At 38.2% G+C, this 144,179-nt stretch overlaps 1 protein-coding gene across 1 annotated transcript; it reads right to left on the minus strand.

Annotated features, from left to right (window-relative positions):
• Positions 1–24,665: 24,665 nt before the first annotated feature.
• Positions 24,666–99,675, minus strand: NYAP2 (neuronal tyrosine-phosphorylated phosphoinositide-3-kinase adaptor 2). The gene is made up of 7 exons (XM_053458913.1): positions 98,677–99,675; positions 89,002–89,242; positions 50,880–51,181; positions 46,258–47,352; positions 33,995–34,207; positions 32,154–32,257; positions 24,666–25,316 (listed from the first exon to the last, which is right to left on the minus strand). Exons 2-7 carry the CDS (start codon positions 89,205–89,207, stop codon positions 25,089–25,091), a joined length of 2,148 nt encoding a protein of 715 aa, XP_053314888.1. The 5' UTR covers positions 89,208–89,242; positions 98,677–99,675; the 3' UTR covers positions 24,666–25,088.
• Between the last annotated feature and the right edge of the window lie 44,504 nt (positions 99,676–144,179).

Genomic DNA, 144,179 nt, shown 5'->3' on the forward strand with positions numbered 1-144,179 from the left:
TCGGATTCGTACAACTTGGAAATTTTATCAAATTCTGGCATATTTGGCGAGCAAGGCCAGATCCCACACAAAGCAGAGGAAAATGAAGCAAAATGCTAAGAACTGTCGTCCGAAATTTGTAGACCGTTTTACTCACGCTCTCTTAAATTCTCACTCTCTCATGCTCTCATTCACTCTCTAAATGTTTCCCTACCTTCTCTGCCGACTACTCCTGCTTCAACTTACGTCTTCTCTCTTTTATCTTCTATCTTTGTCTGCATAACCTGACACGAACTTCTGCCTGATCCTCCGATCAGGGCAGAGGACATCACTGAAGGCGGCCTGATTTTAGCAGAAGACTTGTGCACGGCAGAGACATGTCTAGTGAATTTGGTGAGTTAGTTAGCCAAAAGAATGTTTCCCATTAGTACTTGGTTGAATTAACAACAAATTCAGGATAGTTTTATGCCTACCTCATGCATGTCATAGCCTCTACCACATCTGCTGGGTGACTGTTTTACTTATCTACAACTAAAACTTCCTTGTATTAAGCCTCTGACCCACTAGTTTTAGATTATAGCATTTCTCTTTCTTATAGAAGATAGCATGAGATTTTATATAAAATGTTCCTACAACGCTGGCTCTTAAATTTAGCAGATGTATTATACATGTTTAACTATTGTATTTAAGACTTCATGATATGCCTTATCAGGCCTTCTTGCACGAATAGGATATTTTACCACCTCTTCATAATGTATTGTCAATTCGAGGATGTTGAAATCACATAGAAGCTCATAGGTTAGTGAGTATGGCTGGGCACTTCCCAGCTCTCCCTATTTTAGGTGAGTAGCTTCTAATGGAAGCAGGGCTAGCTATGAATTGGATTGGGCTAAGCGTGCATGAGGAGGGGATAGCCACAGTTATGAGCATATTAGCCCCAGGCTGCCTTCATTGCACTGAGAGTAAGAGGGGGGTGCGGGGCGAGAGTGGGCATGGCCAAATTACACTTCCCTGTCTGGAGGAAGAAGGAAAGAGACCTGTAGAATCCAAGTCAACCCCAGAGAGTTCCCAGGTATCTTAGTGAGATTGTATACAAAAAATAAAAACTGTCAGCGCAGACGGTTTTTGCTTTTTGTATACATTGTACAGCCAATACACTGTTTTTTGCAGCATGCTTACACCTGTTTGGTAGGCCTCGTATTACACATTTGTATTATTTGAGCCTGAGACTAGCTTAGCGCACCGACATTTTTTCTTTTCCATCTTAGTGAGATTGTAAGCTATCTTTAGTAGTCTTTTAATCACAATTAACAATTAACTAGCTCGTAAAATGAGAGATATGCCAAATTCATATTTTACTCATTGTGCTCATTAAAGATTGCGCTGGAGTTTCCAACCTCCTATTGATACAAAATACTGCAAAAAAGCTGCTACGGCAATAATTAATAGGATGCCACAGCATAGTATTTTCAGTAGTGTTATGATGAATATATCCTATTCAGTGCAAAATCAGAATGCACAAACCTGTCGCTACCTGTCATTTTCTTAAGATGGGAAAGTCCCTGGTTTAATTTCTGATGCTTTAGAGAATACATGTACTTAAGAAAACAACCAAAATCCAGAAAATCTTTTAGGTTTTTAAAGACATTCCATACTCATAAGCAAGGGAAGACAATGTTATCACGTGTAAGCTAAGTATTGTTAGTCATGTCACATTCCTTCCAAAAAACATCAAATGGAACAACTTATTTGGGAAAATCCCAGCCTTTTTTTTACTAGCTACATTAATACATTTAGTAACCTAAATACCGTATATTGTTTACATGGAATTGAAGAACAAATATATTGTGATTGGACCACACATGGACTTGAATGAGGTAACATGAAACTAATTGTTTTTTTTTTTTTTAAATTTGGAAAAGAACACCACAATATGTTTTATTATTACGCTTACCTAAATTAAATTAGAAACCACACAAGAAAGCAGCTTTTTTAAACAATATAGGAAACATGCACAAAGAATGCTTGAGAGGAGTAAACATACCTCATTATATTTCTTGGATACAATATTTATAGTTTAGATTTATACAAGGGAAATATGCATGGATGAACGAGTCACTGTAAAAAACATTAAAAACTTGAAGCCCTTCAAGAAGCCTCAACATATATTTACCACCTATCCCCAAAGTTACTAAATATCATTTAAATAAAGCTGTTTATTATTCTGCTTACCCAATGGAGAAAAAAAAAGAAATAAAATAAAAACATTAGTCACAGAATAAATTAAAAAGCCAGAATTGAACCATAAAAACCATAACTGGTGACACTCAAAAGGTTGTGTGGTGCCTATTTATCAAAAAATTAGAGCACACCTTACTCAAATTAATAGTATTGACATGTGATAAAAATATTAGGGGACCATATGCTGTCATTAAAGAAATAAACTATGTTATAATGTACATAGTTACAATACACAAACGTGGCGACTCCTTAAACAAAGTTTATTCAGCTCTTACCAAGAGAGGGGAATGCTTTGTCATAACACATTAATTACCAGCCAATATTCTTATTAAATATCTAAAACATTATCCCACCTAGAGCAATATTTAAGATGGGCTTGGATGAGGATTCGTGGCACCATCTTGGACCTCTTGTTAATAAAGAATAGGACAAGGCATAGGTCCTCCCTTTCTCCCATTTCATTATTCTACTAATTAAATATCTAGTTTAGTAAAAACTAGACATTTCCTTTGACACCACGTGTGGAATAAATGTTTATGTTATTATGTGGAACTCCGTCGTTTGTGGCACAATTGTTGCCATTTTTCCATTCCAGGTCGCTGCAACTAGTTTCTCCAATAGCAGAGGATCACAGGTGAATACACACATAAAACATTAAAATGAATGAGTTACTATTTATGCAACTTTTTGCAACAAACATTACATATATATTCGTCACAACTATCTGACGATAACAAAAGCATTCAAAAATATGGTGGGATTTCTCAATTAAATGAATGAACCACATGATTAAACACTTTAGTGTTAAATACAACAATAGTTGCTTAGTTTTAAGTCAGGAGAAAGCCCCCCCCCCCGAACCAATGGGAAAGGGGTGTATGATTGCTGGCCTATGCAGGAATGTTTTGTGTTCCTTTCATTCATTGGTCATGTTTACATCTTTGTATCAATCAGGTATATAAACAGAGGTGTCTCTTTCTTACTTCCTTTTCAACTGGGATCACACAGGGAGAAGATCTGGAACTTTATCACCCTCCCGCCCAGCATGGATTACTAACCAGAGTAATATTGGTATCTGGAACAACAGAAACTGTGGGAGACCAAGCCAGTGGTGGCCAATAAAACTGCTTGATAAATATGATGGGTGTACCTGCCTGATGTGCTAACTTGGTCGCCAGGTGGCAGTAGTTTATTCCTCAGTTTCTCTGGTGATTAATATGGATTAATATTCTGTTTAGTCACAACTGTGGTTTGAGGTCACCTTGCTAGCACCTAAGTGGACTATATGTATCCGCAACTGCAGAAAATGGGAGAGACCAAGCCAGTGTGGGCTGATGAGTTGTAGTGGTTTGAATCTTTTGGTGCATTCGTTGGGTGTAACTGCCTGAAGTGCTAAATCAGCTGGCAAGTGGTTAATGTCCTCAAGTTGCCCTGGCGGTGAATATTTCTTCCTATAAAGCTATGGCCAAGCCCCTGTCCACATATGTGTGTCTGGTGCCTTATTGGGGAAGAGTAAAATTATTCTACTGATATCTGTGTGGATGCTACAGGCCTAAGCAGTCATGACAATCTTAACCTTCCCACTTAATCATGGCTTGCTACCGGTATATATGCTTAATAAGTACTTAATCACTTAAAATATTTGTTACTGCAGTATCTATAACAGTAATTCTACCTAGTGTTAGCACATATACAATGCAAATGTGGAAACTTATTTAAAACATTTTTATTCCTTCTGGATTTATGTGACAATTTAATAAAATGAATTTATTAAAAAATGTGGAACTTTGTATAATATATATTTCTAGCTTGATTAGAGCAAATAGCTTTTGATATGGACAGTGTGGCAGTAAATAGCACAAGGTAATTACTAGAACTGCCATTCTGGGCAGATTTAGACATTAACCTCTAGAACTTTACAAATTGAACATCTGTCTTCAAATTCCGCTTTTCTTCTGCGATCATAATATTCACTTAGCAGTTCTTAAAAGAATATGGAATTCTTATCTCTTTCCTGAGCAGGAGATTCTATTTTTTTTATATTTGTTACAAAAGGGGCAGCACTCAAGGGAATTGTGAAAGAGTAATCTTGTTAAACTCGTAATAATGTCACCATCTGGGGATGATTCCCTGAGTGGTTGCAACTATTTTTTTTTTGTCAATGGCCAGAATAAAAATCTAATCAGTGTGTGAGCTTATGTTTTAAAATGTCTTAGAATCCTGGTAGATGTATTTGTTGTTTTTATTATTTATCACGTATCAGGCTTCTGGTAATTTCATTTTAAAGTTGGTTTTTAGCTTCCTTTATGTGCTGGAAATAAGCTAAGATAGTTATTCTACCTTGGTAAACCTGCTGCATTTCTGCTGGTTGGCATCAGAAATGCTAGTTCAGTTCTTGAATCCTTCTTGCGCCCAGCAGCTATATGTAGAAAAGATATAGAAGACAGAAAAGCTCCAAGTAATTGGGCAAAATATTTACATTAGGCCGAAAAACACCCTTCCTCCAGCTTCTTAAAAAGTTAACGGGGAAGCATTGCATTGTGTTTTGTTTGATTTTAAACTCATATTATTTTTAAAACATTTTTTTAAAAATCCCTTTATTGCAGCGGGGATGTGGAGGGTTGAGGAGGGCTGGCATCTTATGGCCTGAAGAGGTAAGTAATGCTGAGTGGCTCCCCGCTCCCCTCCCTCGGTCAGAGCCGTAGCTAGCTACTGTTGCGCCTGAGGCAAGAATGGAGAATTGTGCCCCCATCTCTTTTTTTACAGAGGTTATTTTATTTACACTGCCTTTACACATACCTGCCTATAAACACACACATACACTGCCCTTACACACTGCTAACTTTACACACACATATGTACATACAGATACACACACCAGCTTACAAACACACATATACCTACACTGCTCTTACACACACCTGACCATACACACTGCCCTTTACGCACACATTCCCATTAACATGCATATACACATACACTGCCCTCAGTGGCGGAACTACCGGGGTCGCAGGGGTCGCGACTGCGACCGGGCCCTGGAGTTCTTCCAGTCAGGGGGGCCCAAGGGGTGCCGAGCGGTTACTGAAAACGACCGCTCGGCAACTCTTGGGCCCCCCTGACTGACAGAAATCCAGGATGCCTCCGCTCCCCGCTGCTGCCGCCGCTGCCGCCTGCCTCAGCGCTGCCCAGAGTGCAGTGTTGGGAGCGTGAGGTGTTTGTCTCGGGTGCTTCACGCTGAGCGCCGGCATATGGGTAGGGAGGGAGTGGGTAGATCGTGAGAAGGGGGGGTAGGGAGGGAGTGGGTAGATTGTGAGAAGGGGGTAGGGAGGGAGTGGGTAGATCATGAGAAGGGAGGGGGTAGGGAGGGAGTGGGTAGATCGTGAGAAGGGGAGGTAGGGAGGGAGTGGGGAGATCGTGAGAAGGGGGTAGGGAGGGAGTGGGTAGATCGTGAGAAGGGGGGGTAGGGAGGGAGTGGGTAGATCGTGAGAAGGGGGGTAAGGAGGGAGTGGGTAGATCGTGAGAAGGGGGTAGGGAGGGAGTGGGTAGATCGTGAGAAGGGGGGGTAGGGAGGGAGAGGGTAGATCGTGAGAAAGGGATAGATGGGTTGGGGGGCCCTTAACAGATTTTCGCACCGGGGCCCTGAGGTTTCTAGTTACGCCCCTGACTGCCCTTTACGCACACCTGCCCATTAACACACATATACACATAGATTGCCATTACACACACATATGCGCATACATGCACACACCAGCTTACAAACACACAAATACAGTTATTTTAAAGAAGGTCTGAGTTGTGGAATGGAATTGTGTGGAGTCTGGCTACATGTGTATTATTGTCCTGCAAAGCTTGAAAGAAGATTACACAGGGAACCATGCTGCAGCTCTGAAGTGTTAACATAATATAAATGTGCTCAAAGTTCTGCTCTTACACACACCTGCCCACACACGCACAAGCTCATAAATACACACACATATACTGTATATATACACATACACTGCCCTTACACCCCTTTCTTACCTTTCTCATCTTCCATTCTTCATCCTGACATGAGAGCGCGAGGTCTGTCACTTCAGACCCTGGCAGTAGCACACTTTTAGACACTTACACATACATACTAACACACACAATTAGATAAATACACTCACAAATACACTCACACTTACTAACACACACACATACTCTCTCAATCACACCTCCACAACATCAGCCATACATTGTCTGAAGCCTTTTTATATGAATACTTGTGCAAGCGCTTGCTCTATTACCACAGGGTCACGTAACTTTGCGTTATGTGACCCCACTGCATTTGTTCCTCCGTAAATGATTATTGTAGTATTGCTCTATTTAATAGAATACACAATTTGTGACTCTGTTTGTAGTAATTGCTCCTTGCATGCTGAGATTTTCATTCTTGGCATTTGGTATAGAATCTTGCTTCTATTACTTACAGTGTAGCTATATGTCTCCATGATATGGGCCGTATTTTAGAAGATCTGACATTTTCCTATAAAGTCACTGAATTATTTAGACATTTGCTTTTAGTTATAATGCTGCGACAGTTTACTCTGTTTTATTTAGCAAGATAATATCTTTCAGGGGCATTATGTACCTCTATGACCAAAATATAATTGCATGTAATAAAACTGAGATTGCTTTTATTCGAGTATTTGATGCCAAAATTTGGAGACAGCAGTTACAAGTCTGCATAAGAAAAGATTTTTTTCTCTTTCTGTGTCAGTCTGACCTCCACAAGAGTTTGCAGCTACATTGAAACATTCACGATTTAGAAAAATTTCCACCAACTGCAGGAAAATTATCATTTCACTTTAGATTTTTTTGTTTCCCTCGTGAGAGATATACGAAAAAGTTTTAAATATCCATTGCTATAAAAGTTATGATTATAATTTACAGTGGCGCCGTTACAAAACGTTAATGTGACCAGGACAAGGTAGTGGAGAGATATTATAATTACATTTTCTGAAAGCCGTGAAAATAATGGTCCCATGTTGGAGAACACTGTTAAGCCTAGTGAATTCAGGACTGTCTAAGGATGCTAAGGAAGAATGAAATACTAATGACATGTAGTGTTACAGGAGTAACATTGTGACATTAATCGTAATTGGATAAATAATGATGAACTATTAGGGCCTTTGGGACCTAGAGGAGTTTTGCCTTGGGCCCACCCAGTAACCGTCAGGGGCAAGGTAATGCCCCTTCACCCTCTCTGATACTGGAGAACACAAAGACATGTCTTTATTTGAGTTGGGCACAAGACAAACCATGCAAAGGCCATCGAGGAAAGGGCGATGGTGGCACCATGTAGTCACCAACAGGAAAGAAAAGGATAGTGACACAATGACCAATTGCTGATGGTGGCAACCACATTATTGTAATAATGGTCTTTAGTAGGGCACATCTCTTGCTGGTAATGTGTTTATTCATGAAAACACCTATGGGAACACACAAATTCTCATGAGCCAGTGGAAGGGGCCCACATTTTTCCAGAAATTTCACTAAATCTTTCTATGCAAAGACAGTATTTGCCACCCATTGTGGTTTACAAGCTAGCTGGTGACAAAATAATGATTAGCCTGTCTAGCCAGCTTTTACATCTTTTTTGCCCAAAGAGTCATATTGGCACACATTGGGCTGTGGAAAATGTAGGACATTTTAATGTGGGCATTCTCTGCCTCCCTGTGTGTTTCACAAAAAGACAACTTACAGCGGCCAAGCCTTGTTAGTGGAAAATCACATCAATTAGAAGAGACTGATCAACAGTCAGATAATGCCTTAAATCTTTGGAAGGAACATATGCTTGGATATATTTGAGAGGCATCACTGGATGTCAAAATATATATATATATTTACCATATTTGTGCCCATGGAAAAAAATAACAAATTGACACCTCTATTTCAAGAGGAGCCCCTTATCATCCCCACTAAAAATATGCCAAATGTATGCTGCCACTACCACCGTCACCAGTGTTTGTGTTCTCATAAATGATGTTGTTGGCTAATGTCACTCTAGTCCCCTGTCTCTCACTTCTAGAACTACATTACCTTTAGCCATGAAGTGTCTGGAAAGATGCTTTATGCCATCATTCACACTGTAGTATGTTGCAGTGAAGATTTTCATGGCTGCACATGCACCAGTTCCAGCAGCAGAGATTGCTATCCCTGCCAATACTGCAGTGACTCTTAGAACTTCTGCCGTGAAAATAGTTATACTGCATGTAAACTGCTAGCACTGTATGTATTTTGAGAAACCCCTTGTATGACAGATACCATGTCGTACTCAATAAGTTATGTTGCTGTATTTTTTGGACTACAAATTACTATACAAAAACCTAAAGACCCTGTCATTGCACCTACGGCTGTATGTGTCTAATCTACGCTTAGTCTCATCTTGGATCCCCTTTGTTCTATGCGTGTACTGTGTGTGTATTCCTTCCTATTCCTACGTGCTGCAACTGTGGATCATTGTCCAAGAGACTGTCTCGGTTTTAGTCCTTTTATCTGCAGCTCACAATGGATTTTAATCAATTTAACTAAAGCAAATGTTTATGAATAGTAGAGCTCTGTTCCCCAGCTGTAGGGAACAATACAACTCTTCCCATTCTCAGCCAACGTGATGGATGTCCACAAAACGGAACATGAGGAATCTAGATCACCAAAGATTTCCTATCCATGTAAATCCCAGGCTGCCAATTTGCAGTATATGTACGGGGAACTGATACCAATAATCATATAATTTGTCTTTTAAATTAAATTTTCCTGTCTCAGCAGCCCCCTTCTTCCATTTATTTTTTCTCGACTGTCTGGCATATGATCTTCTTAGCAGTCTAGTCTTTATTGGCCATAAAAGATTTTGATGAATCAGCAAGGCTAATACATTCAGTGACCTCCCTTCTCAACATGCATTTGCAGAGACGTAACACGGAAACCACATACTGAAGCCTCAATGCACCTCCTGTCTGTTATGTATACTTTTAATTATTGAAAAGCATTACTGCAAAATATACCGTTTATGGATTTATGTAAATTCATAGATAGCAGCTAAAGAAATTTAATTAGCGATGCAATGTCTCACTGTTATTATGGCCGCAGAAGATTTTCACCCAAGCCTATATGACACACACAAAGACATAAGATTATTAAGATGTTAACTCTTAACTGAATAGCTGTTTCTCATTGAGGTTGAAGCCTAGAGACCATGTGAGTTCAACAATAGCTCTAAACCTATCCTTTAAATATTTCCCAGCACAAAGATTATTCAAATTTAGTTTGTGTAAGCAGCAAATGTCTAGTTGTCGATTGTGAGATTGTGTGATCCAAGCATGATCCAAATACAAATGCATTAAGTAATGGGACACTCAGCTAGGATTGCCATGTGGCCAGAAGTTGACCTATTTTAAGGTTAAGCTGGTTGCTGGTAGGTCACACTAAAATATACCAAGCTTATTTTCCTTTTTCTGTAACATAGATACAATATTCAGGGCTGGGTAATATGCATACAATATGCATGTGTGTGTGTGAGTACCGTATACGCATTAGCTGAGGACTTTTTTAAACTTAGAGCTGCCATTGTTTCAGTGAACATTCTTCCCATCTAAATCCTAGATCTACTATTACATCCATAGGGTGATTACATCAGCCATGTTTTCCAGGACACATCTATTTTTTACATATTGCTGACTAGCCCAGATAAAATGCTGCCCTGCAGTATGGGGGGGGGTATATCTGGCTAATTGGCACCCTTTCATGAGTCTGCACATCCCACACACTACAGAGTAGCATTTTATCCTGGCTGGTCTGCAATATGTAAAAATTATGTGTGTTCTGGAAAACATGTTTGATGTGGTCATAGGGTGACCACATGTCCCGGATTGCCCAGGACAGTCCCACAATGGGACTTTAAGTCCCGGCAAGCCTCAATCCGGGACAATGCATGAATCAGTGGTGTCGGCATGAACCGAGGGAGCACTAATTGATGCGGAGGAGAGAAAGGGGCAACAAGTGCTAACCTAAGTCGCGGTTCTGGCAATTCATGCTGAGCGCCGGAATATAACGTCATATCCTGGCGCTCAGCAGTGAAGCAGCACGCATCGCGGCAGAGAATCAAGACAGAAGCCTCACGCTTCCACCGCAGGACTTCTACAAGGTAAGTGAACTACAAAGGGGGGAGAGGGTAGATAGTGAGAAGGGGAGGGGATGGGGTAGATAGTGAAAAGGGGGGAGAAGGGGTAGATAGTGAGAAGGGGAGGAGAGGGGTACAGAGTGAGAAGGGGAGAGTGAATAGATAGTGAGGGAGGGAAAGAGGTGGTATTTAGTGAGAAAAGGGGGAGAGGGGTAGATAGTGAGAGAAAGGAGGAGAGGTAGCTAGCGAGAGAGGGGATAGTAAGAATATTCAAATAGATAAAGAGTGAGAATGTGTGAGAGAATTAATTCATGTGTGGATGCATTGTGTGAACGAGTGAGAGAATGAAATAATGTGTGGATGCATTGTGTAAATGAGTGATTTAATTAATGAATTTGTGAGAATGCATTAATGAATATGTGTAAATGATGTGTGTGAAATATACCCTCTATACCCTCAGTGCTGGGTTTACATTTGATTTCCAGTTGATCTATACCCTCAATGCTATGTTTCCATACATTCTTATTGTATACCTGCAAATACAGGATTTGTATGTCTGATTCTGAGTTCACATGTGAATTTCCATTCATCTATACATGCAACGTTAGGTTTGTGTGTTAATGTGTTGATCTGCTATGCTATGTTTACATACATCATTTATGTATACCTACAAATATAGGGTTTGTATACCTTATTCAGTTGATCTATACGTGCAAGTGCTGTTTCATGTTTTGTTTATTTGATCTATATCTGAACTACAGGAAGTAAGTAAAAGAGAGGTATGTCTTTGTGAATGAGGGGACACTGGGGATGATTGCGGGGGAATAGGATCTCTCAATGTCATGGTAGAGTCAGAAGGAGAGAAGACTGCACTGACTCTCACAGTATTCCCCTAATCTGCAGTCAGTGTGGCAAATATTTTTTGGTGCGGGAGCGGAGGGAAGTTTGCGTGACTGTGTGTGGAATGTCTGGTAATAGAGGAGTTGATACTCTCAATCTGCTCGAGTCAGTAATGATTGTATGTATATTATTAAATCTGAAATCAACATGGTTTTCAAGGCTTCCTAATAATTCATAATTAATAGTATATGTGAATTAGTGTGTATAATATACACCTGTGTGTGTAATCTCATGCGCTTCATAGTGTGTCCCTGAATGGCAGAAATGAAATGTGGTCACCCTATGTGGTCACCCTACCCAGAACCCTCTCCCAACGATAGAGGATGTGTGCTTTGTCAGGAGAAGGCAGCACCTACCTCACCATATCCTGTGGCGTTTATTCGGAAGTGAAGTTTGCAAGAGAGTTTGCTATTTCAACTCGCTGACTTCAATCTAGTACGAAGGAACAACCCCAATGCTTCAATGGCCTTCCATGATGTAAAATGATGATGTGGAAAAGTCTCCACATTTATTAAACTATGTGTTATGCAAAGTTCTTTCTACTGTCTCTAGTTCGCCAAAAACCTACTGTTTTCAAGGGAAACATATTAGATGTAAACCGTCATAATGTTAAATGAGTTTAATGGATGTAAAATGGAAATCTTGTGCAAATTCACCTGGTCACTCTCACTTTAGTGAAGAGCCCCATTGACATGTTCTATTTCCACGAATCCAGGGGTGGTGAAGTAACAACCATTCACAGCACTCTCAGCAGTGATATTATTATATGATGTTTGGGAAAGGAATTTTTATTTTATTTCATGCCAAGGTTTTATGTGTGTGTGTGTGCTCAGAATTTCCAGTGGGACAGTGCAGAATCTCTATAAATTCAATAATTACAAACGTCAGAAGACCTGTACTATATTTTCTGGAGTATCACATAATACCATATACATTATTTAGACATTTATAGTATTTTCTGTTAGCACAATGCAGTTTTTTTATTATCTGTATTCTTACACCCTTATTTTCCCATAAGCCGTTTAACCATTTATTCTCTATAGAGTTTACCAACAGCATTTGCACACGCCAATTCAAATCATACAACATATGAAAATCCCGATCTCTCGCTCAAATGATGGAAAATGTTGTGTATTTGCATATAGCGGAGAGCTGTGCAACATATTCTATTTCTTTCTCAAAATAAGTTTCCTGTCCTCGTATAACCCAATACATTTTCTTTGCGTAAGTACGTAATCAAGTTCAAGGTTACTTCAACTTTTGAATTCTCACTACACATGCTCCACATTTCTGGGTTGATCTTTTAATCCTAAATGCCAAGTTAAACTCTTTGTTCTTCTGTTATGGATCTTTTATCTTCTCCCAAAGAATGTGTTGAATCTCCTGGGTGTCTCCTGTTCTTTGTTATGACTCCAGCAGTACTTAACCTTTCACTTTCGAGCATCCACCTTCTTTAACCAAATATAAAACTTTTGCACTTCTTATTTTCTCAATTACTTACCAAAAGTAGGTAATATTTTGTATGTTCCTCATTTTTAAATCTATAGACTCTGGGAATTGGGGTACGGGATAAGAGAGCTGAATTTAGTGTTATGGTGAACAGGTTGAAATATAATTGGTATTATTCTATTTGACCCCTAAGTTTCTACTACACCTACCTACACACAGCTGCACAACCAACGGTGAGCCCCATTTAATTATAAATCAAGCTTTTTGGGCATTTCAGATTCTTCTGATGAGTCACCCCCATAACACCAGTATTAAAATGATCATTTAATTATGAATGAACTGTATCCTACAGTATAAACCAAATAATTGAGAAGAACTACAGTTTTAAAAGGCCTGCATGCTTTATCATTTTAATGGCACCATTTAGGTCAAGGGTGTTCAACCTGCGGCCCTTCAGCTGCTGCAGGACTACATCTCCCATACTCCTCTGCCAGCACCTTAGCTGAAAGAGCATTATGGGAGATGTAGTCCTGCAGCAGCTGGAGGGCCACAGGTGGGACACCCTTGATTTAGGTGATACCTGTACATGCTGAGGACAGCAAACTGCATGTGGGAGCTGCCGCACGCCCGCTATTACTCACGCAAAACCCTGCCGGTATTAGTAGCCAGGTATTTATTCCGCCAGCTCAGACAGCCAAGTTAGTTACCGTATACCTGGATAGGGCTGCTCTATTGGCCATTTTGAGAGGCACACATACATTGAAACGGGGGGCTCCAATAAGCGGCTTTTAAGCTCTGTCTTTTTTTTTATGCGGAGGAGAGAGAGCAGCGCCTAGCAACCACTCGGCACCCCTCATTCTCCTCCACGAGGCCTCTAACTCCATCCCGGTGCTGGCATTTCATGCTGAGCGCCGGAATATGACAGTGAGGAAGAGGGTAGTAAGAAAATGGAAATAAGTAAAGAGTGTGAATGTGTGGATGCATTGAGTGAATGAGGGAGAACATGAGTTAATATGTGGATGTATTGTCTGAATGAGGGAGAGCATGAGTTGTCTGAATGAGGGAGAGCATGAGTTAATATGTGGATGAATTGTCTGAATGTGGGTGAGCATGAGTTAATATGTGGATGAATTGTCTGTATGAGGGAGAGCATGATTTGTCTGAATGAGGAAGAGCATGAGTTAATATGTGGATGAATTGTCTGAATGAGGGAGAGCATGAGTTAATATGTAGATTTATTGTCTGAATGAGGGAGAGCATGAGTTGTCTGAATGAGGGAGAGCATGAGTTAATATGTGGATTTATTGTCTGAATGAGGGAGAACATGAGTTAATATATGGATGAATAGTCTGAATGAGGGAGAGCATGAGTTAATATGTGAATGTATTGTCTGAATGAGGGAGAGCGTGAGTTGTCTGAATGAGGTAGAGCATGAGTTAATGTGTGGATGAATTGTCTGAATGAGGGAGAGCATGAGTTAATGTGTGGATGAATTTTCTGAATGAGGGAGAGCATGAGTTAATATGTGAATGAATTGTCTAAATGAGGGAGAGCATGAGTTGTCTGAATGAGGGAGATCATGAGTTAATATGTGGATGAATTGTCTGCATGAGGGACAGCATGAGTTAATATGTGGATGAATTGTCTGAATGAGGGACAGCATGAGTTAATATGTGGATGAATTGTCTGAATGAGGGAGAGCATGAGTTAATGTGTGGATGAATTGTCTGAATGAGGGAGAGCATGAGTTAATATGTGGATGAATTGTCTGAATGAGGGAGAGCATGAGTTGTGAAAATGAGAGGTCATGAGTTAATATGTGGATGAGTTGTCTGCATGAGGGAGAGCATGAGTTAATATGTGGATGAATTGTCTGAATGAGGGAGAGCATGAGTTAATTTGTGGATGAATTGTCTGAATGAGGGAGAACATGAGTGAATGTGTGGAGGAATTGTATGAATGAAAGTGTGAATTAGTGAGTGACTGTAAAAGTGTTTGTGTATCATAGATGTATAATTGTGGAAGGGCAAAGATGGCACAAGCAGGATGTTTGAGCCTTGGAGACCAAGATGGCACAGGCAGGGTGTATATGGGACAAAGATGGCACAGGCCAGACTGTTTGGGGAGAAAGTTTACTTGTGCTGGGTTATTTGGGGACAAAGATGGCAAATCTTATGTGTGTAATTGGGTGCTGGTCAGGTTTTATGTGGGCAGTGTGGATGCCAGGGCAGGCTTTGGGGTGTGCAACCTGTGATCTATGCCTGTAATTAAGGGGGTTTTAAATATACCTTTAATGCCGTGTTTTTATGTGAATTCCAATTGATCTATACCTCCAAAGTTGAGTTTTTGTGTTATTCTGTAGATCCATATCTCCTATGCTATGTTTCCATACATTATTTATGTATACCTGCATCTACAGGGGTGTTATGTCATATTCAGTTGATTAATACCTGCAATGCTGTTTCCATGTATTTATTTGATCTATACCTGCAATGCTACGTTTCATATATTATTATTGTATACCTTCACATACAGGATTTGTATGTCTGATTCTGTTTATTTGATTTATACCTTCAGTGCTGAGATCACAAGTGAATTTCAATTGATCTATACATGCAAAGCTGGGTTTGTGTGTTGATCTATACCTGCAGCAGGGCCTATCGGCAGCAGGGTCTAATATTTATATATATATATATGGGCAGCAGGGGCTAGTAAATGGGTTTTAGATATTTGGACAGGGGCGCAATTTCAGTGCTTGCCGTAGGCGCTATTTTCAGTAGATATGCCTCTGGGAGCTTGGCTTTGGATTAATCCAACGGAGAAGATATGGAATGGGAAAAACTGGTTGCGATGTTGATATTTGTATGGACCATTTTTAAAAGTGTGCTATAATTGTTTTTTTAATAAATAACTCCCAAAAACTCTTTGGGCCGTCCATGGCTCACAGCGCCCTGTGTACAAAATTCAACTTACAGTCAACTGCAAAAACACATCTAAATACACCACGATGGCTCAGAATGCCTTTAGTTGTTTAAGGAATGCACTTTTGGTGAATAAAATAAGCCCTACAGATAGCTGGTTTCCCTCTTTTAACCCGCATGCTTTTAGAATGATAGGATATGGATGATTTCATTAAAGGTCAAGTCATTTACTTATTAATACACTCATTTCCTAAATGCCTTCATGTCATACACTTAAAAAAGCATTCCACTCACAAATTAGGTTGAAGTCAGTTCCATTCAGAATAAAACAACAGCATTTCTTATTTACCGCTGCACTGAAACAATTCGAAAAATGCATTTATTTTTCTTAGTTGCCTGGCTGCCTCATCTTATATTCTAAACACAATTCTCATATTTAAGGTGATATAGAACAAACTAATGAATAAAAATTATATAGTCTTATATTAAAATGATACATCCCATGTGCAGCCAAGTGATGTTGAGGAGATCCATACATTGAATTTCCTTTGGTCATGTGAAATAATATAAATAAAAGAGAAACTTCTCAGTGAAATAGCAATTAAATAGTGCATATGGAATGAAAATGTGTACGTTTAAAAAATACATAGTACCATACCCCAAGAATCTGTAATGGACAAAATTTAGTGAATGCAGAGACTTCTGCAGGCTGCAAAGAAGTATTATGCATGCAATAAATAAAAACAGAACATATAAGGATTTCATAAGTGCCGCAAGCAAAAGTCCATAAAAAGGTATGATGCTCCATTTCATCGAGTATCCAAAAATGAGGAAAAAGAAACACGTTCATTTAGTCCCATTGGTGTGAGGGTGTTGAGAGTCTTGATCCAAAAGGTCTCGCGTTGAAGCAATAGCTTAGCCCTGTCACCTCCTCTTCTCAAGGGGGGACCATATCAATGGCTACAAAGCGTAAAGAGCTCAAGTGATGTTTTTTGCTCAAAAAATGTTTAGCCACTGGCTTATCATTTGTTCCATCTCGGAACGCTGTATTGATAGCTGATCGGTGTCCCCGAATTCTGTCCCGTAGTGACAAGTCCGTTTTTCCAATATAGCAGAGGCCACACGGGCATGTGATTTTATATACAACAAACTCTGATTTACAAGTGATATGATGATAAATGTCAAACTGCTTATTTGTATGTGGATGTTGAAATGATTTCGTTTGAGTCATGTGGCCGCAGGTAACGCAACCACTGCATTTATAGCACCCTTTTCGAGCCGGAAGTTTAGCCAACCAATTAGTGTCATAACAGTGAATAGGATCAGAGGAAACTACCATGTCTCTAATGCTTTTGCCTTTCGAATAGCTCATCTTTGGTTGCTTTTTAAATGATAAAGGTTTGTTACCAGATTCCAGTTGGTTTTGATGCCATCTGAGATATCCTTTGAAGCCATGGTATATCGCATATTGTACGTCAATCTATCAGAGTTTTTTTGTCCGATAATATGAGTAGAAATATTATCCTGGCCCATCGTCTTTCTAGCTCTAGTTAAACATTTTCTTAGTAAATTCTGCTCATATCCACGATGTAGGAATTTGCTCTCCATCTCACTTAATTGTTGTTCCGTGTTGTCAATATTAGAATTATTTCGCAATACCCGCAGGAATTGTGCATAGGGGATGGCCTTAAACACATGTGGAGGATGACAGCTTTGTCTGTGGAGTAATGTATTTCGATCAGTAGGTTTTTTAAATAATGAAAAATGTAGTTGACGTTCAGAGATGGAGATCCTCAAATCAAGAAAATTAATAAAATCCATATTGCATTCTGATGTCATCAGAATAGGCGTGGGGAGTGAATTAATTTGGTCAACGGTCTCCAGAAATGACTGTTTGGTGCCCTTCCAAATTATGAGGCAGTCATCGATGTAGTGTTTGTACAACAAGGCTTGATCACCCAAGATGTCCATCAAGTAGTCTTCTTCAAAACGATGCATATATGCATTGGCATAAGAGGGTGCCATAGATGCCCCCATAGCTGTTCCAGTGCGCTGTACGTAGAATTTATGTTCAAATTTAAAGTAGTTCAAAGAAAGAGTAAGGTGTAAAAGTTCCAACAAAAACTCAACTGGCGGACCCTTGTACAGTGGATTATTGGTGATAAATTAATTGACAGCTTGCATGCCCAGGTCATGGGGAATCACTGTGTATAAACTGGTAACGTCCATCGTCGCCAGTTGAATTTCACCTTCTGGTAGAGATGTATTTTTAAGTATTTGTATTAATGCTTGGCTATCACGCAAGTGACTCCTGGTGTTTTGGATCGCATCTTGTAGATTACCATCTACAAGATGCGATCCAAAACACTGAGAAGTTTCTCTTTTATTTATATTATTTCACATGACCAAAGGAAATTCAATGTATTGAACGGAACGGTTATAGGTTCCGCGTGTTGCATGGGGATGTTTTACTAGGTACACACCATGTTTAACTGGGGATATGCACATGCTGTTCTGGTGATTCCAGTCTTCATTCCCACATGATGATCGTTTGAGAGGTGGGGTGAGCCACTCCTGTTGTTTATCACATTAATCACTGCACTGCATAAATTGTTTCACTTTGCCACACAGCACTTGCCTTGAGAAAGGACCGGAGGTGGTCCGAAACGTTGGCTGTGCTGGTTGAAATAAAATTGTGCTTAATGCACTTTACTGCAAAGACCCATGAGTGCCCATTTTTTCTTTGGTTTCATATATCTGGCTATTTTTGGAGCACCTGGGCAAATAAAAGCCTGTGTATATTAATAAATTCTCTGAGTGTGCAGCCGCTCCCTTTGGTTTGTATATATATATATATATGTGTGTGTATATATGTCACAGAAATGAAATCTCTTATTTAGCTGCAGTTTTCATTTTTATTTTGTAATATCAAGTAAAATAGTGAAATAACAGTGTATGGACCCTATCAGGAAATGACCAGTAGATGGCAGTATTGATTTACTTTTTAAACCTGTTTTTTTTTTTTTACCATTCTCATGGAATGTTAATTTTTACTCTAATGAATGCAATATTCAACCTGTAGCAGTATCTGTCAAAACAAAGGGAAACTGTCACAGCTTTTAGCAGAAGTAAATTTGTTTAGTGAATCTACCTTTAGCTTGTGATTTTGTTTGTGAATCAGTCTAATTGTTTTGGAAATATTTAGTTCACCTTATGAAAGCTAAAGGTTGCAGCAGCCTGTGGTAAGGCCAGTGTTATCAACTTTCTGTACTGAAATTGTCTCACTGCTTCTTTGCGTCGTTAGAAAAGCTGCCTCAACCAATCAACAGTCAGCAACTGAAAAGCTGAGCAGGCATGAAACAAATGGGGTGGAATAACAATGCTTAAAAGGAAGTTAAGATACTGTAACGGGTTCACCAAGGAGCTGTAGTAACTCCCAGAGATCACCCACATGTATCCTCCTGTTCTCCCCGGAATCACTTCCAGCACCAGCCAGCATGCGCACCTTGGAACCCTGCTATGTGTACCCTATAAGTAGACACAACTACCTTCAATTAATTCCCTGGCAGCAATCCTATTGATGGGATTAATTAACCAATGGAGTTCCTACCTGTGCTGTTTGACAGCCAGGCTGGAGCCATCTCTGAGTACCTTTGGGCCCTGTATGACAGGTCATTCTGTCACAGATACTGTCACATTATGTTAAATTCACTGTGATGTTCTGAAATGTTCTTTGGATAGAACAGATTTACATATGGATCCTAGGTTTCTGACTCAGGCCTTGTAGTAGTTTGTAGATTAATTGCAGTATCATAACACACATGGGACTATACATAATGAAAGGCCCAATCCATTGATATTCCACTGCAACAAGGGCTTGTGTGGCCCTATATAATGCATAATTAGTGCTGTGAGTTTTCATAAATGTCACCTCACTGATGAAACTATATATTATACATCAGCTTGTTGCTAAATAATCTTGACAGAGGTGGTTCTTCCTAATGTATAGTGAAGAAAATAAGCCAAAATGGCACCACTCCCACAGACTCAGGTGCCAGGTAATCAGGCTTACCCTTTTAATCTTTAATATTGAAATTATCTTTCCATCTTTATTACCTGCCTATATTTGTTCAAAGGCCGGTACCAATGAATCATGACTTGGTTAGCTAAAATTGTTTGTGCATGTGTTATCACTGGCATTTTTACCAGCAGCCATTCCAAATCATTTATAAACTATTTGACCCAATGTATGTGTACAACTGGCCATCACACCTGTACGACCTTGTTGGACATTCCATTCCAAATCATGGGCATTAATATGTAGTTGCCCTCCCCATTTTTTGGATAAACAGCCTCCACGCTTCAGGGAAGGCTTTCCTCAAGATTTTGGAGTGTGTCTGTGGGAATTTGTGCCCATTTAGCCAAACAAGCTCTTGTGAGGTCAGGCCCTGATGTTGGATGAGAAGCCTGGCCCGCAAGTGGTTCATCTCAATAGTGCTTAGTGGGGTTATGGTCAGGGATCTTTACAGGCTACTAACGTTCTTTCTCAACAAACTTGTCAAACCATGTCTTTATGAACCTTGGCTTGGTCATGCTGGAACAGGAAGGGCCTTCCCCAAACTGTTGCCACTAAGTAGGAGACATACAATTGTGTAAAATGTCTTTGTATGTTGTATCATCAACTTTACCCTTCACTGGAACTAAGGGGCCCAAACCCTGAACAACACCATTATTCCTCCCCCAACAAACATTACAGTAGGCACTATTATTCCAGTAGGTAGCTTTCTTCTGGCATCCACCAAACCCAGACTGATCCATCAGAATTCCAGATAGTAAAACTTGATTCATCACTTCAGAGAACATGTTTACACTGCTCCAGACCTCTTACACTCCAGCCACGCTTGGCATTGCACATCTTCAGCTTGTGTGCATCTGCTCGGCCATGGAAACCCATTTCATGAAGCTCCCAATGCACAGAGCTTGTGCTGATGTTGCTTCCAGAGGCAGTTTGGAACTCTGTAGCGAGTAACGCTACAGAGGACAGACAATTTTTACACAGTACATGCTTCAGCACCCAGTGACCCAACTCTGTGAGCGTGTGGTCTATCGCTTCATGGCTAAGCTGTTGTTACTTCTAGATGCTTTCACAGTAATAGCACTTACAGTGGACCAGGTCAGAAATGTCACAAACTAACTTGTGCCAAAGGTGACATCGTGATGTCCCTCTATCGATTATATATACCTGCTAGCAAAAGGTGTCCACATACTTTTTGGTGAGCGCTATACAAAATCATAATTGAGGCATTAATTGAAGTGATGTCATTTTGGATGGACATGTCCACATTGGTAGAATGTTTTAACTCTTTATTTAGGAACAAGGAACATATCATATGTCCACACATCAGCAAAAAAATGTATTAACAATCAAACTTTAATTATTTTAAACTATTGCTTTTATTTCCACTGGAACACAAATAAATACACACATAATTATTATAAAATTGTTTCAATGCATTAAACAAATGAAATAAAATTTTGAAACAATGTTATATTACTACTGTAGTATCAAAGTACATCTAAGTAAATGGTACTTAAAAAAGCAAGTACAAAAAGAACAGAATATTTAAATTTTTGTGTTTACTATGTATGTAAAATTGATTCTTGGCTGGTTAACTCTTTGAGCGCCTGTAAAATACCCATGTTAGTTGTGTCGGGCATTCTCTCCGGCTCTCAAAGGGTCAATTCACTTTCCAGCTTACATGTGAATCTCTGGAGAACCTGAAACGTTTTATGAAATGCGGAAAAAAAAAACCTATCGACATTCAGTTTTAAGATCAGTAAACAAATGACACTGAACATACGTAATGTTTCTTCTTAAAAACCCTGTTATTTAAAAATGTTGTGCCATAATACACTAAAAAAAACATTATTTTTATTGTAGCTCACATTGTATAATAGCCAATTAAGTAACATACATTGCTAATAATACACGTGTATAAATATAGCTACTAGGCTCTATATAGATATATTTATACAAACAACATTTTAGTGCAAGGATAACGAGACCAGGGGTTGTGAATTCACTGCGCGTTGTTATAATCACAGCACACTCACATAGATTGCTACTCTAGAGAATGTTACCATTAGCATTTTACGTGCCTACCAAATAACTCAGTGAATGCGGAAATACATGTGAAGGTGGCGCAGCAGAAGGGGCAGAAATGTTCCTGAATTCTAGCTCATATCTGCATGTTCAGCAAAAAAAAAGATTAATGTCATTCATTTACGATACAATTGAATGGCATTCATTAACCATGATGTTCATTCATTAACCCAAGGGTCCCCAACAGGTAGCCCATTGCTTTCCATCAAGTTAGCTTGTGTTACTCTGCCACACACTGGGGAAAGTGGTGCACTCCATGTCTGGAGGAGACTACTTTTACTGAGAAGGGTGGTAGATAAGTGGAACAACCTCGCATAAGAAGAGTTATATAATGATTTTTTTCTGAGGAATTTAATTTTAGCAGGTGGCTATTTTTAGACATAACATAAAGCCAACAAATAGGGTCATCGACATCAGCCATGTGCACTTTTTAACACTTAGCACTTAAGTAAGGTATGGTATGCAAGCATTTACATTACAATGGATTATGGTGCTTCATAGAAAAAAAAAAACACATTTTTTTCTTAACAGTATTCATCGTATTTGGCTTATCCCATTTAATAGTGAGCTAGTGAATATTTCACTCCTAGTGACAGTGTCCAAACTCACACTTCCAGTATCCTATACACTACCTTTAATCCTATCATGGGTTAACTTTATACTTGGGCAATTTAGTATGATAACACAACAAGACCTGGAAGTGATGAGTGGTCCCTGCTGGCCCTTATAGTAATTGTTGGTTCTCGTTGCCTGCGGATTTCTGCTTCTCTCCACACATTCAAACTGTTTTCAACTTGTAGATATCGAAATGTTTAGCAAATCACTAACTACAAACCTCTTACGTCAGATTGCAAAGTACTCTAGAGTATGTGAGTACTGAGTATTGTGTGTAAGAACACAACAGAACATAATAACTATATATATATATATATATATATATATATATATATATATATATATATACTGTATAACACAATGGATATGTTTGGTAATTAACATTCTGTAAAATGCTAGCCCTAGAATCTGAATTCATTTAGTCAAATCAGTATGCGTTTCACAATAAGTATTAATTAAAAAGCATATGGGATCTGCAACACAAGGCCGCAACTAGAGGGTGCCTGTTGTGTAGGTTCATTCACATATATCTATAAGGGCTAGACAAATCCATGTAGAATTCAAAAGCCATTTGGAGCCAGTTGGATTTTTTTAAAATAAATCAATCATTAAGAACTGGAGTAGTAAAGGACAAAACCTCCCAATCACACTGGACTTTCCATAAGGCACACTAAGCAGTTACCTAGAGCACCAGTGCTTAAATGCCCCCAATGTCCATACATAAAATATTTATTTTTGGATGGGGGTGAACAACGACTACCAGTAGCTTTGGCCAGGGGTATCTTATTATGCCAATGCATCAGGGGCTTCCATTGTGAAATAGCAGCTGCGGCTCGTGCTCTCGTTCCATACCATTGAGCAGAGCATTTTTGGGGCTGCTATGCCTGGTTGTTTGGACGATAAACTCATACTGGCATGTAAAGACATGGCACCCTGAGTCTCTGTGTATATAGGAGATGATGAAAGATCTAGACCTTTGAAAGCAACAATCTTCTTGCTGGTTTATTAGACCAAGATAAGAGGGTTAGAGGAGAAAACTAGGGGTTGGAAATCATATGAACTGTATCTCGGATACACTTATAACTAACATAACATTAAATATGGTGTTCTACCTATTCAGTGGTTTTATCTATAGTGGACTATTTCACTACTATTTGAGGACCTGGGACTCTTGATGGATTAACATAAATCCTACTAAAAACGAGATCATGCGTATTGTAAAGTCGTATGGTGCTTACATTGCAACTATATGGTTTCTTTATTGTTCACGTTGTCAAGGCCGCAACCCTCGATGATGCAGGAAGAGGAACGGGGAAATTATTTTATTAGCAAAACCGTGACAGAAGGGCAGAACACGTTATTGCCATTTGGAAAGATAAAACTGTTGGGTACTTTCGGATTTTGCTTTTGAAGAATAAGGGGTTATGTATAAATGTAACAAAATGGTTTCTTGAGCAAAGTTTGTAAGTTGCTTTATCACCATAGCAACCAATGAAGTGTTCATGCTGATTCTGATTGGTTTCCAGGGAGATAAAAGCGCACATCATTTTTGTATATAGAGCTAGGTGTACAAACTGATTGTAGTAAGTGAACATTGATATCTCTTAATTAAGGGGCTCATTTAGAAAAGAAATCTATACCTACATTTTTAGAGGTCAGTCAACATCACCTTTAAGCACCATTATAATGTTAAGGACATATTGTATAAATTACACTTTATTAAACACAACCTCATATAGCTTAATGCACATGCTAATATTTTCATAAGGGGCATGGATGAAGAAGACTACGACAGTGTCAATAATGCCAAAACAAGATGCGACTGGAGCAATGGGAACATTGGAGAGCAACCAAAAGGAGGTGTGATGGGCTAATGTAATTTTATGGGGGTTTTATATGTTTCTGTAATATGTGTACTGTGGACAATTGGAAAATATACATTGACTTTTGTTTATTACGAGTTACTTATTGTATAACTTCCACTTTGGTCACAGTGAACCATGGTCTCCTGATCAGCTGAATAACATATGGAACAGTCACTCGTCTTAAGGAACATTATTAAGTGAATATTAATCCCCGGGGAACAGTAACAAGACTGGGTACCTATCATATAAGCATTACAGTATTTAGGTAGTATGCTATACCACTAACAAGGAAATATAAAATGCAACATGGAGGTTTTAAGCATTCTTCCTACCTGCTTCCAGATTCTCATTTAGTACACAATATATATATATATATATTCATAATTAATATATTTTCTTCTTTCCTAATATAAATGTCTCAACTAATGCAAAAATGCATGTCTCAGTAAAACTTTCAAAGCATACCAAGATATAACCAAAAAATAATCACAGAAAATAGTTATTAAAACAACATTACAATTATTACATTACACAAAATATCAAAATTATTCATAAATTTTAATTAGATTGTATTCATTTTTAGCATAAAGAAATTTTTTTATTTACATTAAATATTATTTTTCGGTATACATTTGCAAAAAAAAAAAAAAAAAGGTAAATATTTGAGATTTGAAGTAGGTAGGTCTGTCTTCTTTGATTTGCTAAAGGTGATCAAAAGCAACCATGTTTTTACCAACGGTCAATTTCATTGGGGTTGCTACCTGCACATTTCAAACCTTAGTACCATGTGGAGAATTCTTCAGACAAGGCCTGTGTCATATAGCTGTATCCCAGAACACAGTTTGTTGTTTGGAATATGGAGGAGGACTGTATTTTTTGGAGCCGTTGGTCTTTTTCCAGCTTGGAAGGATGGGCATGCTTTCTTGTTTACACAGTCCCTTTTCGTTTTTTTGTCTTGCTTTAATCTCTCTACACAAAGAACGTTTTTTCTCAATTGTCTCCATCATTGTGTGGTCTCCATATAGCCACTGCATAGATGACATCTGTCAAACAGAGTTACATGAAAACATTTAAAACAATATGGCTAAATAGAAAGTTATAATAATTTTGTGCATATTTTGCACTTATTTGTTCAGTTAATAAGTTAAGGGGGAGCCAACAGAGAGAAAAATATATATATATATATATATATATATATATATATATATCGAAACTACTGTGGAAATGGGGTGAAACTGCCAACATTAAAGATGAAGCCTTGGGTAAAACATTTATTTTATTCAAATTGTTTTAAATCAGTGTAATTGGTTTTGTTTTAAATCAGTTTAAAGATTCAGTTCAGTGTAGTACAACTAGAGTTATCTAATCAACTTACCAGACTCTTTGAAAAGCTCTCTTACCCAATTAGCAACAATTATCAGCTTAACAATAGGCATAACTGGATGCTTCTAAGGTATACATGTAATATATATATATATATATATATATATATATATATATATATATATATATATATATATATATATATATATAATTTCTTATTATTTTTTCCATAAAAACATGTATTCCATAAACACCAAGTCACTAAACTGTAATGTTTGGGCTTTAGAAAGAGGGATAAATTTGCTTTAGAACATAATTATATTATGTATTATATATATATCGTAACATCGTTCTAACATCGTAAACTAAATTGCTTTTATGATTTAATGAACACGTAATAAGAACATTGGTTTATTAGCAGATAAATTATACCAAATGTAATCCAGTTATCCTATCCAGTGAAAATCATTTTATTACTGTATTATTTGATATATAATTATTTGATTATTTGATATAGAATAAGATTATACTTCTAGTGTCTAAATTAATTGCATTCATGACTACTTAGGTCTCTTTTTCAGGCACATTATAATGAGGTCTAAGTAGTCTTAATGGCTTGCAATCTAATGTTATTCAGCCAATAAAAATAAAAAAATATATGTAATGATCCATCTAAACAATACTTCTTATTTTTCAGAATACCAGGAGGTTACAATTGAGTTCATAATTTCAATTCCCTGACATTTGTATGCATTTTAAAGTCCAGAGTCAGAAAGCTTCTCCTGCTAGAAGGGTTAAGCTGGCCCTGTAAAGTGCATAGCACAATAAATTAAATTTCCTTTATGAAAAATCCTCCCTTAACGCTTGTATAAACTGGGGTTGGCACATTTACACGCACAGGGAAGTGGATTCTCACCTAGCTTGCAAACTCTTGGTTTCTTTCTGACTGTTTTGAGGGTTCATCGTCTAAACTGGGAGTTTGTAGTCAGTCAAAACATTTCTGAAACATTTATGAAAGGCCAACACAGTGGATTTGGTTGGATTGGCCATGCATAATGCAGATATTATTGAATGTCATCTCATTAACCTTGGCCAAATCTTGAAACTCACAGGCGTAGACCCTTCACAATGCAAACTAAAAGTGGTGATTTAAAAATATTTAATTTCACCAATACTAACCTAAAGGTATAGTGCAAATTTGGTGAAAATTATACAATTAGCTGAATTAGATTGCATTAGATTGCAAGCTTTCAAGGCGATTTAGGTGCCACATATACATTTGGGGCTGGACTTGCTCATGTACCGGTATTTATACCATAATACCAAGAAATTATGAACTAAGATTAGCACAGGGATGTCAGGCGGAAATGCAGATTTATGATTGCTTTAGTGTGTCCGTGTGAGATGTAGCATTTGATACAAGCAGTCTCTTATGCTGTTATAAACTCTCCCAAACTATGTGATAGCATTAAATTGTGTGTTGATAATGTGATATAAACGCACTCTTTAAACCTGTACTATGGGTGTCAAAGCTTTGCTATGACTGAGCATATGTGCTGGAACACCGTACACAATCTGCAGAAGGCAGAGTTGATTTTATGGTGTAGGCCTGCTTGGGATAGTGTCATCATGCCTCTTGCATATACACGTTTCACACCTCTTTTGAAGACATGAAGGAGTCCCATTTATTGTTGGTCTACGTGGGGCATCCTTTACTACCATCTGTTTCGGGGTTGCTTTCTTTAAAACATTGTTTTTAAAGATGCTCTTCCATTTGTAGTGTATGGTTTTTCTGAGCCTCAAATTGTGGGTTATAGGTGACAACTAGTGGAAACTAGTCATTCCTCTGTGGTTCTTAGTACTTCATGACTTCTTGTCTCCTAATGTTTGTTGCTCTTTGTATTTGATCTGCCATTTTTGCATTATACTTTGCCCAATTAAATCTGACATCCCATCTCCAGATATTCAACACTACAGTTTTTGTTTATAATTTATTACACAGGACCAGGTATTCTGTATTTCGACAGAAGAATTAGCCAAGTGATGCTTGGAAGTTTCAAATAAGTTGGTTAACCTACCAAATTGGCACCTGATCTAATAGTTGTTAACAAACTGTAAGGTATGATGTGCCAGTGTGTTCAAGTACTAGTTACTGTCACCAGTTTCAAAGGCGAGGGGGTTACATATTAATCAACACAGCTGCGAAAATCTTCCATACCTGGCAACATAATGTGTAATACAATATCTAGCGTACCTAATCTAGTGGCTTCAAAAATGCATATGTTAACAACGTGGAGATCTACATTCAGCTCTCCGTATGTGCACCTTAGAAGTCTGTCGCACAGAGAGACTAAAGAGTCTTTGATGTTGTTCCTTCCTGAGAGACTATTACCAATAAATGGGAAGCAAGCAAGGAATTTTGGTTTATTCTTTCATATCTTTCAAAAGATAATAAAATGGTGTGTCTGGTACTGTTATCATATAAGCAGCTTTTAAAGAGCCCCTTTTATCATAATGTTAAAATATTTAAACAGCCCAGTCAGTTCCTAACCTAATTAACAATTATTTAGCAATTATTTAATAATTATTTAAGGGATATCTAATTTGTATTTATAGTTACCGTATATATTCTGGCAAATAAGACGACTGGGCGGATAAGACGACCCCCAACTTTTCCAGTTCAAATATAGAGTTTGGGCTATACTCGCCGTATAAGACTACCCCTCTACCCAGCGTACAACAACCAGCCAATCACGGCAAGCGATGTACCTTACCGGTGTTTGGCTGGTTGTTAAACAGACATATACATACATACACTGCCCTTACACACACACACACACACACACATATATCTACACATACTAACATACCCTGTCCATACTGCCCACACTGCCCTGATCACACAACCCAGGTCATATTAATGTCTATGTATTTAGAATGTTTTCAAAAAGTCCTGGTTGTAATGGTCAGGTGTCCCGATACTTTTGTCCATATAGCGCTTGCTATACAGGAAAGAGTTATTTAGATTTGCGTGCAGTCCTCCCCCTTTCTGTAATTCTCTTGAAAATGTTTGTTATCTGCAATTGTCAGTGCTTAATAGTTCCATACATGGATTGATGTCAGAAACTCTATTCAATATGTTGTGCTTCTTCTGAATGCAATATATATCACCTGGTCATTTATGTCATCACATTATATGTTTTACAACAGCAATCTGAACACCTCTCAAGTTCCAATTCAGTTTCTTCAATCTGATAAATCACTGTGTCACTCAGGCCAAAATCTCACATTTTATCTTGGTTTTTTTGGGCTTGAAAACTCACCAAGCAATAAAGAAGCTGTCACAGAGACAAGACAGTGTCTGGAAGAGATATGTGATTTTTGACAATCTTCTCTAGAAGCGAAATGAATCTCATAGCTGACGCCAATTCGTAGAATGTTGGGCAGTTTTATCAATAACAAAAAATCATTAAAAAGTGAAAACCTTTATTAGTATATATATATATATATATATATATAATGTATTAATTGGCATTATAAGGTGTCTCTCTGCATAATCTATTACTTGATTTATTTATTTTTAACGCATGAAAAGCTGAAATAGGAAAGTGCTACAGAGCAGCAGTCTCATGTTTTCCCTTCCTCTTTCGCAATCTGTTTTCTGGATCCTATATGTTCTTTGGGTGGTCTCATAACAAACGCTGAGGACACACTAAGAACCTGAAGATAAAGCAGTCTGTCTCTCGGATTCTTTATTCTCATGTGACTTTTACATGGAGAGTACATTCCCTTTCTTACAATATTCATTTCTAGTATTAAAATGTATGCAGTTAATAGATGCAATTAATAACCGAATATTACTTATACATGGTGGAGGGCTGGCTCAGTTCCTGAGCTGACATATACAACTGAACGAGCCTGATTATTTGTTGACACAGGACTTTATCAGGAATTGCATCTAATAGAAAGTAGATGCAGGTTCTCCTGACTAGCTGGCAATCCCCTGGCACATTAAGTCACATACCAAGCAAAGATCTTACCTTTTTGACCCTCGGGGCACTAAACAAGTTCATGTGTCTGAGTGGTGTTAAACTTGGAACTGATCTGGATTTGGTGGGTTTAGTTTTTAGGGGCATTGAGTGAATGTTTTGTTTAGGCGCTTTCAAACACCTACATACACCACTGCAGTAAAAGCTTTCTAGTTTATCCGCCTGTCCTGATCGCACTCCAGAACAAAGAAATATGTTGGAGAACATGAAGGTATTTTCATTATTAAGCTACAATATTTATTTAACAGCAACTCCTTAATACAGTAACTTGTATACTAATCCAGTGATCACATGGGTCTTTATGTTCACTTGTCTGCCTATTACCTTTTTAAGAAAGAATATAAAATACTGCGGTTCACGGAAAATAATCGTATGACATCATACATTACAGAGGAAAGTGAGTGATCGCTGATATTTCAACTATTTTAGTGCATACTTTTTGTTTGTTTGTTTTACTTTCTTTCCTTTTTTTACAGTTCTCCTCTCCATTGGTGTGTTAGAAGTGAATGCTCGATTCATTAGCCTCAGTTATTCTCCAAATGTTTAATGACGTACAATTTCAGACTCTAACCATTAGATGGGGCTGAATCCACACCATTAAAATATCAAGCGTTTTCTGTGCACACTGGGTAGCATTCACACATTAAAGCGTACCTGCGTTCCAAAGATGATCGAGCGTTTTTATAGAACATTTCAGTTTTCATTATGTACACTGTGCTAGCAGGATAATAACATAGATAAAAAAAATAACCCTTGCAATTCAAGCAAACAAGTTTTAAAGTAAATGAGCCCAGCCCTGCATGGACTAATAAATATGAAACCAAACAATGTTTTGAATATTGGCTTTCCAATCTGCATTTCCAGCACGGGGTACCAGTAGTGCCCCCCAGTTGACTTTATTAGTTGTGTATTACATTAAACTGTGTATATCTTTTAAACCTATTTAATGACTTCTCACACATGTATGAAAAGCAGTTGTAATATGATCACAACGATACTGTATAGGGTTGTAAATGTATATCTGTTTGTATTTGTCTTGTATCATTTTTAGTTTCCATCAAGGGGATCTGGACACTCTTTTATAGCTAGTTCACCTTAACTGACCCTAACTGTTTAGTTAGATTGATCTCAGTTGGATGTCCAGAGGATTGCTTTGATCTTCTTGGCTAAACCTGTATGTGAGTTTGAATGATTAGTGCTCATTACCTGACTAAATGCCAAGGGATTTGAGCCACTTACTGGTGAGTGACAATTTAGTGTGCTATCTTTTTCACTGTCTAGCTTTCAAATGGGTTATTAAATCTGGCGCCTGGTCAATATTATGATTTCCTTCTACCGCTATAAGGATTGTACTTAGAACACATATTTGTCCTAAACTGTTGCTTGTAAGTTAAAAGTGGAGCAAATGTCATTTCCGATTCTTCACTGCTAACCAAGAATTTGCAGCCAAACCATATTGACAATGAAGGACGACACAGACGCTACAATGATAACGTTTTACCAAAAACTAACTGCAGCAGTTAGTCTGGTAATGTTACCGTAACAGTAAACATACAACCACGTACTGAAAGGAACAAGATATCAGCACAACACGTGTGTTACAATATTTTGATGATGTCTTTATTTGATATTTGTTTCGCAAGATGATCATAGAAATATGGATTTTCATGCACGAACACCTAACATGTGATGTTTGGAAATTTGGCAACACAATGGGATCTGATTAAATCCAGTGGGATCTGCAAAGCAGAAGAAGGCTTAGCAGGTCTCCCTGGCAGTGAAAAAGTATAACCGCAATAGGTCATATTCATCCATAAGAATAGATCAGATGATTTACCTGGGTAAATACAGGACATATGTAGCCCAATTTAACCAAGTGTTACCTAGATAATTAACTCCTACTATGCTTCACTAGTTTTTAACATAGCCCAGAATTCATCTTGTTTTCATCCCCAAGGGCAGAACAAGTCTATAGCTGCCATTTATAGATGAAACTGATCCTTGTGCAGTTTTGTTATTTTTTACAGACAGTTCACACTGTTTTACAATCATGCACCAAGTCCAAAACAAATGCAAAACGGTCACATATGTTACAGTACGATAGAAGGCATTGGAAAATGCATGTACAAATCATTAACAATGTATTGGATGTTATAGACAAGATGTGAACATCTTAAATGAGACAAGTGAAATTTATCAAACGTTTGATTTTTCCCCCCCTAAAAACAATAAAAACATATGTCCACAAAAATCAAACTAAAACAAAATGGTTAAAAAGTACAATCATGTTACAATGTTACAATCAGAGAATGAATCAAACTGGAGTCAATACAGCTTTGGGAAACAAAGCTCCGCTTGGACGTAGAGAATGACTGCTGATGGCAGACAAAAACGGAACTAAACGAAGACAGACACACAGCGGACGGCAACAGATGACAGACAGAGAAGTGGAAAGGATTTGGCATGTTGCATCACATGATGTCATTCACTACTGGGTAACGGTGGTACCTGGCTCTGTGGTTGCTGGCTGGCTTGCCTGAGGGGGGTAACTGAAGGAGGAGGCACACCTGATGTGGAAGCTGATCGACCTAATTTGCAGCTTATTTTCATTTCTGTGAAAGAAGAGGATTATACAAGCTTAGAAAACAGTAAAGGTTAGACTCTTAGCACTTACTACATGTAGCATACTACGTCACTCACATAAAATTACCACTACTAAATTGGGGCACCGGCAAGACAAAACTGAATTTATTACAAACCATTATTTTACATTCCTTAAGAGCACTTTTATTTTAGTATCTTTGTTTTTTAATATATATTCTGTTATTTATATGACTTTTTACTGCAGAGACGTCTCGGGCATTCAGGCCATCAGCCCAGAGAGAGAGACCGTTCAAAACAGAGATACCATGGAGTGTTTGTACAAGGAGCAGTTCTGCTGCAAAGTGGTCAACGTGCTGCTATCACCATAACTGAAATAAGAATGTTCCTGTTAACTACTCCATTTTGAACTGGAGTCTTTAGTCAAAGTTAATACATTTTATATGGAGAAGACAGAAAAAGGATGATATTATAAAATTGTTTGTCTAAACAAAAGGAGACATCTGAGGCTAAATGAAAGCTTATGCATAGCCTTTTCTATGTTAGCTCAATGACTAAAGACATCAGCTTCTCAAAATGCATATATCTATTTTCCTTATCCCATTTGCACTAGAATTGTTCTGTATACATAACAGGCACCATGTTTTAATAAGCCAACTGGACACTAATGAAATGCTTAAGGTTTACCAGGAGTAGGTCATTAGTGAATGTTAAAGAATGTTAAAGCACCCCAGCTGATGCAGTTACCAAATACCATGGTTAGATAGATGTCCCTGGAAACATCACTAGGGATAACTTTAAAAAGCATGAACCTTGATGACTTACGGCATCAATAAACCCATTTTGGAAGAAGGATATAGAGCAGGAGCTTTGGTACTTCATAATAAACCCACACATTCCCCAACTTGTATATTTTACCCTAAATATTTCCTGCATGGCGTGTTAGCAAAGAGTTGTCTCTTGCTTGTGTATCAAGGACATACAGTGTATTTTCAGAGAAAAGTCCTTTTAGAATCTCAATAGTTTAGGTAACTGTATTTTCGTATGAGGTTTTTCTCACTGCCCTCCATCTACCACTTGTGTGATTTTAAAAATCGTATACCCACTGGAGATATCTATATATATTGGCAAAGAATATTAGTACAGTAATGCTTCTTGGAATAACCATCAATGAAAACATAAATTTATTGGATGTTACAACTGTTAAACACTGAAAATAATATATCGACAGCTCTTCTTTTCTAATGGCGTTTGGCTGCAAAAGTAGGTTAAGTGTGAATAGATTTTTCCATATATTTTATTGACGTGTGATTTGTGATTTTCCTGGTGGAAAGAAAGGTTGCTGGAAACCTGGACTCTAAATACACCACTTAGCAGAAATGAAAGTCATCTCCTGGCTGACATGCAAGTGAACCTAAACAGAACAATTTACATAAGTAAAGTAATGCAGCACGCTGAATGTCTTGGAGTATTGTCCATTCAAGGATGCGGTCACTACAGCGCAGCTATTACCCAATGAATGCATAAGATTATGAAAAAAGAACAAGTAACATTACAACAAAATATCCGTCACACAGTTTATGAAGTTCACTCCACCCTTGGCTCTGACACGGACTACCAATGTACAGTCAGAACCGTCAACAACTACTCTGCTAGCAGAGTTCCAAACTTGGTGTGCTTCAGCAGTTCAGCTTCAAATCTATTTTCCAGAATGGTAAGATATTTGCATAGATTAGCTGATTCTTTACCTGAGCTGTTGTTTCCCGCAAGCATCGTTGGACTAACAGATGATCTTCCAAGTCTACTCGATACGTGTGCTGGTCCTGGAGTTCCATCCCATTCCTGAGATCTTCCACATTCTCTGGAGGATGGTGATGAATGGTGACTGGCTCTGTCTTTGTTTTCCAACTTTGGTAGGGGTTCTGTACTGTGGCTACGGACCTTCATTTCATCTGTTGGCTCTAGAAATGTACAAAAGTGAGAAAAAAAGTTTTTACAATATTATTTAACTAATTTAGACATACTCAGTAACAAAGTAAAAAATACAAAATCAGTTGTCAGTAATGTTTTATGAAGTTCTATACTAAATAAATATTTCTTTTAATATGTTACAGTAAACGCTGTGGTTCTTGATATCACTGGACGGTCTAATTAAGTATTTCATGTATATTTAAAAAAATATATATTAATAGAAAATGCTGTTTGTACGTTCTTCTGCATGTACTGTGTTTTGTGTTACAGACTTCTACTACATAAAAATACTTCTTCATAAGGTGGCAATTAACAAAATGTAAACAAGCCCAGCCCTATGTTAAAGATTTATGTGCTTTGCTATGTTATCAAGTTCTAAATTCAAATGTAGCAGGTATGCGATAGCAGAATTATGGAGTAAATTGATCTAACTAATCTGAAGTTCCCTGGGGATACTTTCTGACTAATATTTGCTAATTACATTTTGTCTAGCCACACGACCAAATATGTAATTTATATTATGGCTGTCTTACTCAGCATGGTAAGGAAGGCTTCGGGAGAGGACTCACTTCTCTAATATTGATAGTAACAATATATCTATACATGTTGGGGAAAGTGGCTAATGGATCCCTGATAAACACAGCTATATACAGTACATACCAATTTATGTTTCAATAAATGTAATTCTTGTCAGCCTTCCAAAATCGATACACTAGGGTATAGCATATGGACACACTTCCTTTTATTTAAAGTGCACTTAATTGCAACCGTTCCATGGATATCATTACATTGTTATAGAAGATATATAGCACAGCCATGATTATAATGATTTCAGTCCAAGTGTATTATTATGAGTTGGCTTACAGGTATGTTTAATTAAAATTCTTCAATGATTTTATAGCAATATATTGAGTTATTCATATAGAGCTGGGGCCAGTATGTTCTCAAACTGGGATCACCATGACCATTACAGTGCAAGCCAGAATAAGCTGAGCCAGCTAGCTCGTGTTTGTCTTTGGGTCCCTCTATGCACCTGGATGAATACATCATATGTTATTTGATTTTATTTTTTTTATTTTATCTTGTTAATCTTTATAGCTTTATCTTTTGATGTTACCCTAAAGATATTATCCCGGATATCCAAGTGCGAGGTAGCAGCAGCAACAACATAACCCATGACCCATGTCCCACATAGACCATATCAGAAAATAACATTGTTCATTTAAATTATTATTTACTAAGATCAAGTTAAAAAATGAAATACAATAATACATTGAATACAGATGTATAACTTAGTATTTAGTATTCACAGTCACATACGATTCTTATTTATACACAACCAAAAAAAAATACCACAATACCTCCTTTATTATTTCTTTCCATTAGATTCAACGTTATAGATATAATTAGACACTAATTAACTAAGGGATTTTTAGCCCGTGGTGGGAACCATCCATGTGACCAATGATTGACAAATCACCTCAAATTCTAACTCCATAACTATTTATGTATATAAAAAAAGCTTTTTAGGTAATGACTACCATTGCCATTGCTAAAGACATCTTCCTTCTGTAAACATGATAAATATATTTAAAGTTTTAACATTTACAATCAATCATTGCCTGGAAATTCATCACACACAATTCTTTCCATGCACTATTTGATAACTCATGTTGGCTAATTGTCCCAAATGCAAGTAACAATATATATATATATGTCCTGATGAAAGTCTAATAAACAGACTGGAACGTTGATTAGAAAACTGCAGTTTCTCGAGTGATTATTTAAAGAAGTCCCTGGAGTGCCGGTAACTATTTTTGGATGTTATATATGTGTGTGTGTACATATATTTCGAAGCCACCTCTTGGCCCAACTTAACACCTCAAAGGAATGCAGCATTTGGTTTCTTTCCTTTACTTACTGAGAATGTACTATTTTCAAAATATTTTGGCGTTATGACTGAACGAGTGTACACTCCTACTCTTTAGGAAGAGATGCAATAAATGTAGAGTTGTATTCAGTTCTAATTCTAATATGTATTAACTTTAACGTTGCGAACAATTTCACTGTATTTTTATACATTTTGCTTGATCCAAAATAAATAACATCGCACCAGCGGATACGCCTGCTTGATCTCCGGCTCCTCATCGTCACTTTGTTTTTTCTTTTCATATAAACAGCGAGGGAACCCACCAATACTGTGACATGGAGTCATCCAGATATTGCTCCCAAACATGTTTCTTTGTTCCTTTTGTTTGGCTGTTTTTTTCGTTACAGATGCATGCTGCTGTTTGTTGATAGCCCCCTGGATGTAACGGTCTGTAATGTGTTGTTTCACTGTACTGTGCAACTGTTTCTCCAATTAATAATACTCAATGTAAATGCAGACAGACACCACATGGAGATTGCAAAACGGCCACAAATGCCCTTTCTTTCCCCGTTTTACAGTGCGTGCCTGCATTGTGTTGTTTTAAAGTGCCAGATGATTCTTTAGTCAGTCAACTGCTGCTGGGAGCGTCTGAGGTTACTTGGCACTCGGCCAACATGCTAGTTCAACGTTTTTCATCGTTTTCTTTCTTAAGTGAAATGTCCTTACTGTAGACAGCCTCTTGAGCCATGCAGGGACAAATATACAAACAGAACCTTCACAGGGCTCACAATTCATTTGGCCCTGAGCTACAACACCTATTTTGAAGGCCAGCTGGTCAAGGCAAGAGATGTGGCAAGCCCGCTAAACGTGTCCATTAAAGCTGTGATTTGGAGAAAATACAGAACTTGCACCAAATAAAACTGTTATGTTACTTAGCATTGTGCCAATTACCCAGCAAATACTATTAGAAGTGACTTTTTAATGGGCCAACAACACATTAGGTTTACTCATTAAGATTGGTAACGGCTCCTTAATGCCACTAATGAAGCAATAAATTAGTATTTTTTTGTCATTGTATGCCAGTCAAGCTGTCTAATGGATTAGTGAAATTTTTTTGACAATGATATAATATATAACCAGGCATAATAGAGTCTTTTTGGGAGAGAATGGTTTCAGGAATCACCCAGCTTAATCAAATCATATAATTGGAAAGGATTCAGGGACATTACATTTTTTATTTTCGTTAACTTGACAAAAGAACATTTCCAGGACCGGCTATAGAGCATTAACAAGCCACACTATGTTTACTCTATTCTGCAGAGAAGAAATCTGTGCCTTTGGTGACAGAGATCAACCCTACACTGATAGTAAGAACATCTCCTGATCTGTTGATCCAAGTGACTGAAAGCTCTGGTGTATGACATCATAGTCCTGCACCTGCAGAGAAAAATGACCTGATATGCAGCAGCACTATATATATATAATATATATATATAGTCTATATACTGTAAAATATAACCTAAATAACAATAACATTATATAAACTGTGTCTTATATTCACAATACTCTTTTTTTACAGTGTCAAATGTCGGCTGAAATTCATAAAGACAATGTGTTTATAGAGGGCTTCAGAATGGAACATTATTAGTAAAGTCTATTTGGAGCATGCATCGTCTCACACAGTAATATGAAGGTTTGCATACTGCACTAAAAGCACGCATTACAGTCATTTCAGTGCAGATTCCTACTAAAGCCATGGAGATGAATTGTAACATCTCATCTGTGTCAAAGGATGCATACGTGAACCATTAAGCGGAACAACCGAGTCCTACAGGACACAACTTGTTATTGTGGGTTATATAACCATTTAGCAATATTTTTCTGAATAACTTAGAAAAAAGTGAAATCATATCCAGTCTGTTCGATGAATCTAAGAGTTCAGGGTATGACCTTCAGCCCCGTTTTACCTCTCAACACAACCTAATCTTAAAATGAGTTCTCTAATTTACACAAAAGCTCTTTGAGCCAATTACCTACAAGGCGACAGCTAGACTGAGAACGGCTTGTTAGTGCAATGAAGAGGCTTTATTAAACAAGTCCATTGGAGCTTTAAGTTATTACTACTTCTCGGGAAAATGAATTGTCCTATTCGGTAAAAGCCCTCAGCTTTTACGAAACATATCTGTAATATCATTAGTTAAGAGCGCACTTACACAAACATAAACAAAAACATGAGCTCCTACTGTCCATAATACATGGCTAAGGGCTCCGTTCATTCAAAAAGTGGACTGTTTATAGGGCACAAATATGTTTTACACTTCTAGAAATTAATTAAACCTGTTGACTAACCAGATCTATGCCATCAGATCTATGCCAACTGACAAGGTTTTTATTTCTTCCATCTATAAATAAGCTCTTTGGGACTATCACCATTTGTAAATGTACTTCATTCGTGTTCATAACAGCACACATTACATTAAAATATATAATACTGCAGCTTTGTTGGAATAAGTCCTGAGAATAAAACAGCTACTTAAATAAAGACGAGAATCTAATTTTCGTTATCCAGCATCTGCATTATGTCCCTGCCAAATCTCATGGCCAGCAAAATACTCCATTGTAATACTCTATTGTGTACCTGGTAACCTGTATCAGGTATATTTCCATACTATAACGCTCATTTGGTCTTCCATGTTGCATTGAAATTGTCAAATGACAACATTACAATCTGTATTTACACAAATGAAATGGCAGGATAAAACAGATTTGCAATTTAATATTTCATTTTAATTAGGATCTACCATCTGCACTCCGCTACAATGGATAACACAATCCAAAGCAATATCTTATTAAGTAGGATGTTGCATTACATTTTGGTTTTCGGCTTCAATACTGTTCCCATAATGCATTTATAGTGTCTATAATCTTTGTTACAGACATATTTCAATGCAATAAATATATGTACCAATACAGGGGTTTATTCGCAACACAGGGATTTTGCCTCATGCCAGTGAGTTTATTCTTCTATAGTGTATAAAACATTTTAAATGCATAATACAAAGATCTTCATTTCACAAGGACTCACCGCCAGCTTACTGCTCAGGGAACCAACCCCCACGTGTCTTGCGATAATGGTAATATGGGTAACACAAGCTGTTTTCGCTTGAGACTGCGATATGTTATTTACTATACATTGAAAGTAATGTTGACATTGTGGTTTCTCTGTGATATATATTCAGTGTGCAGGATGCTTGAACGTTCCAGCACACTTTACTTTAGTACGCTGTGAAGCACTAGGAGATGCTTGTTGGCCCTGCTCTTCCTAATGCATTGTAAAGCTAAGGTATATATAACATATTATACTCTCAATTTCATAAATCCATTTATAATCCATCTTGTCACAAGCCATAGTTTGTCTATTCATTGTCAACAAAAATAAAGCACCAAGAGCCTTATATAAACCCCCACAAACATTAGTAAGTCAGAATTGTATAGTCATTAAAGAGTGAATACAGGAGGGACTGGGGGAACATTCATGTCCATGCAGCACCCAGGCAGCCCCACGAACATCACAATAGTGTTCAGGTATGTATAACATTATACATGTATATATATATATATATAATGTAAATGGGTGAAGCTGTATTAGTCCAGTCAGGGCCGGCCTTAGGGGTGTGCGACCTGTGCGACCGCACAGGGCGCCATGGTTGCAGGGGCGCCTGACCGGGACTTAGATTAAAGCATCGTTTTTTTTTTTTGTTTTTTTTTTTAAACTTTATTTAACATCATTGATGTTAAATAAAGTTTAAAAAAAAAAAAACGATGCTTTAATCTAAGTCCCGGTCAGGGGCGCCGAGCGGTTGCTCGTGAAGTTCTCGGCAACCGCTCGGCGCCCCTTACTCTCCGTGACTCCGTTGCGGTGCCAGCATCTCATGTTGAGCGCCGGACTATACCGGCGCTCAACATGAAATGCCGGCAGAGCGAGAAGACGGATGCCTCCCGCTCTTACCGCAGGACTCCAGCAACAAGGTAAGTGGGGGGGTAGTTTGAAGGGGCAGAGGGGGGGTAGTTTGAAGGGGCAGAGGGGGGGGTAGTTTGAAGGGGCAGAGGGGGGGGTAGTTTGAAGGGGCAGAGGGGGGGGTAGTTTGAAGGGGCAGAGGGGGGGGTAGTTTGAAGGGGCAGAGGGGGGGGTAGTTTGAAGGGGCAGAGGGGGGGGTAGTTTGAAGGGGCAGAGGGGGGGGATAGTTTGAAGGGGCAGAGGGGGGGGATAGTTTGAAGGGGCAGAGGGGGGGTAGTTTGAAGGGGCAGAGGGGGGGTAGTTTGAAGGAGCAGGGGGGGGTAGTTTGAAGGGGCAGAGGGGGGGGTAGTTTGAAGGGGCAGAGGGGGGTAGTTTGAAGGGGCAGAGGGGAGGGGTAGTTTGAAGGGGCAGAGGGGAGGGGTAGTTTGAGGGGGGGTAGTTTAAAGGGGCAGAGAGGGCGGGTAGTTTGAAGGGGCAGAGAGGGGGGTAGTGAGGGGGGGCGCCAGAGGAGTAGTCCGCACAGGGCGCCACAACGCCTAAGGCCGGCTCTGAGTCCAGTAGACACAATGTCAAAAAACAGAGTATTGCTGAGTATGCGGTGATACCGTTTTTATTGGACTAACATAATATTTAAAAGACAAGGTTTCGGGAGTTATCCTTCCTGAACTTGGAATTCTCTGGATTTGACCCAGAGTCTCGAGGGGAAATGCTGCTTCTCGGGTCTCTGGATCAAGTCTCTCTTTCTCTGAACAGTAGAGTTGGCATTTAGCCATGCCTACCCGCTGCCCACTTTGTCTCCCACTCAAAGCTGTCTTGGGGCTAGCCACACACCAACACTACCAGCTACCCTCACCTACATGGCCAGCTCATCCCAAGCCCTTGTGAAGCCACTTCAAAAGAGAGAAAGAACCAAATAGCTTGCCTGGGAGGTAACCAGCAAGAAGGAACTTCACAGAAAACTCTATATTCTAGGAGATTATTAAAAGTGAGTCGGGCCAAATGATAGCCTAATACATAAAGAACATTAGATCCTTTGTAAATGCAACCTCAATAGCAATATGGCTTCAGCTGGCTTAAGAAATTTTGTTTTTCACTATTAAGCCACTCTTGGCCTTTACTTACTGTCACATCAATTTAACTTGATATAACCATCCCACCAACATCTATACCATGGTAATAATATGTGTGTGTATCTATCTATCTATCTATCTATATATATATATATATATATATATATATATATATATATATATATATATATATATATATATATAGTACCAGACAGGTGAGCAATATCTTGTATCCCTTTGGCGTTAAATAGTTTAGCAATGCAGAATGCAAAAAGTCATAAGAAATGTATGTTTTAATAAAACGACACACACGTTCGCTTTCACTGCTATATCTCACTTTATGGTGTTTGCTCTATCACCAGAAAACTAATAATGCTGAAATTGAACTTACGATTGGATCAGACAGTAATTTCCTGGACTACACTGTGTATCTCGCATTACCATTAGTGGGTGATATTGATCAGTCACAGCAGAGAACAGTACTTTAAGCTTGGCACTAAAATGAAGGTTGGGTTTCAAATATGAATAAGGGCAACAGTGAAATTTCATGCAAATGTTAGTTTATTTTATTTGGTTTAAAAAAAAAAGAATGTTTAAGGATTATATTAGAAGCCATCTCCAGAAGTGATGCTCCATGGAATATATCAACTGATGAGCAGCTAAGATTTTTCATTAATTAAAGTCACTCGCAGTAAACAAAGTCAGGACCCTGGACTATATGGACACTGGATACATACAGAATATTTTTCCTACAGAAAATGGTCCCCTGTGCATCTCAAAAGAGTTTCTGGGCTGCACTTATTAAAACTGTGGAAAAGCGCCATTACATCTAACCTGTATTTGTGTCTATAGTGCAGGGCAACCATCAGGGCAAGCAGGGGCTCATTCTTCCTGATCCCTCGCAGACCCTGTGATTGGCCTTCATGCGGGACAGTGGGGCAGCTATCCAGGAAAATGAACAAAAACTGAGACTGTGTTGTGAAAGCGGGAACTGTTGGGAACTTTGGTACTTTTCAAAAGAAGAGAAATGTTAAGAGGTCTTAGTCTACAACTACAACATGAGAGGCATAGACGTAATATAAGGGTGCTTTAACAGGATGGTAGGTAAGTGGAACAATCATCTGGCAGAAGCGGTGGACATTATACAGTGAGGGAATTTAAACATGCATATGGATAAGGCTATCCTGATTATAAGAAAAATCCAACGAGCAAATAAGGTTTGAGATTTCTAAAGCAGAAAAATAATTGGCAGACTAGATGGGCCAAATGTTCCTTACCTGTCATCAAATTCTATGTTTCTGTGTTATAATACATACATACATACACAGTATATGGGGAAAAAGTATTGGAACACACGTCTTAATAATCAGTCAGACCCATTGCCACAGGTGTATGAAATCAAGCACCTAGCCATGGAGTCCGCATTTACAAACATTTGTGAAAAAATGTCATTCTGAAGAGCTCAGTGAATTCAAGCGTGGTATTGTGATAGGATGCCACCACGTAAAGTCTCACAGCGGGGCCACCGAGTGCTGAGGCGCATGGTGCGTCACTAACACTCTGCTGATTCCATAGCTGAAGAGTTCCAAACTTCCACTGGCATTAATATCCACACAAAAACTGTGCGACGGGAGCTTTATGGAATGGGTTTCTATGGCCAGGCAGCTGCATACTAGCTTCACATCACCAAGTACAATGCCAAGTGCCGTATTGAGTGGTGTAAGGAAGTAAGTGACCCAACCCCTGGTGCATATCATTTTCCCACCTCTACCAAACTTTACAGTAGGCACAATGCAGTCAGGCTGGTAATGTTCTCCACCAAACCCAGACCCATCAGACAAAAAAGCAAGATTCGTCACTCCACAGAACACGTTTCCACTGCTCCAGAGTCCAGTGGCGGTGTGCTGGTACAAAGGAGAAGAGGGCCCTGCTCTTGCGATTGGTGTAATGGTCAGGTGTCCCGATACTTTTGTCCATATAGCGTGTAAAATATATATATATATATATATATATATATATATATATTACAGCACAAAAAAATGGCCCCTCATATAGTCAAAGTAATTTGTAGACAATCTGAATTTAAAAAAAAATATTATGAAAATAATTATGCTAATTCACACCTCTCTCCTGTGCATTTATTAAACCATAAGCCATAATATGATAAGATTATCATAATAAATTATAAAGATAATATGTACCCTGCACCTACTTAAGCATGCTGACAGAATATTACAGGGTATCAGTGATGACATTTCATGGAATTTACAGATGTGTTACAGTGACTAGGCTCCACACATTTCTGATTTCCATTATAGTTTAATATTAATACTAATAAAGGTCAACTACACTTCAGAGATTGCTTTTTTCATTACACAAACCATATTTACCTTAATACCTCCGGGCACTTTTAACAGAATCATTCTTATAGTAGGGTCAGTATATGTGACTCTGATAAGTGTGGATCAATGATAAGGTTGGGAATGGGGGCTCACCTTATCAGTAATCTGCTTGTATGACATGGCTTTAATATCTTCTCTCTTTTATCTCCTATGTTCGCAGACAACCTGGTCTGAACTCCCTCCAAAATGAAGGTGCTTCCGGTGACATCCTCTCGCCCCGTCGGTCAGGACCAAAAGCACAGGGATTTTGGTGGAAGTCAGTAACGTCCTCTCACACGATTGGAGGATCCAATGATGTCCTCTCACCCGATTGACCTAGTCCTCTCACCCAATTGACCTAGTCCTCTCACCCGATTGGCCTAGTCCTCTCACCTGACCGGAGGCTCCAGTGATGTCCTCTTGCCTGCTCCTAGGGTTGGGGGAAGATGTCACCGAAAGCACAGAGACTTTGGCTGAAGTTCAATTTAGGGCAAAATGGTGACGTCCTCTCACAAGATTGGAGGATTAGACGAGAATACGTCACTGGAAGCGCACGCCCTTTTGGTGGAAGTTTGTGCCACATTATGTCCAGGGAGATCCGGATGAAGATAGAAGATTAAGAACAAGAAGTGGAAGTGGTCTTCAGAAGAGGAAGTAGTCCGTAGGGAAGGTAGGAAAACATTTAGAGAGCGTGAGAGAGAGTGTGAATGAGAGTGAATGAGAGAGTAAATGAGAGTTAATGTTGGCACCAGGCAACACATTTCTCCCCAAAATTAAAAATGGACTCGATTTTCGTCCGAACAGAATGGGCATGGAACGTAATTTGTTACCCATGTCTAATGTACATTAAGCTTGTATTTTACTCCATATTTTACATGAATTGTGTGACAAATGTTATACTTTTAATCAAAGAAAATTCAGAAGCATTTGCAAAGCACAGTTGTATCCGGTTTAGCCATTTTGACCCAAGATAGAGAAGATTTTCAATTACTGTACAATTTCTTACACTGTAGTGTATGTATATGCACTTCCTGGGTAAACACATTTTTTTCTGATACATTCATGACATTTTGATGGCTTTTTACCAACAGAATGCATGCCATTTGGTTTTCGGGAGAGATGGACATATGTAAGAGGGATAGCTGAGATGTAGATATGGAGAGCTGTGAAAAAGAGAGCTGTGAGAGGGGAGAGATGAAGAGCTGTGAGGGGGAGATGGAAAGCAGTCAGCAGACTAGCTGTGACAAAGAGATGGAGAGCTTTGAGAGGGAGAGTGTGTATATTTATGTGTAATTGTATGGGTTGTATGCGTGTCACTGCATGGTGTTAGCATGTGTGTGGGTGTATATGCATGTGTTTGCATGTTGCTGTATGGTGTGTGTGTATCAACATATGGTGTTAAAATATGTGTATGTTAGTATGTGTATGTTAGTGTAAGATGTAAGCATGAGTAACTGGTGCTAGCGTGTGTTTGGGTGGGGTGTTAGTGTGTGATGGTAGCATGAGTGCGTACCAGTTTATTGTGTTAAGAGTGTCAGGTGTGAGCTTAGAGTAAGTGATGCCTCTACCAGGGGAAGAGAGGGAGCGTGTGTTAGCGTTAGTGTATGGTGTTAGAATAAGTGTATGTGTGTTGTGTTAGAGTTGAGTGTGTGTGTTGGTGTATAGTGTTAGAGAGGGTGGGGTGCTACCTGGGGTATCATTTGGTATAAGACCAGCCCTGCAACAGGCCTTCTCACCCTGCACACAACATGATCTGGCAGGACCTCCCTTGCTCCCTCCCTACCATCAGACAGGACCTCTCTCCCTGGACACATCGCAACCTGGAAGAGCCACCCTCTCAGCACACAACATGATACAGCAGGTCCTCCCTTACTGCACACACCACAATAGAGCAAGTCCTCCTTCTCTGTACGCTACTCGATCCAGAAGGAACTCCCTGCACACAACACAAGCTGGAAGGTCCCATAGTGGCAAGGCTATTTTTTATATATATATATATATCTATATATATATATATATATATATAGATATATATATATATATGTAGAGAAAGATGGTCAGTATTATTTTATACACTTTAGATTTGTACATGCTAGGTATATATTTTTATTTGGTCTCATCTTGATTGCTCACATATATGTATTTTATTCTCCTTCTCTGGTCGCAATAATTATTATTGCAATTAATTATTTATACCACTCTATTTGTTCATGCATGATGTATGCCTATACAACACTGCAGACATTGCATGGTGGTGCTTAATATTTAATAAAATAAACGCAGCAATGTAATGTCCTGTATATGCACCTGCATCTCCTGGATATTGTTCTCTGTTCTTTTTGTGGTAACTTCAAAATCTTTATGTAGTGTACATTTTTAGCAGTGCTCAGTTTTATTTCTTCTTGTTAACAATTCGGAGCGTATGAGATAAAATTATTTCCACCAAACTATATTTAGAAACTGCTCTACTACACATGTTATAGCATGCATTTTTAACTGGGCAATTTAAATACAGGAGCACCACATGAAGTACAATTCTAGGGGACTATACATGTTTAATATTTCTAGTTTATGTAGATTTTAAACAAATGTAAACATTTTAAACCTAATTAATATTAAAATACATCATGGAACACGAAGGCTGTGGTTATCAGCAACATACAGTATCAACACTGATATAAACTGGTCTTGATGAACTTACTTTCAGAAGGTTCTTTAGAACGTCTTCCACTGGAGGGCTTCCTCAGCAGGCTCCTTCCTGAGGTAAATAGGCTAGATAATTCTTCTAGGGGACTTGTTGGTGTTCTGGACCGTGAGCTGCTTTGAGATGAATTATAAATACTGGGAGATGCATTAACTGACTTCCCTTCATGTTGTGTGTTTCTGACTGTAGAATGAGGCACTGATGGAGTATTTCTTGATAGACTTCCTGAATGCACAGGGTCATAAGGTGGAGGTCTTTTGAGGCTTAGAGGAGTCAGTGACCTACCCATGCTTACAGGAGAAGGAGAAGCAGAATGACACTTAGGATAACCATGCGGAGACTGTGTTCTGTACATGGTAGAAGGATGTGGTGGAGAGGATGAGTGTCCAGATGGAGTAGTCCCGTGTGACAATGGTGTCTGGTCTTTTTCCACTTTCTGATGCCCTGGAATATGTGATGGGACAGGTGGTGGTGAAGCACCAGCTTGCTGTTTGATGTAAGACACATTTTCTAATACAGGAAGCTTTGCAACCTCAAGCGGAGTTAAAGGAGATTCATCAGAATTTGGTGAACACTGTGCAGGTGCTGGTGGAAACACCAATAAAGGAGGCCTTTGAGAAAGTAAATTTGGGAATGGAGGGGGGATGTCACATACCTGTCCCTTTGGCGTTGATGGCACTGAGGACTTGGTAAATTCTAAGTCAGGCACTGTGGGAGTAGCACACTGAGAAGAACAACTAATATGATCTAATTCATAAAGACACCTTGAGTCTTGGCCTACATCATCACACGTTGGGTATTTCATTTCCTCATACACTGCCTCGCTTTGGTCTTCCTCGTCTCTTTTAAAGTCTCTTATTATATTTCCAACCATTTCTATATAAACAGGCTCTTCATCCCCTGTGTCTAAAGCAGTGCTGCAGATATGAGATGAAGATGCATCTCTAAATAAAGAACTCTTCATGGGACCATGCTTTTTAATGTAGGTCTCATCGAACGAAGTACTAAGGTGAGTGTTTGGGTTACGTTTTGGCTTGGGAGGTGGAATCTTCTTTGTATATTCATCACTATGTGGCCTTTGTTTCGTTGCCACTGAAAATCAAACAGAGTAAGCTGTCAACACAAGAATCTGCTTTAACATACCTATCATAGTACATGGAGCATGCAATAAAACAAAAGGCATTATTCTACTTAAAAATCTAGTGTTATTTATCAGAATAACATACGTTGCATTTGTCAGATGGTTAAGAGTTCTTAATAAATTAATATATGATTAGATATGATTACATTTTACTTATATTGAGGTTAGCAGACTCTAATTACCTGTATACTAATATGTCATTGTTTAAACAATGAGTGGAATATATAACTGTTTGATTTACCCTGTACTCACCCATGGTGACATGGCACAGGATAAATAAATTTGGCATTAGCACTAGGCTATTACAATTACAATACATTCCAAGTTTTACAAGAAAAAGATATGAGTGATGCTAGCCCGATATTTTGGTTGTTGAATACGCACAGGTACATGAAAACCCAGACATACATAGCTGATAAAAACACTACTCGAGAACAAACACGTTGCTGCTGTTCTTCTGTAACATGCGTTGGAAGTAATCACCAAAGCAAATACAACAAAATTAAATATAGAACCAGACTTTGAACACATTTTCTATAAAGTGGTATCAAGATTTTACTTTACAGCTCAAGTTGTTTTTGAACTTCTAAATCAGAGTAATGGTGTGTAATCCCTGCGTCGTGCATAGACACACAAAGCCAGCACTGCTGAATGGCTTAACTACCTGGGCGTAAATCGTGATTGAAGAGTTTTTCCTTGATTTTGGAAAATACTTGAGCTCTTCAGAGTCGTTTGTGAAGTGTTTTTTGTTATTGTTTGTTTCAGTTACCTGCTGATATAATACTTTGCATAATTTTGTAGGTCTTAAACATTTCATACCAAGGAATCGAATTGGTCAGACACTGTCAAATAGCATGTGGTAGACAGCGAGTTATATTCTCACTAATTATGTATTTGAGGTTCCACTTGCCATCACGGAGGAGAGAACAAAACTCGTCAGAGAAAGAAAGGGTTAATCAGGGAGATAAAAAAAAACCCTCCCGCTCATTCACATATGTGATGAATTGGGCTTTTGAAAGGCCCCATCAAACGAAAGGGTCCATCTCTTCTTTTACTATTTAAATATATTTGTTTGACATGCCACACTATTTTCTTTTATTGTTTTTTCTTTTACATGTTTTTGCCGGATATACTTCTTGGATCCCTTTGAATAGATTCTGTTGGTATATATTTATTTTTCACACTGACTTGGTGTGAAGGGCACGGTTACCTGTTTTTTGGATACTTAAGCATTGTGTCAAATCACAAGTGAGCCATGTCCACACCGATATAACCAATTCGCACATTTTACAAACCATTCCACAGAAATGTTTTTCAAAAATGTACTCGGGAACGTATGAAATGCATAAACTGCCAGCCTTAGTTTAAAATAGACAATGCTATTATATTGGTACCTAATTTGACTGATCTCCAACCAAGTCAAACTGAGCTGTTTTAGTGAATGTCCTCAGAAAGCAATATACACTTTTATTCAACTAGAACTCCCTTCCCGGTTAGGAGGAACTTCAACTTAGATACATCCCCATTCATCATGAAGAGCCAATGCTGGTCAGTGTCTTTAGCAGAAAGGTCTATGCTGTCCCCGTTTAACGTATAATTAAATGAGTGAGATAACATCACCAAGAAATTATACCAACAAAACATTATGATCCCTGTTACTCACCAATAAACTTTATACGTATTTATAAACTACATTTCATTACACGTTTCTAAATATGTTGGTTTGAGATACAAATTATTATTATGATCACCACTAAATTATATAGCCTAATCTTTATTACTTAATTTAATAATATTTGCTGGGGAAAAAAACAATGAAATTGATATACACACTGATAGATCATTTCACAGACTACATTTAAAACACAGCATATTTTACTCCCAGTTCCTTTTATATTTATGAGGGTTATGAATAAGGCTGAACGAAAGATTAAGAACACTGAATAAAAAATATTGCCTATGAAAGTTAGGGACATTTTAAAGATAGAATAGAACCATATTTTAGAAATGTTTGAATCTAAGTCTAAGTTTATATATTCATGCACAGCTTCTGCATGAATGCATGTAAATTCTGTATTCTATTAGGCAAATTGTTACCTTTTTTTAAAATTGCTGAAAAATACTCTGCACGTGGGAATGCAATGATAAGTGTCTAATGTTCTTGTGTTGAGAACATTACGTGAATACTCAGCATGATGCTCCATAAATAAGTCATTCTGTAACGAAATCTAATTTGTTGCTTACTAAACGTTCTGACAATATTATCCTCTCAACATACAAATAGTTTCTCAGTTTAAAACAATAAATAAGTCTATGTAACCGATGTATGTATAAATAAATATACCGTATTGGCTCAGATATAGGCCGCCCCCGTATATAGGCCGCACCCTAAAAGTTTGGTGCTTTTTGAAAGAAAAAGTTTTTTTAATAGACATGCTGCCACTCTGCCCCCCCCGAGATATGCTGCCACTGCCCCCCCCGAGATATGCTGCCACCCTGCCCCCCCGAGATATGCTGCCACTGCCCCCCCGAGATATGCTGCCACTCTGTCCCCCCCCGAGATATGCTGCCACTGTCGCCCCCCCCGCGATATGCTGCCACTGTCCTCCTCCTCCTCCCCCCCGAGATATGCTGCCACTGTCCTCCTCCTCCCCTCCCCCCGACTTACCAGAGCAGACTCCCGGGTGTCTTGCGGGGCCGGCGGGGGACATCTACGCAATACGCGTATACAACTTCCAGCGCCGGTACTCAGCGGATGTGCCGGCACCGGAAGTTGTATACGCGTATTGCGTAGATGTCCCCCGCCGGCCCCGCAAGACACCCGGGAGTCTGCTCTGGTAAGTCTTGGGGGCAGAGGTAAAACGGATCGTGCGGACGTTCACCGGCTGCGGCAATGCGCGTAAACAGCCTCCGCTGCCGGCACGTCTGCACGATGTGCTTTAACAATCTCCCTTGCCGATCTCCCCCCGTGGGAATTCCCGGCAAGGGAGATTGTTAAACCACATCGTGCAGACGTGCCGGCAGCGGAGACTGTTTACGCGCATCGCTGCTGCCGGTGAACGTCTGCACGATGCGCTTAGACAACCTCCCGTGCCGGCACCCCCTGTGGGAAGTGCTGGCAGGGGAGGCTGTCTGAGCGTATCAGAGAGTAGGATACAGGTCCCCTGCACCGCTGCGGGGGATCTGTATCCTTACCCTGCTGCCTGCCCGGGACTGCATGTCCCGGGGGTCGGGCGCTAGACCCAGAATATAGGCCGCACCCCCACTTTAAAGACTTAAAGTGGGGGGAAAAAGTGCAGCCTATATTCGAGACAATACGGTATATATATATATATATAGATATATATATATATATACTGTATATATTTAAACACTGCTAGTAATTATAGTATCTTTGCCTTAAGGAATACTGGTTTCATTTAAATATTGTTAATTATAATGGGCACATGATATGAAATAACTCATGTTGATAACTTACCATCTGTCCTGTCTGTGAACTTTGGACTCTTGCCTAATGTTCCAGAATTAACAGTCTCAGATGAAATGCTCAGTTTTGTGTTTGGGTCTCGTTTTGGCTTTGGAGGTGGCTGTTTACGGGAGCAACCACTGCTGTCATCATCAGTGCCTCCGACGGAATGAAGAGACTGCGAACGCACTGAAAATCCACTGGAACATGGATGTGGTAGCCTGTCTTGCGGTGCCGGCATAGTCATAAATCCCATGCGGAAATGTTTATTGACATAACTTCCTTCGGTTCCTCGTACGACCTCTCCTCCTATTCTGTTAAAAAAGAAACAAAACTGGTAAAATAGAACAATAATCAAATCATGTTTATTCCACTTATTTTACGTTACTTATGCTGCGTATTTATTTTTTAGTATAACTATTTTTTTTTTTAGATTTCAGTTTAATATTATCAAGTGAGGCACATTGTTTTTTAATGAATGGAAACTGACTTATCAAAGTTGACCTTTATTTTTTAAGTGGACCTGGATATTAAGTGGAAATTAAAAAAATACAATTTTGTTGTCACATTCTTAATATACTGTATGCTGTTAGGAAAACATTCCTATCATTTTTGCTGAGAAGACCCTGTATTCTAAAGTTTAGGCTTGCGAGCAGGGCCCTCTTTACCTAATAAGTTTGTCTTAGTCCGTCAATCCTAATTTTGTCAGACCCCTTGAACATATGATTTGTAAGAAGCGCTGCATAATTTGCTGGTGCTATATAAAGAAAATATAATAATAATAACAATCCAGATTCAACTTTTGTTATTTTCTTTCTAACTGTAACTGAAAACATAACATAGAAGTTGGTTTAGAACAAAGTCCTGGAACCAATTCCTAAAACCATCTCAACGGTCCACATAACTGAACTGCCTACTCACTACTAGTTACAGTGGAAATCATAGTGATTTGTATAGTGATAGATAAAGCAAGTTGGCAGTCTAGTTGTGAATAGAGTCATTTAACTTGACTAAATCAACTTGATTTCTCGGCATATGTTGAGTTGTCCTGGAACTTCTTAAAATTCAGTAAGGCTGTACACTGGATTGAAGTTGAGTTTAAATGCAAATCTACAACAGACTGTCTAAATTAAGTGCTGTCAAATGAGTCAAGGTCAACTGAGCTAGCTTTGTACCTTGATGAGTTGATCTGCCTGACAATGGGCAGACGCCATGTCACCTTATCCCTAATATCCCAAATCCTGTCTGAAATATATTCAAATTCTCAGCTGCCAGCTCACCACACACAATCCATGACCTCATTGAGACCAGGTTTATATACTCAGTGACTCCGTATTAATGGGAAGCAAGGGTGTTTTTAGACACCAACTATCACAGTACAAGCTGCAATTGTATGTTGTGATAGAAGGAAGAGTATGATATTTGTATGAATTACTGTTCCTTTTAAGTAATCTATACTCACTTTGAATTATTTCTAGGTTTTAATACCATATTACGTTTCAAACATCACAAAACTAAAACGAGTATATTTTTTAACCCGGAAATGTTAAGCATTTGGATTTGCAGTGATGTAAATGTTATCTTGCAGTTTTAGGAACTAATCATTGGTAACTCATACTTACATAACATATATTATATATCTAGACAATCAGTATGATAAGTATTCATATGCATTTTTAAGTAAAGGAGCTGCAGGCGCCAACCTTAAAATGACTGTAGGTGCTGATTGCACACTGTTATATGTGACAGGGAAGAGGTTTGCATGTATAATAGCATCTATTAGGCTTCATAAAATCATTTTATTGCCATTCAGAAAAGTTAATTAATGCATATGGTAATGTAATATGAATATGAAGTTTTAGCTTCAAAATGCCAGGTTTACTTTGATGGAGCTAGAGGATATTTAAATGTAAAATAAAAAATCTCATTTGGTTTACTGTATTTCATAAACATTTTAAAGCACAAATTCGGGTGATTTATATGATAATGAATAATTATTGCTGTCAAGCTGTCACCTAATTATATCGCAAGCAAAATGGATAATCTTAACTATTTTGATGACCAAAAAAGATGAGAAACAGTTACGACAATATGAAAGACGACAATAATATTCTTGGAACAACGTGTATTATATATTTTAAAATGTACATAAATCAACTAAGAAAAAGCTGAAAATATATAATAATATCTTAATGACTCAACTTTTTGTGCATTAAGGGCAAAGATTTACTGTAATACTGAGGAAACCGCCGTGATTTAACTATGCATTAGATAGGGTCAACAAAGTCCTTCTTGAGTCTGGTCCTTTGTGAAGGTGATTAGGTATAATGATTATTATCTTTTATAGCGCCAACATTTTACACAGTGCTTCTTAAATTACATACTTTCAATAATGTGGCAAAACTAGAATTAGCAAGGAATCTGGTTAGCTATAGAGTTCTCTGCTCACAGTCTAGAGTAGAAGTGTTGAAAGAGAAGAGAAGAGGTTGAAGGTGACTTCAAGTCACCCACAAACTCATAGTTTAGTCAATAAACCCTCAAGACAGTCAGAGGGATGTATTTAATAAACCAGGAGTTTGCTAGTAAATTGAGAAGTAGTCATTGATTCAGCTATGCACTATGTACGGCAAATTGAGTCTTTTTTGAAGGACAAGCCTACCTTGGTGAGCCCTTTAGTAGTAAGTGAAGGAGTTGAAATGTCTACCTAACTTACAAACTCACACTTATAAAGAAGCTCCATAATAACTAAAAATATACAGTTTGACTACCTCAAATGTTGCTTAGTTATGACCTAACCACAGAAATATGTTTTTCAGTCACCTTTAGTCACCCCCAAAGCGCAATGTCTACTACAAAATTCACAGTTCAGGTTTAATAACTTGTAATTATTTATACACCGCACCAGTTTAAAATCTGATAAACATAGAGTATTATTAAGAAGATATATCATGACAAAATGTTTTGAACACTTAGAACCAAAATGATGTGTAAATATCAGTAAAATATATGCTGCCTTAAGGTCTGAAAAAGACAAACAATAATTAACTACTCCAAACAATTAGTGTTTCCAAGTACTGAATTTTAACGGTTTGTGCACAACTGCTTTGTTCTTTTTTTAAAGGAAATAATCAGTGTTATAAAATAGTAAATGGGATTCTATAAGGTTTATGATCCATTGTGAAGTGCATTTACTGCTCTTCATTAGTGGATTAACTAAATACCTCATTATTCAAGTATATGTGGGGTTGTAATCAGTCAACGGGAAATTCACATTAACGATCCCTGAACTATTTTATAATAAGTGACAATTGTTAATTTAGAAATGTTTACCTATAATTCTATATGGTCTATGTGATAGGCTAATATGCTGGGACAGGTGTTCCCTCATACATTTATTTTGCTACTATTTCTTTACTGGTTTTGTTATTGGTTAAAAAATATCCAGTTTCCATTTTTGTTTATTATCTAGTATATAAATGAATTTGTTACCATGTTGTTACATGACCATTCTACAAGTTATTTTTAGAAGCTGTCTAAGCTGTTATAAATTAAGATAAAATAGGTCTATTCAGCAGCTGTGTAACTAGAATACTCACAAAGCTCAATCGTGGCCTCATCCCTCGCTGTTAAGGTACTGCCAGGTCACCATTGGAAGTTTGGCAGCTGTAGTTCCTACTCTCCCCCTAGAGTCTAAACTAAACTGTAAGTCAATGTGAGTTTCCAATAGAAAACTTGCATACTCACTACTGCAAACTCTCATTTACATTCCATGTATTGAGTCTGCATTCTACAATACTGTGCCATGATGCACAGATGGATTTTTGGCTCCTCATTATTATTTTTGGGCTGTCCCCTCTCTACGGGCTGAAGATCAGGATTCAAAATTGTTGAGGATCAATGCACAAAATATATATTTCTTTAAAGATTGCAGCATTTAGGTACCAGAGGCAGACAGTTATGCCCTCCTGGCATACAGTACAAAGGATAGATTGGATAGATCTTTATGTACTTAAAGGAAGGAAGTGTAGGTGAGCATACTAAAACTGTATTTATTTATTCACAGCTGGGGGGGCGGCATTTTAAACTTCGCCGACGCCATTATCTACCCTCCCCCTTTGTACTTACCATTAAACAGTCCTGCGTCGAGTCTCCCTGCTCTGCCACAGTGCCGGCTTGTAATGCTGAGCGCCGGAAATTTACGTCACTTCTGGCGCTCAGCATTACAAGCCGGCACCGAGACCGAGCTAGAGGGCTCGCAGAGGAGAGAGAGGGGCGCCACCACTCGGCGCCCCTCTCTCCCCTCCGCTTCAAAAAAAAAAAAAAAGCGCTTGGGGCGGCAAAGTGCCGCCCCTTCAAAAGTGCCACCTGGGGCAATTGCCCCACTCTGCTCCATTGTAGGGCCAGCCCTGATTGGGTGCCATATATCCTTACTTTTAATCTCACTGGTTACAAAATGAGAGGCAAGGTGGAAGCATCAATGAACTTCATCCCTGAGCATAATATGGGAGGTGTGAGGGCATCTATGCCAAGGGAGATTATTAGCCTGTCACCACCCGCACACACAGTGGAGGAAATGGAATTCCCCCCTCCTTTCATTTTTTTCAAGTTTTTACTGGACCCATTGATAGTGACTGAGGTGTCAATTGGAAAATAAATAAAGACTATTCACATATTAACTTGGGTCAAATTACAATATTTAGGCCTAAAAATATAGAATCTGATATTCTCTAAAAAAATTTAACAAACAAGCTTTCCATTCTTTATTCTTCAAAAAAACAGTATTTAATTTTTTTCCCCTCAAAAAAATAAGCTTTGCATTCTTTTCCTTCAAATTACTAGGCCCATTAATGTAGCGATTGGTGGTTCTGTCTCTGCCCAAATGGGTTAATGTGGAGTTAAGTAAAACAATCTTCAAATCAGCTAATGTTTTCAAGATTGACATGAAATGCAAAGTGAGTAATCAGCTAATTGCTTTCATAATTCATCCTACATCGTAAATCTTATTGAAAATCGTTTTTTCACAAATTGAAAAAAAAAAGAAATCACAGTAAGGAAGAGAAAACTGTGTTAGTATAGAAAATTATAAAAAAAAATATGCTGGTTACATATAAAGATAGATAGATAGATAGACAGACAGATTAACCAATAACCTAACAAGAAACACATATTTTCTTTAAAATGCCTACACTGCTCTTAAAACCCCGTGTTCTTCATGATGAAAAATATTCTGCTGAAAAATCTGCATTTTGGCTTTTTAAAAGAAATTTCTGTCTGGTTACAGAATTTTTCAAAACCATGCAAAGAAAGTATGGATTAAAGAAAAATAAATCCTGGATTTCCAAAGCCAGTGACTATAGGTCATGTGCATATCTTGTATTGTCATATGGGAATTTGAAAAGAGATATAGCGCAGTAAAATGATTTACATTGTATTTTTTGGTTAATACACCTTTAAAAACTGCTGAACCTTTATGAATGAAAAGTTGACCAAAATAGGTTTTATAGCGTATTGAATTTTTCTTTGGTGAAAAATGTACATTCATTCAACACAAACCCTTTTGTAGAAAAGCCATCCGTGTTTTCAAACCGAGTAACTGACTGCATTATTACACTTTTAACACAGTCAAATTTGCTTTTTAAAATATATTAGTCTCGTAAATATGAAACATCAGCATTCGTGAGCGTGCCATTTGCGCACATACGCAAGCAGATGATTTGATGCATTGCAATATTCGCTTGTTAGTCTCTTGATTTTTAATATTATGTCCAATCTTTCTTTTTTTAAATGATTGCATTGACAGAAAAGCTCAGATAACCCTTAGCGTTGTAAGTTGCATGCGAGGGCTATTTCAGTTTGCCTTTTCTCTAGTTTATCCTGAGGCAGCGACCGAAGTCCTTCATCATACTGCTTGTTTCAAATCACACAGTAGAAACAGGCGCAGCTATTCTGGGAAACCTCATATTAGAAATGTCACTGTTTATACATCACGACATGAATATTTCCAATGATTTTAAACTTCCACAAAGCAACCTCTTGAAAGGCATTCATAAAATTCAACAAATCACAGGAAATAAAGAAACAAGCAAAAAAAACCAACACCCTCCTGCAAACAGGAATGTCTTATTTGCAAGAATTTACTCCTAAATGAAGAAAGTGATGTTTTCTGTGCCTATCCTTTAGGTTTTCATGAACAATAACTACGATATACACAGTGCTTATTGACATAACCATTACCGCTCAGCTACCCGTTTTTTTACGGTTATCAAAGCCACATTATTTTCTGCGAGACCTCATTTATTGTGGCATTCAGAGCCCCTGTACTGGCAGCTCTGTCATACAAGGTCACGATAAGTAATTAAAGAATGGTGATGCTTCTTAACTCCTGTTCATCATAACAATAAAGGTCACAGCTAATCCAGATGATTGACAAGCTGCCTTATATATGTAAAAAGTATTTTTTGAGAAGTGACTTCCAGGATCCAAAGATGTAATACGAGGGCCGTTGAAAAGTTTTCACACTTTTATATACTTTTCCTGGATGTATATGTATTTAATACCAGTGTTTTCATTTCATGTTCTGGTAACAATGGCCATGTTAATAAAAGACTCCTGTGCATCTGGAGTTCACAGCAAAAACAAAACAGCTTGTACTTGCCATGGTTAATATCTTGAGGTGTTCTCCCCTTATTTGTTTATTTTGTCTCTACATCTTATGTCCTCATAACAGAGATCTGATTCAGTTAACTTAGTAGATTTAGTGATTTAGTAGACGTGTCCTTTAAACTGTAATCTTCAGACATCAAACTGAAAGGGAAAAGAACATTCCTTTATCCAATTAACTATCCCCGCTACATTTCTTATCTGAATTAACTCAGGAAGACATATGAGGCCATCACATTATGCAAGTACAACAATTAGTAAAAAGCTTTCCACTAGCACAGTTTTGTTTTGGTGTCAAAACCCAGTCTTTAAGCTACAATGACCCCCGTTTTAAAGGTATCCCCTACTGGAACACAATGGTAGTCACGAGAGGGCTGGCATCTACTTAAGGGGGAGCAGGTAAAGCTGAGTGCCCGCCAAACCCGATATAATGAACATAAGTGTTAGTACAAACACACATTTTAAGACTCACTCTAACATATACACTCATACACTTACATATATATATATACTAATACACATACACTTACACATACACACTCTACCACCCACTTACACAATAAAACTCACATATACACACACGCACTTTACAAACATACACACTAACACACACTCACACGCATACAGAAAACACAGTCTAAAACGCTCTCACACACATTTACACTCACGCTAAAATGTCCTCACTGTGTCATATCTCCATAAGTTTCATAGTTGTTTAATTTAAAAAAAAAAAAAAACATTCTTCACAGTATGAACTTACCATGCTTCCAGCATTTTTGTTCGCTTTAACCATGTACTATAGCTCCATGCTGACTAATAGTGTTTGAGCACTTTCCTGTGTCGTATTTTGATTGATTACCTAGTTCTTAAATTGTACATAAATGTGTATTGTGACAAAACACCATAGCTGAAGTGACTTCTCCTAGAGGCATGGTCCTCTAAGGCAATAAGGCTCAGGAACAGTAATATTTCTGACAAACATTGATTTTGTTTACAAGTCAAAACAAATACCCCACAGTGAAATAATAAAATAAAAGTCTTGCTCCCATTAGAGCCCACGCTGGCCTATACTTTGCTCATCCAGACTAACTAGCGTAAATAGCTACTAAATTTATCCCTCCTGGACCCAGCCAAGCCAGGCTCTGGTAAATCTCCCCCAGATGGAACACGCCGACCTAAGCAAGTAATAGCTTAGTGCAAAGGGAAATTTTAGGGATTTGAAATGTCCATCTCCTTCACCTTTAACTGGATTCATGATTCCCGTCAAGTGTCGGAAGAGTATTTGCCCACTCTGCTCTTCAACCGTATACAAATGTTTGCACAACAGTTGACCACAAAATCCAAATGAACCACCTCCCTTCTACAGCAATATAGTATATAAAATATATTATATAAATAAATAATAAGTACATAAAAACTATTGCCATGTTACTATCCTTCACCATATCCTTTGGATGGTAATTGCAACAGTATATTTACTTATTTACTTAAATAGTGTATCCAAAATTAATAATGAGGAAACATATTCAGTTTTTTGCAAATTAAGTAGGACAATGAAAACATTATGAAATTATATTGCATTAATTAGGTATATGTTGAGCTTCATGTTTATAAATAGCAAATTATAGTGTAGAATGGTAAATGCGGAGGTACAACGAGGTATAGGCAGGGACATTTCATTACTTTTATATGTTAATGTAAATATCAAAAGGTAATATATGATTAAATGTAATAATAAATTTAATTTGTGAAAATTGCTTTTCCCATCCTTAATGATTGTGATTGGAAATATTACAAGTATTCACTGGACATACTAACCTTGAATACACATAATTGTGATGGGATGAATCATGCACTAATCTGCCTTTATCCATAATTAATTTGAGATTACTTTAAAAAGCATTGAGAGTTTTATTATTTTTGGAATGTAAATGCATGTGTCTTTGTATTTAATTCATTATAGTCGGCGTGCAGTTAATGCCCAGTTGATGAGAATAGAATCTGCTTTTTCCCGATTGACTGTATTGTGTTCTACAATGATAGACTCTCCGAAGCCTTTAGGTTCAAGTCAGTTGTAGGTAGGACTAGAAAGGCACTGTTTTAGTCCTCTATATGTTATGTCTTACAAAATAAAAATACAGAATGCAACTCTTTAATATTGCAATGTCTTGTGAAATCACTGCGATCATGGTTCATTTCCAAATCCTGTGTTAAAAGATATATATATATTGGATATATTAATTTAGTATATAATTTATGTATATCAAATGATTTGGATGCCTTCTAAATTAATTTCAGGGAATATTAGATTCTCAATACTGCTGTCCTTCCGACAGAGCCTAGCAACACGTAACACATGTCTCATTTCTGAGAGACACTTCTGTTACACCCACAAGGTTATGTGGCCACTGCAGTGTTATTAAAAGCACTGTGTGATGCAGTGTGTCAAGTCTGTGCACATAACACTGCAGTACAAATACACCCTGTGACATTAACCAGGGCCAGCTTTAGGTGTCCAGGCGCCATGTGCGGATTACTCCTTTCGCCCCACAAAAAAGAAAGGAACAAAATCTTCTAACAAACGACTAGTTTTAATTAGGGATTATTTATGTGCAAGTGCAAACAAGTACAATAATATATAACTGGAAACGCTGGTAACAATAATGTACATTAAATACATTAAATAAAGGGGGAAAACCTGCTAATCTTTGTAACAAACTTTTTTTTTAAATTATTGAAAAAATTGGTCCATAGGCAAGCATTTCCTAGGGAGCTCCCCCTCTCCTCCCTTATCACTTTCTACCCCCTCTCCTCCCTTCTATCTACCCCCTCTCCTCCCTTCTATCTACCTCTCTCCCACTTCTCACCCTTCTTGCTATCTGCCCTTTCTCCTCCTTCTCACTATCTACTCCTTTCCCCTTCTCACTATCTACTCTCTCTCCCCTTCTCACTATGTACACCCTCTCCTCCCTTCTATCTACCCCTTCTCACTATCTACCCCCTCTCCTCCTTCTCACTATCTACTCCTTTCCCCTTCTCACTATCTACTCTCTCTCTCCCCTTCTCACTATCTACCCCTTCTTCCCCTTCTCACTATGTACCCCCTCTCCCCATCTCACTGTCTACCCCCTTTCCCCTTCTCACTATCTACCCTCTCTCCCCCTTCTCACTATCTACCCTCTCTCACCCTTCTCACTATCTACCCCCTCTCCCCCTTCTCAATATCTACCACCTCCCCTTTGTAGTTCACTTACCTTGCTGAAGTCCTGTGGTGGGAGCACAAGTCCTTTGTCTTGCCACTCTGCCACGGCTTCACTGCTGAGCACCGGGATTTGACATCATATAAAGCGCTGGCACCAAGACAGAGGCCTCGTGCTCCCACCACTGCAGTCAGGGGCGTGCCGAGGCAGTGGTGGCAGGGACCGGAAGAGACATAGGGGCCCCGAGCGGTTGCTTAAAACGTTTTCATGAGCGGCCGCACTGCGCCCCTCTCTCACCTCCGCTCCCTGCCGCCTGGGTTCCGTGCATCCGCCTCAGCACGACCTTGGCCTTGGTGATAGGACAGCCACACAGATCGCACACCCGAAAGGCCGGCCCTGACACTGATCAGCACACTTAATTAATGTTCCTTAAAAAAAAAAAGAGACTGAAAGAGAACACACAGGCATCATTTGCTGTAAGATACTAAATAACGCATGCAACCTTATATTCCTTGTGCTAAATATAGCTTTATAGCAGATGGTGCTAAGTATATTTAAGAAAGGAAAGGCGTTTTAAAAAGGACATTTTTTTCGAAACAATTATTTAATCAAATAGAACAGTTGGATACCAGGTCATGTTGTTGTCTGAGTGTAAAATGTTTTCTATGGCTATTCATCCCTTTATTGTATCAAACATACAGAGACATTTAAGAAGAAATGCACTAGTGTAGCACAATGGTGATCTTAGAATGAAAAAGTTAAAAGCTGAGGGATCTCAAAGTTATCTGCTTTCAAGATGGCACTTTTCCAATTGCCAATACACAGCTGCTTTGGTAATATATTAAAATTGAACGCCAGTCATTTCAGACATTGATAAATTCCCTTACTCATATTTCACACTGATCTTCTTTAGTCCTAGGTATACAGATTAAAAGCAATAATAGCATAATAATGATTAATATAATTTACTAATCACCATGCACTTGTGATATGAATGCAAAACCTATTGATAGATCAATAGAAAACATCCTTTTACATCCAATCAATAGCCATCTTCTCTGTAGTTTCAAGGTGTGAATTCATGGTGTCAGATTTAAAAATATCATACATTTTAGTCCAAAATTATGGTAACTTATGTTACTAATAGAGAAAGATTGTGACAAAAGAAAAAAGACTGACTATAAATATCTGGATAACATAAAAATAAAGTGAGCAATTTTCTATTGCTGGATTCTTTCAATACAATGATGTTTTGTATTCATAACTGATTGTTTTATTCTTTTTCGAGTAGAGAGATTGTAAAGTAATTCCACATTGTTTTTGATCAATCAAAATCATGTTCTTAATGTGGTTTTCATTTATTATTAGAAGCCATTCTGTTATAGCATCAAAATTTTGAAGTTTTCTAAAATTTGAAAACTTTAAAAAAGTTAATGTTGACTATTGAGCCAAAATCCTTGAATTGTCTACTTTTTATTCCTGTTGATGGAATATGGAAAGGCACTTTTAATAGTTATTTAACATGTAAGGGATTGAAACATATAATACAATTGTATAGCTGAAATTATTTTTTCTACAACTAAATCAAAATAAATGAATCCTTCAATAACAGGACGTGAATCGAGTCCAACCTAATGTGGGTCATCAAAGAGTTAGAGAGATTTTGTTATGTAACTACTCTGGCAAACTATTCTTAGTTGCAAACTGGTGCAACAAATTTACTTGTGAGAAGAACAGAAACCCCCCTAATGACCTAATAAAGAAACAGAAAATAGAGCTTTAACTAGAGTTCAACTCTTATACGTATACTGATTATTATAAGATTTTCTATTATACGGTTTATAGGGCCCGGTCGATAGGCCTTCCATCTGAATTCCACTTATCAGGCAGGCAAACCGAAATTATTATAGGTAGGTGAGACAGCATATAATTATTATCATGCTGACATATTATATATTGTTTTACAATGTTAACTTCTCTGCCATGTATAACTAAGCTCTGGTCATGATCCAAGCACTGGCTATTGGTTTTATGAGCCGACTATAATCAAAACTCCAATCCGGTTCTACCCCAACAAGAACAGATTGTTTAAAATGAGGAAATGCGACACAGAATTTTAACCAGTAAAACAATGTAACCTTACCAAAGTACTATTAAAGTATTACCCCTTTAAATCAATACTTCACAAAGTTTACACACAATCAGCTCTTATTAACCCCATTTTATAACTCATTTAGCGAAAACCGGTCCTCTGTGATGTGAGCAAAGGCGGCCTCGTCAACTCGTCCTGGGGCCTTTTGCTTAGATCAAGGGTGGTGTTTGCGAGCCCAACTGCCCCACATACTCCTCCAGCCAAGATGTGACAAATTGTAGGGCCCAATCCTGGGCAACCCCTCCAAATCTACCATTATAACTTCCAGCTGTCAACTCTCAAGTCACCGGAACTCTCACAGGTAGAAAATATAGTTGAAAAGGAAGGCCTGAACCCCAAGCACCTCCTTACATAGCCCTTTCCCTTAAGCCCACCTCTCCTGTTCCTCAAAACATTCCCCCTAAAATCCACAGGGTAATCAATGCTTCCCCCCAATCAATGCAGTATCATGATGTCCTTTCTCCAAATTAAGGCTCTCTTTCTCTTTCTTGTGTGTTTTTAACCTGCAACCTGGAGACTGTATTGGGCTAGAACATATGATACACAACTGCATTAACTGCCCCAGTGACCTTTAGTAAATTGGCTGCCTTTAAGTTATTGATCATGCTATGGGTTTTTTTGCTCTTTTTCTTATTGTGTATATTGATTTGGATTATTTTATGAGTCACTGTTGATGTTCTCAGGGCATGCAGCAGGATAAAGGAACACCATTCACGCTGATGGCTTAACACTATGAGTGCAAGAGATGACAGCCAACGATTACTTTGCATTCTGAGATTGGTATGTCAACCTATGTATACTTGCAATATATGTATATGTATATATGCAATAACAAAAACCCTTAACAGTAATAATCACTAATAGACTGCAGAATATATTAATTGGTCTTTACTTTACTTCATCTTGTAAAAATTAGAGTCCAATGGAAAAGTAATTTTTTGAGCTTTAAATAAAGTATATACAGTAAGGTAGATTAGACAAATACCCGGTTTTATCGCATTTTGTTCCAACAATACTTTATTTACAGACCTGGAGGCTGCTACTGTTGCCCAGTCATACAATGTTTTGAGTGACATTTCCTGCTCTAACACCACACTGAACATATTCTTTGTGGCACTGCTAATAAAGTTCTGCTTAATTCTTTGCTATTTTTATTACTCAGTGTAACACGCAGCCATCCTATTCAGGGGTTCCCTAAGGTGAGTGCCACAAATGCATGGCACCGGGTGCCCAGAAATCAAGGCAGGGGTCTCATAACATGTTAGGTGACTTGCACAAAGTGTGTGAGCTGCAGTGAAGACAGGCTCCTTGTGAGCTAAAAGGGAAGGAAGGACAGGGAGGAAGAAATGTGTGGGCTGCACGACTAATGGAAGAAGGAGAGAGTCAGTAAGTATGTGTATGTGTAAGTGCATGGTGTAAGAGTGGAGGTGTGTGTATGTAAGTATATAAGTGTATAGTCTTAGAGTATGTCTATTTATGTATGTGTTATTATACGAGTTTAGCATACGTGTGTGTCAGCATATGATATTAGAGTGTTTGTGTGTATATTAGTGCATGGTGTTAGCATGAGTGTGTGTGTGTTAGTGTATGGGCAGTGCTGAAGAAATTCTGCATCTAGGCATCACTAACAGTAAGGCTCATCCCTGATTTGTTTGTTCACAACAAGGCAGTAATGAATCAGAGTGTTTGTCTAGTAGAGCTAGTACACATACACATGACAAACAGACAGCTGTCTGAAAATATTGCATAATCTAAAATCTATAACCATTTTAAAACACAATACAATAACATATTTTGTAAAGCTCATTTTCAAAGCGATAGTTGTAAAAAAATATCTGTTGGGAGTAAGCCTTTAGATGTGATGCAATGGATTTCTCATCTTCATGTCAATTGTAGGGTTAATTGGTGATGATGAACACCACTTTATATGTATCCATAGCAACAAAAGTATAAATATATAACTAATTTAGACTATGTAGTTCTATTTTAGAAGTATTTTTCCCTCATGATTTGGCATTTACTGTTTTTTTGATCCATTGCCAAAATGTTTCTCCTTCAAAGACTCTTGAATATTTGATTTGAATTTTAAGTATCATTCTTAAAATCTTCTTATTGTGAAGCAATGAAACCGGTCATCGGGTCATATAATGCAATTCATTAGCAGTGGCAGCGTCTAATCCTTCATTATTCAGTTCAATCATCAGGAGACCTGACCTGTTTCAGTAAGCACTGCGCTAATACGAACCCTTCCAACGGCCTTGATGTTAGTGAGATTACAGCAGACCCCACCAAAAGTGCTCCAGCGGCAGGATTACAGTTTTAAAAAGATAACATGCTCACATTAGGGTGACCACATCGGCCATGTTTTCCAGGACAGATATAATGTATACATATTGCTGACCAGCACAGATAAAGTGCTGCGTTGCATAATGGAGGATGTCTAACTGACTAATTGGTTCCTTTCCATGATTTTATACATCCTACATACTTTAGGGCTGTACTTTACCTGGGCTGGTCAGCAATATGTGAAAATTATATGTGTCCTGGAAAACATGGCTGATCTGATCATCCTAGCTCATGTAACAAGAACCCACCACATGTAGTACCCTAAGTGATAACTGGGAAAAGTAAAAGCAAACAGAAATTTGCATTATTTGTAAATTAAACATAAACACAAATTAAGCAAGGCTCTCTTTGGAAACCTAAACCCCCATTCCTCTTTTCTACATTGATGTTCCTCTTTTGAGGGAGCTCAGAATGTTTGGTGGGTATAAGTACATTATAGTGTTCTATGACTCTAAAAGTCACAATAGTCTTTATCATGGATCGTCAGGGGAAGCTAAACATTATAAAACTTCAAGTGGTTTGTTTTGCTCCCCCAAATTGAGACTCTACGGCTGAATTTATCAGAATTTCCAAGTCTCTGGGGTGAACTGCTTCTGTATCACTTTAATAATCTTCCTTGGTTCCCTGCTGGCTTAACGCTCCCCTCACTGTATCACACTGTAGTGCTTGTAATACAGTGTCACATGACCTTGTGTTATGTGACCTTGGGGGTTTTGACAATGTCAGATGACCCCCCCCACACCATGAGCTTTAATGGGTCATACACTGATACTTTCACTGTTGCTATGCATATAAATATCTCAAAATGTGTTTATAAACTACACTAAATTACATAAAAATATAAATTAAATTGATTGTAATATCTTACTTTGTTACTTATGTAACACTAGGTCACAACAAAGTGAAAATGTGTAAAGCCCCTCGATCTATCAATGTTATGTCAAGAGAAATGTATTTATAAAAAGTCTTGAAAAAATTCTACACATGGCTTAAAATATTGTTCTTTCTTTATCAATGCCACTGGAGTGATCAGCAAGCAATACCATGGAGGAGCATGAAACTAGGTTTCTTCTATAGCTCCAACACATATTTCTGTGCTCTGGCTATATTTATCAAATGCAAGTTTAAATATATTTCAACTGAAATGATTACTAGTTTTAAGGGTTTCAGGCAAATGGTGTTAAAATGGTCCGGATTTTGTTGATAAATCAAATAAAAAGTAATGATTTGTTATAGTGTTGATTTTATAGTCACACAAAGGCAATAAAGCCAATGCAAACTGCAGAAATCACAAGGGGAATGGTAAGTCAAGTGACTGCCTGCACAACAGATCATAAACTACATTAAGTAGCAGGCATACTGCCTGTCACTTGCTACTGTCTACTAATAACAGTACACTTTGTTTTACAGTAAATACGGATGATTAACGTTTGAAGACAGCTTCTCTTCTCCTTTATACACGTTTGGGCCTCACAAATCAATGCCAATTAGTTGTTTATTTGTCTTTGAAACCTAATACTTTAGGAGAAATATTGAAAAAAGCCACGGGGTTAGGCTATTCTCACCAAAATTGTAAGAACACACAAATACATCAACATTGCCTTATTAATTATGAGCCCATGGCAGTAACATGTAAATAGTTTTCCAGTAAAGGCCACATAAATCTCTATTTTCTCTTTTTCATTACGCTAGAAAAAGCCTGATGTAATCCCACTTTATTGCGATGCAGTAAGTAGTAGTGACCTAACAAAGAGACCTTTTGCAGCAGTTCAAACACACGCATTTTTACAATAACCTAATAATGGTATTACACATTATTAAAACATGTCTTTCCGCAAATACTTTTCTCTACTATAAAACATTGGAATACACAAGAAATCGTTATTTTTGTTTATGTAATACTTACTTTGCAACAATTCTGGTTTATAGTCTTTTGTCATATTTTTATTAAGTAATAATGTCTGGGGAGCTTTTCTTCTATTTCACACCTATCAGCTGTAACATTTAACTTCTAAAACGTCTATATTTTTTGCTCCTGTGTATCCAACATTGTGCTCCATATATAATGATCCGATTTAATTACTTCAAGGTTGCAATACTACCCAACAATACTCTACGTAAAGTTGTCACGTGAATTCTCTCGTGGGATCCTAAAAGTGAAGAAATATAAGCATACCTGGATTCACTGAGAGTTTAAGGATAAAGCTTAGCTTTCCCGGGTCTCCTAGTAACTTCCTTCATTCTCTAAACAGGAGAGAGGTGGTGATGTCTTCTCTCTGCCCATGTTCTGCCCACTTTCCCCTGATCTCCACCCACATTCCCTCCCACAAAAAGTACTCTGGTGCTAACCCCACCCCCCACATGAGGCTAGTCCCACCCCCTCATGAGGCTAGCCCCATCCTCACATAAAACCATTGTCTTGGAAGAGGGACAGAGCCCTGTAGACTGCCCTGGGAGGATTCCGGGTATGCTTATTGTAAGTAGATTGTAAGGGTGCCCCCATTCCTGAGATGTCACAGTTAGTGTTCCATTAAATTATGTTATTGTATGTTATTCAGGTAGTTAGGGAAACGTACAAAAACCCATGTAAAATTGATGTACTCACCTGCTGGCTCTTTCAGCGAAATGCTTTTGTACTGTAAAATTAACTGACATGAATAAATAGTCTATGGTCGTTTGCATATTTGTTCTCTGTTGAAACTGGAGATGATTCATCACGGGAAAAAGAAATAAAAAAACAAAAAGCAAAACTATGAACACCTGCCTAATACAACTTCCTCAATATGGTGAGCAAAACAGCACACTCTTTTATTCATGAGATTTGGTGGATGATTACATTTTGCAACTTGGTGAGGATGATAGGGTATGACAGGTAAAATGTATACTATAATGTGATGGCTAGAAAATGCTAACTATATGAATTATTTTATTTATTAATTGTTATATATTTAATATGTAATCTACTTAATTTAGTTATTGCCTACTTACATCATTATCCAGTTGTCTTCTACAAGCCAGACAAATAAGCATGTGTTTCTCTTGGGTGAAACAACAACCCAATTTAACATCAAGCCACAATTCCAAACTTCTTGTGAAGTGACCAAAGCATTGTGACAACCCTGCTTGTCATATACTGGTACATGAAACAGACAATTCACAAGTTATATCTATTTTTATAGGTTTTATTATAGCCATGGGTAAGCTTTGATTTTTCTGCCTATGCCCCAGTTTATGTTTGTTTTCATTTTATAGATGTATTCAGTGAGCGCTGCTCTAGGCTCGACCCAGGGTAACGCCCCCAGCTGCCACATCCGCAGTTGGCATCCTGAATGGAATCCTGCTGGCCCCTAGGCCTAGTCATCCTAGGCCCGTATACATCACTGCATGTATTTGAACATATTTCAAACATTGCAAGCCCATGGAACCCAAGACATAGCCCACTCACTTTGTGTGGCTGATTAAAATGTGATCATGGATGGCTGCAAATGGGATGCATAAAAAAAGCTAATTTTTGGTCATGGACAAACGATGTTCGCTCCATAGACCATTAACGTATTTCTCTGTACAATTTGGAGATAGGTACACACTTTTCTGCAAGGACATTAGTTTTTGCCACATTTGGTTCAGCTTTGGCAATAATAATAATTCTTGGTAATCTCAAGGTTCTTGCCCCAATGTCAGGGTCTCAGGATGAAGCGGTAGATTTTCAGGGTGACACAGTCTACAGCCGACTCTGTCCTATTCTTCCCTGCTGTGATCATATATAAAGACTCACAAATTGTTACCAGTATGTTATGGTTCATATTCCTGTTTGATTGCAGTTGACCTAATTAAATGTATCTTTAAATAATTACAAATTAAGGTTTCCATGAACACCACTGTTAGAGCCATTTGGGTAACACATTTGGCGAGTCACTACATATTTTCTTCCCAATGGAAGGATATTGAGGCTCAGGTCAGGGCCGGCCCAAGACAAAATGCCGCCTGGGGCAAAGTTTAAAATGCCTACCCCCTTCATTATCTACCCTCCCCCCCCCGTACTTACTATTCAGCAGTCTTGCGGTGAGTCTCCCTGCTCTGTCTCGGTGCCAGCTTGTAATGCTGAGCCCCGGAAATGACCTCATCTTGCGGCGCTCAACATTACAAGCCGGCACCGAGACCAAGCTAGAGGGCTCGCAGAGGAGAGAGAGAGGGGCGCCGAGCGGGTACTGACAACTTGGTAAGATAAAACCACTCGGCGCCCTCTCTCTTCTCGTCTTTAAAAAAAAAAAGGGCTTGGGGCGGCAAAGTGGGTTGCCCCACTCGGCTCCATTGTCGGGCTGGCCCTGGCTCAGGTTCAACTTTCTTCTTCAAACAAAATCAATGCTGGAAGTGTTACAGCTGCTTCTGGATCTGGGGTTTCCTGGTATACTGTAGGCGTGATTGTGCACTAGTGACAAAGATAAAGTTAAAGCAAGCCAAAACAATGTGTGCTAGCTGAGCTGTATAACTACACTAGTTAATGGTTGAATTATTGTCTTGCGTTATAGTTTTAAATATCAAAATGCACTTTGCCCAATGCATTCTTCTTGTAACAGCTTTGCACAAAGACAAGAACTAATCCTATCATTAAAATAGCTTTTATTTTTCCCACAAACCAAAGTATGCAATGCAGCTTGTTCAAATTGGGCGATATAAGGGTATTCCCCAGAGTGATTGCTTGTGGTGCTGAACAGTTATATGATTCATTTATAAACCACTAGCATCTCATGTACTGGTAAACAAAATATATCAAGAGATAAATACTGTATGAGATAAACATACTGGCAAAGAAGGGGTGCCTCTAGTTGAAAGCTCAATGATTTCCATTATAAAAATATATATAACTAGATTCAGAGAGCTGGCACCAAGTGCACACACCAGCCCCTTGCCCAGCACCCGATAACTAACACTCTAACACACACACTCGCACTAACCCGTGCACATTTACTCACACGCGCTCATTCTGTCATTAAACCAATCACATAATCTTCACAGACTTACAAGTTATTGTACTAGCAAAGTACTCTTTAATATACTTACAAAAAGTAATACCAAGTGCTTTGGAAAATATCATTTTGTTTATGATATAATTTGGAACACAGGAAAAAACTAAGCTTTCCAATACACGAAAATATTGGATGCAAAGCAATCGCCTGCTAGAGGCAAGTTTATCTATATTAATAATTTATTTTAATTTTCCATCTGCACCAGCTGAAATTAGTTGCCTATTATGATTTATTATGTGCATCTGTGAACTGCCTAACAAAAACATAATGAAATATTAAAAACACTTCCTGTTTCACTAAAATTAAGTTTTTTTTCCCCGTCATTAAACATGTATTTATATAAAATAAAATACATACGAAATGTATTTGTTCAGATTTCAACTACTGTAATTGCATTTTAACTCATTGTATCTTACAGTTACCTATGCTTGAGAAGCTTGCAGTGCATACCTCAGTGCTCCTTATCCAAATATAACATAATATTACATGATTTGACACCATATTTTTGTTATCTACCTAATTTGGACACTGCAATTTTCATGTAATACCGGCCCAGCAGCAGTCACAGAACCACTTCTTCTTAAAAAGGGACATTATATTTAAGTTTTTACATTATTAGCTTATTCATGAATGTGAGTATCTGAAACAAAACTTACATTTGTCACATATTATACGTTAGCAGTTTCCCCATTGTGCCTTTGGCAACCTATCTTCCAAAGAGATTGATGTGCTACTGTGGGGCTTAGAGGGTTCTGCAGTTCACATGGAAGCTGAGTCTACTCCATGAGAAATAAATAACTAAATAATATATAAACAACCAAATGCCACAATTATATTTCTTTCCTGTTTCATTTTTTTCATTATTTAATAGTTGATATTTTATTAGTTGATTGAAAAGTCTCTTTAGTATGAGCGGCCATTTTAACTAAAGTCCTATCTAGAAGATATAGCTTCCAATCTAGTAGGAGTGGCATGAATGGGAATAGGACAGAAGGAGAGGATTTTGCAACTAATATGCAGCTACCTTTTTTAACATCACAATACAATGAATCACTGATGGGTGTTGTAGGCCAATATTTCTGGCCCAAATGACTGAGTTTGTAATTTTGGCAGAATTTAAATTTGGCATCGTCAGACTATGCAGTATGGAAGGGATATCAGTGGGGTCTCTGACATCTTTAGATCCTGACTACCCTCTTTCAACTTTACTGATAACATGAGAAAGGTTCCAAGTGTCTCAGAACATCATAACCCCTTAATAATAATAAAAAAACAGATGATAACCAACATTTATATTCCTCAATAATTACCTATTATCGGTGACCAATTCAGTGATAGACTTGGTGGTATGTTCACAAGACCTTTTATTAAATGTATTCACTATGTAAATATGCCTCATATCCATCCTTGAATTTAATATAGAAATATTCATTGCAAAAATAAATGTATACTGTGTGATGTGACCTTTCAAAACGGCTCCTGAGATCAAATCTATAATACAGGAGATGTCATTCAAATGTTAGCCATCACCATGCTGCGAAGAACTGCTCATTCAACTGTTTTGCAATATTTTACTATATAGTGTACATAAACTAGTTTATTTTCATTTCATAGTCAATGAACCCTGCGTCACCCTATGAACGATACAGAGAGGACCATCCTTAATCTACCTTTTGAGGTCAATTATCTTGGTCTGAAAAATGTCTAGTTTACTAACATGGAGTTTAACTTACATACTACAGGGGGAAAATACAGTGTCAATCTGGGTTGTATCTGTTCTTGGAAGAATGACCACACATACAGTATGTCCCTGTATTCTGTATTAGTCAAACTCTATATAGTCTGCAGTACTAGCTTTATGAGGTTATCAGTATACATTCTACCTACGTTCTGATTGCTTATTTCAAGGGAGAAGCATAAGAACTAGCTATTAAAATCTAAAACTAGAGGTCTACCAGGAGCCCTTCTTGTATTATTGCTCCAGGGCCCAAAGCTCCTTAACCTAGCCTTGCTCCCTTCCTCTACTTTTAGACAAGTTTAAGTTATTTCATTATAATGTCACTCTTTTGTTGTTGTTGGATAACTGACAATTCCCAAGTGTTGCAGTGCTACTCTTTTTGTCAAGTGGCATCCATTATAGATGCAGTTTATTATAGGTGTAGTATTTATGCCATGCAAGGTATACATTTTAAAAAAAAAAAAAACAGGCTTATATACTAGAGACAGAAAAGACATTTATTTTCTCCAAAATACGACATCAATGTTGAAAGCTTGCATTTCATTTTTTTCTCCTACTGCGCCTAAGCTAAAATATCCCTTGAGTTCAAATCTCGTAAGGACTTCAACCAGGATTTGCCTTGAGCTAAACAGTCTACAGAACAACACATCTAGATAATCTAGATCTAGAAGACGTTTGTGTTTTATTCAATTTCACCAGCCTTTTGGCATATTATATATTTTCACCAATCATATAACACAAAGGGATTTAACCTACGTACTCTTTATATTTAATTATTCAATTAAAGCATGTTGAAGAAATTAAATTAGAATGTTGGATTAACCAAAGCTGTGATACACTGCTGTATTCTCCAAAGTCACCTATGACTTTACAATGGAATAATTCAAGGTTTTTTCACATATGATTTGAAATTTAATAATTCAGCTCAGCCAGCAGGGAATACTGTATGTGAGAGTTAAAAATGAAAAAGAGAAAAAAGGAACCTTTGTTGTTTCAGAATGAATGTGTGTGATTACAGGCCATGAGTGTTTAAAATGAGGTCTAGATATGGTTTTTTTTTCAAGGGAAGCTGAGGTTATTTTGGGTTTTTTTCTGCAACTGACTGCCAAGAAGTAGGATGATGAAAACTGTCTATTTTATAGTCTGAACACAACATCCCAAATAGCTTAAATATAGAATGGTACAACTAATGGCTTTAGGCGGTGGAACTGGCGGACTATCAAAACGTTAAATGTGTAATAAGTGGGTCACCCAACACTATTTTAAAGCAAATCTATCTGCTAAGATCAAAGCTAATGAATACAGAATAAAATGCTGTAAACATTGCTTTACCATTTTTAATATAAAGCCATCGTTTTTTTAGCTACCGTATATATTTTAACCAATACATTTCAACCTGCCTTGGTCTTCTTTGTGCTTCTCTTCCCAATCCTTAAAGATCCAGTATGCACAGCTGAGGCCTTGACTTTTGTATGTCTTGCCCATTCGACATACATATCTGATGGCAATAGTGCTTATTTATTTGCTTGTTTTTTTCATATATTTTTACCTTTTATGATGATTGAACTGGCTCCTGAAAGGAGGTGATTGTTACCAATTCTAGTAGCCTAATGTATCAGAGACAGTTTGGCAGAAACTAAATATTACAAATAAAACTGAACCATTCCAAAACTTATCAATACAATTTATGGGTAGTTTATTGTGGTCTATTAATGTGACATTGTTCTAAGCAGACCTGGTATAAAAAAGTGATGGGCAATCTCAGTGATACAATACGACAATTCAGCTTTTTATGCTTTTAGGTTGTAGTCCTTCACTAATTATACATCCCCTCCTGACTCTACATCCAAATCAAAGGGCCACCACCTTTAGACTGCAGTATTTTATTGCTTCAACTACTTACTGTGCTACTCTATATATATAATGTGCAACTGAAGCATTTAAAATGTAGAATAAAAACATTTTTCAATAGAAAAAAATAGAAAAAGTACACATTTCAATAGAGAAAATAAAAAAACCTCCCTCTCCCGAGAGCTTACTGTCTTCAGAGTTACGGTATACTGAAAAATACTCATAGTTTTTATTAACGCAAAAATACGCCACAAAATTCTATATGGATTTATTCAATTTTACCCTTGATGTTTTAATATATCAAATCCAGCTGGTGAGGACACACTTGACCTGAGCAGTATAGACGTACATGAAATAATCATGTGTTTTGATCTGTCAAGTTCTTGGAAACGCATCATGTGACTTAATGTGTAAACCGTTGAGATTAATCCATCTGGGACCTACATCTGCAGTCTAGAATTCATGTATGTGTCAGTTCTGTTTATGGTAAACTGAAAACAGAAGGAGGAAAACAAACATTCTATACAGTGGTACTATCACTTAGACTGCGGGTTTTGGTAGGGAATTAAAGCAACTTGTGCTGTTTCTAAAAAGCTCACCTTTCTTTGAGGAGATACATTGTGTAAATGTTGTTTGAATATAACTTTTCAGATTGCCATTCCCACTACAGTGACACGTCGTAAAGGCTTGGACTTGGACCCGTTGGCAGATATCACCTCTAGCACTGGGGTTCCGCAGCCAGCAGAAGTCTACTACCTTAACTAACGTTACACAGGCGGAACACCACCATCTCGCCATCTCCTCTCCTGATGTGGTTACGTCTCAATTAATGCCAGATCTCCTGTCTATTTATTGTTTTTACATTAAATAGAGGGGTTAAATGGAAGATTTGGTAAAAAACCAAATCTGAGTTTTTCTTGTGCAAATGTTTTAATATATCTAAAAAGAGTTTCCATATGAAAAATACAGCCACACAAAAAACACGCCAGAGGCAAGTTTCCTGTATGATCCCAGGAAACCATGTATGTACACCCTTATATATGTACGGTACTTACAATGACCATGATTTGGTAGCAATGCTTAAGTCTTCACATGTTACATCTTCATTGCTAAAGACAAAAAAGCACGAATTAGATATCCAAACACGCCATGTATATATGTATATGTATATATATATATATATATATATATATATCAAACATTAACCTCAGTAGGTAGCTACGTGGTCTTTATACAGAGAAATCACTCCTTAAAGTAGTATTTTTAAAAGGTGTAAATTACCATCCCTCTGGTTTATACCTATTTTATATACATCATATCAATTAAGGAAATTAAAATCTACATATTTCTTTCATTTTACTCCCTTTGTAGATACAAAAGGTGAGGTAAATATTTATTTGAAAAATGCAGTGTTTTTTAAAACCACAAGATAAAGGCCATTGTAACAGAGGCAGATAGCGTATGGAATAAGTAAGTCTTTGCAATGCTGTCTGCCATTTTAAATAGAGCCTGCAAAAAGGGATGACTCCGTTAGTACCTGAGGCCTGACTTCTACTTGCAGATGTGATTAAAGGCATTCATATGCATATAACGGGCTTCAATACAACTGTTTCTGCTTTTTCTCTCAATGTGCTGATCTAAGATAACAGCAGGGTGGAAAGACTGCTTCGCAGCTGGCTGGTCTAGCACAAAACCCATTTTGAAATAAATATCTATTATTTTGGGTCAGGAAAAGTCAATCTGTTTTTATGAAACAGACAAGAGAATTGCAGCTTTTCGGCAGTCACTGTGATTGCCACTTGTGTTAAGTTATGTATGGGGTGTCTCCCGAAGATGACTTCTCATCAGACACACTATAGTTCTATACCGTGTGTTTTGCTCTGTATTAAAAATAAAAGGTCATCGCACAAAGCTCTAAAGCATCAAATCGCTTCTTCTATTAGATTTACTATCTCACGCTTTAAACAGCATGAAGTGGACCACCCTTTGCAGCAAGAAGGTAAGAATTTGTCTCGTGAAACGTGAACCAGGGCAGACAGATGTTCTTCTAAATTTAGAGATATATATTGTAAGACTGCTAAATAAAGAAAAACAGTATGTGCCTGAAGTGCCTTGGGAAAAAACATGGCTGTAAACTAGTTCAGATAAGGCGAAGCACGACATTTCACAAACATAATTATGCATTACTAAGGGCCAATCATAGCAAGAAGGTCCAGGTCGGCCTTGGATGATGCATAGTTTATGTAGTGACATACTCCAAAGAGTCATGTATCATGCAGTGTTATAGTGGTCCTTCATAATGCATAGTTTGCAAGGATCTGGCGCTTTTCCCAATGCATACATTGTATTATTCTATACACTAAATAAATGCAACCGCAGTTACATCTTAAAATAAGTAGTATATGTGTATACCTGGGAACTTTCTAAATTAGCTGACCCTGAGACTCTTGATCCTGGCAGTGTAGAATAGGAAGGAGTCAGTTCCAGACTTTGTGACCCTGAAAATCTGCTCCTTCACCCTGAGATTGGGGCAAAAAACTTGAGACGTAACGGCAAACCGTAAGAGTTCCCAGGTATGTGTATTAGCATCCCATCTTACTGTGTATAGCATGAGAGCAGCCATCTTAACTTGCTGTTCCTAGGATCTGCATGGTTATACCTCCAGAATATGCTGTTGCTCCTCTATTGTTAATTTGTTTATTATTGATAGCTCTGGCAGAAATACTGCATCTGGAATTAAAATTAATTAAACATGTTGTAGGTTATAACCTTCTGGCTCCTTCTCAGCTTCCTTTAAAACGTAATTGATTTAGTTAAGCTAAAAGACGCAAAGGCAACCGTCTCCTTTTAAATTGGGTAGCTGAAATATATCATCTCGTACCATCTCATCTACCATTCGCAACCATTCACAATTAATAAGCCTAAGCATCCCACTCATCCTTGCAGGTTTCCATTTAACAAGTGTGTCCACATTGCTGAACTTAAATTCATTTTATCCACTAGTTCAGTTTGATAGGAAGAGGTCCACTTGACCTTAATGTCATTTTTTCAAGGAGATATGGTAAATAGTTGTTGAATAAATACAGTCATACAACCAGATTCCTTTTGCACAATTAGGTATATGTTATAATACGTCTATAAGTAAACACACACAGCATATTAACGTGGAGCTGTCTCCATGCACTGGCCCCAAAGGCAAGGAATCAAAAGAGTTAAATATACTCTAGTTACAGCCTCAAGAGAGAAGATGCTGTAGATCACAGGGATCTTCTAATGACTCACTTCTTACAGATATGCAAAACAACTCAACTGCAAGACTATACAGCACTGGAAAATAAAACCTGCTCTCATTAGAAGAGAACACTATGATAAAGTATTCTAATAACTGCTTTTTGCATGACTTGTGCTTAATACCAAATATGCCAGTCATTACTGACTATTACGAGAATCCAGTATTAATTCAGAATTCCTCTTTAATACTACCCACCAATACCCACTGATACCTTGTTTTTTCTGTCATATAAGTTCACAGTTTCAACGGATTAACAGTCAGATGCACCCTGTAGCATAATTTGAGATTGCGCCAAAGACCCACTCATCAAGACTATATTAAAATACGAGTAACAGTACATATTGTAAGTTGTAAGCATGCGTACATCTTTAAAACTATTCTGCTGCATTTCAGTACTGCCAAGTAATTTTCTCTTGATCCTGCCAATCTATTATAACAAGCAGACGATGTAGAGAACATTGATATATGTACGGTAAGCTCTTGTTCTTCAATATAAAAACAGGAGACTACGGGTTGAAATGACTGTTTTTGGAAAGCCAGAATAATAGAGTCTGTCATGACAGGTGGTTGGGACTTTAGGTAAACCATGTTGTGCTACAGCTGTGCTTTCTTACTTAATGAACATTTTGCGCTTTGAGATTGATGCTCTCTGGAGGACAGCAATCGAAATAATAGTAGCACAGACAATGTACTTGTTGCAGCTTTGTATCCTGAGCCTTTTGTCACAGCCTACTGAAGCTCAAAATTCAGGAAGGAGAGTCTGGTTTTAGAATATGTTTCATATTTGCTGCCAAAGCAAACAGATACGAGGTATGAGGTGTTTGTTCACTGAACACAATGTTTCCGGTTCCTATGTAGGAATCGGTGATGAGTGTCAGGTGCATTTATGCTGGAGTTACAAAGTTTGCTTATTTCTTTATTGTCTTTATTGACTGTCAAGACTTGCCTCTGGTTGCGTTGAAGGTAATGAAACCCATGGTCTCAGAGAGGATAGCCCATAAGCATTGGGTTATCTGGGGAATTAAAATTACTTAGGGAAAAGACAACTGCAAAATATTTAGATGTAAAATTTAACTAAACTTACTATTTGGACCTCTCAATCTAGCCATGCAAGTTTCAATGTGAGTTCACCTAAACACTGTCACTCATTGGACCCAAACTCCTATCCTGATGTTCCACTTATCTAGGATCATAGAATGTTTGGTGAGTATGAATGCAACACAATGTTCTATTTAAATAATTAAAAATATAATTCTATTAGTAGAATCTATTTGCAATGACTAGATCACAATCACCCAAAACATATACCTAAAACCCCTCTAACCCCTATACTTATTTGGTGGCTGGCTAAGCCTTATATGGGCATATAGTGCAACAGAATTCACAATATTTATGCCTTAGATGTGGGTTTTTTGAATGGTATTTGCTGACTATAAGATGAATTCTTGCTTTGTTTTGTATACGTTTGGTCATTATTTTTGGTCATTATTATTCTAGCAGCAACATGGGAATCTGAATGCGTTTGCCTTTTATGCTTTTTAGGTTGTGATCTCCCTTTTCTGTATATTTTTTTACTCTGATATGAAAATGTAGTACCATTAGGGTAACTGCAGCCCAAATCTCCACAATATCTATCTCAAATATATTTCATATACTGGTATATATAACTAATATGTAAATATCTACTTGTTCAAGACAATAAAGAAAAATTCCGACATCTACTGAACAAGGCATACAGGCCATTTTTAAAGAGCACTAGTGATGCCACAATTGCACTCAAAAACATCAGAAGAATATTTTATAATCTAGATAGCACAGCAATTTGCAAATTAGGCTATAATCCTAGTTAAACACTGCCAAGCTCAGGTACAGATAGATTTTTATTAACTTATTTTCTGTAACTGCCATGAATGCACTTTCTGATAAAGGTTATTTAACAGATAAAGCAAGTATAGCCAAAAAGACTGTCCAGGGTAGCATTCTGTTGGGTTCTTTGCCCTGGAGCTAACCTCTTTATTTATTTTAATGAGGAAGTAGTAGCACAGGCATCCCCAATTAAAGTTTTATATTGTTGCACAAGAAGTGTCCAGTACTAGACAACTTAATGTGTGATGATGACAGGAGAAAACACTGTTCCAAGAGTAGAGTAGTCACAATGTGAACCATTAGTATTAGAAAGTCATGTGGCTGCTCTTAAAGGGGACTCAAACATTCATTTCAATGGAGGGTTGAGATCCCTGTTGTTGTTTTCCTCCTGAATCCTCCCTTAGCACAGCAAGTCAATAAACATCTCTCATGGAAAGGATCTTTCTGCTGAGTTGCTATCTTGTTGACCCGGGTGTACCAAACATATGTCTTGCAACAAGATGGTATAGCAATGAGGAAACAAGGGTGTTATCAAGGATGCATACTATAATCACAGATGTGCTGACTACTTTCATTATATCAGCTCCCTAGTAAACATACCTGTAGTTCAGTAGTACTAAAAAAACCCTTTGTGAATGTATTGTCTTCAAGCATCCATATGCGATATGCCTTTTTTTTAATCAGTATGGAAATAGTGTTGTCCTCCGCTTGTAACTGAATAATGACCCTGGATGGATAGCATAGCTAACCTATTGAATACACATAAAGGGACTCGTTCTCCTGTGTATTTACACTAATGAAGATTCTGATTTATATAATAACTTATGCTATGAATGATTCATAAATCCCTAAGTGAATTATCTTCCCTAGCTACGGACATAAATTACAGCACAGTAATGTTTTCTAATAATCATCAATATTAGTGGCAACAGGTAATTCAACAGGGAACCAATAATTGGCAATTTTGCTAGAGATGCATGTATGAAAAATTGGCAGACCCATGTTTTGAATGGCCAAAAACATGACATATGATCCTTGTTCCCAGGTAGGCAGCAACAGATTTTGTGGTGGATAATAGATAAAGATATTCAAAATTATATATTCACATAGCACTCAAGCGGTAAAAGAATTGTGTTCTCTTCACTACCAAAAGGTAAAATGAAATTTCTCTTAAGGATTTACAATCATAGGTGTATATGAGCATGAAAGTGTATATTTACTTGTGTAGGAATTGATAGATGTGTGAGTATGAATGTGTAAGTGTTTGTGTGTTAGCATAGATGTGTAAGTGTTTGGGGGCAAAGATGGCACAGGCAGGCTGTTCGGGGGCAGAGGTGACATAGGTAGGCTTTTTGGGGGGCAGTGACAAACTGTTTGGGAACAATATGGTACAGCCCAGCTGTTTGGGACACTGATAAGCTGTTTTGAGACAAATGTGGCACGGATAAGGTGTTTGGGGGCACTGACAAGCAGTCTGGGGAGACAAATAGCACAGACAGGCTTTTTAGTGGCAAAGATGGCACAGGAAGGCTGTTTGGTGGCAAAGAGGGCAAAGACAAGCTATTTGGGGGAGCTGACAAGCTGTTTGGGGAAGAAAATGATACATACCTGCTGTTTGAAGGCAAAAGATGTTTGTTGTGTGTGGGCAAAGATGACACAGACAAGCTGTTTGGTGGTTAAGATGGCATTAATCTGCCGTACTGGGGCATGTTGCTACGGGACATGTTGCTTGTGAAGTTGTGAGGGCCCTGGGGCAATTTTCACACCAGGGCCCTGTGGTTTCTAGTTACGCTCCTGTTTAGAATTAATGTATTTTGTGTATAGGAGATAAATAATCAACTTTACAAATCACAAGATAAATAAGGTGAAACAATCAATAAATAGAGCACAGTAAATGTAATCCATACAATAAAACAAAATGGGTATAATTCTTTCAGCGAAAGCAAAGTTCATCAATAAGTCAGATCATAATCAATAGACAAAGTTCATCAAATACTGCAGTATCCAGATAAGAATCCAAAGAATCACAAGAATGTACAAATAGATCTGACTGTCATTTAATTATTTGAGGAATTTAGACATTTTTTATGAATTTTGCTTTAGCTGAATGCATTAAACCCATGTGTGTTTACTAAATGGATTACATTTACTGTGCTCTATTTATTGATTATTTCATTTGGTGATTTATACACTTGATTATCTCCTTTACATAAAATATATTAAGAGTAAACCCTTGAGACAATTTATGAGTTTCCTTTTTTCATCTTTTGTAAGAGCAGAAAACACACTTATTTAAATATATATTTCCCTAACTGGTCTAATATATACCAGTATATGTACAAACCTGTTTAAATCTGTTTAGTTTAGAAAAACGTCGCCTCAGAGGGGATATGATAGCGTTATATAAATATATTCGGGGCCAATATAAACCATTGTGTGGAAATCTGTTCATAAACAGGACTATGCATAGGACACGTGGTCATGCGTTTAGACTGGAAGAAAGGAGATTTAGACTAAAGCAGAGGAAAGGGTTTTTTACAGTAAGGACAATAAGGATGTGGAATTCTCTGCCTGCAGAGGTAGTTTTATCAGAGTCTGTACAGACCTTTAAACTGCAACTTGATGGATACCTGGAAAAACATAATATTCGGGGATATAATCTTTAATTATGGGGAAACAGCTTATTGATCCAAGGAGAAATCTGACTGCCATTTTGGGGTCAAGAAGGAATTTTTTTCCCCTGGTTAGTGCAAAATTGTAAAGAGCGAAACCGGGGGGGGGGTTTTGCCTTCTTTTGGATCAACAGCAACAAATTAACAGATATAGGAAAGGCTGAACTTGATGGACGCATGTCTTTTTTCAGCCTATATAACTATGTAACTATGTAACTATGTAACCTTCTCAAAGACACAGATGTCCTTTGGTGGACACAGTGCCCATCCCTCCCCAATTCTAAGCCTCTGGATGAGTGTTAAGTTGTAGCAACCGTAAGTTAGGAAGGGTAAGGGATGTCACAAACGTTTCACCAGTAGAAAAGTTCTGTTAGGTGGACATCCATTTAAATGAACATTTAAAACTATTATGGAGGTAGGTATCTGATACAAAACATAGTTCACGTATGTTCTAACTATGAACAATCAGGGTCCAACACAGAATAAAGGAAAAGCAGGCAGTAATCTTTTTCATATTATGAAATATAAAAGTTGGTATTCAATGTATATACTGTATTCCATAAAATTGTGCATTAACACATTATTCAATTCAGTTCAATTTTATAGTGTTAGACAATAAAGCTATAGACTTAGGGGAGTCTTCATGCAGTATGAAGACTCCCCCAAGTCTATAGCTTTAGCGTTTCTCACTATATAATTAACCCCTCAATGACAAAGCCCGTACATGTACGGGCTCAAAATGCATTGTTTTCAATGGGTTTAGGGACCGCCCATTGTCCTTAAGGGGTTAAAAGTGTCAAAACCAAATTTACCGTCTCATTACCAGCATATCCTAACTTTCAGATGGTTATTTGAAATCATAACAGATCACAAAATATGTATTGTGATAATACAAAGCTCAGTGTGATAACTAATACATTCTGACCTGTCCTACCCCTATTATATATCAGCTAGAAACAAGTCTAATTTTCTTTAACACTGCACAGCTATATTAAACATATCCCACTAAATAAAAAATGTAAAATAAAGATGTAGTTTTTTTTTTAAAACTATGTTTTTTAATAAAATGTACCATTTACACAGTGTAGAGTTCCTTCCTTCATCACAACTCACTAGGATCATATGACATTCTGCAGTCTTCCAATCCTCAACTGATTCCTCAACTATTCGGTTGTTCTGTTTCTCACTTTCTGTATACATATTGCATGTCATTGTTAGACTCATTGTCAAAACAATACCTTTGACCCTTCTTTCTTTGTAATTACCATTCAATTTGTCTCTTACATTTAGCCACTAAACCTCTGGAAAAGTGACTCTTTTGGTTCTGGATTATCAACCTTAACTTCTGTGACCTCTGGGAGCCTCAGCAATCAGAATTTTATTCTGCACATTCAGCTGTCACAGACTTATTTTAACCAATATTCACAATATTGCCAAGCATATAATGTCCATTTTGGCAGAAAGACAAATTTAAGTATAGGGCTTACGCAGCTTTGGAACATCACATAAGGGATGGAAAATTAAGGGCGTTTTAAGGTTCCTGTGCTTCTTAACAGAGGGTCTACTTGGAGTTCCACAGCTAGTGCATATTCCTATCATCTAATAATCAACAGAGTCAAGATATTTTCTACTAGGATTTTTGCCTTCTGTGTGTGACAATGACAATGAAATAAACATTACTGCACATTGCTTTGTAGTGGTATTAGGTAACGCCATCTGCTTTTTAATCAAATCCTACATATAATATCCTTCGTGGGCTTAGCCAACATGCTGGTTAATCATTTAGTGCCCTCATCCCACCCATCTCAATAATTGCAGTCTTCTACTTTCTCTTTGCACTTCTTATGGTCATCTTCACAGCAATCTAAGATACCCTTTCATTCTACTGTCAAGCTCTCTTATGTGACTACATCTCAAGTTTTCATGTGCACTACTGTTCACTGTGTTCTGCATAGATATCATTGTCCATTTCACGTTGCATTTTCTCATGACAGCCACAAGATTTCCTGTTGCCTCAAATCTCATACTCTTAATTCATTGATAGACTTAACATGACATCTCACAAGTACTAATATGCATCCCATCTCACCCGCAAATACATGGCTGGAAGAATTTACAGCATTCTTGTGTTCTTGAGAATGCTAAATCTTCTATACCATAACTAAATGGCATGAAGGGAGAACATTACCATTCAATTTTATCTGTATTATGTGGACCTTAGCTCCATCTGAATCTATGTTTCTGCGTTTAAGACAACTATTACCAATGCTGAATTGCTGATAGACACCGTTTACATATACATATTCTCAATCCCTTTACACGTACATACAAATACACACACTTTACTTAAGTCACACACGTCACACGTAACTGTCAGGCTGTACTACAAACCACAGTGGCATGAGGAGAAAGGGGCTAGAAAATGGAGATGGAGAGGTTCTGTAGCAAGAAACACACATAATTTCTGTGTATACCCAAAGCTTAATGTGTACCATGTCCTCATACTTAGCAAACTAAGATATCTCTTTTAACTTGCCCAGTTCCCTGTAGTAGCATCAAGGGCATTCTTTCATTTCAGGACTCTACATCACTAAATGATACCACTTGGGACAAATAGTACCCCTTAACCTCAGGTAATGAGGTCACCACCACTATGCTAGCCTAATATGAGTTAGACACACGGTGATATAACGCCATGAGCTCAGAGTCTACCTTTGCTGTCTGCCTTGCTTGTTTTTCATGCAAGCAGTCATGCAGCACTGTCAGAAAGGCTCCACCTCTCTACAGCATCTGGCTGTTTACTACAAATAATGAGCTAGCACAAGGCTTTCAACTTGGCATCTCATTTGTAGTCTAGGGGGAGGGGAAGCAATCTGGCAAACATACAGAATATTGAAGAGACAAAAAATGTATGAAAGATAGATTGATCAAATGAAGGTAATCTGAAGAAGTGCTTGGCTAAGGTTTTTGATCTCTCAAGCTCAGCAAATATGCAACATACCTACCTAAATGCTCTATGTGGATACATTCTACCCAATCTCAAGTAATGTCACAAAAAACATAACAAACAAACAATTCTCGAGAATCTGTCTGGTATGCAAAATGTCAGTGGTACAGAGCTCTGTGCCATCAATGGATTATAAAATACATTTTCAAGTCACAATGATACATGGGACTGTCCTTGTAAAATATGTGTAATGTACATTTCAATAATAAAAAGGCACCTTTTTTATATTTTCTACTTTACTGTATGTGTATCCGTTCTGGAATCCAATATACATAAAGTCATTATTTTTTCCTATTGTTCATATACCAGAGCAATTGATAGGTCCTATGCGCATTTAAATGTCTTAATGTATATTTTCCATAAGCACTTAGCACTCTGTAACGCACACCAGAGCAGCAGTGACAATTATTCTAGTATTGAAATGCAGGTTTTATTTCCAATCACATCTCTGGTTATGTAAAGCACATCAATAGTTTTCTAAAACTCCTGGTGTTATTTCATTCACAGCCGATAAGTAATGGAGAGATAATACATCTATCCCTATACCAGACACAAAGGTAGTGCTAACATATATGCAGCCTGATTAGATGATTAGTTCCCCTATAATGTAAGGTATCTCAGGATATGGCAAGATCAAGACACAGTATAATGTATTCTTGTCATTGAACAAATGAGTGATCATATGTATTTGGTATGGGACCCATCTAAATAATTTTACATTAGACATTTTATCTAGAATTGTCTGGGTTCACACATACGCTAAGCAGATGAAAATTGTTCTTGGCCCAAAACAAAGGTATTGATCTCGAGAGTCTCGCCTACAGATTGTTTTAATCTCATTAGATCCTCATCAGTGCAGGATAAGAACTACTCTGGCTCATTCTAGAAAATCTTGAATAGGATCTAGCCAACAATTCTGTATTCTTATAGTGGTTCAAATCTAACACAACCCCTTACTATGGAAGACACAAATTGAATAACACTTTGCAAATGAAATGCGCACTCTTCTGGTCAGTGGCATATCCCTCTGCCCCAAAACCAGGGACAGATTGCCCTATTGAGTAATCTGCATCCCCAAATGTTCCATGGGCTGTTTGAGAAGATCAGAGATCTCCCTTTTAACCAGCCCATATACACTGTGGAGCACATTGCCTAACTGGCACAACCTCCGTAGAGACCTTACCCCACTGTTGGAATATGACATCAGCAGCCAAGATATGTCACTGGTTTTGGTCCTTTAGTAGAAAAAGTCAAGTATGTTCATATGTTTTTCATGCAATGCAATGGCTCAATAATCACTCCATGAAAGCCAGCTGCTTTTCCATGTGGCCTTTTAAAACATAAAAGAAATTCTCCTACAGAATATATCACATACAGCATATGAAATGGTTTACATACACTGAACATATGTTATTTCATTTGCGGTTCCTGCCTTTCTTTAGTACAAAATTTGTTATATTTTTCCTAAAAGTTTTTTATTACTGATAAAAAGATTATTAAAATTGCATTCACAGTTTTCAAAAGACTGCACAAGTTCCTGTGGTTGCGTATTAGATATACGACATGTAAATGCCTTTTTTAACCCCTTAAGGACAATGGGCGGTCCCTAAACCCATTGAAAACAATGCATTTTGAGCCCGTACATGTACAGGCTTTGTCATTAAGGGGTTAAACTTGCATTTATCACGAGTCTATACTTGTAAGAGCTTATTGTGTCTTAACGATTATTTCTGCAGGTGTTTCATACAATTACCACAATTATGTGCTACATTATTATACTTTTCATTGATTAAGTCAATTGGTCATTTAAGACTTCCAAAATCCATACACCTAAGTTTTCTCCATAGAAACTGATGCTTTGTAACTAGCAGAGCCATCAATAATAAAACAGTGCCGTAAAATAGTATGTTTTAAAGGATAAAACAAGAAGGGCACTTAATAAATGGAAACTCAGACAGAGAGGTGTATTTTCTGAGGGCAGAGATAGAAGGAGATAAAAAGTTTTCATGTTGAGCTGTTCACTATGCTCTTTGAAGGTCCAACTTGGACCTTCTTGCAGAGGAAACCGACGTTGTAAACTGCACAAAAAACACAAAACTTGTGCCAACTCATGTATGGCAGCTTACACTTCAGTGGCCATCGAACAAATCAACTCCTGAAAACCAGAGTTTGGCAAACATGCCCATGCTTTCCACTCAAGTATGGTTTCTAAACTTGGAGATTAACCAATAGACACCACGGAGGATTAAGAAAATCCTAAAAATACAGATAACCGTTTGCCAGTTGTTATCAGTATAAAACACAATGTTATGGTTTGAGACTCTAAACATAAAAAAATATACAAGATATATAATTATATATAATTAAGTATATATATGTTTCATTTAACTAGCACCTTTTCTGTAAAGTGATATATTTATTTATTACAACATATTTGCTTATGTTCACTTGCTTAAGTACTATAGTTAGCGCTCCCTGGAATTAATAGAGATTAATGTTACTAAAATTAATTTTTAAATTCATACTGACGATTTACCATTGAAGTCTCTGTCTGAATAAAGGAAAATAAAAATCTCCCCAGGGTTGCTAAAAGAGAATAAATATACATCAAGTCAGATGAAGTAGGTCAGGGATATATTTTTTCTTTTTATGGATATGGCTGAAATAACACGGCAGTTAAAAAAATGAGGACTCCTAGGGGAGATTTCTCTTAGTATAATTTAGTGTGCCATGAATGCAAAACAAAACAAGTTCAAATGAAAAGTGGTAGAATCTGCAGCAATGCAGTAGTTCTCCCCCTCAGTCGTTTAACAATTTTTGCCACTGATTGGCTGCTTGAAGTAACCAATCAGTGGCAGCAAAGTGCTTGGCATCGCTTTACATGCCCCCCTGGCGCATTTGGTGAGTCAGAGCTGGAGATGAATGGCGGTAAGTATATAATGTGCAGCTGATGGTACTAATAGTTGGTTGCTACGGTAATTGTACCACAAATCTAAGTTTTACTATAATTACTTTTTATATATAACCCTCATAGTAGTAGTGTGTGTCATGAATACATTTCATATTATATGACTACTACAGGAAAGTGCACACATTATTTGTTTGCATCATAAAATGTACTTTGCAGTATAATTAACAGGAAAAAAAATCTAAGTTTGGGAACAATTTTTCACAGCCCATGCGCTGGAACACAACAGGTTATCAGAACTCAGGCATATTTCCAATTCCTATCCATTTCCCCTCCTATACAATCAAGCCCATAAAATATGACATCGCTAAGCGACTTTTTGGCAGGAAGCCATATTAATGCCTTCTACAGCATTACCTTGGCCAGCTCTGCTGAAGTAGCAAGCGTGTTCAGTCTAGAACTGTCTTCCTCTCCTTATGGCTGTCTGTCACCATGGTAACCAGGGGTTACTTAAAGGCCTAGCACAGTTTCATTTTACAGGCACTGCCTCTCCATATATTTTCACAGCTACACCTTTACTAGACATCGCCCAAGACTTCACAATAATACGTGTAATTTAGCCGGTGTCATTGTGCATGTTGTGTAGATTTGTACAAAGCATCGTAGATACACAATTACATTTCCCTTACTAGGCAGGTATACAAAGCTTTTTTTTTTAATATTGATTCATAATCCTAAAAATAACTGTACAGGAAGTGATACTAAAACGCAGTAATGCACTGTGTGCAATATCAGACACTAAAGCAGCAGTAAACGGTACGATTGATTTACTAACAAGCGAGTTGTGGTGTGATGAGAAACCTTGTGTCAACAAATTAACAATGTATTATAAAGTTCCTTCCGTTAGATGGGCAGAGGTGGCTACAATACATGAATAATGTGGTCACAATTATAGTCTGCAGCTCACTGTTCAATGAATAGAGCCCTATAAGGAAATTATGCCATAGAATCGATGTTTCTGGATGGCAAGAAGCTATGTACTATGGTATTATTACTCCACAGCAACGGCACGTATATATATATATATATATATATATATATATATATATATATATATATATATATATTGGATACAGTTCCTGACAGATGCATACAAAGTCCAGAGAGATGCCCTCACAGGAGGATATATAACGAAATATTCTGAAACAACAAAAAAGGATCTTACCATACCAAGATAAATAAAAGATTTCTCAAGTGTTCTCGGTAGTAATCCACCACACTTTGGAACGTTACGTGTCCCTGAGGACGTGTTGTAAACCACATGTTTTTAAGCCAAATTAAAAGAAAACAAAAAGCAATGCCTACCACAGCATGATGTATTATCCGTTCTATAATGGAGCAGCTGTAATACCTACCGTTTAATAACCTCCTCTTGTTTCCTACGCTTTTCATTTTTTTCTTTCAAATAGGCCAGGTTTGTTTCATTCCTCATTCTGTCATTTTCTCGAGCAATGTCTGAGGCATTTTGTATAACCAAACCATCGTAGGCCTTCAGACCCATATCTTCAATATACTGGAGAAATGCTCCCAGCGGATCCTCCTCTTTGTTTGAACTCATCATTTTGCAGGAGGTAATTTAAAAGCAGACAAGCTGACCTGTAGGTTAAACAAACATGTAACATCACTCAGTGCCATCTTATATACTTTAATCATCTATTTAATATATCGGCAACACTGGGAATTAGATTTTTTTTAAAAAAGTGATTCTGGTTCAAAGTTTGGAAATTGAGCTTTGCAATCAATAGAAATATTTCCTTGGTTGCTATGGTGATCAAATATTGCATCCGAATCAATTTTACACACAACTCACATTCATAACTGTTTGATGGATTGGTGCTTAAGCTAAACATACATGAAACAAACCATATGGGATTTTACAAAGGACTAAAGAATATCATTCATTTGTGAATACACAGATGTACAAGTATAGAAAGCAAAATCCCTGTATAAGCTATACAGTGTATATATACATCAATGCAGCATATAAGAGTTTGTACGTTCAACATCCGAAGATGGATTGAAAGAATGTGGAATGAATAAAACATGTTGCATATTTTCATGGCTCTAACATGGAATATTTATACTCCTGAGTATTAATATCGCATAGACATATTATACAAATTGGATCCTAACAAGACAGCCTTCATTTTATTTGGTAAACAGCAATTTATACATAATTCCTCTATCAAAAATTGCAGATTGGCACAACAGGAATATGAGCAAATCCTTCTACTTTTTGGATGGAAATAAATGGATGATAAAACAGATTAGGGGTTAAGAACTAAGTTATGGATAACTTTTAGTCCTTCGGTGTTATGAACCATGAATTCCATGATGCAAAACCAGTTGACTGATTCACATGGAGGAAGGTACTAACCAGTACTAAGGGAAATAGCACGCATCATAATCATACCTGGTGAATACCCGAATCCTCTGGGTCATGGAAGCAGGGTTCCTGACACAAGTTTCCAGGTATGATCATAATGAAAAATGCCTTATAACCATGGCAACCAATGGGATGCTCCTATGAACAGGAACATTATATTGCTACTTTCTAGTGTGCTGTTCAATTTACTAATTGAGGTCTCATATGTGTTATTTAAATCTACCTTAGCAGATCTGTTATTTTACGCTTTTCCTTACGTTTTAATTAGTAAAAAACATACACTTTTAAGAAGCCTTTTCCAATTTCTATGGAAACAACCCATTAGTGCCTGCTTGTATATCACATGACAAATATTTAGATATTATTAACAGTAATAGAAATTATGTGTCTGATGCTGCATTTATTTTTTTTTAAAAAGCAACAAATTCAGCACGTTTGCTTGAACGGTGGCACATTTAATTAACTGGAGGCAGAAAGCCAAAGTTACATTAACACTAAGAAATATTCATTGTGCAGTGTAGAGTTACATTATCGTGTGTTTATATCGTAATCTTTAATCCACCTCCATAGTTATTTAACCTAACAACACAAAAACAGCTATTCTTAAATCTCCACGGTGACTCTAGCTAAACATTCTGGCACAACATACGGTAAGCAGGACATTTATAAAAGCTGCATGTTCAATGGTAACTTTTAGTGGTAAAACACCTACTAATATTCTTTATTAAAAATAATTATCTTTACAATTATAACTGTGTACAGGTATGATTAGGGGACAGGGCTTTACCCAGACTTTTTATGTGACATTGAGGGCTATTGAAAGCTAACCAAGTAGCTAGGTATCCAAGAATGTTTTCTGCTCTTTCAATACACATTGTGACTTGAAGAAGAATTCGGGTGATAAAGAGGGACTGTCCCTTCAAATGATGAAAACTTAAATAAATGAAACTGTGGGACATTCTCGCTCATTTGCTAGGACTTTCCAATTGATTAAAATTTGCATTGTTTATGTACACAGGAAGCCGTACATATTATAAACTCAACCTGCCAAGCCAAGAACCATTTCTTGGTTGATGCCTAAATTGTAAGTATCAGTGGGGTGTGTAAAAAAACTATTTTGGTTTCCATGGTGATTGCTCCACATATCAAACTATGTGCCTTATAAATATAAGTCAAAAGAATCATGAATAGAAAATAAAATTCCAGCGTTACTTAACTACTATAATAAATTGAACATAAAAACAACAGAGCCAGGATCCAGCAATGCTATAGGATCACCAGCTGGGAATTGAATCACTAATCTAATACACAGAGTGATTCTAACCATGGTTAGGGGTCCTAGGGTCATTTCAAGGGGCAAGCAGAATTAGTATGATGACCAAGAGTCATCATTTTCCTTGATCAAGGGTTTTGTTTTTTAATTTGTCCATACCGGGAAACAATACGTACAAGAATGAATCTGCATTGCCTATTAAAAACCTATTTAGTCTATACATGATTTGCAGAATCTAAATTAAGACCAGTATGTTAGCACCAATTATAGGGCGCTTTTAATTAGCATATCAGTGTTAGATTTTCATATATTTTGAACGTAGATTTTATACCACACAATGCAAAAAGCCCCCTTTGCTAATATCTTACATTTACCATCATTAAGAAACAGATGCAATATTTTTGTGGCATTCAGATAAAATCTCCCTGCGACCATGAATATCAAGGATTTTCACAGTATACGGCAACATTTCATAGCACAATACACCATAGGGAGCGATGAAGTCTACTGCTACATGTGCAATTATTCTTCTGGGAAATAGTACCAGCAAGAGTTCATCCGCATTGTTCATATTTATGCAGAGACCATTCCAGTTCTAAGCATTCTTCAGAGTATAAACTGCAATTATCAGGATTCTGGGCACTGATGTATAAATGAAGAATGAGGATGACTCTGTCATTTTAGATTCTTCACTTGGGGAAAGACCTTGAATTGACCAGATGAGTCATAGTTTACGTTAGAATTACTATCATTGTGTTAACTGGAAATTTTACACACAGACCAGAATCATATCTGTTAAACACGACTGGCAAATCTGCCACATTTCCTGTGTCTGTTGTAAAGAATATATTTTTGTAATTTGGCACTCGTGACGCTTAGTTGAGCATCAAGAGTGCCAAATATTATTTTTCTTTAGTTTCATTATATGACACTTGCACTCTTAGAGAGATACACTGTTAGGGAGAATGTCAAAAATCCCATAATTTCAGGAATCAATGATAATAATAATTAGTCTTGTGCATTCGTATTAGGACGAACATGAAACCGGACATGAAGGGTGTGTTTTCCTTGTTCAGCCCGAATACCGAAGAAACGAACATGGCGGCAGTAAAACGTACACGAAGACGAGGACAAACAACACGAAGAATCTTCGTGTTCGTCTTCGTTTACTAATCTCCCTGGTCCCTTCCTCATCTAGCCTACCTTATCTACGCAGCATCCCAGGGGTTAACGGGAGCGGAAATCCATAGGTTCGCTCGAGGAGTTAAAGGTTCATGCGAGCGACTCTATTGGTCATCTGCAGGGGCCTCCTCTGGCATCAACCAATTTAACTCCTGGCGGCGGAACTTGGCCTGGGAAGACCATGGTCTCCCTGCTCCAAGAGTTAAAGGTCCGCACGAGCGACTCTATTGGTCGTTCGTACGGACCTTTAACTCCTGGAGCAGGGCCCCGGCCAAGTTTCGGCACCAGGATTTCAAAGGTCCGTACGAGCGAATCTATTGGTCGCCAGCAGGGGGCTCATCTGCCATCCAGCAATGAAGTGAAGCTGCACATCATTGGTTGATGGCAGATGAGCTCCCTGACGGCGACCAATAGAGTTGCTCGTACGGACCTTTGAAATCCTGGCGCCAAAGCTGCTGTATAGTGCAAATGGCAAAAAACAGCAAAAACAAGGAAAAAAAACAAATGAGAAGAATGTACACGAATATTCGCCCGAAACAAACACAGAAACGGGCAAATATTCATGGAATACGAAGATTTTTGTTCCCACGAACACGAACACGAAGAGTTGGCCGACGTCCAAGCGTAATAATAATAATAATCAGTCATGCTACTACATTTGTAGAATTTGATTAAACACTCTGATGGGCTATCTTACTTTTTCATTCAGTAGTTAAAATGTATTCATCATCACTTTTTTTTTGCAAATCTATGTAACGTTTTCATACTTGGTTAAATATAACTTATTTTATAGGATGGCTATTTAATTTTATACTGTGTAAATGTTCAATTTTGTTTTATTATGTACTATGAAAGTGATAGATAATCATTTTTCATCCAGTAAGCCTTCAAATGATGCTTCAGGTTATAATCTATATGTTAAGTATAAAATTAGTCCCTGGAACCTGGCAAGACAAATGGAAAAAGCCATGAGCTCAAAAAACAATTTCACATTGTATTACTTAGTATACGGTGTTGTGTGCGGTACTTAGGCAGACATAGTAAGAGATGTGTCAGACATCATATGCACTTTTATGCACATAAAAGGTGTCTTTAAAGTTTTGTGGTCTTCCCCTTGAAAATCCATGGAGGGATCCTGCAGAAACCCTGCATTTGCCCCTTTCCTCATCCACCAGCTAAATTCCATGTAGCTAAGCATACGTTTGCTTGCAAACAACTGGCGAACGATCAGGGTAGGAGAAGGAGCAGGCACCAACATGGTGGACATTTCCTGGGGTCTGTGGTGGACAATTTAATGATGTTCTATGGACCTTCACAAACCATGCCATGGACCCCAGTGTCCTTGTACAGACACTTTGTCTATCCCTGGGTAGGAGTCAAATGAGATCCCATGTGTATGCTCAAAATGCACTATTATGCCATCGATTGACTGCTTGGAGCAGCCAATTAGTGGTATGAAATGTCAGGACACGTAGTTCTGGAGCTGAAGCTTCTACTAAAGGTTAATGTTTTTTTTTTTAATTTTAATATGCATTGTTTGATGACTATACCACCTGGGACACCGTGTACTATTGGTAACTAGAGACTTTACTTAACATGTACTAAATTGTATATCAGTGCAGTGGATGTAACCAGGATGCACACAGTTGGAACGGTCTACCTTTCACTAAGCAATTTATGTTGCCTCTTTACAACTCTTTGCCGCTCTTTAATAGATGCATAGAAATAAGATGGGAAAGCCCTGGCCAGTTGCATCTGCAGGGCGCCTGTTTAAGGGAACCACAGACAAAAGGTAGAGGTAGGAAGAATCTTCATGCTAAGCAAGTTATTTTTAACACTGATTATCCTCGCAGTAGGCAACTTTCGTGCACTCACCTGCAGTTTGTTAAGTGTTTTGTACTAGCCTGTAAATACATGGAAACAAAAGGCAGGGTAATTTTCTAGGCAATTGTGCTCTAGGCTTTTGTTTTGGTGGATGGTGTAATCGTCTCAGCGACAAGGACAAACCACTGGGATGCATTTCACAAAAAAGCTAAATGCAAACCCTGAATTTCAGTATGGTCAACACGATTTTAATCTCCCGTGAATGGATAGTGCGTGTAGCACTGAACAAGTAATGAATCTCATCACATGTGCTCCTAAATTATAACTTTGAAAGACTGAGCTACAAAGAGAATAAGAAGTACATGGCTTATAAACACAGTATATTCCTTCTTACAAGTAAATTGAGTAATTCTGAAATCATTATGTTTTTAAAATGAAATCATAATTGGTTTCTCCGGGCAATAACAGATATGCACTCTATACTTCACAACAGGAATCACCAATATCCGATCATTATGCAAACTATTACTCAGCTCAATATTCTATAGATTATTGATCTCATTGTTCAAGGTATCAAAATGGCCAGTCGCAAAATTACAAACAAGGTTTGTATCCTCTATACGATACTACTTTTGAACTAATAAAGTGCGAATGTGCCAAATTTTGTGTATTTATTACAAAAATTAAGTTGAGATCGGTTTGCAAAAAAAAAAATGCTCAACATCTCTATAGACTATATAGTACAATAACAGGTTCCATCAAAACTCAAGAGAGAACATTATTATGTTATATATATATATTATTATATAGGAAATGAGCCATGTCTAGTGGGTAAATTTAAGATAATGATGGACCTGCAGGGGACCTGGATCCTTCTGTCTGGTAACCTCAGCTGCTGCCGGCACTTATACCGGCGCCTATCACCGAGTGCCGGCGAAAGTGCCGGCAGCAGCGGAGGTTGTCTACGCTCATACCTTCCTCGACTGCCAGAGAGGAGAATTCTCCTCAGTGCTGTGGGGTATTCTCTTCTCTGGCAGCCGGCGAACATCCCCTCTATGGACGCAAACAACCCCTGCTGCTGCTTGTACTTCCACCGTAGCGTTTTCTTTTTTTCCTAAATTAATATTCAGATTTTGGGGGGTCGTCGTATAATCAGGGTCGTATTATAATCGAGCAAATACGTAAGCTCGCAAGAGCAGGGCCCTCTTCTCCTTTTGTACCAGTTTGTTATTGTATGTGTTTTTGTATGTGAAATTGTTCTACTGACTGTAACAGTAATATTATTGTAATGTAATATTATTTGGCTATTCAAATTGTTCCAAATATGTCATTCATCCTTACACATGTGTATTTCTGCAATCGGGGCAAAGGTTGTATGGATACTTATTTAGATGCTTGTTAAGGACATGCTTAAACGTTAAAGTTTAAGTTCTACTAAGTCTTATGAAATTCTGGATCTGAGATAAGAATGCTATAATCCTAATCCATTAGATGAATATGAGTTTTTAATCTTATATATATAATATAAAAGCCATTATGCTTCATCTTGTTTTGTAACATATTGCAGTCCACAAAAGTACAAATGAGTATTTTTTTTTCTTTTTTGTTTGCATCTGTATAGCACAAACTTCCCTTCCCCCATTTGGTCACAATACAGGGATGCGGACATCAATGCTGGAAGTCAAAGGCACAGATGTTGTTCATTATACAGAGTACATAGAGCCATGTCTTCCTTAACATGTTAGTGCATGCATAAAGTCCCTTGTGGCCTGAGCTATAAATGTCTAGCGACTCATTTTGCAGTGAAAGGAAATATGCAAATCAAAGTTAACACAGTGTGCATGTGTGAATGTTTGTGTGCAGTACGCATATACAAATATGCGTTTGTGTGTTTCTACACAATACATGTTTAGTATATGAATACGTTGCTTGGGTAGAATGTCTGAGAATCCCTTCTCACACAACATAGGTGAGCTTGCAGCAAGCCCGGAATCTGAATATGTATGCCTTTTATGTTTTTTAGGTTGTGTGTTCCCCTTTCTGTATATTTTTTTTTTCCTGTGCATATTACAAGGTTCTGGCCAAAACGATATGATTGAGCAGGCCTATCCGCCACACAGGTGCCTCATTAATGGGTTCCGGAGAAGGCTTTAAATTGCTTAATTTGGGTTAAATGCAAAGCAGTGCCTCTGGTTCAGCTACTTGGTAAGCAATATAGCCATGAAAGATGATAGGACTTGCGGTACTTTGACGAAGTGCCTGCCTAAGCAATATAGTGATGGAACAGTATTTGCTGGGAATGCGCTGAAACCTTGTTTTGTTTTGTGTACTTATTGGTTGTTATTAATCTACTAGCAACCCTGAAATCTGAGTATATGCCTTTTAGGTGGCGCACTCCTCTTTATTCAATGTTAAAAAGGTGACACAGATTATCACAGGCTTCTGCGTTTCGTTAAATACATTCTAATGATTCACTTTAACATAAGTTGATTAGTGGTAAATATCAGAGCTCATGAAGAATGATTTTTGAGGTTTACTTTGCAGTGGGCAGAAAGATGATCCCTGAGGATCCCAGACTGAATTATAGGTTAGGTTCCCTTGTGGTATAATCAGAGATATGATAAGCACAGGCTAAGAATAGCACTTGGTGACATTTTTATATACTTTTTTAACTAGCAACAGTAATATTGCCTTGAAATAGTTTTCATGTCAGTGAGATTGTAATGTACTGTTTAAAAAGATTACTATAGTTAGTTATTATAATATAGTCATTTTCTATTTTGTATTGTTACTTTTTCAAGTGAATCTATGATCAAAAAGTATTTATAAACAATTTGCTTGAAAGTGTGTATATTTAATTTAATTTCTTGGCTTCTATAATAACTACACTATGCCTTTGTGTTTAGAACGCTAATTTCCCCCTAGCCCTTTGGCCTTGTTTTGCGCTGCTACCAAATAGTTACCCAAAAATGGATGATCCATCCATTGTTATATTTATGCCGTTTTAGCACCATAATCCGGCCTACATACTAAATTAGTGGTGACTGTTTAAATTAACAACCTACTCACAACTCCAAAAAGAACATATGCAGGAAGTGTACTTAAGTATGCTTCCTGTTTACACTTTCAGTAGAGACAGCCAGGGGAGGAAAATGAGGCAGGAGTCTCATTTTCTGAATCCAATAACTAAAGATTTGCATACAGTAACAGCGCTTTGACATGTATTTATGCTTAACTTATTACTAAGTAAACTGTGTCTTTGGATGTACCATAGTGCTTAGTTATAATACCTATTTTAATGCATAGTATACATATATTAAAACTTTAGGTTGGTCCTGGTGAAATGCCTAAGATGTAATACAATAGCATCCAGAAAATTGATATGTACAGCCCACCCTGCAAATACACAATTAAAAAGGAAAAATTCAGGTTTTAATAGACTGTTCTTTTAACAAGCCAAAGTACCAACGTCCCCAACTTTTAATTAATTAAGAGATAATTATACACTTATGCTGTAGGGTGAAAAGGACTTTAGAACCTTTGTGTACCAGGAAACCAACAAGCCTAGTTTTTCAAGTGGAGTTCCAGACTCCACACTTTCTGGTACCTAAACTGCATTGGAAAAGTGAAACTTGATGTAAACACGACAACCATAGCCCATTTCATTATATACGTAAATATAGAATTTCTGTATAGTTTCCACCATTCATAGTGAATCTCGATTAACCCTTTGAGCGATACGTGTTTTTCCGGCACTGAAAGGTTAACAGCTTGTCCTATATCCTTCCTAAAAATAACACAATTGTTCTTCTGTGTGAGATGAGGACACTTCCCAGAGACCCAGATTTCCAAATACACTGATCAGATCTAAAAATGCACACATATGTTTCCAACATATATTATTTATAATGTCCAGAAGCTAAGCAACTTGACAGTTTGAAAAAAAAGCACAAAGAATAATATTGGAATATGGAGTAATTGGAATATGTAACTGAATAAAAGCAACATGTTTAAAAAGAAATAAGGAGACAGGTTCTACCTTTTTATGTCTCAAAAACCCCTTCTATTTATAGAGACTAATGTCTCCCCACCTAAAATGAGTTGATTTTCTACATTTACCATACAGCTGTCACATTAATTTCATGCATCTAAAAATACACATCATTTAATGTCATAAATGTGAATTCTTCCTAGAATTAGCGCTAAAATGATCATGCTTGCAAAAGGACTACATTTTTCAAAACATTTTATCTAAAAATATTTTTTAAGATATTAAAACATTTAACGTAAACACAGATAATAACAATAATAATAATAATAACAACAGCAATAATAATAATATACAGCAAAAAATATTGTACCTACCACAATAATGTCAAGTTGCTCTGCAAGGTGAGATAATGAAATGTGTCTCTTGAAGCCCTTCTTCAGGGTTTCTCAGTGCAATCCTAGAGAATATTTCAGCACCATAAAACAGACTTGCATTAGACTGTCCTTCTTCATATAAAGTGCATTTTATGATAAAGTAGAACACTCTTGCATCACTATATAGAATTATGATATAAATCTCCAAAAAAAAAGCCTCTTGGCCTTTGAAGTTGAATACAAAATTTTGGTGGAAAAAACAAAATTGAATGTGATGGTTTTTCGTTTAAAATCCAGATCCTTCAATAGCAGGGCTTAGATAATGGGTGTGTATGAAGAACCAGCCTGTTCTGTGGTCCAACAAGGCAGGATGTGGATGATCTCTCTCTCCACTTTACTACACAGACTATCACAGCAATATCAAAGGCAATCACACTCAGCTGGCTCTGGTGCCTCATTTGAATGCATTGCAGAGAGGTAAAGACATATAGGAAATGTGGAATAAAAGATGATCCATGGCAATGGCTTGTTCCTGATGAGAAGATGTAGCTCTCATCTCTACTAAGATGCAGACGGTTTCAAACAGTCTGGCTCGCAGTACACTCCCTCCCCTTGTGGCTGCTGGCACACTTGATCTCTTTCTCTCTTCCTCTCTTGTGACTGCTTTAGTCTGTTGATGCTGATGTAGTGTAGATTAATCAGGGATATGGAAACAAAGAAAGCCCCTACCTCCTTCAGGATCAGACAGCGATCACTAGTCTCTGGCCCGGATTTGCAAGCCTTAACCTTCCACCATTGAGCAGTGAGCATTCCAGCACCTAGGACAGCTCCTGCTAAGTCAGGCCCATTGAAAACGTCTTGAAGAGCAACCAATGAAGATGAGATCCAAAGCAAACAGCAGCATCATTCTCTGCTGGATTCCAGCTGACCGGTAGTGCATTCTATCCAGTGAACAGCCTGCTTTCGCTACATTCTTTTTCTGTTTATTCCTTTCTGTTGCTCCCTGAAATAAATAAATAAAAAAAAAAGAATTACAGCTATCATCATTTTTGGCAAACTACTAAAATTTTTATTTAATATCTTAAATTATTTGTTTAAAAATGTTTTTAAATACATTAACATATATCAGTATTTAATAATAATACTTTAAAATAATAAAGAAAAAAACATTGTACCTACCACAAGATTCTTAATTTGCTTCTTCTTTTTTTCTGTCTACTACTGCCTGTAGTATAATATATATATATAATAAGCTATACAAAAATGTTGCTTTTTTTCTCTGGATTTAAGAAAAAGGCTGCTGCCAAAATAAATGTTTGGGGGGCGAATACTGCACGTACTAACCCTTAGCCCATGTTATTTCTAGATGGGGTGAGGGAGAAGGTACAGGTCTGGATCTCAGTTTTGAACCTGCTCCTGACTCCTCGCTTGCACTCTCTTCCTCATTGTACAGCAGTGAAATGCATACAGTTCGTGCTGACGTATAGCAGGCAGCTACTGCTGGGGTAAAAATAGGAGGGGCTTCGTAACCTCGTCAAAACAACCCCCCACCACCTGCTCCTGCTGCATTAATACAGAAGTGTCCTGGAAAAAAAAGCTGCATAGATTATCCTCCATGTCTAAATATTGCCCTTTAAAACAGCAGCAAGCATTCACAGTATGCACACAGCGATTTCACATTCTAAGTGGTATTTGTTAAAGCATCTTTTAAATGTTTTATGTCATAAAAAAGGAATATGCATAATTGAGATTCATGCCTCAAAAAGGGACTGTGCCTCGAAAACAGGGACACCTGGGAGGTATGACAAATGTGTACTACAGCATTAGTCTTTGTAGGTCCTACTAACAAGTGTGCAAGGACCCAAATGTAGAATGATTTGTTTAACAAAGTATCATTCTGTATATTTATATATAGTATATATTTTTATTTGTATATACTTTATAGGTACAAGTGTGAATTATATATATATATATATATATATATATACCTACAGTGTGTATATACAGAGTATATATATATATATATATATATATATATATATATATATTGAAGATTTTTTTTTTTTTGCTAATTTCACTTAGAAGTGGGCAACCTCCATTAGAAAGTATGTTAATCACTAAAGTGAATTTGTCAACAAACCTCCAAGAACCACAATCTCTCACCAGCTCAATGGTTGTTGCCTCTGAATACACATAAAACCAGTGTGCCTATTGTGTGTTTCACAATACTAGCCAGTATTTGCGTTCCATGACATTTATATTTACATCTTTGAACATTTCTTTCATTATAATGTATATGTTAGTGCCAAATTGCAATCCAATTAAAGGTGTTCTGCCGAATGTAACAATTTTGTAACTAAATAGAGTTAGTCAAATTAATTGCCCCCCCCCCTGCACAAATAGCTCTTTATTCAAGTCAACTGTTGCTTCATTTATATATTTTGCTGGGAACACTTAATTGTCACGTGACACAAAAGTATGCACTGATAGGTTGTTGCCACTAATAAGGTTTCATAAGTGTTTTGGTGTGATGGAACCATCATTTATTTGCAAAGCAAACAGCATAAAACACAGCAAATTGGAAAATTGTTGACCTAATGCACTAATCACACAGACATTTAATTATTAAATTAGCACCTTTTACTTATGTGAAACTAAATATTAACAGCCCTTAAACATCATTTGTGTACAGTCCCATCTGGTAAATGGGAGTACAGGGAATTAGTGCACAGGCTTCTAAGTGTAAGTGACCCTCAATGTTAGTGGCTTTTACTAATACATGTGCACATAGCTAAGAATGAATTTAAAGGGACAGTTTACCCCTCCCCCAACTGCCTTACCGATCAAGAATACATATCAAAGTACTCTGTAATTTTTTTAATAAGCATTCTTTAAACATGACTAACCTCAGGTAGAAGCTGCAGCCTCCTCTGCGGTCCCATAATTGAAGCAGCCAATCAGTGTCAGGAAAGCACTCCAATTGAAACCAGTGCATGTGCACTACCGGTTGACTGGCAGTAAGTATATCACGTACCATAACATGTTTTTAGATTAACACATCTGTACAGAAAAAGGCTGGGGGGCAATGGGGGAAATGCATATGGGGGAATCTGTAGAATCACCCACACATTTGCAAGAGGGACCCTAAAGGGACCCCTGAGCTATCATGGCTGGAGTGTCCCTTTAAAGTGCCCAATGCTTCTCATAACACGTACTGAAACGGCATATTTTTCAATAACACAAAAACAGTTGAGGTCAGTGAAAGAAATCTTGTAACATGCATAGGGGATATATTAAAATGTACGGTATCTCCCATCTCCTGGGCGAACATAGCGGTGACAATAAAGAAAAGTGTCAGTAGGGCCCTCCATACCTTTTGTTTTAAATAGCTAAGTGATGCTTCTGAAAAGACGGTGCTACATAAATAGATAAGTGATAACAAGAATAATATAAACGTGATTCTCTTTCTCCAGAGGCTTAATAATCACCCTTTCCTGAACATTTACTTATTGGATCATGGCTCAATGAAACATGAAATTTTCTTTTCTGTGATATAAGCGTTACAATATAACATAAGTGCAGTTGCTGTTGGGGACCACCATTAATTTATAGAGCCCCTTCACTGAGGAGGAGAGATGTATGCATGTAACATATGCATATAATGTGTTAAGGATGCTCCCCTACAATTCCTAGGTCCCCAAAAATCTTAGAACCACTCATACTAGCAAAACTTTTGACAAATGGAAAGGATTGTATGCAGTAGCGTTATGAAAAGTGATTCATAAACCAGATTGACCTTTGTCTTCTACTGCCACTGTAGTGTGAATATTTATTGGCAGAAAGGCTGTTACGTCATCTTGAAGAGCTGTCGATGGGCTTATTTTATTTCTCTGTTGTTTTGGAACAGATTGTCGGGCCATTTATGAAACTGATTGTCCATACTTTTATGGCCCAGAGCCTAATGACTATGGCATGCAATCATTATTTCGGAAAAAAAATATGTCTTTCTTGATCGACGCAAAGACTAAGCAAATAATTTAGATAGCAGTTCAGTGTGGTTTCGGTCATTAGCAGTAAAAATCAAATATTTGTGTTTAAATGTAGCCGTCAGCGTATTACGCTCTTTCCTATAACTAGAAATGTGTCCCTTACTGCTGGCTGTTTCATGTCTGCGCTAAGAGGGCCATCTGTTATAATGAGTTATTTAATCAAACACATACAATTGACAGTATGTTGTTCCAAAGAGGTTTCTGTTCCCAGAATACTATCTTGCTCACATGCCCAATTTTGAAAGGGTTGTGCGTAGATAATTTATATGTTTTCAATATTTATAGATAACAAGGAAAACCAAGTCCAATTGCATGCAATATGTAAAGCTAACTATCATTAGTATTGTCTCGAATAATAAAGTAGGGTTTTATCTCCAGGTGCAGATGTCATGGTTCGGAACCATTTGTTACTTGTTGCTTGGGCTATACGTATTCTCAGAGCTTGGCTTCCCCAGCAGAGTGGAGCTAAGTCATTGTGTTAAAACAAACAGATAACATTATGTCTTCTGTGTAATGAATGTGAAGGTGAGATGAATAGGTCGAAAGCCCGGTAATGTGCAATGTACAATTTAAGATGGATATTAGCAATCTAGACTTGACTAGAAATGGATACTTTGTTACCAGGAGCGGTGTCATGAGATCAGCAATGTTTACTGAAGTGACACAATGAGATGGTTTGACCCAGCATATAACATTGGCCATTGGTTAACAGTATCATACAAGATATTATAGTGCAGAAAGTGATAAATGAGGCACAAATACCATTGTATGTCATGTTACTCTTGTAGAGAAAGAAAAATGATCAGCCTTAACAAATGTTAGAGAGGAGAGACAGGAGATTAAACGTGCCAGGGACAGAACCTGACTCATGGCAATGCATACATTTAGTGTAATTTTCAAAGGAAAATGAGACTTCTAACATACACTAGCCCAATAAATCTCCTTTATGTCCACTACAGGGTTATATTTGAAAGGGTGTATCAGCATGGAAGGGTAGTCTCGGGTCTGTCTATGCACAACTCTATGGACAAAGGTCTTTCCACTTGTGGTAGCTGTACCCCACGCTGTACTTTTGAAAGAGCTAAGGGTTTTGACTAGACTTGGGCGCCGTCCAACTCTTCGTTTTCGTGGGGGGGGGAAACGTCATATCCCATGAATATTCGCCCATTCCTGTGTTCGGTTTGGGCGAATATACGTGTAAATTCTTCTTGTTCGTTTTTTTCTTCGTTTTTTGCCATTTTTTGTAGAAGGGATTAATACAGGGTTAACGCGGTACACACTACACAGCAGCTTTGGCACCAGGATTTTAAAGGTCTGAACGAGCAACTCTATTGGTCGCCGACAGGGGCCTCCCATGCCATCAACCAATAAGGTGCACCTGCACTTCATTGGTTGATAGCAGACAAGCCCCCTGCTGGCGACCGATAGAGTCGCTAGTACAGACTTTTAAAATCCTGGTGCCGGAACTCGGCCGGAGGAGACCTCTGGTCTCCCCGCTCCAAGAGTTAAAGGTCCGTACGAACGACCAATAGAGTCTTGGAGCGGGTCTCCCCAGGCCAAGTTCTGCCGTCAGGAGTTAAAGGGCTGTGCAAGCGACTAGAGTCGCTCGCATGGGGCTTTAACTGCTGACTGCGAACCTACGGATTTCCGCTCCCGTTAACCCCTGCAATGCTGCGTAGATAAGGTAGGCTAGATGGGGAAGGGACCAGGGAGATTAGTAAACAACGAAGAAGACGAAGATTCTTCGTGTTGTGTGTCTTGGTCTTCGTTTACGTTTTGCCCCCGCCATGTTCGTTTGTTCCATATTTGGGCTGAACAACGATAACGCACCCTTCATGTTCATTTTTATGTTCACCCGAATATGAATCCACAAGTCTAGTTTTGACAAAGCGGAAGATGGCACACTTCCTTAATGACTTCTTTTGCTGAATATGTTTATTTAACACAGAGTGTTGGCAATGTACACTAACATTATGTCAATGCTTGTTACTCAACTACAGCATATTTAAGTATGTCTGAATAGCTTTGCGGAAAATCTGCATTACTCTCTATCTGAAAACCAATTTGTGATGTTCTTGCCTGCCCGCTGTCCCCAAGAGATCATTTAGGAGGGAGATAGCTGCATCTCTAAATTCATGCCTCCTTAATCTACAGAGTGAATTAGTTAACCTCATGCAGATTCTAAAACAAAAGGAAGCACATACCTTTAATTTACTGAATATCCCATGAGAATGCTAAAGATTTTCCATAACTCATTCTAAAAAAATTTGATTATTACCCCTCTTCCACTTTAATCACATAAAAACTATAATAATAAGAATATCTATTGCTTGATTGAATGCAATATATGCTGTAGAATGCAGAAAAAATAGCTTTGCGGTCTATAATGCATGATTATGTTTCAGTCTTGTCAAACAGAAAGGAAAATGTTAAACCAGAGATTACACAACATACAGGTCTGACAACTGCAGCATATGTTGTTGTGTTCCACTCTTGCATGTCTCCTTATTCAGCTAATCACAATTAGCCTATTTAAGAAGGCATTTTCCGCAGGTGGGCTAATGCGCTTCAGTTTACTTTAAAACAGAATGTTACTTTAGCACAGGGTTTTAATCCCCGCAAGAAACTGCACTCAGTAGGAAGGAAAGATTTCATTAGATGTTATCGGAGTACTGCTAAATGCATTTTCTAGCTATTTTTTTTGTTATGTATCATTTTAGGAAAAATAGTACAGGGTTTGTCACAAGATACAGGGTTTTTAACAGCCCCTCTGATGTGTAACAAGGGGCAGATTACCCTATCGGGTGAATAGACTCCCTGATGCCCCAATGCCCAATGAGCTGGTTGGGAATATCAGAGATCATCCTTTTAACTGGCCCACATACACAATGGAAGAGTGTATTGTGCATAGTGGACTTACTTGGTGCTATGTGACCTTAAAATACAGGTTGTTGGCATGTGGCGTCATATTCCAATGCTCAGCATAGAGGATGTTGGCCATGCCTAAGGCAACGAGCCAAAATAAGTCACATAATGTAATCACTGTGGTAGATGCTTTATTCAAAATAGAGAAACATGTAGAGCATCAGATGGTTGGCTAGCCTGAAGTCAAAGAGAAAAGAATTGTGTTTCTCTTACTTAAAAAACTGGGTTTGCCACAATTTCCTATGTGGTCACAGGGGGTGTCTAGAATTACATACATCCAAACTTCACATAACATACTGTATACATCGTTTTCTTTATATTCTTATCCTATGGGTCTTTCCCCTGTTTATGGTATTGAGTAGGGTCAGCCACTACATACTGAACCTTGACCAAACTATTTTAATAAACTGTACAGATCACATCCTAAAATGTACATGTTGCCATAATAATCAAAATAAAGTATCTATATCCATGTGAAATGAGTAGAAATATCAATAAATACATTCTCAGAGATGTGCTAGAGCTGTGGTGAGGACATTGCTTTTGGCATGAATCATCTTAATACTATGCTCCAGCTATGGGCTGGCAATATTGTTTCGCGCACGATTGGCTTTTTTATAGAATGGATATTCCCTTGGTCGCTGTGGTGGAACTAAATGTTCTTTGTGGAAATGTGTTGAGTGCTTCCTGGCACACCTCCCAAACACTGATTTCCATGATACACAAGGCATGCCCATGCTTAGTGCTACAAACATGATCAGAGACCACCATTTCAAGTGTCCATATAGAAATGGCTCACCCTCTGCGCCATAAAAGCCACATTGAGTCAATAGACCTAAATTATTTCACATTCAGCTACTCACACAGAGACACAAAAGGAAGAAGATGTGCTGTCAGGGGTCCAGGAGTGGGCAGGTACCCTCTGGCCTAGGGGGCATGTAAAGCCAAGTTGTCCCATCAGCTCTTGTCCCCCCATAACCCTTATAAGCACTGGTACACATATGTACATTGCACACACACTTACTCAAGTTTACAAACTCACTCTCAGGGCAGGCCTTAGGGGTGTGCGAGCTTTGCGGCCGCACAGGGCGCCGTGGCAGCAGGGGCACCGTGCGTCCGTCCCACCACCAAGGCCGAGGCTGCAGGGAGAGAAGGAGAGAAAGGGGCACCGAGTGGTCGCACATGAAAAAGGTTTTTTGCAACCGCTCGGCTCCCTTTGTCTCCTCAGCTCCTCAGCTCCCTACTGCTGCCCTGACTGTGGTGGTGGGAGCTCGAGGCCTTGGTCGCAGTGCTCCATGATGCTTCATGACGTGATATCCCGACGCTCAGCTGTGAAGCTGCACACGCCGCGGCAGGATAGTGAGAAGGGTAGTAGAGGGGGTAGACAGTGAGTAGGGGGGTAGATAGTGAGAAGAGGGAGGAGATTGTGAGAAAGGGAGGAGAAGGGTTAGTGAGAAGTAATGTGTGGATGAATTGTGTAAATGGGTGAGAGAATTACTGAATTAATGTGTGGGTGAATTGTGTGAATGAGTGAGAGAATGAATTGGTGTATGGATGAATTGTGTGAATGCATGAGAGGGGACAAAAAGGGCTCACGCTGGGCTGTTTAGGGACAAAAATGGCTCAGGCTGGGCTGTAATTTGTGTGTGTAATCTGGGTGCTGGTCAAATTCTATGTGGACACCAGGGCTGGTTTTGGGGTGTACAACCTGTAATCTATGCCTGTAATTTAGTTTTTTTTTTATCTATACCTTTAATGCTGAGTTTATATGTGATTTCCAGTTGATCTATGCCTGCAAAGCCGGATTTGTGTGTTATTCTGTTGATCTATATTTGATATGCTATGTTTCCATACATTATTTATATATACCTGGCTTTGTATATCTTATTTAGTCGATCTATACCTGCAGTGCTGTTTCCATGTGTTGTTTGTTTGATCTATACCTTCAGTGTTGAGTTTACATGTGATCCCCAGTTGATCTATACCTGCAAAGCTGGGTTTGTGTGTTATTCTGTTGGACTTTACCTGCAATGCTATACTCGCAAGTGTTGTTTACATTTGTTGTTTATTTGATATATACCTGAACTACAGGGAGGAAGGAAAAGAGAGGTATGGCTTAGTGAACGAGGGACAAAGGGACTCTGGGGATGATTATGGAGGAGAGGACCTTTCAAAGTCAGAAGGAGGGAAGACTGCACTCTCACAGTCTTCCCCCAATCTGCAGTCAGTGTGGCAAATATTTTTTAAAGGAAAATTAAAACTAGTTGTTTGTTAGATTTTTTCTCTTTTTTTTGTCGAGGGGGTGCCAGAGAAGTAGTCCGCACAGGGTGCTCTGCTCACGCTAACATACACACACTTACCCCATGCTCTCACACACAGGCATATCCCTTGAATTTATATATTGTATTAAGCGCTGCGTAAACTGTTGGCGCTATATAAATAAAAAAAAATAATAATTAAAATAAAAATACACATTTGTGCCATCATACAAACACCCATCTATGGTTTTACACAAACACTTACACATATACACATTCATGCTCACACACAAACTCACTCACTATACATACACTGACATACATAACACTGTACATAAATACATACTGTACATACAATCATACATCCTTATCCTCTCATTGCCCCAGGGACTAGCACAAAATCAGACCTCCCTTGCTGTGCTGTCATATTTGGAAGGTTCATATCCTTAAACATACTAATAGCAGCATAAAGGCATGTTCATAAAAAAGCACATATTTTTGTAAACACTCAGCACATAAACATAATTCCAAGATATAAAAACAAATTAAATAGCTAAATACATACAATAAAATTTAAACTTTAATCATTTTGTCCCTTTAAGTTCGGTGCATGACTTGTATGACTCGGCCCTAATTAGTGTACCTCCTGATTATAATTACCAAGGTCTAGTGGCCTCATTAATATGCACGTAGGCAATCAGTTACAGTTATATTTATAATTTGAATAAAAATTAATCTTTCTTTACCTATTTCATGCACCGTGAACTAGGGGCAAATTAGTAAATATAAACATCTCCTCTAAAAAATACAAAAATGTACCCAAAATATCACAGATAATTGCAGTGGCCTTCCTGATTTAGCAATAGGAAGAAACTAATTTAGATAAGTTCTATTGTTTGAAATTCAATACAGCAATTTAAAGAATTATTCTTTTTCAGTCATTCTTGAAAACCACTGTATAAATGTGAATGTGTTTCATGTAAAACTTCATGTTTAATGCTAACAGTTTGTCAGAAGCATTAGGAGTTTAAACAACATGTACAAAATAACATGACCTGTATGTTTTTGGTCCATTTTGGAACAAATTCATTTCCCAACCTTACGGTTCAGATGAAATTCTGAGGGCTTTTTCAGTTACAAAAAAAATCGTTGTCACTAATCCTCAGGGCCGGCCCAAGGCAAAATGCCGCCTGGGGCGAATTTTAAAATGCCGCCCCCCCCCCCCTTGTACTTACCTTTCAGCAGTCCTGCGGCGAGTCTCCCTGTTCGGTCTCGGTGCCGGTCTCAACAAAAAAAAAAAAAAGGGCTTGGGGCGGCGAAGTGCCGCCCCTTCAAAAGTGCCGCCTGGAGCGGTTGCCCCACTTGGCTCCATTGTCGGGCCGGCCCTGCTAATCCTCATTTAATTTCTCACACTTTCTCACTCTCTCACTCTTTATCATGCTCTCTCAAAATGTCTCCTTTTCTGCAGCTCAGATTCTTGTCTTGCTTTCTCTTGTTCTTCGCTTCTTCTGTCTTCTGTATTCTTTCTTCTTTCTTGGTCTGCTTTATGCTCTGTCTTATCCAGGCCTCCCAGAGTGTTTCTGTAAAAGGGCAGAGCCTCAGTGTGCACCCTCTCTCTGATTGGAGGAATGGGGGGAGGCTGTCCTGTGACTTCATGTTTTTGTGGAAGTGCTCTGGGAGGCAAGGTTAACTGAGCGGATAATGTGGAGAAGCAGACCAAGAAAGACTACAGAAGACAGAAGAAGAGGCAATGTTACATTGGTTCCTTAGCATACCTGTAACTTCACAGTTGTGGAATGGCTTTGGTAAGGCATGAGGCTAACAGTGCAAAGCCATGGGCTAGCCCAAGGGAAACTTTACTGGGCGGGGCTTAGGCAGGAAGTGGATGAGGATTTGTTGTGGTCAAATATTGCTCCCCTACACAGAGAAAGCTGACACTTACCCAGAGACTTGGGGTAGCACGGCTTCAACCAGAGACTCTAGGTCAAACCCAGAGAGTTCCCAGGTATTTAATTCAGTATAGCCTTGACAGTGGGAGCAAGGGTTTGTTGTTGAGCCCTTGCTCCTTCATCTGAAAATCAGACTTGGCAGGGTTTTAGCATAAATAATTTGCGTTATTATATATTAGTTAGTTAAAAGATGTAATAATTTTGTTTTTAGCAAGAACTTTGTGGATATGGAAGCGAGAATTTACACAATACACAATAATCATGATAAAAAAGTGAATGAAAAGGGCACATGTTCAGTAAGTGTTTTCCATGATTTATACATATACTGGGTATATGTACATTATTCCATATATCCCCTAAGCATGCATAATGTCTAGATTATTGGATTCCCAGAAGATTATAAAAAAATGAAAGATTTCCAGGAAAAAGAAAATCCAAGAGGATATTCAATATGAATCATCAGGAAATCCTTTCCTCCAAGGGAAGGGATCAAAAGGTGACATGCCTAGTGTCTTTATCTACATGTGTAGAATTAATTGGGACTTTTTTTTACATTTTTAAGTTAAACAGTACAGAAATATGATATTCATTTAAAGCAGAAGGACCTCCAAATGTTCTGTCTCTCAGGCCTGAAAGTAGAGCTGGGCTGGTGATCGTGAGATGGCTGTGGTGCATTTGCCTGTTGTGCCAGAAGCCTACTCCAAGCCTGTTTGAAAGAAAACCCTTAACACTATAGTTAGAAGGTTTCTCATTACACTATTAATTTTAATTTATGCCAATATGCAGTGCAGCATGGCAAAGCCTACAAAATGGCTACTATGTGCTTTTAAGGGGTAGGGTTGCACATTGCTAACCGGGGGATAGGTCCCTTGACACTCTCAGTAACTAATATATGCATTGGCATGTATTTACACATTGATGCTAACACACAAACACACATACACATTGATGCTAACGCACACTCCCTCTCACACACTCTTTCATATCCACATTGATACTATCACACACACTTAGATGTACACATTGATGCAAACATACAAACATACACATGCATACACTCACTCTAACATATACATACTTCATCCCTTGCCCTCTCTTTCACTCACTCACCACTCCTGTAGCTTTCATTCAAGCTGCTTTAACCACGGGGTCACATAACATCACGTTATGTGACACTACTTCCTTCCTGCCTTCACAAGTGGGCCAGTTTGTGTCGAAATCCATCACCATTTTTGGTATAGCCAGTGGAATATTCTAACCTATGCTGACTAGGTCTAGGTCACCAGTTGGGCAACTGGCCTTCGTTCTCAATGGCAACAAGAGGGTCAGTACTATGGGAGGAGCATCTTCTAGACTTGGTAGGTCTGGGGGGCAGCTGAAGCTATAATTGAAAGCCTTTCAATCCCACAAATTATCATTCACATAGAATATGCTATTTAAAGAATGATTACAAAACAGACCTTTAAAATATACATGTAACTGTACTCTCCAATTTATTACATTCCACATTATTATGTTTTTAGCCATTAAACAGCTCCCCAGCTCCTTCCCATTAAAACTACCTGATCACCATATGTTGTATGGGCATGCTCTATAAAATATACAGTTGTGCTATGTTTGATTGCTTTATGTAAAGCAGAAGAATTTGGATTTCTGTATAATTTGCTTTACAGTGTACTGTGTTTGTTTTATATTGTAAATTGTAAACTGTATTTAAATAGCAAAACCCAGCACTTGGAATGTTAATCCTCATTGCAAAGTTCTAGCAGTTTAATGAACCCGATTCAACGAAACACAAATTTCCATCCCCTTTGGTGAATCAGCATGAACCAAATTCATGGTAAAATGACTATTTCCCACTGCAGGCGAATCAGGATGTAAACTGTTTCTAAAAAGTTTTGCTCATCTTTGCTTGTATCTTAAGAAAAAGAAGCATAGACTTTAACAGCAGATAAGAACCATTTGGTCCATCTAGAAAATACATGTGGTTTATGATGAGGCAACAATCCAGCCACGCATGAAGTATTGGTTTTCTCATGTCCTCAATCAGCCTAAGAAGAAAGTGCTTGAGAGATCTTAAAAGCTTGTGTAGAACATTTATGAAGGATTACCGTCTCATAAAATATATTCCAATCTGTAGTCCATCTACCCCTATTCAATATATTATTTTAATTTATTTATTGAATCTGAATGTTTTAAAAATCTAAATGGATTTGCTACTGCAGCCAGCGTAAAAATGAGATTTTCTGGCTGTCTTCCAAGCCTTTAATCATATTTCTAATGGAAATGTCTAGCTGCAGTGGAGGTTTTCACCGTATGACCTCATGCTTAAACCTATTTTTATTTTTACAGTGCATTCACATTTATATGTTGTAAACATCAAATAAAATAAAAATGATCATGATTGTTACCCTAAATTTGTTAAAAACAGAAGTAAATATTTTAAGAGCAATACGCCTGCATCACCCACAGACGTGCAGAACAGGAATATAGTTTTAAGTGCTTGGAAGCAGTGAAGGCTTTTTTTCATTGTGCAATGTCATCTTTTTTTCAGACAGACCTTGGCTTAGGGCTCTGAGCTAGAATGAGTCTCTATAGCAACCACTCAATTCATTTAACATGCAAAGTAGGAGTATGAACCTAAATACAGGTGTGCTGGCTTTTCTGGAAATCTAGACAATCTCTGGAATTTTGAAAATCATAATTTTCATTCATTTTTGAGGCTTTAACCAAATGAAAATAACAATCGCTCAAGGTTTGTTGTTTATTTTCACTGTTTTTAGGAATCACCTTAACTGTGTTGCTGCTTTTCACTCAAGGTAATCTCAGTGCCATCTCACATAGTTCCCTTATGGCTGAGTAAGGCATTGTTGGCTTGAGACATGTGTGAGCCAGATGGTGGCAGACGTTGGGTTCACCCTTTGGTGGTAGGTTCTGTCCAATTTAGACCGCCACAAATAAGTTTCATATAATTGGCACACTTTATGGTACTATTTCTGCAGTACCAATTACAGGGTTACAGAGGGTGACTACATCGGCCTTCCCATTGGTCTTTCAATCTGCACTAGTTACATTGTTTAGGGCATATTATGCGTTTTCCCTACAAAACATATGTGGATACACTTTACACTTTACTTTTGTATTGGTATAAATACCGTTAGCAATGCATTTTATATTTTTTGAAGCATGTCGCTAAACAATGTGCACAAAGTGGAAATGTACGTTATTTTGGCCTTGCGATACTAAATAACCTTTTATGATATTGCTCAATCGCAAATCAGAGAGAGTGAACAAAAAAATCAACATATTAATCCTGAAGCCAGCTGTCAGCTGCTGGTGGCCTTTGATCTCTGCCTTGCTGAACATGACATGATTTGATTTTAAGCCCGCTGCACTTTTTTTCATTTCTGGCTTAGACTTATAATACAGTAATTCATTCTTTTGGATATTATTGCCTAGTGGAGAGTAATTTCAGACAAATGATAATCATACTGCTGAATGTCTTTTAACTCGTACACAGAACTGCATCTGAAAGCTTTTTTGTTTTTGGATTCACCATTAATATATTTATTCTTTGTTATATAATGTTATGGTAATGTTGCATCAGGATTTCTGCCACAATTTATTATGAAATGTTTTTCACTTATCTTTCACAGATTATTGCATTATTTTTTTTTATATCGAACCCGGCATAACCACAGGGCCCTGATGCAACCCCCCCCCCGGGCCCCCCAACTTCAACAACTAGTCTGTGCCTTCTTTGCCCCCTCCTTCCAACATAAAACATATGTAAACACAAAAATTACACACACTTACTCATACCCACTCCATGCTAACACAAACAATTACACATCCATGCTTACACACAATTACACATCCATGCTGACACACACACACAAATAGACATCCATACACACACACAAGTACACACACACGAGGGGTCCCTTGACATCATGTGACCCCGATTCATTCCTGTCTCCCTGTGCCGGTTCAAAATATTTTAGAAAGGGCCCTTCCGACCTGGATCAGTGCGTTCCAGGTCAGATGGGCCCTTTCTAAACAATTCTGAACTGGTATGAGGAGACAGGAAGAAGGGGTCACAGGGGTCGCATTGGGCCCTCTATAGTTACGCAAGTGTGTTAACCCCTGTGTATTTTTATTAGATACAGACCATATTCCCCATTTTACTCTTCCCTTATGTGAGGTTGCACCACCTCAGTAGCCCCCGTCTACCCATTATAATTGAATCATCCAAGTCAAGTGGGTAAACAGGGACAGTTTGTTCACAGCAAGATCAGGGTACCTTCTATTCTCCAACTGCTCTAAGATGTAAACAAACAGAAGATCTGCTGTCCTACTGGCAGATAATGGTTTACCATTCATGACCTCGATCAGGGTAAGGCCATCACAGCTGTTTGGTACCCAGGATGTAGAGTGGATGTGGGGGGTTGGGGCCCTGGGCCCATCCATATTAGATCATGAAATGTGTGCCAATGACCTTGGTAACAGTACTCTCATACACAGAGATGTGGTAGTAGTATAATTCTATTAGCCCAAGGACTAATTTGCTGTGGAACAAGTTGACTTAACCTTTCTGGTCCTCAAAGGGTTAAATATTTTACTAATGCTACACATTGTATACAACTTGGGCAATATACTAATTAAAGTGCCAGTGAAGTTTAACAATAACTTCTTCCAAAGTAACCAAATGTATTTATTATTATTTATTTTATCAATGCCTGTAATTTCGCAGTTGTGAGCTGTTTTCTCAGGTTGATCGGTACTTCCTTCTTACAGAAAAGTAAGCGGGTCAACTGCAGTCACTCACTGGTCCAAATACAAACCCTGATGTCATCATTGAAGTGCACAATCCATGGCAGGCCAGGACTCTCATTGAAATCAATGGAAGGGCTCTCCACGCATGCATGCAGGGGGTCTCATTGGACCCCTCCAAAGTGCTCCGTGAGCCAGTGGTAGAGCTGAGAGGCAGTACACATGTGCTGGAGCTGATTGGCCGAACAAATCCCCTTAATGGCATTTTGCCAGCGTGTGGGGAAAGGAGCAAATCCATATGGTGGCAGGAGAGATCCTGCAGAATACCCCCATGCATTCTCAAGAAGCAAGTGCACATGATGGCTGGAGTGTCACTTCAGGGAGAGTAAAGTAAATTTAGCAACAGGTATCATCAGCTTCTACACTGCTATAAGTAAGCAAAACAGTAGAAAACTAAAATATTGTATTTGTATTACTATATTTTATTTATATTGTTCTAACAGATGTAAAGTGTTGTACAATGAGGAGTTATAAATATGTGTGACATATTGAAACAGACAGAAACAGAAGATATATCGAACCAGCAGTGCAGATAATGGCAAGTCGCTGTGTTTCACCTAGCTCTGGTGCCTGAAGTATTTGCTGTAATTTACTTAGAACACAATGGTTTGTCAGCAGGATAAAATAAACTCACCATTCCATGCAATTATGTTAACCGCTCTTACAGTGACTGTCTGCAGGCAAGACAGTAAGTCATCTGAAGGTTAAATGGCAGAAATGATGTAATCAGAATAAAGAAAGACATAGCTGCTGCCAACTGCGGGTCTTGGTACTCTATAGAAGCAGACACAGGGTTTGTAATTGGAAATGGAAAAGGCACACGAACTGCAAATAGATCAATTGGATATGTATGTTGACAATATGAGGCAACATTATAAATAATAGTATGTACCGTACAATGGATATAGATCATTTTCAGTGATTAGTGGAGTATTTTGTAATAGCGGTGGCTTGTACTGTGCATTTTATATAATTTTATATGCAACCATTTGGTATATGCTTTTCATACGCATCCACAATTAAAATGGGAATGGGATTACCCCTAGCAAGGTTTGTTATGTCCCATTCTGCTCCCACCACATCACCTGCGTCTTTTGGGACACAAAGTCTTTGGATTCCAATACCACCTTAATACTGAGCACACAATAATCTACCTTTCCTCTTGTCCTCTCTTCTCATTCGGCCTCTTTGAAATTGCATCCTGGATAGCATCCCACTTCCCGAGCCTCAACATTTCTAAGACAGAGCTTCGGGTCATACCTCTGCCTCTTCAATCCTAAATTCCTGATATCTACATCACAACTGAGACTCTTCCCAACAGCCAGCGCCGCACAAGAGTGCCAGCTGAGCGCTTCCTGAAAAGGATTGGAGGAACGGGGGAGAGGCTGTCCAAGTGGTGCGCGTCGTGGTGTGGAAATACCTCAAGAAGCCAGAATATTGTAGTGGATTGGTGGAGAAAGAAGGATGTAGAAACTATATATTGCAAGTTAACAGTAAGGCTTGAGGACGCAATACAAAACTTTGACATGTTAGATAACTTTCACACTGCAAAAATTTCTCTTTTGGCACCCAAATCCATCTGCCCCTCGCTCATACCGTACTTTCCTAGGAGTTCAGAATGTTTTGTATGTATATAGGGGTATCATCACATTAGATACCGCTAATTGTGTATAATTATAAATTTACAAATTCTAATTATAAATTTGTAAAACATATTAGGGTCCATTCAATGACCTGACTAAAGAGTTTTTGCAACAACATTGGGGGAGGGAAACAACAAAACAACAGTAAGCAATACTATGGCCTGACTAAACCCCATAAGAAACCACAGAAAATGCTACCTTGCACTTGATGCTTCGCACAGTAATGTACAGAACTAACATCTGTATTTCTCGACTACAACCAAATTTAGTCAGGGTCATTAAATCACGGACGTTGCACTTGCTTTAAATGACTTAAAGGGACAGCTTACCTTGCATGAGCTTTCATCTATCGTATGCATTTAAGTACAGCAGTATTACAGTAAGTAACAACAGAGACAAACGAAGATGAGATGCTCACCAAGAACAGACAGCCGCTTTATAGCCTGCCCTACGGTGCGTTCCTACTCGGGAGCATCTTAAATTTTAGCTGTCCTGTGACATTACAAAAGAAAATCTCCATCTACATGTCAGTCTGATCCTGCCCAAAGGGGTCATCCAGAACTGGAGCATGAGGCAAATTTCTTCTGTGTGAAGGAACCAACAACCCCAGACATGTGTTTCCGTTCCATTAATGTTGATCTTATTGGTGATTTAGTGGTTTTGCCTTCCACAGCCTATGTTGTGGTGTGTTTAGGTGATACAGCCATGTATTGCTTATGTGCATTTTGGCTGAGAATGCCCATTGTTGTGCATTTGATACGGAACAAACATTCTGTGTTTCCCGAATACGACCACATTTAGTCTGGGTTTACTTGCTGTAAGTGACTTAAAGGGACAGTTTACCTCGCATGAACTATCATAGTATAGCCTTATTACAGTAAGTTACAACAGAGCAATCAATTGGTGAAGAAGACATCGAACAGTCTCGATAAGCCCAGCTCCCTAGCCGCATATCAAGCTACAATCTATAAAAAGAAAGTGTTCTTCTCTAAACATTTGAAATTTTGCTCAGTAACAATATAAAAAACATATTTGTTGATACCTGGACAATTCAAACCAAAATACATTCTATCTTATCTCTATATTTAGACGTTTTGAGTGACCGTTTACAAATTAAAATTGCTTTACATAATTTTTTGCATACGTGTTGTTGATGCAGCACCTATGTAAGAAGGGACATCTGTTCAGCCTTGAGAAATTTGGCATGCAAATGTGTCTCATGCAGAATGTATTAGAAATACAAATAATAATAATAACATTTTAATCTCTTAAAATAAAGTAATCATAATAACAGATCTTGAATAGGTGGGTGTTAAATACTCTTCGCATGTATTTACCTCAATTTGCCCAATTACATTTGTTGCAGCACTCAGTGATTTTATTTAGAATAAACATTTGGATCTGCATTGTTTTCACCATAATAAAGATCAAATCCAATGGAACAAAAAGCGCATTGAACAGAACGTATCAGCAAAAATTAATGACACTTCAAAGCTAGCTACAGTATAAGTATCTCCCTTGCGTAGACAAAAGACCTTGGTAGAGTGGCGTTTGAAAAAGCCTTCATGGCAGTAGTATATTTTCATGGTAAATTTAGTTAATAGGGTGAATCGGTGGAGCATCCCAGGATTATAACCACAGAAGCTGTATCCTTATGTTTGGTAGTTTAAATAAATGGTGTGTTTGTCCCCATATGTAAAAGAATTAACCCCATAAGTGATGTAAGAGGTAAAAGTGTCATCATTTTTTGATTCAGTAAATGTGAAGACACACTGCTCTTTCTTTAAACATTCTCTTTTTCTTTTGGAATATTTGCCAGAAACCCTGAGAGTACCTTTAGAGTATCCTACTGCATATGTCTACATACTACCTACTTGCAGTGTTCAGCAAGGAGTTTTACTTTCCTTAAGATGTGTTTATTTTTTACCATGGACTCCATAGATGGATAATAATAGATATGTTGACCTTGACAGCATTATCCCTTTCCTTTACCTTCTCTTTTGATCTCACATAGCATACTAACTCTTCTACTCATGATGATGATGGTGACACTCTGGACCTTAGTTTTTTAGCATGTGCTATCTCACTAACTTTTCTAAATCCCATTTCCCCATCTCTGACCACTATTTCTTATCCTGCTCTCACACTTTGCCTCCTAGTCATTCCCTTTCCTCCCAACAGCCTCAACAAACCAGAGACCTAAGCGCTCTCAATCTTCAGGAATTCTCAACCAATTTAATCTCTCTACTCTCTCCCATCTCAAACACGTCATGCCCTAACCTAGCTACCTCCCTCTCACATCTGCTCTTGAGGATGTAGGCCCAACTACGACTCGCTCTTAACAACGCTCACACTTCCAACCCTGGCACCATACTAATAATGTAAATCTTGTACTATAAATTCATGCTACTCTGCTTCATCTCTATTATATTTTCCCTAACCCTCTTGAACACTTTCAATTCCCTTGTTTGCCTATCACAACTAACCCATCCACTAACCTTACTGACTTTCCCACCTACTTCAATAATAACATTGAAACAATCAGATGGGAAATATCTGCACAGTCCCCTAACTGCCCTGGCCTTCCCTCTGACCATGTGCTGACCTTTAGTTCCTCTTCTACATTAAACAAATTCTCTCTTGTCACTTAAAATGATGCGTTCGTCATTCTGAGGCCACCCTTATTAAAGTTACTAATGACCTACTGCTAAATCCAAGGGCCACTACTTTATGCTAATTCTACTTTACCCTTTGGTTGCTTTTGACACTGTGAACCACCCTTTTCTCCTTTATACTCTTCTAGATCTTGGTCATTATGACACTGCTCTCTCCTGGTTTACATTCCAACTTTTCTGGTCGCACCTCCAGTGACTAAGGGTCTTGTTCATACCCTCATTTTCTACTGTCTTGACTATTGTAACTCTGTCTAAGCTGGTCTCCTTCATACACATCTGGGTGGTACATCCATAAGAGTGGTGCCTTTACCTCTTGTGTAATCCACCCTAACTCCTTCTAGAACATTATCTTATTTGAGCAGAGCCCTACTTACGTTTTGTTTCTGTACGTCAAATTGTTATATTACATACTACTTATTACGTACTGTTTACCCATTGTAGAGTGCTGTGGAATATAATGTCGCTATATAAAACAGTAAATCATAATAAGAAGGAGAAGCAGCCATGCAAATAGCTCACACAAGCATACACGTATAGTCTCTATTTTCCCATTCTTGGTTTTGATGCTTTCATAAATAACCAGCTCATTGAAATTGAACATTTCTAATAAAAGCTTTGCAACATCACAAGTATGCAATCAAAAAACATGTGACAGTGTAGCAGCGGCCTGAGCCGTTGTCAAAATTCTTTTGGCAACCATCATTCCTTTCATTTTTTTCTGGATCTCAAAACACAGTGCAAACCATCTGAAAGTGTTGAACTTGTTGTCATTCTTTAACTTTGGCATTTCCATCGCAAAGTCAAAAATATACTAATGGAGAACATTCTTCCCCTTAAGAGGGAAGTAAACAATTGATTTTGTTAATCACAGGCTTGTGAGTTTGTGAGCCACTGTGAGAACCATTTACAACCTGCATCTTGTAGCATCAGTTATAATATGCAGGGCACAGATAACATGCGCTCGGCTGAATTATGGCTGAACTATGCAGCAATTCCATAGGCAGGTTCCAGGTTGTATCATTTATTAAAGATTAAGTGAGTAAATAGAGGACACAAAGCACATTACTCAGTGTATGTTAAAAGATACCACGTTTGTTTTATTCAGGACCTGGCAAGGGATTTAAAGTTGTACTAAGGAATTTTGCTCCAATCTTTTAAGGCCATCCAAAAGTACTTCCATTATATATATATATATATAGTAGATCTGGATTTCCCCCAAACTTTACCATGTTACCTGTCTCACACAGGTTTTGTGATTGGCACCTGTACACATTTTGCCTTATTTGTTCCGTTTACTTTGGAATTTACTAGACATGCTAAAACATTCCGATATGCAAATAAAAATGTAAAGCTAGGCAACAGCACTCATCCTCCTACCTACTCCCCCAACCTACAGCAAACTTTTCTTCTACCTTGAATTTTGAATAAGAGATTGAAGAAATTGTCCTATGAATGATGTCATTACCATTTGCTAGTGCTTGTCTCAGGAAGAACAAGTTACCAGGAACACGCTCAACCACTTGTTCTGTTCCTGTACCATTCTACAACAGAAAGCTTTGTGGAATGGAGACATGGCTGAAGGTTCCTACAGCCTGTCAGGCAAATAAAGAATTCTGCCTCCTTTTTTTACAGTCCTTTTGCCTGTAATTTCTTCTCTTCCATGACAATAAAGGGTCAGGCTCCAAAACACATTAGACTATGTGATTAACATTTTTGTTAAGTCACTGTTGGAGATCTTTAAATGGAGAATACCTGGATCATACAATAAGTATCAGATTTACTGTTATGTTTAATAGCTTCTATAATGAAGAAAGAAACACCTTCCCATATGATTGCAAAGAGTCACTCCAGGGGCAGTCAGCTGTCTCCCTCAAGACATCACCTCGAAATACCGGTATCTTATATCCACTATCCCCTTGAGGTAAATTACTATAGGACACTAAGAGTTTGGAGAATTGTTTGTGCTATATTGTATGCACTAGCTTACTTAAAATCTGAGGTGGGGGTGTCATGTTAACATACGTTCCTTATCTCTCATTATGTCAGCTATCCGCGGGTAGCAGTGCTCAGTTATTGTGCCGAGTACCGCTGTTTAGTTTGTTGTATCCTTTCCTCCTGTATTCTCGTGTACCAAACCTGGCTATTCCCTTAACTCTGCTGACCTCCAGAATCCTGACCTAGGCTACTAAACGTTTCTCTTATTTCTTGTGTACGTATGTGTTTATGTGTGAGAAAACAAAAATGGGTAAGTGAACACAATATTTTAGTGCAAATGGTCAATTCCTAATGTGAATGCCTTTTGGGTTTGGAAGAAATTCAGAGGGATTTTTTAATATGGAAACAAAATTTGTTGCAACTCACCCTCATTCACTCCCTCACACTCTCTCGCTATCTCTCTCAATTTCTCCCTACCTTCTTTGAGAAATCACTTAATTGCCCTTCCTTTTCTGCAGCTCTGCTTCTTGTCTTGTATCTTCCTGATCTTTGCTTTTTCTATCTTCTGTATTTTATCTTGATGCGCTTCTTCCCATTGTCAACTGCATTATCCAGGCCTCTTGAGTGCACACTCTCTACCTCCATTGGAGGAATGAAGGAGAGGCTGTTCCCAGGGGCGTGACATGACTCCGCCATCTGCATTATTGTGGCCTGCATTATTCTCTCCATTCCTCCAATAGAGGGAGAGGGTTTGCGCTCAGCCGCCGTAGTTTTGCAGAGAAAGAGAAGCGTTTCCGCACCTTTTTCTTCGCAAATCTGTCTGCATTATTCTGACCTCTTGGAGTTATTCCGCGAATACGCCTGAATCTGTCTGCATTATTCATTATTATAGGTTATATAAAGCATGCGTTGTTTTACTATGCCTATATCTATATCCTCCCAGAATAGGTGTCTTACGCGCCCAAGACAGTACTCTAAGTGAGGCTGGACCAGTAATTTATAAAGTGTCATGATCACCTTTCTCTCTCTGCTAATAATTCTACCTGCTTACATTTACTGCCTGACCCCACAATGAAGCAATCAGAAAAAAATAACTCCTTGGTCCCATTCCTCTGCTGAGTACCTATTTTTTTATGTAGTGTTCTACTGATTTACTAATACAAACAAAAAAAAATATCAGGGTAAGTATAGTATAAAACAAATTATTTAATAAAAACTAAGCATTATAATATATTAAATTACAATGAGAAACGTAGCATGCTGGAAGGGGGCCATGCCTCTTGTTTTTTATGTAATATTTTCCATGATATAAGGAGTAAAAAGAAAATAAAAAACTAATGAATAAAGTTATTGTCTGTACTTGTGTGTAATGGGCTGTGTGTTTTTGTTTCATTAGTTAAGAGGCAATTAAATCTAGGACCCTCATAGAAAACACACAAGTGTCTACTGTATAACTAATTCCCATATAAGTGGTCGTTTCATGCTGGTATTTGTGTGTTGAACCCCAAGATCACCTATGAATTTCTAGGTCAAATGAACTAATATCAAATTAACTAATTAAAAATAAATAAAACAAAAACTATTAGTTATAACTAGAACTTTATGAAATATATTGATAGTTGAGTTAGTAGGGTGTACCTCAGAGCTTTTATTTTGTCAATTTTAGGTAATGTTGCGACAAACGACGGAAGTTACGCGATTGGTGCCCTTGTGGGCTGTATAGAGACCTAGGATCAAGAGAGCCAGTATTTTCAACTTCCTTTTCAGTCGATGTGATCCATCTCACACGGTCAAATAAATGATACACGTGCCCTATATCACAAGTCAAAAAAGCTCCCATAAGTGAGAACAGAAGAATTAGTGTGTGAAAAAATATTTCAGTCAGTGCTATTTGTCACAATCAGTCAGGAAGGTGATAGAATACAGTGCTTTGTCTCGTTAGTGTAAGCTACTAAGCCTTAATACATTTACATTGAAGTCCTGTCGGTGTGTTTTGTTGATATTGTACCAATTTCCTCAGGGGCCGGAAAGTAAAGTGCTGCAGAGTCCCCCCTTAAATGACTTCAGGAAGTGAGAGTGAGTCGAGAGTGCCAACTTATTTAGTTGGGGTTGTCTGTAACCATGGCAACACAAATCAGGAAACATACTTTACTCTTTGTAATTGTATTAATTAATTTGATGAGCTCAAGTATTGTGTTTCAGCTTCCCAGAGACATTAAAGTGAGGTAGAAGTGCCGGCCTGCTATGTTCAGGGGTCAGTTAATGCTCCTAAATATCTCAAAATGGCAGCATGCAGGTAGGCATACCGAATAAGAACATTTACTTATAAGTTATGGTTCTGTACCTTTAAAGAACAGGCCATTTTGTGACTGAGCAGTATTTGTTGGTACCAGTGGAAACATCTTGCTGTTTGTATCATAAACATCGGCACGTAATAACTAATAATTTTTGCTGTCAGGTTTTATGTCTCTTATCAAACTCTTCTTCTGATGTAAAAATACAACAGCTGTCAAGGAGAAGGGAACGTGTTCTTGGTAAAATTGTATTTTTCACACAATTATCTGTCCTGTCAAACTGTCTGATTTGTTTAACGTATACTTTTGTTTTTATGAGTCAGTGTTTTCAACATTTTTTTTCCCCTTTTGACTTTCAACTGAAAAGAAGGAACTGGAATAACATAGTAAATGTTTTCAAGTAATATTACTTTTTAAGTCTGACAATATTACTTTTTAAGTTCTTCCATTCATATTTTCTTGCATTTTAGCATTATTTTTATTTTTGTCATACTCTATTATTCTACAACCCCCATCACATGCATACAAATCTTATTGTTTCTTTATCTTGTAAACTCTCACATCACAAATATTCTGTTTATTAATTCAGTTCATTCTACAGATTGCGTTGTTATATTACTTTTTATTTCTTCAAAGCCTGTGTAATAAATGCCACAAATAACTGATAATTAAATTGCAATCTTTTAATATTAACAATATATACAAATAATCTGAAAGATTATGATGAAACGTACTTAGTTGCCTTTGGCTCAGTTTATGGACAGTTTGGCCGGCTGAGCCCAGGAGTCCGGCTGGATGTATGCTGTGCCACCTCCCATACAAATCAGGATACATATAGAAACCTTGCTACAACTTTGGATCTATAAAAGTGCATAGATGCTTGAAATTTTAAGGTAGTTATTCTTGTGACCAATTTCTCAAATTTTATGCGCCAATTATCGCACAAATCTATTTATATTAACCATTAAAACATTATGAGTGCCCAACAGCACTTACCGCTAGTTACAATTCATACTGGGGATAAATTACGGTAAACTTTATTGGGACAGGAATTATATGATTGCTGGAAGTAGTTGAATATTTGCATTATAATTGGTCTTGCTTTTATAATAAATTATCTTATCCTTGACTATAGACATTAGTATTTATCACTAGATAATATAACAGCAATGTCTAGCCTTGGCAATTTCGATTATTTTATTTCTTTATTATTTATTTTAAAGAGTCCAACCCAGCCTTGATAGCATAAGTAAATAAATGTAGTCTAATTTTATAATTCCATAGATCATAAAGAAAACCTGATTTTTACATAATTTAGGGTATGCCTTTTTAAATGTGCAGCCTTTTTATTGCCTTCTTATGTAAGAATCATATTTTAGCAATTTAAAAACAGTTTGGAGAAGCATTTTCTGCTGATCGAAATAATCCCTGCTATAGTCTAGTTAATCCTCTAAACTGAACTAATAGCCACAGAATGAACCATACTGGTTTTAGTGGTTCCTTATCAAAATATGATGACCCTAGAAAATATTAAGAATGGCCTCCCGTAAGCCGAGTACCAGGAATGCCAGCAGCATATTTGCAATGCATGGCTCAGTCTTCTGGCAGTCCAATGGTTAATGTTTTTAATGGCTGTTCCACTTCATTTGTACTAATGACTTCTATTATAATAATTAAGCATAAACAAAAAGCTGTTAAATTCCATTTTTTCTCATTTCAACCCTCTTGATCACATAATGAGTTTGCAAAGAATTACTGGAACTAAGGGGATATACAGGTCCCAATTTTGTGTCTATTTTCTCTCCTATTGTCTTCAGTTTCTCGTCAACCAACCACTAGATCAGGGGTGTCCAAGTTTTTTCTGCAGTGGGCCAGTTCATCAGAATTGTATACGTGCGCGGGCCGCACTCATTTTTCACTGTGACAAAAAATATGGCCTTTAATAAAATATGCAGATTAAAATAAAGTAAATAACACAAAACCTTTACTCTTCCTCTCACTGATTTCTGGGCCTAGAAAGTTTTGCGACTACAAATTCAGGATTCCCTAGATTTATTCTAGGGATGAACTAAAATGAATATTCTGGACCAAAACATTCAGGGTTCACTTAGCCAAAACCGAAAATGACCCCCACCTTTAAAAATAATAATAAAAACTCACATTTTTAATAAAAGTAGGTAACACACAATTGGACAAAATTAGCAATATGACTTGGCAACCAGTAAATGCTGGCAACCCAGGCAACCAGTAAATGCTGGTACCTAGGCATGATGGGACTGTGCTCGCTGTGATTGATGTTAGCAATCACACTCCTATCATGCCAAGTCAGCCAGTACATGCTGGTACAGGATGGCTGTAAGTGATGTGCAGACCCCATACTGCTGGCAGCATCACTACACAAGGGGGGCACTAGCTAGGTTTCAGCATGTACTGGCTGACTTGGCATGATAGGAGTGTGATTGCTAACAGTAGTCACAGTCCCATCATGCCTAGGTTCCAGCACTTACAGATCCATCCACTAAATACTGGAACCTAGGCATTATGGGACTGTGATTGCTGTTAGCAATCACACTCCTATCATGCCAAGTCAGCCAGTACATGCTGGTACAGGGTGGCTGTAAGTGCAGACCCCATACTGCTGGCAGCATCAATACACAAGGGGGCAGCTGGCCAGGTTTCAGCATGTACTGGCTGACTTGGCATGATAGGAGTGTGATTACTAACAGCAATCACAGTCCCATCATGCCTAGGTTCCAGCACTTACACATCCATGCTATCACACACACACACACACACACTCATTTATTCATATAATCATTCATTCACAGATTCATTCCCTCAATCACACACACTCATTCAAACACCCTCCCCACCTCCTTACCTGCAAGGCAGCTCCTCGATGCCGCTTACAGACTTCAGCAGGGGGCGCGGCCTCCCTCTGCCTTCTCTGCTAAAGCACAGAGGAAGTAGGATGTCACGTGAACTCCGCTTCCTCTGTGTGCAGTCCAGAAGTCCCTCCCACAAGTAAGTAGCAGGGCTTGAGGTGCGGCTCGCGTAAGATCGGTTGCCCTGGCTGCCGATCTTACGCGGGCCGCACCTCGAGGTCTCGCGGGCCGCATTTGGCCCGCGGGCCGCATGTTGGACGCCCCTGCACTAGATTGTAAGCTTGCAAGTTTCCTCTTCTACTTTTTAACTGGTTTGTTATTGTGTGTGACTTTAAATGATCCCACTGATTGTAACAGCGCTAATGAATCTGCTGGTGCTATATAAAAAAATAAATGTTATGTAATTTAATGTATTTTAACATATTCATTTGAATGTAAACAAATCTATTCTTGACCATCAAAGTGACATTTTTGAGTGTCAAAAAATACTATTGTCATTGCAAAACTCATTATGTACAGACAGAAACCTAGCACCCTAAGCCTAAATGCCCCATAATGCACCAATAACACAAATCTTGTCACTGACGCCGGTGTCTTTGTAGAGACGTTCAGCATGGGAATGAGACCGGCTGGTTGCCAAACTTGAGAAATTCCAGCTTGCATAATATTAAATGTTCTAATGTAATAGGTGAAGATTCCCCAGTTTAAAGGTCATATGTCATCATGAAAAGCAACCGCATGCATTCCCTTATACACTGAACTGTATATTTGACATTACCTGTTTATACCTTACCTTTGTCTGTAAAGGCCACATCCTTCACTTTGTTATTCTATAATAAAAAAACTGGAAAACATATTACCATATCATTTACCCGTGCTTGCTATACTGACATGATATGAAATATCCCTTAACTAAAAAATAAACAATAATGAACTGCTCAAAAGACTTTTAAAACATTTTATAAATGTTATTTTTATTATATTGCAAGTCATAACTTATGACGCAAAGGGGGTAAGATAACCGGTGCTCTCATATCAACCATGCCAAAAGGGAGACTGGCGCAGGTTAATGTAACTAGTGCAGAATGTATGGGCAGGGATTGTGGTGGGCAAGAATTGTGAAGAAAAGGGAGACCCCTCAGACAGGTTTGCAGGGGCCTACATTTTGGGTTAAGCCTCTGGTCCATAGGTTAGTTTTTTGTAAACACTTGCTTATATGATATACTTTTAAGACTATAACATTTAGACAAGAGGACTTTTTTGTTATGGGCAATGAATCGTGTCCTTGATAGAATAAATTGGTATTAAAGAGTTATTGATTACTGACTATATAAATGTGGTTATAAGAACCAGAAGAAATGGGGTACCAAATCACCCCCCCACACACACACCAATTACAGTAGCAAGAACCAGTGGCGGCACTCTTAGTATAAAGAGCTACATATAAAGGGACAAAATTGCTACCTGTACATCTAAATTATAGGGCTCAAATACAGTAGGCTTATACGTCATTACTATGGACATTTGATAATGTCCTGGAAACTTAAACTATGAAGTTGTCCTGGAGACTGACTAAATGAAGTTATTCGGAATAGTAGCTATATAATTTACTGCTCGCCACTTCAAAATAAATGGTAATAATGAAAACACACAGCGCAATTTCTTCTAAATATACAATTATGTATAAATATGTGAAACAAGGCAATTATATAGCACTGCACAACCTTAAAATGTGTTAAACAGTGACAAGTCAAACTGATAATGAAAGAAATTCAACATGAGACTTAAATACTTTGGGTATATGCCCAATTTTTAATGCAAAAGTTTAGAGTTTTCTATTAATATGCAAAGACCGAATAGTCCTTACATTGTGTTTGGGCATCTCTATTTCTATTTTATCATATTACTTACTAAAAACATGTCTATGAAATCTGAACACAATTGTGTAATAAGGGGAGGAACCACAATGCAAGAACCTGTACCTCAGATATAAACAGGCCAGGTGTCTAGAGACCAGCAAGGTTCCTGAAGACACAGGGAACATGCAATACATAGATGTCCTCAGGATGTTTAAATAGAGTTCCTAATCAAAAACCCTGCCTCTGGGGTAGAATCTAGGTGTGGAATGCATGCACCCACCATCTGAATCGTGGCAGCCATGTTGGTGGCACAGCGAATAGCTTTACAGGGCACGAGTATATTGAAACCATACTAGTGAATGATTGAGATGACCTAAAAAAATAAAAAGAGATGTTCAATTGGATTTGAGGAATACATCTGCATTGTAATATTCTGTCATTTTTAAATACTCGATAGTATAGAGTATGTGAGAAATAATACCATAAAGACTTTACTTTGTTTTTGCTAGATGATACAACAAGGATTAGAACTAACATGTTTTTGGTAATGCCTACCCCCCCAAAAAATAACAATGAACTTAACTGCCAGGATTCAAGGCAATTCAAGCAAGAATGATCGTATATTAGCATTAATGTTAGCATTTTTTTAAGTAGGCTTGCCTGTGTAATCCCGTGTTTACATGTCAGTGTTCTAAATAAACTGAAGCAGTTTTGTTTATAGATTGAACATGCTATATATACAGTATGTGTATACCATCCACATTATATATATATAAATATATATACATATATAAGGGGGTAGTAGAAGCATTATTAAACACTCATCTACAGACACCAGACAAGCCAGAAAGCTTGTTTTTCCCTCAGAAATCTCATGGTGCTGCCACAAGGGATTCTGGGTAGGCACATGCAAATAAGGTCAACAATGATCACCTTTTTGCCTCTATATCCACTTTATACATGGATCCCTTGAAAGTAATTGCCTGCTGTACAAGACAGCCTTTAGGTAAGAGGTGCAGTAGCCAGATCACCACTCGTGGACAGCTGTTTGGTCCTTTATGGGTGTCGTCAGCATGAGGTTGTGATGCTGGCTTAATACTTGAGGCTTGGGGAAACACGAGAAATACCAATATCAAAAGTTACGGTGGGTAAAGGTGATGGAAAACCCTTCCACATATATTCCACATATATATATGAAAGGGGTCATTTAGCTCCTTTATTGCCTTCTCACATTTTAATTGTTCCCTAGTTTGGTAAAAGCTGAAAGGTTAAAGGAAGGGAAGGGAAGGGTGGTGAGATAAGGGCAGGCAAACTGTTCGTTAATAGTTAACCATTTTTCCTGAGGTCACTCTTTTTGTCTCTATTTAGAATAAATAATCAATTATGGTTAAATCAAGCACCCCAAAAGCAATTGAAGGACAGGGGAAAGCATAAAACAAAATCTCTAGGGTAGCTCTGAAAATAACAGCTAAAAGCTTTGTAGGTGTCTGATCTGCATTCTTACTGAGAATACAATGTTTCCTTTGTTTAAAAGAAAGAATGAAAGAAAAAAATCACTAACTTCTGAATTTGTTCAGACACAAATCGAGTGGCATTTTTAATTTGCTCATTTTCACTCACTTATCTTTTAACTTCTATCTTCGTCTGCATCTCTACAGACATAACTTGGCGCAAACTTTTGCCAAAATCGTGGCGCTTTCGGTAACTTTCCCCCTCAATTGGATGTAGAGATGCGGACGAAGATAGAAGTGAGAGGATAAAAGATAAAGGTGAGAAGATGAAAGATAGAAGGTAGAAGAGAGGAGATGAAGAATAAGCAGAACTGGTCCCAGAAGCGGGAATGGTAGGGAAACATTTAGAGACGTGAGAGAGAGAGTGAACAAGAATGTGTAAGAGATTGCGAGAGTATGAGTGAAAGGGCTTGCGAATGTCAGGTGATAATTCTCAGCTTTTGCTTTGTTTTCTTCCGCTTCGTGGGGTGGGCCAACCTCGTTTCCATGGCAAATTCGGTACATTTGCAATTCGTACAAATCCAAATGCACAATTCTAATTTGAAGATGAGTTGAACATTTCCCAACGCCACTTCATAATGTACAGTAAAGTTGGAGTTTAAACTCTCCTGCAAGCTACAAAGTGATTCAATCCTGTCCAGATGCTACATAGCATATTTACAGGATATCTAGTCAAACATTATTATACCATGGAACATATACATAAACAGAAAAACTTCTAAGAATTCCTAACAAGGAAAATCAATTCTAGCTACTCAACCTTGAATAGTTTTCAAGGGAATGCTATCTCCTACATTTTAGCTTCCATGCATTTTCCAGTAACTGGAGCAGAAATTTCACCTTAATGCAGCTGAGGGAATCATTTTAATTTACCTTTGGTCTGTCAGGTATTTGCTAAGAAAAGGATTCTAAAAATGAAAGGGAAATCACATTATCTCAGACTATAGAGAAAATTATAATATTCCATCAGCATCTTTTCTGAAAATGCCAAATTTCTATGTTATATAAGGATTTCAAATATTGCAAACTTGCTGATCAAACCAGGTGTCCTTTACAAGAAGATAATTATGCACATATACCGTATTTGCTCGATTATAAGACAAGTTTTTTTCCAGAGCAAATGCTCTGAAAAATACCCCTCGTCTTATAATCGGGGTCGTCCTATAATCAGACCTCAACTAGGTCTGACTATGAGACTAAGATCCAGATCCCCCGCAGCGATGCAGGGGACCTGGATCCTCCTGTCAACTCACCACCACCACCACCACTTACCGGTACTTCTGAGTCCCCGGTGCTTAGTCCGGGCAGCTTGTAGAGCTCTACGCAATTCGCATAGAGCTCTACACGCTGCCCGAACTAAGCACCAGGCAGCGTGTAGAGCTCTAGGCGATTCGCATACACAACTTCCACTGCAGCCGGGAGGAGGTGCGGTTAGCAGCGGGGGAAGGTCTGCGCGATGGACAACCCCTGCTGCTAAACGCACCTCCTCCCGGCTGCAGCAGAAGTTGTGTACGCGAATCGGGTAGAGCTCTACACGCTGCCCGGACTACGCACAGGGGACTCAGAAGCTCCGGTAAGTTTGGAGGAGGGAGGGAGTGTTAAATGGGGGGGCATAAGGCATTTCTGGAGGCAGAGTGCTCTATGAAATGCCTTTTAACCCCCTTAATGTCACTCTGCCTCCAGAAATGCCTTTTAACCCTCTATACGCCACTGCCTCCTGAAATGCCTTATACCTCCTTATATGCCACTCTGCCCCATAATATGCCTTTTAACCCCCTAAATGCCAGAGTGGCATATAGGGGTATAAGGCAATTCTGGAGGCAGAGTGGGACATAGGGGGTCAAAAGGCATATCATGGGGCACGGCGGCATTTAGAGGGTTAAAAGACATATCATGGGGCACAGTGGCATATAGGGGGTATAAGGCATTTCTGGGGCAGAGTGACAAGCCAGGGGGCAGATGTGCATAACTGGGGGGGGCAGGTTGGAAAAAAGGAAATAAAAACAAAATATTTTTCTCAATCATAGCTTTTATTAAAAAAAAATTGTTCACATAGTTTACATGAATTAACATTTACTGGTAAAACTTTTTTCCTATAGGGTCGTCTTATATTCAGGCTTTTTCTTTTTTTCATAAATTAATATTCAGATGTCTTATAATCGAGCAAATACAGTAATACTATAAATAGCTATATTGATATTGTTTAAACATGCTAAATTAATTTTAAAAAGTGGTTTGTATAAAATAAAGACATTATGCATGTTCACACTATATCTATAAATGGTTCGGCATACATAAAATGCCAAACGGATGACAGTCCCGGACCCTGCTGCAAAAAAATTAGACTTCTTCTTAAACATTCTTTGTGGTTTTTAGGAAATTACAATTCTGCTAAGGTTTATTTGCCTAGCATACTAGAGATTGCAGTCAACGGTCTTTTCAAGGGGAACAGCGCCTTTAACTAAACACCAGATGTTAAAACAAATCTATTTTGACCTGGGTCCAAAATAAATTTAGCGTATCTCATATGTAAACTGCTCTTCTTTATTCCTTTGCGCTGTTATTTTTCAAGTTAAATAAAGACTGCTTCTACTTTTTTGGCTAAACTAATGTTATCTTCAAGTATCTATCTGTTAATTGCATAATAACAAGTACATTTGACAGCATTACACGTAGCCGTGTCTAACAAGTAATGACATGATTTTTTTTAAAATAAGTAAATTATTCATATTACTTACTTTATGCAAACAACCGGCTACAAAACAAAGCCAACATCATCAGCCTGACGTATGAACGAGGGACACAGAAGCTTGGTGTGATTCTTAAGGAATAAGCAGGTGTGCGTATTAAATTAAATGACACTCAAAATTGAAGCCCATGAGTGATGGTCCCTAAAATCTGGGTTATGGTTTGTTATCTGGTGCTGTCAGTGTTTTAAGAATTATCTAGAATAACATGTTAGCCAATATGGTTGAATTGAGCTATGATGATTTAATCTAATATTAACACATTGTTTTTGTCAGTGTATTGATTTTTAATTTAATTAATGTGTGAATTAGACAATGATTTTGTTGTTAGTGGCATGGATGTTCAAAATGTGTGTGTGTCTGACAGAGAGATAGGGAGAGAAAAATACACCTCTTACCTACCTTACCCTTCCAGTCACCTCATAGTCACAGCATATGATGTCATATTGCAGCGCTTTGATGCAAAACATTGTGAAGTGGCCATGTGGTAGAGAGAAAGGAAAATGAGAGAGAGGAAAAACACTAAGATGCAGAACAAGAAAATACAAGTCACAGAAGTGGTATAGGCCTACCATGCATAGAACTAGAAATAGCAGGCAGAGAAGGTAGGGAGACACATGAGACAGAAAAAAAGTCTGAGTGAGAGTCAGAGAGTAAATGTGTGTGTTGGACAACGAATTTCATCTCCGTTTTTGTTCCATTCACACATATCTAATGTTTAGTCCTAAACCTTTCAGTTCATCAAATTTACATAGTAAGACTAATTTGTCTATCCAACTGAGTTCTCTTCAAGCTGTTGGCTGTTTTCGCTAACATCATTTTATTAAATCCCATGAACATTGGGTTAGACATCCCTGTCATTTTTGCAGCAAACCCTTGCATTGAAAATTTCTCCAAGGGAGAATTTGATGTGGAGACCTCTGGGTATATTGGATTAAGGGTATGTCTCTCATGAGCAGATGTTTCATACAAATGTTAACTGTCAACATAATATGCAATCGTCTAAACTACCCCACTTTCTATGTAAATGATGTGATATGTATATACAGTATATACCATAAATAGTGATGTGATTGATAGGCCTGGGTGGTTTACCAGTTTGCTCACCTCTCACTCTTTTCTTTTGCAAATAATAGGCTGTTACAAACATGGAGCACAATCTAGACTTTACCTTCAGTGAAAATATCAACTCAGGTAGGATAGATTGAAAGAGCACACTTCTGCACCAAGTAGCCTTAGGGGTCCCTAAGATCTTGGCACCCTTTAGGCATGGGCTCTGGGACCTGTGCTATACCCGAACCTGCACTGTATTACCAATAAATTAATGAAATTATGGAATCAATGAAGATTGCACCCAGCAATTTTGGTATTTCTCTCTAGGCAGAGGTTTTCCTCCAAGTTTGTAACCAGTGGCTCTTCAATAGAAATGCTGTACTGTGCCCTTCCTTCCGTGGTCAAGAGGTTGAACTTATCTTTTTTTTGGTGGAATTTACTACTAATAAGATCCACCTATTGAGCCTGTAGTTTGTATGGTTATATTCTGCCTCTTCTCTAGTAAGAAGATATGATCATTGGAAATCTTTAGAGCAATGATGCACTTCTGTCTTTATTGTTTTTGAGAATTTATCTCCTACTCATACATCCTACAGTATTTCACAGCAATAACGCCGTAACACTGATTATTAACTCTTCCACCCTTATTTATGTCTGATATCTGTCACACTAAAAGTCTGTAAAGAAGATTTATTTTTTGAGCATCCAAATCCATGCATATGATATTAACCAACCCATACTCTACAGAAAAAGATTTACTGCACATCAGAGAAGAGGCAAGTATACATAAGATTGAGAGTACTATTTTATATTACCATGAAAGCTATTTTTAGAACTTCAGAGAATTTAAACTAGGACATTAAACATTAGTTTAATGCAATATTTAATAAGAAATGAAGATAAAAGGATGCAGATTGCCATGATGACATAAATTAGGAGATATCTTTGAATTAAATTAGTGGCTATGGATCCCTAGAGGCTAGTGACTTAAGAAATACTTAATACAAAGAACGGTGGCATAGCTTACTGTAACCACTACATTTATCAGTCTACAGACAAATAATAAAGATGTTGGTGTCGTGGTTTAATACAGTATCCTCCTGTCAAATATTAGGTGTGTGCTCTACCGGCTCAGCGTGTGCTGTAACGGCTCATTCATAAAAATCTACACAATAAAATCCATGTGTCATTGGAACATCGTATTTAGTTGTTTCACAATTTTCAAAATTGCAAAAAAAAACCCATCAAAATTTCAACGACATATTTATTTAATAACGATATACTGTGTTCATATAATTCAAAATAATCTAGATGCAGTTGGAAGATTTACACTTCTCATTTTCCTTAAAATTGTAGTTTTGGCCTCAAGCCAAGACCACTCAATGAACTGTATGTGAACTTCCTGTCCATGGGTCGACGTAGACTTCCTGGTGACTGACAGTAAAATTGATAGAAACTTCTTGCATTTAAATCGCTGTATGCTGACCATTCATTTGAGTGTATTACGGAGCCTAGTAGACCTTTTTAATAATGGGAACCAACGTCGCTCTGCCACAGTGTTCTACTTAGAAGCAGTGCCAGTCTAATCGCTGTTTTAGCCCAAACGCCCATGGTTCCTATTGTTGTTTATTCCTGTATCTTGGCATAGGCATACAGCTTTCCTGAATCTGAGAAGCGACCAAGCACAGGTTAAGCTCTGAGTCTTTACATAAGAAAAAATGGGGAGGGCTAGTCCCAAACTAGCTAAATTTAAATGGGGGTTGGAAGGAAATAGGTAGGGAATGGGCATGCCTAAACACCGCTCCCATGACGTGGTGGTTTATGCTTGAGTTGGAGAGAGTTGGCATGGCTAAATGCGGCTCCCCTACCTGAAGAAACAGAAAAGTGACCAATAGACCTGCAAGCAGGCCTTCAAAACAGAGAGTCTAAGATAAATCTGGAGAGTTCTTAGTTATGTTTGATTTTTGTTTGCAGGTGGTACCTGTTTGCAGTCCTTTTCCTCTGTCATGATGCCATGCTAGACCAAATTCATTTTGTTAAACATTTCGTTTTGCTGGTTTTTAATAACATGGCTTTTGTTCATTGAGACACTCTGTTCTTGTTCATAATAACAAATTGAAATGTATTTGTCAATCATTTTTTCTCTTTCATACCCTAATTTGTTTAAGGAATATAAATCTTTTATATTTTTGAAGAACCACTAAACATTTAAATACACTGTGGCTTCTCTGAAGTTATTTTTACACTCACGTTGGAATTTTCAGAAAACAAGGTGATCCAGCTGAGGTTAGATCATTTAACTTCATGAGATAATTTCCACCTAAAATAATTTGGAAATACAAGTAATTTAGGACATTAGCATATATAGTTTTTACAACCCAGGACTGGATTTTCTATAAAAGAAAGCAGTGAGGATCTAGTCAAAAAATACTGAATCTTAGTAGTTGTCACCCAGATGATTGGCATAAGCTCAGTTTGAAATTGTTAAATCAATCATTTGCATGGTTCCTTTAAATATTTGAGTTATCCATATCACAAATGCGCGGGGGGGGGGGTCGATATCTCCTTGCACATGGTACAGTTACTGCCAGTCAGTTTAGGAGATGACTTGCTGAAAGTTGCGAGCAGAGGTCACAACAAAGTGACACTAAATGGTCCCCTAACCAATGCCCCTTAACCCCATTATCGTAAGCCCACCTCCTCACCCAGTCAAGGCCCCTTTTACTTAGCTGCGCTGGTTCCATGGGCCACAGGACTACAATTTTAGTGCCAATTTCTTTTTAAGAGGAACTTCTTTATTATCTGAATTTCCACAAAACATATCCTTAAAGCAAAACTTTGTATATTACAAATCCCTGTCTTTTGGAAGATAGCTTTTAAAGATAGCTGATCATTAATACAGCAAATACCACTGCAAATTCAGTAAAGGTTTCAGCCAATAACCAACATATGGTAATTCTGACAGGTAGCTTTCTCAGCCTGGTTAATTTGCTGTATTTTCAACTATATGACACTCACAGCTGTTCACTTGGTTTTGCTGTATAACTCCTGGTGAGCGTGTAAACTGTTAAAACAGCAGCCGGGAAAACATTCAGCTCATTAATGTCCAAAACTTATTAAGCAAGTGTGTCCGGTCCATAACAGCAGCAAAGTCTCAAGCCATGCTTCTTCCACCTTGGCTTCATTCAAATAAGTCCATATGTATGGAAATGTCCAAAACAAACATCAGATGTATATATAGATGTTGTGATGGAAGGTTTTTTCTATGGCTCCTTAGTGCTCATGCAGCTGTTCGTTCTCCTTATTGTTCTATTCTTCCTTTTTTTTTCATATTTGCTTTACTGGTTTCCTGGCACACTGTCATAGTGTGACGGCATAGCATGTCTGTGCACAGGGCTTGCTGGATCCTGGACCACTGTCCATTCAGATAAGGATGCACCTTCAGCGTCTTGTTGTGAGTGTAATAAAACATGTTGCGTGGTTATTAATTTGAAGCTCTGCTGGAACGTGGGACTACGTTGTCATGTCCAGCTGTTGTATAGTGTACTCTCGATTGTGGGCATTGGCTGATGCTGACACGGGCTTCCCCTATGTTGCTGAAGCAACCCAAAGCTAAAATGCCCTTTTGTTGTCTTTGATGCAATAAACTATTTCTGTTGTTTAGGAGGATGTTTTGATGTTGTATATGTTTGAATTAGTTTAAGGAGATAAGGTATTTTCCATCAGCTTGAACTTGGTGTGAGAGTGGGATCCTGGCACTCCGAATGGTACAAATGGATCAACTTGAGCTGCAAGCAAATCAGGAGAAGTGTGTTGTTTTACAGTGTACTGTGGGGGATGAACAAACCCAAAATCAGATACAGGGTGATACATTTGCTTCACATGTTGTGGACGTGGAAGTGGAGTGTGGTGGGATACCACAGTGCAAAACATTCCACCTGCAAAAGTTGATATTCCTTTCTCCTCCTCATAGGGTGAAGCATCTATGCTTTTGTGGAACCCCACAGGGCATGGTGGCCTTCTGGACCATTATGACAGGAAGTCAGATCCCTGTCCCCATCACTACAAGTGACCCAAGTTGCAATGAATCCGGGTGACTTACAAGTGCTATCATTTGCAGTGTTGAATTAGGTAAGTGTGATGGTCATTTGTTGCATGTGTCTTGGTTGTTGATGCTTTTGGATGTAAACACAATACAATTCTGATTCCACAGATGGAATTCCATTTCCTCCTAAGAGGATTACTTACCAGTGGTGTGCTCCTGCAGTTGAAATTAACTAAATGCTGAACTGATATCAGCGTGAGCAAGTTTAAATACTTAAGAATCGTTTAGATTTCAGCATGAGTAATTTGTATAGTGACCTAAATTTCTAAATGAATGCCAGAGAGACTGAAAAGCCCCGTGGCTGATAGAGAATCTGCTCAGTGAAAGAACTAGGAATGAAAAACTTGGTATTAGTGCAGAAAAATGTAAATCCTTCTCTTCCATGCAAAACGAATCAGAGAACTAAAAGCCAGATTGGTGACAAAAAACTGGGTTAATATTTTAGGTAGAATACCAACAGTGGTTTTGTGCTTCTTGTGGGTTCATTCACTAAAGGTTGAGTGAATGTGAGTGAATATCGCAAATTTACTACTACTACTACTACTCAATTTGTATGCGTAACAAGAAACCTGCAAGTTAAGAATTAAAAAAACACCACAGCTTGTTAACCCCTGTGTTGTTGGCTAGCTGATTGGAAGTTGTAATTTAAGAAACTAGTGCAACTTAACACAACTTAAAATAATAAATTGTAAGAATTATACATGAAAACACAAATTAATAAGTTTGTTTAGCAAGGACCTCTTCGCCTTTTGTAATGCACTGCTTGCACAGGGACTGATGGAATTCAGGAGTTATTACGCAGTCCAGTAGTTGGACAGGGCCTGGTGCAGGGCGACTACACTCTCCCAAATGTTGAGCGCCTAGGATTGTGCGGCCACATACCTGGGCCCTGTTGTCCAGAAAAAAAACAAAGTGATATCCTGCAGGCACCCTGGAGCAGGCATGAGACATAGCTCAACAGAGAAATGTGCGGGATGCTGCAAGCTGGGAGTAGGGAAGCTAAGCAGAGTAATAGCAAAACATAGCAAGCAAGGGGACATAGCAAGAAACAGGGAGACCGAGCAAGAAACATAGCCAGACAAGACATACATGATACAAGAAAACAACAAATGACAGGCAACAACAAACAACAAGGCAAGGAACACAAGGGATGGAGTGAGGAACCGAAATCCTCAGATGATTCAGGGAAAAAAGGGCAAAGGCACATAAAAGACTGACACACAAATACAGGACTAGCCTAGGACTATACGATAACAATTGGAGATTTAGACATAGTATGCTTAGCCCACCACTACGCCAAAGTACTCCAATCTTTGGTGGATCCTAGCACTAAACTCCGCCTACTGAATTACTAATAAGTTGAAACTCAACATTGAATCTAAACACAGAACCGAGAAGGACATAACTTTAGACTGCTGACTGAGACAAACATAACAAAGGGTGGGCACACCTGATAAGGGAAACAGAACATGAAGCTAAGAGCAGGACTGAAACAAAGTATCAGAAGTAAACAGCAGAGCACAGGGAAATCCAGGAATGGATTACAGCAAAGGGGGAACTGTAGCGAGACAGGGGAACTGTAGCGAGACAGGGGAACTGTAGCAAAACTAGAGATCCGCAGCCTGAATGGGGCCTGACAGCTAGAGAATATAACGGTTCTTATAAATAGAGGAGGGCTGGCACTTTCTGCTACATCATGCCACATATGCACTAGGACACATTCATTCTCACACTAACACACACATTCATGCTAACACAAACACTTACACATACACACTCATGGTAACACACACTTACACATTCACACATACATACACATGCTAACACAAACACATTCATGCTAATACACACTAACACACACATATACTCACAGTTGCACACACTAATATAACAAAAATCACACGATTACCCTACCCCTTTCCAGAGCCTGTTTTACCTGCTGCTCGCACAATGTGTGCCCACAATATTATCGCAGGGTCAGATAACATTTTCTTAAGTGACCACATTCCTGCCCTATTTAAAGAATTTTGGACCACTCCTATGTACATGATTAGCTATAACTTCCTATAATTGTCTATTTTTTTCAAAAAGGTATCAACAGCATGAAGAAAGAGCTAAACAGACTACTGTTTCCACAATGTTATGTAATCTAGTTTATTCTTCTTATGATATAAAATGCATGTATTAATTTCTTTATTTGTCAGTAGACCTTTATGACTAGCTTCTTCCGTGAGGATTTCATGCCATTGTATGAAACCACAAACTTATACACACAGTACCCCCAGAATAATTTACTGTGAAATTATACAATTCAGTGGGCTGGATTTAACACAAGAAGTAAATCCATCCCAAGCAACTGTATTACAAACCTCTTATAGATTGCAATGGAAACAACAGTGATAGTTTCTTTTTTTTCTTTGCATATAGAAAAACCAAGGGCATTGTCATAGTGTCTTTAAGCGACAACTCTCTTGATAAATACAGATAGTCTTGGCCATGGAGCATGATTTTTATAATTAGCAATCCAGCCAGTGATGCATTTCTTAATGTTATGCACCAGATGCTTTTATATCCCTTGATTTCACATGCTGTACCATTCTGGTCTAGTCACCGCATACATTTATTTCCTCATCCTGCCCTCGTAACAATAAAGTAAGAGTCTAGCGTTTTCATTGTTGAACAGTTATGGGAGAAATTCTGGCTTTTCAGGGTAAAGATAATTCATATTTGATATATTGCAAACAAGGAATTTGTATGGGCGCTATGGGGCACTGTTTCATCATACACACAAACATACATGTACACACACTCACTTTTCCTAATATTTAGACACTATTCAGACATTTTTTTCATAGATAGTTATTATTTCCACTACACCAAGGGTGTCTCCAGGTTTTTAGGGGCCCTAAGTAAAGCAATGTAACAGGTCCTGATGTTCAGCACAAGTGATAAAAAAGAATAACCAGGACCTCAATGGGGCCCAGGGAAGCTCCACCTGTGCCCTCAACCTAATCGTATCTGAGTAGAAGTGCTTGCTGCTGGGCACTGGCATTTGATGTCATATCTGGTCACTCATGAGCAAAAGATGGTGTGCTGGATTCAAGGGAGTAAGGGCTAGGAGAGGTCTATGTTGGCAGCTGGGCAGACCTCCACCACAGGACTACTACAGCTGTAGGGGCAGCTGCTGTGGGATCCTTAGGTAAGCCTTTGGTCCAGACACGCTGCCTGTTTTGCCCAGCTTTAAACATATGGCTCTGAATATACTTATGTTTAAACGCAATGTATATGTACACACTCAAATATACATTAACCTTAAGAAGTTCCTTAATGTCTATTCAGTATGGTTATGAGCCAAAAAAAGAAAAAAAAAAATTAAGCTGAAAAAAGCAAAAAAAAATATTCTACACTATAAGGGAAGTATTTAGCTCCCTGATGTAGATTTAGCTTCCTGGTAATATTTAGAGGGTTTCTTACTTCGATAACTGAAACCGCGTGCAATGCTTGTATGAATTGTGACTCCTTTCGGTTCTGGCTTGTTTTCAACTCCCTTTATCTTAAAGGGGCCATTGATAATAATAGGAGATGAAAAGCACAGCTCCAAATAGCTTCCATGACACAACACATGCCATTTTCACATGGATAAAACATTTTTTTAAATGTATCGGTGGAGGGAATTTAAACACTGAAGGCAAAAATGACTGAACTGCGACTGCAAAGAGATGATATGTCCCTGATGCTCGAGCTTTTTTCATATACATTTTATTAATTTACCTGGGAACTTCCCACTGACATTATTTTCTCTTTCATTATTCTTTTTGTTTCAGTTTGTATCTGTTTTTTGCAAGATTTTTACATTCTTGAATGTTTGGTAGTGTAACCAGCCTCTAGTTATATGTCATATATTTGCCATATAATAGGTCAGCTGTTCATCCCCTGCTGGGAGTCCTTTTGAATTTAAAAAGCTATTTTAAGGACATTGTGATGGTAAAATGCCTAATGTATCATGGAAGTTGCCTGTAGCACTTTGCGTGTGTATGATCAGTTTGAATCAGTCTAAATTCATGTCAAAATAATTGGTCAAGATCGCTGGTGGGCTTAAAAAGCAGAATACAATGGGGGCTGTATGTAGAGTTTAACAAACTGAACTGCAACTAAACTGATCTTTTGAGCAGCTTATATACTCACTCAATTGGATATATAACCATGAATTCTCCATTTGATGGCTTGATTTAGCATTTTTACAATAAGAAGTCATACATTTTTCTAGCCATTTGATTTCCCTTAAGAAGGTAACTTTGTATTCTCCCCTTTTGTAACAGTGCTATGCAAAGTGTTAGGACACTATAATTAACATTAAAATTAATTAAAAAAAGACCTCTAAGGCCTCAAAGGTTGTGATGCTTGTGGCTTTACCTCTTTTGGTTGTTGCCCCCCCAAAAATATTACCTTTAAGTAAAGTCTGCATCCTCTCTTGGTCCAATACAACTATAGCCATATATTTGCGATACTGCCATTTTTCACTTCCCGTCTCATAGGTTTGTGTAAGCCTTTAATTGTATATCTGTGTTCCAGAGTTACTATTTTGAAATGTCTTCCCTTTATGAAGATGACCCTTAAGATGCTCCTGCAAACTTGCATATGTCCATGGCTCATTATATGACACACTGAGATCAGGGCCGGACTGGCCCACCGGGATACCGGGAAATTTCCCGGTGGGCCGGCAGGTCCGTGGGCTGGGACCAGGGGCGGGCTGGGACCTGAGCGGCCGCTGGGTGCTGATGCGGCCGGCCGGCGCTACTATAATACTTTTTTCTTAATTTAATATGGCAAGCTGGTCCGGCTTGCCATATTAAATTTTAAAAATGTATTACAGCATCACCGGCCGGCCGCATCGGCACCCAGCAGCCGTGTGCGATGGCCGTCTAGTGATGGGAGCAGTGTGAGGGGTGAAAGCTCCGCCCCCTCGCACTGACCTTTCACCCCTCACGCTGCTCCCATCACTATGCAGCCATCAGATTGCTGGGAATGTAATCTGAACGGCCGATGCGTGCTGATGCCGCCGGCCGCCTCTGCTTTAATACTTTTTTTTTTTTACTTTATATGGCAAGCCGATCCAGCTTACCATATAAATAAAAAAAAAGTGTTAAAGTAGCTCCGGCCGGGGGCATCAGCACGCATTGGCCGTTCAGATTACATTCCCAGCAGTCTAATGGCTGCATAGTGATGGGAGCAGCGTGAGGGGTGGAAGCTCCGCCCCCTCGCACTCAGACTGGATGTCAGGTCAGTGACATCCTGTCATTAGAGAGAAGAGATCAGAGGACGGAAGTCAAGAGAAGTAGAAGGTGAGTAAAGTAATGTATTTTTTTGTACAAAATGTATAATATTTTTTTGAATGTGTTAAAAACAAAAAAAATCGGCATGTGTGTGTATGTAAGTGTGTCCCCCTATATGCCACTCTGCCTCCAAAAATGCCTTTTACCCCCCTTTATGCCACTCTGTCCCATGATATGCCTTTTAACCCCCTATATGCCAGAGTGGCAAATATGGGTATAAGACATTTCTGGATGCAGAGTGACATATAGGGGATTAAAAGGCATATGATGGGACAGAGTGGCATATAGGGGAACATAAGGCTTTTTTGGAGGCAGAGTGCCCCATGATATGCCTTTTAACCCCCTTTATGCCACTCTGCCTCCAGAAATGCCTTATACCCCTATATGCCACTCTGTCCCATGATATGCCTTCTAACCCCCTATATGCCACTCTGCCATACAGGGGGTTAAAAGGCATATCATGGGACAGAGTGGCATATAGGGGTATAAGGCATTTCTGGATGCAGAGTGACATATAGGAGGTCAAAAGGCATATCTGGAGGTATAGTGGCAAAAAGGGGGTTAAAGGCATATCAAGGGGCAGAGGGGCATATAGGAGGGTTGAGGCATATCAGGGAGGCAGAGTGGCATATGGGGGTTAAAAGGCATATCATGGGACAGAGTGGCATATAGGGGGGCATAAGGCTTTTCTGGAGGCAGAGTGCCCCATGATATGCCTTTTAACCCCCTTTATGCCACTCTGCCTCCAGAAATGCCTTATACCCCCTATATGCCACTCTGTCCCATGATATGCCTTTTAACCCCCTATATGGCAGAGTGGCATATAGGAGGTTAGAAGGCATATTATGAGACAGAGTGGCATATAGGGGTATAAGGCATTTCTGGATGCAGAGTGACATAGAGGAGGTCAAAAGGCATATCTGGAGGTATAGTGGCAAAAGGGGGGTTAAAAGGCATATCACGGGGCAGAGTGGCATATAGGAGGGTATAAAGCATATCGGGGAGGCAGAGTGGCATATAGGAGGGCATAAGGCTTTTCTGGAGGCAGAGTGCCCCATGATATGCCTTTTAACCCCCTTTATGCCACTCTGCCTCCAGGAATGCCTTATACCCCCTATATGCCGCTCTGTCCCATGATATGCCTTTTGACCCCTATATGGCAGAGTGGCATACAGGGGGTTAAAAGGCATATCATGGGACAGAGTGGCATATAGGGGGTATAAGGCATTTCTGGAGGCAGAGTGGCATATAGGGGGTTAGAAGGCATATCAGGGGGCAGAGTGGCAAGCCTGGGGGCAGATGTGCATAACTCGGGGGTAGGTTGGCAAATAAAAGGAAAAAAAAAAAAACATGTCTCAATCATAGCTTTTATTAAATATGAAAAAAATAGTCTACATGAATTAATAAAGAAACAAAAGTTTCTTACCAGAATATCGTGAAGAATAATGT

The sequence above is a fragment of the Spea bombifrons genome, chromosome 3, assembly GCF_027358695.1.
Source record: "Spea bombifrons isolate aSpeBom1 chromosome 3, aSpeBom1.2.pri, whole genome shotgun sequence".
In the NCBI taxonomy this organism is placed as follows: domain Eukaryota; kingdom Metazoa; phylum Chordata; class Amphibia; order Anura; family Pelobatidae; genus Spea; species Spea bombifrons.

What these genes read in the sequence shown, in the direction of transcription:
- NYAP2 (XM_053458913.1), bottom strand. Translation starts at nt 89,207, where the DNA reads ATGATGAGTTCAAACAAAGAGGAGGATCCGCTGGGAGCATTTCTCCAG. An exon ending in TTCTAAAGAACCTTCTGAAA is followed by an intron (nt 34,208 to 46,257) that starts GTAAGTTCATCA and finishes GTACATTTCTAG; the next exon opens with AGCCAACAGATGAAATGAAG. An exon ending in GCCAGCAACCACAGAGCCAG is followed by an intron (nt 25,317 to 32,153) that starts GTACCACCGTTA and finishes TCTGTTTGACAG; the next exon opens with ATGTCATCTATGCAGTGGCT.